At 35.5% G+C, this 122,953-nt stretch overlaps 1 protein-coding gene across 3 annotated transcripts; it reads right to left on the bottom strand.

The window, feature by feature from the left end:
- Positions 1-74,647: 74,647 nt before the first annotated feature.
- On the bottom strand, positions 74,648-118,441 carry LOC131802576 (dual specificity protein phosphatase 13-like). 3 transcript variants are annotated; one of them, XM_059122895.1, is made up of 6 exons: positions 118,361-118,441; positions 90,636-90,695; positions 80,480-80,658; positions 80,262-80,390; positions 76,732-76,856; positions 74,648-75,118 (listed from the first exon to the last, which is right to left on the bottom strand). In XM_059122895.1, the coding sequence occupies exons 1-6, from the start codon at positions 118,376-118,378 to the stop codon at positions 74,913-74,915; spliced, it is 717 nt and encodes a 238-aa protein (XP_058978878.1). In that variant the 5' UTR covers positions 118,379-118,441; the 3' UTR covers positions 74,648-74,912. The 3 variants fall into 3 exon arrangements, with proteins under 3 accessions (XP_058978878.1, XP_058978879.1, XP_058978880.1); XM_059122896.1 differs by having other exon boundaries at positions 76,732-76,829; positions 118,361-118,440; XM_059122897.1 differs by lacking the exon at positions 90,636-90,695 and having other exon boundaries at positions 118,361-118,435.
- Positions 118,442-122,953: the final 4,512 nt, after the last annotated feature.

Here is a 122,953-nt window from a genome sequence, read left to right as displayed (position 1 = left end):
TGAAAAGTCAAAACTTTTCTTTGCGGTACCAATGTCCCATTGTAAGTATAGCGAAGTTCGCATTAAATCTATATCCGGAGGAAAACGTATACGATTTACACAACGTTCCTGCTACAATGCATTCAAGAAAATTCATATAAAATTCCAAAATACAGCTAATACTAATTTATTTTTGGCAATGGCATCATATTTCGGAGTCGGCAAACCTGGATATTGCTTTGGAGCATTAGGGTAAGTCCAAATTATAAGTATTTACTATCCTCATTTTTCTGTAAACACCAATTAACAATTTCCGCTTACTATTATATTAGTAGGATGAGGAGTGAGGTCGAGCTAGTTTTAGAAGTATGTGCTCATATATACGAAAATAAAAAATTAGTGTTAATTTGAAATTAACACTAATGGTGAAGGAATTATAGGATTGAGGCATGGAGATAGTTTTCGAAATTTGTACTTATGTGCAAGAAAAGTAGTAAATTTGATAGTATTTCGATATGGGTAAACCGATTGAGCTGGATTGTTTATAATTGGAGAAAGGACTGAGGTATGTATGGTAGTTGTGAAAATTTGTACTTATGTGTACTAAATGATACTAAATTTGGTACAATTTGGATTGGGTGAACCTGAAATTTGGAATTAAGATTACTGTCGGAGTGTTGGATTGGGGTATGTAGGAAGTTTTACAAAATAATACTGTTTACTACATGGTACTATGTTTGGTACAGCATGTATTTGGGTAAACCGATAGGGATAAACCTGAAATTTAGAATTGGGACTACTGTGGGAGTGTACGATTGCAGGATGGTACACATAATTACAATTTTGTGTACCGATGGGCTGGAATCCTGAAATTGGAAATACGATTTCTTTTGGATTGTGATGCAGGTTCTTATGGAAATTTGTACTTATGTGTATTAAATGATACTTAATTTGGTACAAATTGGAATTGTGGTGAATCAATAGAACTACAATTCTTAAATTTCTGAGATTTTTATGGAAAAGTAAGAGCTGGAATTCTGAAAATTCTGAGATTTCTATAAGATTGTATACCCCAATCATACAAAGTAGCTTTCATTTGCTAGAATATATAAACGTTCGCCATAGCCCAACTTTGGTTTTTATGAGACTGACCCTCGTCGAAATAACGTTTCAGGTAATTTGGAGTCGATGTAGCGTCTGTCTGTTTAGCTGGTGCGCACTATAACTCTTGAAGAGAGTATCCGATTTTGTCCAAACTTGAAACATCGTAATATTATTATCAAACTTAGATCGAGTTCGGAGATTGGCAATTTCGGCCCACTGATTCTGTAAACCACCCCCCCCCCCCCCCCCCCCACAAAGGGCAAATTTTTCAAAGATAAAAATTATTCTTATAGAATGAGAAAGAATCATTCCGTTTAGTGCAAACTTTTTATATCCCAATATTTTTGGTAGTGCTAGGTCAGCTGCTAAACTAGACAATATTGGTCCACTCCATCAAGTACTTCCTCAACAAAGGGTCAAAAATTGGAATAATTATAATTTTATAAAATGTGAAATAAGAGTCAGATTGTCTTCAAATGGCCCAATATGTTTTGTTAACATAAAATCTGGTGTGAAGATAGGATACCTCTCCCTTCTGGTACCTCTCCCAATGAACAAAATGAAACAGCCGATTATTTTCAAATATGACACATATCAATACTTTTACTTAGGCAGGATCTGGTGTGAAGGTGGTAGATACCGGACCACTCTTTCTGGCCCTCCCCCACAAAGAGTCAACATTTGGAATAACAATTAAGCGCATAAAACAGATGATAGTACCCATCGAAAACTTCAAAAACGAAATTTGAAAAATTCCGGTGAATAATGTCGCTCAGATAAATACCGAATATAGAGACGTACCGTTATATGAGGGCTATACGATGTCGTTTACACCGAATTCGGGTTAAAAATGTGATTAAAATACCACAAAACGTTAATCTATCGGTAAATTTTTATGGGGGCCCATATGTAGCCCATTATAAAAGTTATATTTCAAGGTTTCGGAACGACAATTTTAATAAACCCTTCATACTGTGGTGGAAGGTATAAAAATCAAAATAATCACTAGAAAGTAAAACATCGGGCCGTCTAGTCTAGTGTGATTTCTTATTTAAATAAATAGTTCTAGCTGTTGTTCTCTGACTCTCTCTTTCTTTCTGTGCATGTGCCACTGCAATTCAAATTAAGGAGAGTACGGAATCCGTACATTATAGCGAAGTCGTCGGCGGGTAACGTTCAAAAGAAACAAGTTAAAAAGCACTAAGTTCGGCCGAGCCGAACTTTTAATACCCTCCACCATTTGCAACGAATTTGGAAATTTTTAAAAAATAAAATCCTTAAAAATTCTGTTAAAAATTTTAAAAATACCGAATATAGCCGTCATACGTGGACATACATAGGCATTGTTTGTCATAAGCCATTACCATATTCAAAACTTGAAATAAACGGTAAATAATGTAACTAAAATCATCAAAATATCTTATATAAGGAGGTGCCGTTAAATTGGAGCTGTGCAAAGGACCTGGACCAGCATAGACAGTTTTCTGTCACAGGCTGTAGCATCCATTACGAACTTCAAATACAACATTTCAACAATTTCGGTGGGTATTGTACCTAAAATCGTCAAAATACCGAATATGGGGAGGTACTGATATATGGGGCCTATACGAAGACCTAGACCTGCACAGACAATTTTCTGTCACAGACTGTAGTATTCATTACGAACTTCAAATACCAATTTTCAAACAATTCCGGTGAATAATGTCGCTAAATCATCAAAATACCGAATATAGGGAGGTACCTTATAGAGGAGGGGGGGGGGGGGGGGGGGGGGGGCATACGAAGACGTAGACCTGCACTGACAATTTTCTGTCTTAGGGTGTAGTATCCATTTTGAGCTTCAAGTACCAAATTTGAAACAATTCCCGTGAATAATATCGTTAAAATCACCAAAATACCGAATATCAGGAGGTACCGTTATATGGGGGCTGTACGAAGAAATGGACTAGCACAGACAATTTTCTATCTTAGACTGTAGTATTCATTACGAACTTCAAATACCAATTTTCAAACAATTCCGGTGAATAATGTCGCTAAAATCATGAAAATACCGAATATAGGGAGGTACTGATATATGGGGCCTATACGAAGACCTGGACCCGCACAGAAAATTTTCTGTCACAAACTGTAGTTCCTATAACGAACTTCAAATACCAAATTTGAAACAATTCCCGTGAATAATGTCGTTAAAATCATCAAAATACCGAATATAGGGAGGTACCGTTGTATGGGGGCTATACGAAGACATGGACTTGCACAGACAATTTTCTATCTTAGACTGTAGTATTCATTACGAACTCAAGTACCAATTTTGAAACAATTCCGGTGAATAATGTCGCTAAAATCATCAAAATACCGAATATAGGTAGGTACTGATATACGGGGCCTATACGAAAACCTGGACCCGCACAGACAATTTTCTGTCACAGACTGTAGTTCCTATAACGAACTTCAAATACCAAATTTGAAACAATTCCCGTGAATAATGTCGTTAAAATCATCAAAATACCGAATATAGGGAGGTACCGTTATATGGGGGCTATATGAAAACGTGGACCTACATGGCCCATTTACGAACTGAACCTGCCTACTGGAAAAATAAACATGTGTGCAAAATTTTACCCATCTATCTCAATTCATTCGAAAGATAGCGTGATTACAACAGACAGACAGACAGACAGACAGACAGACAGACGGACATCGCTAAATCGACTTAGAATTTTACGCTGATCAAGAATATATATACTTTGTTGGGTCTGACATGAGTATTTCGAGGAGTTACAAACGGAATGACAAAGTTAATATACCCTCCATAGTATGGTGGAGGGTATAAAACGTGGGATGCCTGGGGATACCATGGCCGAATGAATTTTGTGACTAAGACAGCATAGGTGTACAATTTCCAAATACTGCGTAAGCCTTGCTGACTTAGGCCATGTAATGTTGTCAATCTAATCCTCACCGGAATAGACATGACTTTATCGTTTCGAATTTAGTATAACATATATTTACTATCGCTAACTAATTTCTGCTTACTAATTTTCAAGTCATACAGAGGTAACAAAAATCAATTAGTAAACTTGAATTGAATATTTACGAAAATTGAAATTCTTCCCATAAATTTAAATTTGGTTGAAAAGCAGACATTAAACGATACAAATATTATCTACCCTAAAAGTTAGCTTTAAACCAACTCCAAAAAAACGCATTTTTAATAGTGAAAAGTCTCCAGCTATTATTTATTTATTTAAAATGTGAATTGTATCAAAGGGAAAGCTTTCAAGCATTTCACTCGGAAGAAATGTACATTTATCATTGATAACATAAAATGTATGATTGTTTGTTGTTGTTGTTGCTGCTGCCATTGTCTATGGAAGAAATAACAATTGTATCAAAATATGATGTTGAAAACAATTCAAACGAACCCGAATACAAAATGATGTAGTCTCTGGTAGATGAACATACATTTGAACAGACAACAAACATCATGGAGTGTCCATATTGGACAATAAACATTACACAGGGCAACACAATTTTTAAAATATTTAAATCTGAAATTTAATATTCATTTCATTAACAATAAACACTCCCAAAGCTCTTTCCCTTACTTTAAACCAAAAAATACCAAAAAATTACTTTAAACCAAAATACGACCAAATTTTGTTCACCTGTGTTAAGCATTACAACAAAACGAGACGTCATACCAATGCGAATCAGTGTAAACGCGCTGTTCACAAAACAAGAAGCGTTGAAGTGGCCACGATGACGGCCATGATATCTGTCTGCAAGAACGACAGCTCAGTCAGCCAAAAAAAAAAAAACCGAAATGAAAAAAAGAACAAACAAACCCATCAGGATGCCAGACCCGTCCGAAAATGGCAAAGTAATAAATAATGTGAATTAAATTTTTGACAGTGAAAATATTGCAGACAACGTTGAAATTTTAAAACGATTAAATTTGGATTGACCTCAAACCGTAAATTGTTTGTGGTCTTTTGCTGGTGGTTTTGGACTTTACGCAGAGGGAGAGTGAGAGAGAGAGAGAGAGAGAGAGAGAGAGAGAGAGAGAGAGAGATGTTGGTGCCGTTGTGTGGTATAGCCGATATTAATAAGAGTGGGATTTATGCTTTAAAGGAGAAATGTAATTCGTATTTAAACTGAAAGAGCTCAAAGCTTGATCAATGACATAAGAAGACTTCAGTTTAACAAGGCATAGGATAAATGTTTAATATTTCCTGAGGGAAGAGATAGTTAAGTTGTAATGAGGAACCTTAAATATAATTGTTTTCCGAAATTGATTTAGTCCGAACGGATTAGTCTGCCAATTCTTCAGTTGTTATAACGCAAGAAAAAACGGACTAACATAGGGGTAGGCACGGGCTTTCCCTATATTCATACATGTTTTGCAAATTTTAAAATTAAACCAGTAAGGAATGGTCAAAAGTCGAGCGGGGCCCACTATGTGTATTTAGAAGAGATCCTGTAACAAAAAGTTTATAGTTTATATTCGGAATTTATGTGAACCAACTCTAAACCAAATAACATCGCTGTCTAGTACATGATATGACTTCGATAAGTATTATATTAAAAATATTTACTGGAGCAATAGATATACTGGACCAAGTTTCACTGATTGGTAAAATTCGGTTGAATATGAAAAAATCTACTCAATTGGGCTGATAGCGTAAAATCGGATGAAGATGTGTATCAAATCTGAACCGATCTCAATAAAATTTGGCAGAGGTATTTTCGAGCAGTATCTAATGTCCGGTATCAAATATCATTGGGACCTTAAGGGGGGGAGGGACTTTAATACAAAATGGGAGCTATAGCTATATATGAATCGATTTTCACAAAATTTAATGTACACGCTTTTAGGATGAATTGCCAAAATTCAGCTCTTTTGGGCACCGCAAGCCATTTGGTGCACCGCAAATCTGATATCGGATAAAGATACATACATGGGAGCTACATACATAATACCAAATTTAGTACCAGTTGGTTCTTTTCGTTCATGTAAGTATTCATTTCCAAAACCACTTCATATCTCAACCCAACACACCAATATGGACCATAATTCAAGTTTTAGTACTATTTAGTATCTTTCGTACATCTACGGTACGTATTTCCAAAACCACCACCTCCGTATCTCAACCCTACATACCATATCTGACCATATACCAAAATTTAGACATCTAACTCTATCCCTACATTCTATACTAAATTTTGTACCATTTATTACCGTTTATACTCTTGTAGTACTTATTTCCAAATGTAATTCCAAATTTCAGGATTCTAGCCCTACCGGTTCACCCAAATCTAAGTTGTACCAATAAATAAGAATTTCTGAAGTATATCTCAATCCCGCATTCTGTCAGTAATGTTATTTTCAAATTTCAGGATACCAGCTCCATCCGTTCCTCTAATTTCAAATTTTACCAAATTTAGTACTTTTTGTACTTATATTGAAATTTTATGAAGAATTTGTTGATATTATCCTTCTAAAACGATGCTTTGTGAATGATTTTTACACCTAAATTGGAATTTGATTATTTTCCAAAAAAGGCCCAAGAGGTCCTTTGTGATTCGCTTGAGGGTTAAAGTCACATTAAATCAACAGACTGCAACGAATCTTTGTCCGAAAATTTCAAAAAGTAGAGGGACTTGGTCCCTCTTCCTGTAACTATTGAAAAAAAATAATAATTATACCCTACAACACTATGTGTTGGGGGTATTATAAGTTTGATTGGGCCAAAAATTATGTAACACCTCGAAATATTGGTTTCCCATATAGGAAAGTTTATATGGATCTTCCTGTCTCGCCGAGCTGAGTCGATCTAGCTATGTATGTCCGTCCGTCCGTCTGTCCATGTTAATTTGTAATCACTCTACAGGTCGCAATTATGGCCCGAAATTTAGAATGGAGGTGGGGCTAGGGTCAGAATAGAACCCTATTTCTTTTGGAGATGATCGCCAAATGTTTAGGGGTTGAAGTGGACCAAATACTGAAAAAATGTCGGATTTTGCAGTAGCTATACAGGTCGCAATTATAGACCAATCGATGCGGAATTTCGCATGTAGCTAGAGTTTAGGGCGGGTGGTCATCGGATAATATTTGGCGGGTAAAATAGACCATATCTTTTTTGTTGAATAAATTCAAAATTTTTCATTATAGAGCGAATATTTTAAACCCCGGCGAAATCTCGAAGCCATGACAAGGTTACTTCTGATCTTTACATTGATGTTAAGATCCAAAAAATCGAATATATAGCAAATATATGCGATATATATGTCTATCAAAGAAGATATACTTGAAAGATCTCATATATATCGAGAACGGCTGAACTGATTTCGACAGTTCTCATTAAATCAGAATGACCTCTTGGCAGGAAAGAAAAAACGTCTAAAAAAATCGCATAAAAATATCTCCTATAGATGAAAATATTGATTTTGTAACATTTTCTCATATTTTTTTCAATTTTGTCATTTTTTGGCATATTTTCATTTTGAATTAAACATTTGGTAATATTTCTACAGCTAACAAAACTAAGTAGTTAGGATATCAGGATATCATATACAGATCGCATTTATGGCCCGATCCTTACGAAATTTTGCATGGGGATAAGATGAGGGTCAGAATAGAAGCCTACTCTTTTTGGAGATGATCGCCATAATTAATATGAAAATATGGTTAAAATGTATGATATACTTGAAATCGGGTTGTATCCTTATCCGGGAGTTATGACCAATATCATGAACTGCAAAAGCGATTTAAGGTATCGTGAAAGTTTAGGAAGAATTTCTGAAAGAGTATAAATACTTTGTTTGCGCCCTGTATATTCGGTATTTCACTGATTTCAGTTCCAATGAATTTTGCATATTGAGTTCTCATTGGACGGATTATTGTCATGTGAGAGAAGTAGGTAGGTCCCCATGAGCCACATAACGTTCCGGCGTTTTTTTTTTTTTTTTTTTTTTAATGTAAATCCTGGAGCTGAAAGCTAAATTCCAATTTCAGACATGAAAGATCGCTATTGAACATCGTATTGCGTTCTATTTCATTTTTGATATTATTCATTCAGAATTCAAAACAATAAAAAATGTACACTTTTATATAGTTTTTAAATTGAAAAAATTTCACGCCAAAATTTCACGAATTGTGAAAATTCGTCAAAACGTTCTTGAGTAATAAGCATAGTAACTAATAAACAAATTGAAAAAAAAATCTTGTTCGCAGGTTTTTTACAGCGAACGTTTAAAGGTCCTTACGAAGTTTGATCCTTACTATTATTTTGAAACTTGATTCCATTGAAAAAATGTTCTCTATTTTTCCCGATTTTAGAGTTTTTGCAATGCAATATGCTCTTTTTTTTTTTTTGATTTTTTAGCAATTTTGAAAAAAGTAATTATCTTTTAACTTTGGTTTGACCACGTTAAATTATTTTGAAATCATCTATTTAGGTCCGCCACTCCATAATTGTCGCTTTATACTACCCAAAAATACTACACATCATATTAGAATTCAATTCAAAAAAAAAAAAAAAAAAAAAAAAAAAAAAACACTACAAATGTACATTCCAAAATAGTAAGTCAAAATCGAAAAAATCATGCAAAATAAAACATTACTATTGTGCACCTCAGAAGTCAAAATGAAAATTTTCAAATTTCACATTTTTACGCGATTTTTTTTGTATTTTATCTATTTCTTCCAAGAGACAATTCCAATTTCGTGTGAATCGTTAAAATCAGATCAGCGGTTCTTGAGTTATAAGCGTAGCAATTAACACAACTTTATTTAATATATATAGATAGATTAGAAGTTTGCGTGGTCAGTTCCTAAGCCCCCAAATAAGTCCCTAGGGTTGGAGGGAAAGTCAACAGTATCTCGTGTAATAACTTTCAAACCGATATCTTCATTATCTGGCGAATATAAAGATTTTTGATAAATCAAGATTGTGGGCGTAAAAGTAGGCGGGGTCGATATTTTTTTCTTTAAAAACCTAACTCGGGGTATGATGAACGTTTGTACAAAAAATTATGCAAATCGCTCCAGCCGTTTTCAACTGATTCCGTTACCAACGAACAACAATTGATTTTTACATATATAGATTAAAAAAATTTTATAAAATTTTTAAAAAGAAATTGTACTATATAATATAGTACCCTCCATCTTGAAAAGGAGGGCATATTAACTTTGTCATTCCGTTTGTAACATCCCTAACTATTCGTCGCAGAATCCATAAAATATATATATTCATGATCAGCATAAAATACTGATTTGATTTAACGATATCTGTTCGTCTGTCTGTTGAAATCACGATACAGCCCATATTATTTGACGTAGAGCTTCAAAAAAACACAGAGCTTCAAAAAATTGGCAGAACAATTTGTAGTGTGTCTAGTATGGTTGGTACTGAAAATTAGATACATCGGTCCACGTTCTGGTAAAACCGCTATATTCGGATGATTTTTGTCAGATTTTTCTACGGATTTATCTAAAAATTGGTATTTGTAAGTCATAATGGGTTCTAGCTCCGGCGGGGAAACGTTGTATATATAGGTTCACATTTTTGTATAGTCCCCTAATAATGCTACCTCCCGATATTCGGTATTGTGATGAGTTTTGTTACATATTCCCAGGGATTTGTCTAAAAATTGGTGGCGAAACATTGTATGAAAATGTCCACGTTTTTTATAACCCCCATATAACGGTACCTCCCGATATTCGGTATTTCGATGATTTTTGCTTCATTTTTTCTTGGATTTTTCTAAAAAGGTCCACGTTTTTGCTAGCCTACACATAACTGTACCTCGGGATATTCAGTATTCTGATGAAAATTGCCAAATTTTCCCACAAAGTTGTCTAAAATGATGTATCTAATTCATAATGGTTTCTAAGTAACTCCGGTGGCAGAACATTGAATATTTAGGTCCACGTTTTCGTATGGCGCACATATAAACAGAAGAAACCAGTAAAGAAAGTCTTAAAGTCGGGCGGGGCCGACTTTATGATACCCTACACCACTTTGCTAATTTAGTAGAGCTCCCCTAACAATTAAAAGTTTTTATGGGAGGATTCAATCATACACGCTATGATTATAATTATAATTTAAAGTTCAAAGGACCAAATATGCCGAAGCATTTGTATCTTTTAAATTCGGACTTGTATTGCCCATTTGGTGCAAAATTAATTTAAAATCAGATAAAGATATATATGGGAGCTACATCCAAATCTGAACCGATCTCGAAAAAAATTTGCAAATATATTTCTGAGCTGTATATGATATATTTCCTGAAATATCGTTGTTACAGAGTGCATATTACGGCTGTGGGTAACAAATACTAGAAATCGGATGAACAATATATATGGGAGCTATAGCTATATCTTAACCGATCTTGACATACTAGCTTTTGGACTCAATTCGGTCGTAAGTGCCAAATTTCATCCCGTTTGGGCAAATATATATATGGGAGCTATACCCAAATCTGAACCGATCTCGATAAAATTTAGCAAAGGTATTTCTGAGCTGTATTTGATATATTTTCTCACATATTGTTGTTACAGAGTGCATATTATGGCTGCGGAGGACAAAGATAACAAATCGGATGAACAATATATATGGGAGCTATAGCTATATCTGAACCGATTTCGATAAAATTTGGCATACTTATTTTCAGGCCTAATCTGGTTGTATGTGCAAAATTCCATACTATTCGGGCTGATGTTACACGTTTGGTGCACAATAAAAAGCAAATCGGACGAAGATATATATGGGAGCTATATCTAAATTTTTACCGATTATCTCAAATTTCAATAGGGTTCGTCCTTGGGCCAAACAAATGTTGTTTGCAAAATTTCATCTCAATCGGATAATAAATGCGACCTCCATTTTTTTCACAAGAATACATGGACAGACGGACGGACGGACGGACGGACGGACGGACGGACAGACAGACGGACTGACATACATAAATCAATTCAGAAAGTGATTCTATGCAGATCAGCAAAAGGAACTATAGGTCTATCTCGTTTCCTTTTGCCTGTTACAAACAAATGCACAAAGACATAATAGGCTTACCACTATGTGGTGTAAGATAAAAAAATAACTTTTCCATGTAAAATGTACAAAAAATTTAGAGAAGTAACAATTGGGGATGTGGCTTTACCCCCGGGCATATATATCAGATACTCTTATAAAATTCGATAACATCCCAAGAACAAACACTTATATTATTTCCCGATTTCACATTTATTGTACAACAAAATGTGTAATATTTGATAAAATTGAATAGATTTTGGCACTTGCGACCAAGTTCAGGCTAGAAGTAAGTTTATGAAATTAACTGAAAATCAATGATGAAATTTTCAGAAAAATGTCTTTGATATAGCAATAGCTCCCATAGATATTTTTTTCCTATATTATATTCTCATAGTTACAATATCACTTCATAACAATAATATTTGCTAAGAGGGGTCACAGATAGCAGAATAAAATCCCTTCCTCAAATTTAGTGGGTATCGAGTCACATCATTAAGATATAACTTACATTTAACACCTCCCTCCGATTTAAAAATGCGATTGCTTTTAATCCACAATACTCATATAATATTTGTTACAGGTAGTTCTGCTTAGTATGTGTAGTGGTACCCTTACCTTACTGATTTAACATTTAAATTAAATCATTTCTTTTCGCGAATAATGTCTAATAATTAAATTGTGCGCTTGTCTGCTGATGCATATCACATTACATTTTGCCTTTTACGCTCGCCCTCCCTCCACACTCCACCTACACACTTACCGCGATAACCGAGTGTAATGTCCATGATTTCATTTGATAAAATTGGCTATTCAATCCTTTAGTTACGCTAGCTGGCTGGTTCACTGACTGAATGGTCGTGGAGTCATAAATCATGTCAAACACACGTACGCACTCACACAAAACCCCGTGTCACAGCAGATCAGATCATTCCATTGTCTGAACATTGTTTCGGAACAATGGAAATTTTTGGTTTATTTATTCGATTGAATTGTGGTGTTTGGTGCAGAGATTCAAAAATTAATTCAATTCTCATTACAGCAATTAATTATAGGAAATAAATTAGCTCTCCTATTAACTTCCTCCGCGATTGTTATAAATTATGTTTTGAAATGAGAGAGAGATAAGACCTCCCTACGATATTTCGTTTTTTTTCGTTTTGTTTTTGGTGTTGTTTAAATTGATGGAATATCCAATGCCTTGGTCTGTTGAAATATTCATTCGTTCGTTCTTTCGTTTTGACGCTGACACTTTGTCTGTTCGATAATACATTTAGCTCAACTCCTTTACAGCGATATGTGCGATGTATGTGGGTAGGTATGTGTGTATGTTGGGACTTGTTGGAGTCCGCTTGAGTAAAAAAATAGGTGCGTATGTATGTAACTTTGTTGCTGTGGCAGAGGGAGCATCCGAATGGGAATAAATGACCACCAAATAGTACAATAATAAAATTTTAATTGCATAACAGATATCAACACATTAGCATTGATTGATTGACGGCAATCAATTCAAGTAGAATCTCTGCAAGATAAAAACGAATCATGTTCATTCGTTATCCATTGTTCTTCTCCATGGAGAACGTAAAAGGGAAGTGTTTTTTGAAAAAAAGAAAAACTCCAAACTTTTTTTTTGACGTGAATAGGAAAGAGATGGGGCAGTGCTGGGATGGCGAACAACGAATAAGGATGGCGCTACATTATTGATCTATATTAATAAAAGAGTCAAGTAATTGACTGACTGACAGGCCCAAGGATTCATCAAATCCCAAATGAAACAGCTGAAGCTAGAATCTTGAAGTTGTGGGTGAGGGTCACTTTTGGTCGAAGGGGTCAGATTTTGGTAATTCGTAACAGAACCGTACGTAAAGTGTTAAAAGGTACTAAATATGGTACCTTTTGGAAGCAGTAGAGGTAGAACTCTTAAATTTAGATTGAGGGTCACTGATAGAGTGTATGATGGATGTACCAAAGGAATTTTGGAATTTCGCACTATTGGTGTACGAAAAGTACTAAAATGTACTACATTTGGTACAATTCTGTTTAGAGCTAAACTCTTCAAATTTGGAATGGGAATCAAGGTTGAGGAGTAGAGTCAATGAAAGGAGGTAGTTTTGGAAATGTGTATTCATGTATACGAAAAGTACTAAACAATACTAAATTTAGTACAAATTGAACCAATGGAGTTGGAAACTTTAAAATTTTAAATTAAAATTACTAGATGAATGTAGGATTGGAATATGCATTCAGGGTGGATGAAAAAACCTGCAACCATCTTCAGACTGCTGTCATTTCTAAGCCACTCGTCTGACAGCGGTTAAAATTATTCCAGTGATAGCTCATTATAATTTTTACAAGCGTACAAAAACATTTTGGTGAGAATTTTCCAGAAAAAAAGTTATTCGTGATGGAATTCAAGCGTGTTAGTGAGATTTCTTTATATTTGGCTGGAAAACCACAAGTGGCTATCGTTAGAGCACTCCAACAATTAAATGTGAATTAATTTTTGTGTCTCGTACCATCGCTCGTTACCGTAATACGGGTAGCGTATCCCGACGTCAAGCAAGTGGATGGAAGAAAACAGCAACATCAGCAGAAATGGTTGGAAAAGTAAAGAAGCGACTTGTTCGAAACTCGCATTACAGTGGCCGAAAATGGGTCGTGAGCTGAACATATCGCAATAAATAGCTCAGGGTAAAGACTGCGTGCCTTGGGCACGCAGACCTTGGATATTCCAAAAGGATTCAGCACGCGCCACTCAAGAATGGTTACAAAATTAGGTTCCTCGCTTCATTTCCAGCCCACAGTGGCCACCAAAAACTCCGGATACCAATCCGTTGGACTATTGTGTATGGAGTATTTTGAAAAGCAAGATTGACACTAAACAAGTAAAAAAGCAGTTACTTCGGCCGGGCCGAACTTTGAATACCCTCCACCATTTAGAAAGAATTAGAAAATATTCAAAAAAATAAAATCTATTAAAAATTCTGTTAAAATCTTTAAAATACCTAATATCGGAAGGTGCCGATATATGTGGACCTATTTAGACAAATTTATGTCTGGGGGTAAAGTACTCACAAGGAACTCCTTGTGTAGATTTTCAGATAATTCCATTGGGAAATATGGCTAACATCATCAAAATACCGAATATCGGGGGGTACAGTTATATGGGGGATATACGATATCGTGGACCTATATAGACAATTCCTTTTGAGGGGGTAAAATTCCCACAAGGGACTCCTTTTGTGGAATTTTAGACAATTCCATTGAAAAATATGGATAAAATCATCAAAATACCAAAAATCGGGGGTACCGTTATATGGGGGCTATACGATATCGTGGACCTATATAGATAATTCTCTGCCGAGAATTCAGACAATTCCGTTGAAAAATGTGGCTAAAATCATCAAAATACCGAATATCGGGGGGTACCGTTATATGGGGGCTATACGATATTGTGGACCTATATAGATAATTCTCTGCCGAGGTATAAAGTGCCCACAAGGAACTCCTTGTGTGGATTTTCAGACAATTCCGTTGAAAAATGTGGGTAAAATCATCAAAATACCGAATATCGGGGGGTACCGTTATATGGGGGCTATACGATATCGTGGACCGATATAGCCCATCTTCGAACTTGACCTGCCTGCAGACAAAAGAGAGATCTGTGCAAAATTTTAGCTTCCTATCTTAATTCGTTTAGACTGTAGCGTGATTACAACAGACGGACAGACGGACGGACAGGGCTAAATCGTCTTAGAATTTTACGCTGATCAAGAATATATATACTTTGTTGGGTCTAAAATGATTATTTCGATGAGTTACAAACGGAATGACGAGATTAATATACCCTCCATACCTTTTTTGGTGGAGGGTATAAAAATACCAAAGTGTCGATCACCTCAAGCAAGCGCTTCACCGGGAATGGCCCAAAATACCGCCTAACAACATTCGGGCAGCGTTTGACGGTTTCATTGGCTGTTTGATGGTCATAATTCGTGCCAAAGCTGACCAATTCGAACAAATCTAAACTTATTCTAAAATTTGATGCTTTTTCCGACATATATTGATTTTTATTCAAAAAGAAAAAAAAGTAAAAATTATGGCGTTTGATTTTGTTGCAGTTTTTTTATCTCAACCTTTAAAGGAAGTTTTCGAAATTTATAAATGTAAATTTGGCACTATTTTGAATTGTGTGAACCGATAGAGCTGGAATTTTGAATTATAGAAATAATATTACAATTGCATTCTTGGACTGATTTTTGTAGGTAGTTTTGGAAATTCGTACTTATGTGTACTAAATGGTACTAAATTTGGAACAATTTACATTTTGGAAGACCAAAAAAGTTGGGATGCTGAAATTTGAAAATAAAGTTAATATTGTATTTGGTATAATTTTGATTTGGGTGTACCGATAAATCTGGAATGCTGAATTCGTGAAATAAAGTTACTATTACATTCCAGGTTGAACTTACTATTACACTCCATACTAAAGAATGCAGGTAGTTTTGGAAATTCGTACTTATGTGTACTGAATGATACTAATTTTAATACAATTTACATTTTAGGAGAACCAATTGAGTTGGAATCGTGAAATTTGAAAATAAATTTGAAGATAAGAGTTATGTAGGTTGTTTTGGAAATTCGTACTTCTGTGTGCTAAATGGTAAAAAATTTGGTACAATTTACATTTTGGGAGAACCAATATAGTTGGAATCCTGAAATTTTAAAATAAGTTTTCAATTGGAATGTATGATGTAGGTAGTTATAAAAACTTGTACTTAAGTGTATTAAATGGTACTAAATTTGATACAATTTGAATTTGGGTGAACCAATAGAGTTGATATCCTGAAAATTGGAAATAAGATAACTGTCGGAGTGTAGGATTAGGAAGCTTTGAAAATGTATACTTATATGTAAAATTTACTAAATAAAGTAAAATTCGTGTTTGGGCGAACCAACATGGGTGGAATTGTTAAATTTGGAATTTGGATTGCTGGGGGAGTGTAGGATTGGTGTGTATAGAAAGCTTTGCAAATTCGTATTTATGTGTACTAAATGGTACTAAATGTTGTACAAATTGGAATTTGTGTTGAACCAATGGAGCTGGAGTTCTGAAATTTGGAATGAGAGTCGCTGATGGAGTGCAGAATAGGTTCACCAATGGGTTATTGGAAATTCAAACTTTAAATTTGGGAAATTTACTAAAATACAACTAAATTTCTAAAATGGTACCATTCGGTATTATGTGAACGGATGAAGCTAAAATCTTGAAATTTAGTATGAGAATCAAGTTTGGAATGTAACTTTGATATTTGAAGGTAGTTTTGGAAATGTGTACTTAGTGTGGGAACTGAACTAAAGTGTACTAAATTTAGAACAGTTTGGCTAAGTGTGAATAGCTAAAATTTTGTATTGGGTTCCCTGGCAGTAAGTTTTTAAAAATATGTGATTTTAGAAATGTGTACTGCAAGTGCACGAAAAGTACCAAATAGTTGGTGCACTTTGACTTTGGGTGAACAGGTTTATATCTAAAATTTGGTATTGGGGTCGCTGTTCATTTGTACCCTGGACATATGGAGTTGGTTCCGGAAATGTGTACTATAATTATACGAATAGTACTAAATTGGTATTGGACGAAGGGACAGAGATAAAATTCTGAAAATTGATATTCATATAACTGTGGATGTATGTATTTATGATTTGGAGGTGGTTTAGAACAACATTCTATATTTGAACGAAAAGTAGTAAATAGTACTAAATTTGAGGTCTCTGTTGGTATTCCGAATTGAAATATAGAGGTGGTTTTGGAAATGTTTACTACAATTGTACGAAAATTACAAAATAGTTCTAAATTTGGTCTTGGGTGTAGAGATATGGCTGGAATCCTCAAATTTCTCATAGAGGTCTCTGTTGGTATTCCGGATTGAAATATGGAGGTGGTCTTGAAAATGTGTTTTATAATTGTACGAAAAGTACTTAGTGATACTAAAATGGTTATTTGGTGTAGAGAGTGGTCTGGAATCCTCAAATTGTATATTGAGGTCTCTGTTGGTATTTCGGATTGTGAAGGTTGTTTTGGAAATGTGTACTATAATTGTTTTAAAAGTACTAGTGGCACTAAATTGGATATTGGGATTCCAGAGGTGAACGAGAATCCGGAAATTTGATATTGATGTATTTGTTGGTATCTGGAATTGAGATATGGTGGCGGTTTTGAAATGTGTACTATAATGTTTAAAAAGTATTCAATAGTACCAATTCGGGTTCACTGTTGGTGTCAAGTATAAAGAGAAATTTATATATATATATATATATATATATATATATATATATATATATATATATATATATATATTTTTTTTTTTTTTTTTTTTTTTTTTTTTTTTTGATGTGCGGATCAAATTTTACTGAAGCAGTGCTGAAATTCTGAAATTTGGTATTGAGGTCATTTTTGGTTTCTAGGTTTTAAATTTTGGGGACGTTAAAATAATTTTGGATAGAAAAATTGGATATGGGTCCATTGTGCAATGGTTTTACTAATATCCTCCTCGGTAAACTTCAACATTTAAGATGTTGAATACGTTTTGATGTAAAAGGTAAACATTCATCAATTATTATTGCGGAAAAAAAAAATTGAATAACTTCAACCTTAACCGTCTTAACATTTATCATATAAAAAAATCTTGCCAAACTGGACAAATTCTGAATTTTGAGTACAAAACGAGCCTACATGAACTGTTGGATCGATTCTAAAATTTTAAGGTGGACTTTTCGCAGACGCTACCTCTTCACTTGAATTCCACTTGCTTGGACACTTGCTAGTTATACCCTCCACCTTGGAAAGGAGGGTATATTAACTTTGTCATTCCGCTTGTAACATCCTTAAATATTCGTCTTAAACCCCATAAAGTATATATATTCATAATCAGCATAAAAGTCTAAGTCGATTTAACGATGTCCGTCTGTCTGTTGAAATCACGATACAGCCCACATTATTTGACGTAGAGCGCCAAAATTTTATTTGCATTGTGTCTAGGATGGTTGGTATTGAAAATGAGATATATCGGTCCACGTTCTGGTATAGTCCCCATATAACTGTACCTCCCGATATTCGGTATTTTGATGATTTATGCCACATTTTTTCACGGATTTGTCTGGAAATTGGTATTTGTAGGTCATAACGGGTCCCTAAACGTGTGGCAAAACATTGCATGTATAGGTCCACGTTGTCGTATAGCCCCCATATAAAGGTACCTCCCGATATTCGGTATTTTAGTTTTTTTGCCACATTTTTTCACGGATTTGACTAAAAATTGCGTGTATGGGTCCATGATTTGGTATAGCCCCCATATAACGGTACCTCCCGATATTCGGTAATTTGATGATTTGTCAGAAAATTGGTATTTGTTGGTCATAATGGGTTCCAGCTCCGGAGGCGAAACATTGCATGCATGGGTCCATGATTTGATATAGCCCCCATATAACGGTACCTCCCGATATTCGGTATTTTTATGGTTTTTGACACATTTTTTCACGGATTTGTCTGAAAATGGTATTTGTTGGTCATAATGGGTTCCTGCTTCGCTGGCGAAACATTGCATGCATGGGTCCATGATTTGATATAGCCCCCATATAACGGTACATCCCGATATTCGGCATTTTAATGGTTTTTGCCACATTTCTTCTAGTGTTTCTTTTACCCTAAGGTGGAGGGTATTAAAAGTTTGGCCCGGCCGAACTTAATGTTTTTTTACTTGTTTTTTTATAAAATGTTTTATAGGTTAATTGCAAGCCACCCGAAAGGGTAGGGTCCTCATCGTGGGTAACGTTGGATTGTTCAGCTTTCATGTTCATTTTTTTTTTTTTTTTTGGGATTGTCTAAATCACGCACATATTCAAATCCCATTCCAAACCTATGACACGCCAAAAAAAATCTAACTTAGAAAATTTAGCAGTTTTAAAAACTCTTCCAATTGCATCCATACATGGTAGCAAACCCTTCCCTGAATCCAAAATGCAACTTGGTCATACACTCAGAGTTGGCATCGACCATCGAACCATACATGTGACCAACAAGAGCAGCAAACAATAGACCAGTAGGAAAGAATATCTCCACTAGTCCATACAGTAAACCACCATTGCACTTCAGCGTAGATTGATAGACTTGAGATTGTATTTTACACATATTCATTATTGTTCGAATGAAGAAGACCTCACACTTCATCTTTTTTGATTTCTTTGTGTTTGTATTTTTATTTTTTTTTTTTTTAAGAAAACTTTTAAGCGCTTGAAAATAGTGTAAATTTGTATGGCATCAAACCACAATATTTTACACTCTAAAAAAATGTTGTCAATGGAAACAGCAGGGAATGATTCTAAATGATTCTTCATTCTGAATGGCTGAAGCTGGGATCTTGAAATTTTGGTTGAGGGTCACTGTTAGTCCGAAGGGGGTCAAATAAGGCTGATTTTTCTTTTTTTTTTTTTTTTTTGAAATTTTCACTAGAACGGTACGTAAAGTATTAAAAGTTACTAAATATGGTACCCTTTGTATTTGAGGAAACCGTAGGCTAGAACTCTTAAATTTGGAATGAAGGTCACTGATGGAGTGTACGACAGATGTGCCAAAGGGTTTTTGCAAATTCGTACTATTAGTGTACGAAAAGTACTAAAACTAGCGGTTAGAGCTAAAAAACTTGAAATTTGGAATGTTAGAGCTAAAAAACTTGAAATTAAGGAGTAGAGCAAGGATGTAGTTTTGGAAGTGTGTACTCATGTAAACGAAAAGTAAAGTAATAAATTAGCTGGAGAGTTAGGAGAGTTTGTAAGAGAGTTAGAAGAAGGTTCCTTTAGGCAATCCAGAAAAGGACCTTTATAGTCGATACGGAGGGGAGACTTTATCGACGAATAATAAGCAAAAGGAAATCTTTATAAGCTTAATGAAAGAGAGTCTTAATGGAATAGCTGGAAAGGACTCGTGAGGGATATTAATAGACGAGCCGCCAGGGGGTCTTTATAAGCGAGAGGGAATGTGTCTTAATGGGAGAGTGGTAAGAGAGTATTAATTGATCAACCGGAATGACCTTCATGTGTGAGACGAACAGTATTCATTCTCTCCATGTCGAAAAATTAATTATTATACCCTCCACCATAGTATGGAGGGTATATTAAGTTTGTCATTCCGTTTGTAACACCTCGAAATACACATTTTAGACCTCGCAAAGTATATATATTCTTGATCAGCATAAAATTCCATGTCGATTTAGCGATATCCGTACGTCTGAAGATTGATGAAATTTTACTCAAATGTATGTTATGTCTGCAGGACTTTTGGTATTGAAAATGGGCCATGTCGGTCCACGTTTTGGTATAGCCCCAAATAACAATACCTCCCGATATTCGGTATCCTGATGATTCTAGCGACATTATTCAGCGGAACTGTTTCAAATTTGGTATTTGAAGTTCGTAATGGATACTACAGCCTAACACGGAAAATGAGCCATGTAGGTCCACGTCTTCGTGTAGCCACCATATAACGGTACCTCCCGATATTCGGTATTTTGATGATTTTAACTACATTATTACCGATTTTTTTATACCCTCCACCATAGTATGGAGGGTATATTAAGTTTGTCATTCCGTTTGTAACACCTCGAAATATACATTTTAGACCCCACTGGGTATATATATTCTGGATCAGCATAAAATGCTATTTCGATATGGCGATGTCAGTCCGTTTGTCCGTCTATCTGTCTGTCTGTCTGTGGAAATCACTCTAGTTTCCGAACTAATTGAAGTGGATTGATAAAATTTTACTCAAATGTATGTTATGTCTGCAGGACTTTTGGTATTGAAAATGGGCTATGTAGGTCCACGTTTTGCCCCATATAACGGTACCTGTCGATATTCGGTATTTTGATGGTTTTAGCGACATTATTCACCGGAATTGTGTCAAATTTGGTATTTCAAGTTCGTAATAGATACTACAGCATAAAGCAGAAAATGGACCATGTAACTCCACATCTTCGTATTGCCCCATATAACGGTACCCCCCGATATGCGGTATTTTGAAGATTTTACCAACATTCTTTACCGGAATTGTTTCAAATTTTGTATTTGAAGTTCGTAATCAATACTACAGCCTTTGCCAAAAAATTGTCTGTGCAGGTCCACGTTTTATAACCCCCATGGTACTATATTCGGTATTTTGATGATTTTAGCTACATTATAAACAGATTTTTTCAAGTTTCGCACATGAATATTGTAGTGGCTTATGACAAATGTTACCTATGCAAGTCCATGTCGTCGTATAGACCCTAATATAACAGCTACATTCGGCATTTTTAGGATTTTAACAGATTTTTTTAACGGATTTTATTGTTTTTGAGAATTGTCAAATTCGTTCCAAATGGTGGAGGGTATTCAAAGTTCGGCCTGGCCGATCTTACAGCTTTTTTTACTTGTTTTTACTCTTTTATATACTGTGCGGAAAAATAGCATGTTTAGATGCCTAAAAATTTCTTTGAGTGTAAATTTCCCTAGAAAAAGTCACCCTAATCGACCGTCTGACCATTAACGAACATAAAATTTTAAAATACACCAAAATATAAGAATAACAAAACAAACTTCGCCGCAACTGAGCAAGACAATATCTGAACTATTCAAAGAAGAAGAAGAAGAGGAAGGCCAATACAAAAAGGACACAAACGAAAAGTAACTCGAATGCACTTTGTCACTGTCAGTTCGCACAATAAATCTATGAGATATCAGCGAGTTGTCAGACATAGAAAAGTGAACTGAAACGAGGAAAAGGAAGCAAACCGAAATGTAGGAGCCATTGGCAAAAACAAAAAACGCATCAAACTTTTTGTTTTTTTTTTTTCGATGCGACGAGACTAACAAACAAATGATTCAATAAATGACGCACGTTCAAAGGGGTACATAGCCCCTTTTGTTTTACGCCTGTAAAGTATAAAAGGGATAAAAGCTTTAAACTGTTATAAGAATCCAAACTTTTGTATATTATATTTATACCCTCCACCTTGGAAAGGAGGGTATATTAACTTTGTCATTCCGTTTGTAAAATCCTTAAATATTCGTCTTAGACCCATAAAGTATACATATTCATAATCAGCATAAAATGCTAAGTCGATTTAACGATGTCCGTCTGTCTGTCTGTCTGTCCGTCTGTCTGTCTCTTGAAATCGCGATGCAGCCCACATTATTTGACGTAGAGCGCCAAAATTTAGCAGAGCAATTTGTATTGTGTCTAGGATGGTTGGTATTGAAAATGAGATATCTCGGTCCACGTTCTGGTATAGTCCACATATAACGGTACCTCCCGATATTCGGTATTTTGATGATTTATGCCACATTTTTTCACGGATTCGTCTGGAAATTGGTATTAGGTCATAACGGGTCCCTGAGCGTGTGGCAAAACATTGCATGTATAGGTCCACGTTGTGGTATAGCCCCCATATAAAGGTACCTCCTGATATTCGGTATTTTAGTATTTTTTTTTTTGGCACATTTTTTCACTTTTTTTTTATACCCTCCACCATACATAGTATGGAGGGTATATTAAGTTCGTCATTCCGTTTGTAAGTCATCGAAATAATCATTTCAGACCCAACAAAGTATATATATTCTTGATCATCGTAAAATTGTAAGACGATTTAGCCCTGTCCGTCTGTTGTAATCACGCTACTGTCTAAACGAATTAAGATAGGAAGCTAAAATTTTGCACAGATCTCTCTTTTGTCTGCAGGCAGGTCAAGTTCGAAGATGTTCTATATCGGTCCACGATATCGTATAGCCCCTATATAACGGTACCCCCCGATATTCGGTATTTTGAAGATTTTAGCCACATTTTTCAATGGAATTGTCTGAAAATCCACCCAAGTAGTTCCTTGTGGGTACTTTATACCTCGGCTGAGAATTATCTATATAGCTCCACAATATCGTATAACCCCCATATAACGGTACCCCCAGTATTCGGCATTTTGATGATTTTAGCCACATTTTTCAATGGAATTGTCTGAAATTCCACAAAAGAAGTCCCTTGTGGGCATTTTATCCCCTCAAAAATAATTGTCTATATAGGTCCACGATATCGTACATCCCCCATATAACTGTACCCCCCGATATTTGATGATGTTAGCCACACTTTTCAATGGAATTGTCTTAAAATCCACACAAGTAGTTCCTTGTGAGTACTTTACCCCCTGAGAGAGAATTGTCTATACAGGTCCACAATATCGTATATCCGCCATATAACGGTACTCTCCTATATTCGGTATTTTGATGATTTTAGCCACTTTTTCCAATGCAATTATCTGAAAATCCACACAAGGAGTTCCTAGTTAGTACTTTACACCCAGACATAGATTTCCACAAAATTATATTAGATATTTTAAAGATTTTAAAAGAATTTTTAATGGATTTAATTTTTTTTGAAAATTTTCTAATTCGTTCCAAATGGTGGAGGGTATTCAAAGTTCGGCCCGGCCTTACTTACTATTTTTTACTTGTTTAAGTTAATTGTATATTTGCAGCGATTTCAAATTTTTGTTCTTCCGCCCAGCAAACTTTTCCCAGAATCTGATTTTCAATTCAAATAAAACATAGATAATAGATAAGTACTGTGTTTGAGATTTGACGGAGGTTTGGAAGTACGTCCTTTGTACGAAAAGTACTAAATGATACTAAATTTGGTATTGAGTGTGCAAGTAATCCTTGCAGTTGGAAACTTAGTTTCAGGGTCGCTGTTCATTTATGGCCTTGACTTATGGAGTTGGTTTCGGAAGTCTATATTATACTTGTATGAAAAGTAGTAAATGATACTAAATTCGGTATTAGGTGAAGGAATAGGAGGGGTGGTATCCTCAAATTTGATATTGTGGTAAAGAGTGTAGCCGTTGACTTGGCGGTATTAAAATCGCCAATCGAGTTCGAAGATGGACAATATCGGTCGACATTTTCAAAGAAAATATTTTACTGCACAAAAAGATAAAGGGATGGTTCGATTTTTTTCCAACTTTGGAAATTCTAATATTTACATCAGTGCTATGTCAGGTATGAAAACGGACAACATCGGTCCACTCAAATATTCTTATTAACAATAATATTATTATTAACCCAAGATTAGGTGTGAAGATTGGCTAGATAAGTTCCTTCGGTTACCTCCTCCACAAAAGGTCAAATTTTGAACATCCAAGATGTTCATAAAATCGTGAAATTATTACACGATTCCATTCCAACTTGCCATATCACAATATTTCTATCATCACACGGTCTGTCATAAAGATGGTGGAGATGGCACCATTCCTTCTGTTACCTCCCCCACAAAGGTTCCAAATTTAGAATTACAAAAACGAGCATAAAATCTGAAATAAGCATCCGGTTGTCTTTAAATTTCACACATGTCATTATTTCCAATATAGACTGTGAAGATGGGATATATTGGATCACTTCCTTGATACCTCCTCCACAAGGGGTCTACATTTTGAATATCAATGAAGCTCATAAAACGCGAAAATAACATCCGATTCTATTTCCATCAACACAATATCTGTTATAAAGACAGTAGAGATCGGACCATTCCTTCTGGTACCTCACGCACATAGGGTTCAAGATTTTGAAACACAAAACGCTTTAAGAAATCGAAATAAGCATCTAAAACTCTTCAAATTTCAAACATGCAAACATTTTTCTAACGCAAATTCTGTTGTAAATATAATAGATAGCTTAGATGTATGACAGATATCTGTTGTGAAGATGATAGATAGCCACTGGTACCTCACCCACAAAAGGTTACAATTTCAATACTTTTAGTCAGTCAGCGAAAGTCTCTTAACCAGAAACCTGATATGAATGTGGAATTTATCGGAATTTATGATTTCGCATAAAATTGGATTGGAAATTGAACATTTAGTTTTCTTGTAATTTTGTTCATCTGTATCATACTTCATGAAAATGGAATATTTCGGACCATTATATCCTACCTCAAAATTTATCACATAATTCATATAAAGTGAAGGAAGTAGTCGATATAGTCTACACATGGCACATCGCAATATTTTTACCATAATTGTTTAAGTCCTATATGAAATAGGCAATACTGATCCATTCCTTCGGAACGTACTCCATATAGGGACAATCCTAACAGAAGTCGAAAGATATTTAAATAATGGAACATTGGCTGAGGGTAAACATCTTACAGCAGAACCGACTGCTATTTATACCCTTCACCACAAGGTGGTCAGGGTATTATATCTTTGTGCATTTGTTTGTAACAGACAAAAGGAAACGAGATAGACCCATAGTTCCTTTTGATGATCTGCATAGAATCACATTCTGAGTCGATTTATGCATGTCCGTCCGTCTGTCTGGTCATGTATTTTTGTGAAAAAAGTACAGTTCGCATTTATTACCCGATCCAGATGAAATTTTGCACAAATCATTTGTTTGGCCCAAGGACGAACCCTGTTGAAATTGCAGATAATCGGTAAAAATTTAGATATAGCTCCCATATATATCTTCGTCCGATTTGCCTTTTATTGTGCACCAAACGTGTAATATAAGCCCGAATAATATGGCATTTTGCACATACAACCAAATTAGGCTTGAAAATAAGTATGCCAAATTTGATCGAAACGGTTCAGATATAGCTATAGCTCCCATATATATATTGTTCATCCGATTTGTTATTTTTTTCCTCCGCAGCCGTAATATGCACTCTGTAACAAAAAAATTTGGGGAAATATATTAAATACAGGTTAGAAATGCTTTAGCTCAATTTTATCGAGATCAGTTCGGATTTGGATATATCTCCCATACATAACTTCGTCCGATTTACCTTTTATTGTGCACCAAACGTCTAATAATTGCTCAAATGGGATGAAATTTGGCACTTACGACCCAATAGAGTCTAGAAGCTAGTATGTCAAATTTGATGAAGATCGGTTCAGATATAGCTATAGCTCCCATATATATTGTTCATCCGATTTGTTGTATTTGTTACCCACAGCGTAACATGCACTCTGTAACAACAATATTTTGGGAAATATATCACATACAGCTCAGAAATATCTTTGCCAAATTTTATCAAGATCGGTTCAGATTTGGATATAGCTCCCATATATATTAAATGGACAATACAAGTCCGAATTTAAAAGGTACAAATGATTCGGCATATTTAGTCCTTTGAACTTTAAATTATAATTATAATCATAGCGTGTATGATAGAATTCTCCCATAAAAAAAACTTTTAATTGTTATGTGGTGCTCTACTAAATTAACAAAGTGGTGTAGGGTATCATAAAGTCGCCCCCGCCCGACTTTAAGACTTTTTTACTGGTTTTTAACTTGTTAATTTACGCTCCATCAAATAATGTTAACATTTTTCAATCCCACACATACAGCCGCCAAGCAAGTCTTAATTTGAATTGCATATATATTTATTTTTAAAGCAAATTGCAATTTTCAATTTTTACAAATTATGAATAATTAAAAGAAATGTAACACATTTCAAAAGACATGACTCCTGGATGTCGTCGACTCGATGTCATTTATTTTGAAACACAAAAAAGAAATAAATTCAAGACTTGTGTCATGTAATCCATGTGTACTACACACAGTCCATGATAGCCAGCCAGGCAGCTAGCAAGGCAGCCAGCCACCATGGCAAACGGGAGCAGTCGTCAACAAATGTTTCTACCGGTTGGCTGGCTACCACATCATGGATAAGCAAGCAAACAGTCAACCAACAGCAGCAACGATATCAGGAAAAACACAACTGTTGCAAGCTATTAATGTAACAACTCCCGCTAAATGAACAGCAGCAGCAGCAACAGTGCCAGCAACATCAATTGCTGGTTTTTTTTTACAACAAAAACAGCAATGGTCGTCGATGCAAAAAATAAACACAACAACAAAAACACACAGCCAACGCGGCAAAGAGCAAATCAAATAGGACTTAAAATAATGAAAAGAAATAAAGTTTTGTTAACAGCATCCAACGGGCCATACTTTTGAGTATGAATACGACAACTAACACGTTGGTCACGACTTTTAGTCCACATTTTTGCTGTTGTTGTTATATTGTCGAAGAGGAATGAGGTAGTTCCATATGGACCACTAGGGTACACTCAGAAAAAAAACGATAAAAGTAGCTTAATTTTAATAGAGGGGATATGTCTTCGTAATGCGTTCCAACTCCTATGGTCCATGTACAGGGTGAGATGAAAAAAAAAATGAAACCAACTTCAGACAGAACTCAAAAGAGCTAAAAAGTTGCTTCGCTAAGCTGAAAGTGGTGAACTGCCGAATTTGGCTTTCTTCGATGAGAAAACATTCGTTGTCCAGCAGTTTGTAAACACACAAAAGGATCGTGTTTACTTGCCAATAAGGTCAGCTGAAAATGTGCACCAACCTAGGGTGTGGGTTATAGCAGACGGCTCCTACCTCCTCCATAAAGGGTTAACATTGAACTATATTTACTTTTAAGAATCCTCATAGAATTACTTTCTGAGTCGATTTATGCATTTCAGTCCGTCCGTCCATGTATTTTTGTGAACAAAATGCAGGTCGCACTTATTGTCCGATTGAGATGAACATTTCCACACATCATTTGATAGATCCAAGGACAAACCCTTTTTAAATTGGTGAAAATCGGTCCAAATTTAGATATAGCTTCCAAATATATCCTCGACGATTTTAGGTTTAGTTAATATCAGTAAAACTGGGGTGAATTTTGTCACTTCCGACCGAATTCAGCCTAGAAGCCAGTACTTCAAATTTAATGAAAATCGATTCCAGATATAGCTGTAGCTCCCATATATATTCATTTGATTTTATATCACATTCGTAATATGCACTCCACAGCAATGATATTTGGTATCAGATATCAAATACAGTCCAGAAATATCAAATGTTTCAAATTTTATCGAATGAAACCTATGTATAGGAGCAATAACTTTATCTGAACTGATTTTTTCCGAATTCGATGTACTTGCTTGTAGACTGAATTCGGTCGGATGTACCAAAATTCAAGACTTTTGGACTGATATTGATCATTTGGTGCACAATATAGCCGAAATCGGTTGGAGATGTATGTAGGGTGAGATAAAAACACTGCAACCCTCCACCATTTCATGGATGGTATATTAACTTTGTTATTCCGTTTGTAACTTCTCGAAATACTCATGTCAGACCCAACAAAGTATATCTATTCTTGATCAGCGTAAAATTCTAAGTCGATTATCGGACATCGAATTTCGAACGAATTGAGATAGAAGGCTAAAATTTTGCACACATAAAATGGGTCGTAAGGTCAACGTTTGGACCCAATAAATGGGTCATGAAGGTCCACGTTTTCATACAGCCCCCATACAACGGTACCTCCCTATATTGATGATTTTAGCGACATTATTCATCGGAATTGTTTCAAATTTGGCATTTGAAGTTCGCAATGGATACTACAGCTTATGACAGAAAATCGTCTGTGCAGGTCCACGTCTTCGTATAGCCCCCCCTATAACGGTACCTCTCTATATTCGGTTTTTTGATGATTTTAGCGTCATTATTCACCGGAGTAGTTTCAAATTACGTATTTAGACTTGGTACTGGAAATACAGTCTGCGATATAAAATTTTTTATGCAGGTTCAGGTTTTCGTATAGGCCCCATATACCAGTACCTCTCTATATTTTGACGTATAGGCCCCATATACCAGCACCTCTCTATATTTTGACGATTTTAGGTACAATACTCAGCGAAATTGTTTGAGATGTTATATTTGAAGTTCGTAATGGATGCTACAGCCTGTGACAGAAAATTGTCTATGCAGGTCCAGGGCTTCGTATAGCTCCGACATAACGGTACCTCCCTATATACGGTATTTTGAAGATGCTACATTATACCTGTTTATAATATGGTAATGGCTAATAACAAACAATGCCAATGTAGGTCCGCGTCGTATAGACCCCAATATAATGGCTATATTCGGTATTTTTAAGATTTTAACAGAATTTTTATCGGATTTTATTTTTTGAAAAATTTCAAATTCGTTTCAAATGGTGGAGGCTATTCAAAGTTCGTTCCGGCCGAACTTACTGCTTTTTAACTTGTTTTTCTTTTAATTTTATTGAATGAAAGCAAAAAATTTCGGAAATAGCATCAACACGCTGCCCGAATGTTGCTCTGCGGTATTTTGGTCCATTCCCGGCGACGCGCTTGATTGAGGTGATCGACACTTTGGTATTTTTAGTGCCAACCTTGCTTTCCAAAATACTCCAGACACAATTGTCCAACGGATTGGTATCCGGAGATGTTGGTGGCCATTGTGCGCTGGAAATGAAGCGAGGAACCTCATTTTGTAACCAATCTTGTGTTGCGTGTTCTGAGTGCGATGATGCTGAATCCTGTTGGAATGTCCAAGGTCTGCGGCAAAAATTTTAGCGTGCCCAAGGCCTCCAGAATGTTTTCGTGATAATATTCGGCTTTTATTCTGATTTCCGGTCGATTAATACGAGCGAAAAGCGACCATCGGCTGGTATGGCGGCCCACACCATCACCATGGCCGGCGCTGGAGTTCTGGAGGCCAACCGAAGGTGCACATTTTCAGCTGACCTCTTTGGAGGGTAAACACGATCATTTTGTTTGCTTACAAACTGCTGGACAACGAATGTTTTCTCATCGGAGAAACCAAAATTTGACAGATCACGACTTCGGTCAAGCGAAGCAACTCTTTAGCTCTTTTGAGTCTATTTTCTATTTGTTGGGGTGTAAGTTCTTGAACTTTTTGGAATATTAATGGCCTTACCTCGAGCTCATTTTACAATATTTGCCGAATGGAATATTGCAATATGTTCAGCTTACGAGCCAATTTTCGGCCACTACGACGCTTCTTTACTTTTCGAACTATTTCTGCTGATGTTGCTGATTTTTTGACCGTTTCCTTGACGTCGGGCTACGCTGCCAGAATCACGGTAACGAGCGATGGTACGAGACACAAAAGATTTATTCACATTTAAATTCTGGTGTGCTCTAACTATAGCCACATGTGGTTTTCCCGCCAAATATAAAGAAATCACACTATCACGCTTAAATTCCATCACGAATAACTTTTTTATGGAAAATTCTAACCAAAATGCTTTTGTAAACTTGTAAATAATATAGTGAGCTGTCACTGGAATAATTTTAACAGCTGTCGGACGAGAAGCTTAGAAATGGCAGCAGTCTGAAGTTGGTTGCACTTTTTTCATCTCACCCTGTATATACCCATATGGCTGAGGTTACAAAAATCCGTAAAAAAGACCGACCTTTTAGAGAAATTTTGACAGTAGCATTCTGAGAGTAATGAGATGCTAAGATTTTGCATATTCAGACATCGGAAATATTGCCTATAAATATATGAATATCCGATATATTTAATATTTAAGTAACATTTTAAAAGGACTTGATTTACGAAATCAATCTTTTCGTAAGACCCCCATACTCCATTCGGAAATTAAATGATTTTAGCCAAATTTCTTTAGGAAGAGTTCGCAATACTATATACAATTGACAAAATCGTTCTCTTCTACTTGACTTTTAAGGTAAACGAACAACATTCTGATACAATTTGTACAAATTTTCCAGAAGACGAATAAAAGTCCTCTTTGTCACAACATCCCTGGCCATTACATTTCGTTGAGTGTTCCCAAACGATCCTGAGTGAGTTAATGTATCTACCTCCCTCCCTCCCTCCCTTCAACCACTAAATGACTAACACCAGCGCATTACATCTAAACAACGAACCGCTCAACTATAATGCCCTGCCACTTCTAACAACATCCAATGGAAGTCAACTGGAAACGACATTTTATTGTTGCTCCAAATTACAATTTGAACTCCAGTAGTTTATCGAATATTGGTTGATGTTTTTTGGTTGTTTGATGTCGTTAAGAGAGTGCTGTGCCGCGCTGCATCGACTGAAAATCACACATGTTTGTTGTGTCGGGTTTTGCATTGTGGTATGGCGGATCTGGGGGAGAGGAAAATTGCAATCACCCAAAAGATAACATTTCAACCAAACGGGGGGAACTTTGATGCAGCCTTTGTTGTTGTTATTATTATTGTTGCTGGCCAAAACACATCAAATTCTTAAAACCTCACTCTCATTTCACATCAATGGGTGTGCTGGAGGCGCACAAGTGCTATGTTTGCACTTTGCACCATCGCGTACCTGAACTTGTAAAAGTTTTATTCGGTTTTTCCAAACTGAGTTGGGGTGTTTGTTTTGTTTTGTTTCGTTTTTTTCAAGTTTGGCCTGCAATCTGGTCTGTGGAAAATGGTTTCGCTTACGCGATAAAAAAAAAAAAACTTTGAGGTTGCGCTGCAGATGTTAACATGTGGCCTTTGGTCATGTAAAGGCTTTTTAGCGAACAACGGAAAGCTTTTGCCGATTCACTAACTCAAATTTGAATCGGGTTTGTCTTGTAAATGAATGAATTTACAATTCCGAATAGACTTGAACGGACGATAATTGGTAGCAAATAAACTAGCCGGTTTGAGGACATTTCTTAAAAAATATTTTGAAGTGTAAATCAAACTTCTGAAGAAACATTTTCTCGTGATTCCGGATCCTGGCCGTTTTTAAGTGTTTGAAACGTCAGTACGTAGGCGTGTGATTTTTGGAAATTCCTACTAAAAGGGTACGAAAAGTACTAAAATGTACTTAAACGTATATACTTTGCATTAGACAAACGGAATGAGCAATAATTCCGAAATTTGGAATGACAGTCACTGATGGAGTTCAGGATAGATGTACCAAGAGGTTATTGGAAATTCAAACGATAATTTTACGAAAAGTTCTAAAATTGTACTAAACTTCTAAAAGGGTTCTACTTGGTATTATGTTAATGGATAGAGCTAAAAACTTGGGATTTGGAATTTTTATACCCTACAACACTATGTGTTGGGCCAAAAATTATGTAACACCTCGAAATGTTGGTTTCCCACATAGGAAAGTATATATGGGTCTTCCTAGCTCGCCGAGCTGAGTCGATCTAGCTATGTATGTCCGTCCGTCCGTCTGTCTATGTTAATTTGTAATCAAGCTACAGGTCGCAATTATGAACCGATTCTCACGAAATTGATAATGTAGGTGGGGTTATGGTCAGAATAGAACCCTATTGTTTTTGGAGATGATCGCACTATATTTAGGGGTTGAAATGGACCAAAAACAGAAAATTTTCCTGATTTTGCACTTGCTCTATAGGTCACAATTATGAACCAATCGACGCGAACATTTACATGGACTTGAACTTTAGCGACCATCGGACAATAATTATTACCCGCAAATTATACCCGCTAATATGTTAGAAAATAGGAAAATTTCCACTAAACCGCGAATATTTTTAATCCCAGCCAAATCAAAAACTCATTAAAAGACCACTTCTGACCATTACAGTGATGCTAATAGTCAAGAAATCGGATATATAGCAAAATAGGTACAATATATATGTAAAAGAATTGGTCTTATTTATTCTGCTTATAAATCAAGAACCGCTGGGCCGATTTTCACAATTCACATCAATTCGGAATGGTCTCTTGCCAGAAATCGATAAAATCTAAGAAAATCACGGGATATATCTTTATATATATATCTTTTGTCGAATTTTTTTCCATTTTTTGTCATATTTTTTTATCGCTTGCGATTTTTTCAATTTGATTTACAATTTTGAATTTGAAATTTTCTAAATTTTTACACCCCCAACACTACGTTTTGAGGATATTATATGAATGTCGCAATTATCGTCCGATCCTCACTAAATTTTGCATGGGGGTGGGTCGGAATTGAAGCCTATTGTTTTTAGGATCTGCATTTAGAGGTTTAAATGGCTAAACAAATTTAAATTTTTCTAATTTTGTAGTCGTTCTATAGGCCACAATTGAAAACTAATCGTCACGGAATTTCGCATCGGAAGAGAGTTGAGGACAGAGAAGAAGTCTAGCATTTTGGATGACCATTGGATTATATTTAGCTGTAAAATGGACCACAACTTTCGTGTGCAATTGTTTTGAATACTTCACAATACTACGGAGTGCGTAAATATTTGCCAAATTCTCCGGGTCAAAAACCTAAGGGTAACCTCTGGGCAGGGCTCTTTGGCATTATTTCAAAAACGAAATTTTCCAAAATGGATTTGTATATAAGGGGACCTCGAACATATTGTAGTGTTGTAGGGTATCACATGGTCGGCCCCGCATGACTATAGCCTTTGCTTACTTTGTTAAAATTATGTTGGGTTCCCTATTGGTGCTGAGATTGTGATAACGAGTCGGTTTTGCAATAGTGTACCACAAGTGTACAAAAAGTATAAAATAGTGCAATATTTGGTACACTATGGTATTGGGTGAACAGATGGTACTTAAAGTACTATATTGTGTATGTTCATGTGTAGCCTGGACATTAGGAGGTGGTTTCGGAAAAGTGTACTATAATTGTTTGAAAAGTACTAAGTGGTACTAAATTTGGTATTGAATAAAGGGATAGAACTGGAATACCAAAATTGGATATTGAGGTCGCCGTTGATATTTGGGATTAGGATATGACAGTGGTTTTGGAATTTTGTACTATTATAATACAAAAGTACTGAATTGTACTATATTTGATATTAACTGAAGGGATGGGGATAAAGTTCTGAAATTTGATATAGATCCCACTGTTGGTGTCTGAGGTTAAGATATTGAGATGGTGTTGGAAATGTGTGCTATAGTTGTCTAAAATGTACTAAATGGTACTAAATTTGGTCTTGGTTGAAGGTATGGAGCTGAAATCCAGACATTTGATGTTTAAATTACTGATGGTATCTCTATTTGAGATTTGGGGATGGGCTTGGAAATGCGTCCTGTATTTGAACGAAAAGTACCAAAGGCTACCAAATTTAATATTTGATGAAGGAGTAAAGCTGAAATCTGAAACTTGATATAGATATCACTATTGATGACTGTGGTTAATGTATGGAGGTGGTTTTGGAAATGTGTACTATAACTATTCAAAAAGTACTAAGTCGTACTAAATTGGGTATTGGGTGAAGAGATAGAACTGGAATCCCAAAATTTGGTAAATGGTACTAAATTCGGTATCGCTTGAAGTGATAGGGTTGAAGCTCTAGAATATGATATTGAGATCTCTGTTAGTATTTGGAATTGAGACATGGGAGACGGTATTGGAAATGGGTACTATAATTGTACGAAAAGTACTAAATAGAACTAAATTTAGTATTGGGCGAAGAAATAGAGCTGAGTACTGCAATCGCACTGAATGGTGCTAAATTTAGTAATGGAGGAAATTAACGAGGTAAAATTTGATGTTGAGGTTAATATTGGTATCTGAGATTGATTTATGCAGATGGATTTGAAAATTCATACTATAATTCGAAAGGACTAAATGCTTCTAAATTTGGTATTCGGTGAAGGGATATAGCTGGAAGTCTTAATTTTGATATGGATGTCACTATTAGTATCCGTGCTTGAGAGACGGCGCTGATTTTGGATACGCGTACTATAATTAAGTTAAATGATAAAAAAATTAGTAATTGGGGAATTTACAAAGCTGAAATTCGATATTAAAGTCACTGTTGGGGTTAACATACGGAGAGGTTGAAATAACTTTGGACCGAACAAATTCTATGTGGATCCATTAATGGTTCAGGTAATGGTTTTACTAATATCCTCCTCGGAAAACTTCAAAATAAAAGATTTTGAAGACTTTTTAGTGCATTTTCTTTTTATTATTTCCGAAAAAGAAAAAAATTTGAATAACACGTAAAGCCCTGAATGTCTAAAAATTTCGTACGATGTATAAAGTCTCATTAAAAACAAGTAAAAACGCTGTATGTTCGGCCGGGGTGAACTTTGATTACTCTCCACCATTTGAAACGAATTTGGCAATTCTCAAAAATAATAATCCGTTAAAAATTCCGTTAAAATCTTAAAAATACCGAATGTAGCTGTTATTTTAGGGTCTATACGACGACATGAACCTGCATAGGCAACTTTTGTCATAAGCCATCACAATATTCAAATGCGAAACTTAAAAAAAATCGATAAAAATCATCAAAATACCCAATATCGGGAGGTACCGTTATATGGGAGCTATACGAAGACCTGAACAGACAATTTTCTGTCTTAGGCTGTAGTATCCATTTCGAACTTCAAATAGCAAATTTAAAACAATTCCGGTGAATAATGTCGCTAAAATCAACATAATACCGAATATCTGGAGGTACTGTTATATGGGGCTATACGAAGACCTGCACAGACAATTTTCTTTCTCATGCTCTAGTATCCATTTCGATCTTCAAATACCAAATTTGAAAGAAATCCGGCGAATATTGTCGCTCAAATCATCAAAATACCGAATATCGTGAGGTACCGTTATATGGGGGCTACATGACCCATTTTCAATACCAAGACATAAATCAGTAAAATTTTATCAATCTACTTCAATTCGTTCGGAAGCTAGAGTGATTTCCACAGACGGATAGACGGACAGACGGATAGACATAGAGTTTTGTGCCGATCAAGAATATATATGTTGTGGGGTCTTAAATGTATATTTCGAGGTGTCACAAACGGAATGACAAACTTAGTATACCCTCCATACTATGGTGGAGGGTATAAAAATTGTCAAACTGAACAAATTGTGCATTTTGAATACTAAACGAATCGACAATTTTAAAGCGGACTTTTCGCTGACGAAGTAGCGATCACTTGCTAGTTATTTTATATTTTGGATTCTTATTAGATACTCTTCCTCCTCACAAAAAGTTATTACATAGGTCCAGTATTCGATCATTTTATTCAACCTGAAATATTATATCTGCTGTTGCCCTACTATGTGCAGCTTATTTTTTTACGTTTTCTAAAATAGGTTTCAGAATCTAAGCCAGTGTATTTATTTAATCGGCACGTGGAACATTTGTCAGTGTTATGTCGATTCATTGTATTTTACATTTAATTTTCAATGAAATTATTTCCTGTCCCCTTCCCACTACGATATTAGATTTGGCCCCATTCACATGACCAATTTATGAATGAAACAAGTAAAAAAGCTGTAAGTTCGACCGGGCCGAACTTTTAATACCCTCCACCATTTGGTACAAATTTAGCATTTTCTAATAAATAAAATCCGTTAAAAATTCTGTTAAAATCTTAAGAATACTGAATGCTTATACGACGACGTGGGCCAGCATAGGCAACTTTTGTCATAAGTTATTATACTATTTAAATGCGAAACTTGAAGAAAAATCTGTTTATAATCTAGCTAATATCATTAAAATACCGAATATGGGGGGTACCGTTATATGGGGGCTATACGAAGACATGGACCTGCGCAGACAATTTTCTGGCATGGGCTGAAGTATCCATTCCGAAATTCACATGCGAAATTTGAAACAATTCCGGTAAATAATGTCGCTAAAATCATCAAAATACCGAATATCGGGGGGTACGGTATATGGGGGCTATATGAAGACGTGGACCTATATGGCCCATTTTCTGTTTTATGCTGCAGTATCTATTACGAACTTCAAACACCAAATTTGGAACGATTTCGCTGAATAATTTCGCTAAAATCATCAAAATACCGAATATCGGGGGGTACCGTTATATGGGGGCTATATGAAGAAGTAGACCTATATGGCTCATTTTTTGACTTAGGATGTAGTATCCATTACGAAGTTCAAGTACCAAATTTGAAACGATTCCGGTAAACAATGTCGCAAAAATCATAAAAATACCGAATATCGGGGGGTACCGTTATATGGGGGCTACACGAAGACATGGACCTGCACAGATAATTTTCTGTTTTAGGCTGTAGTATTCATTACGAACTTCAAATGCCAAATTTGAAACAATTCCGGCGAATAATGTCGCTAAAATCATAAAAATACTGAATATCGGGAGGTACAGTTATATGGGGGCTATATGATAACTTGGACCTACATGGCCCATTTACGAACTTAACCTGCCTACTGGCAAAATATACATGTGTGCAAAATTTTAGCCTTCTATCTCAATTTGTTCGAAAGATAGCGTGATTACAACAGACAGACAGACAGACAGACAGACAGACAGACGGACAGACAGACAGACAGACACACAGACAGACAGACGGACATGGCTAAATCGTCTTAGAATTTTACGCTGATCAAGAATATATATACTTTGCTGGGTCTGACATGAGTATTTCGAGGAGTTACAAACGGAATGACAAAATTAATATACCCTCCATAGTATGGTGGAGGGTATAAAAACAGAAAATCTTCTTAAACAATAAAATGAAAAAATATCCCCCCTTTGGATATTTATTAATCATTCGAACATTATACAATTAACATGTGTACAAGCCGGCTTTGTTTGCATAATTCTGTGTTGAATGAGGATTAAATTTTTTTTGGAGGCAAAGACATATTACAAAATTAATTTTTACTTTAATAAATTACACTGTCAGCTTAGGCGAATGAAATATTAGTGGGACTAGAAACTTAATACCCGCTCTATTTAGTTTCTGTTTTTTCCTCAGTTGGCAATTGGTATTTGGCGTATATCATAACTCATTTCGACGGCTAATAACAAACTTGTCTCATTACCAAATACCTATGTATATATTTTTTTCGTAAGTGGCTAACAGCCCAGGACTAGTTTTGATTTTTGTTAATAATGTAACGTTGGAGTAGGTGAGTATATACATTCTTTCTTGTCTGAATTTATAGTTTGGTCTTTAATACATAAATATTTTCAATAATTACAGAAAAATCCAGCAGATTATTTAATTAGAACTTAAGATAGAAGACGTGTTGACCGCAATTTTTGAAAGTTTTAATCGTGAAGTAATATAAATAGAGGTGGCAAGTTCGCCGTCTTTAACATTCTCCAAAAGAAATTCCAAGAAGTCTTATATCTTATTTGACCGTCGTCGCTTCCTTGGTTAGGAGCGAAGTCTATCTAAATTTCGGCATTACTATGGGTCACTAACTGCCAATGTAGATCCGGGGATGTAGGGACACCTGGCTCCTGCCCGGAATATAACCAATTGTTGGAGTTCAATCCCGGACTTGTCACATACCATCAAATAAGCAGCAGTAAACATGTACACTAAATACGACATTTAACATGCTGTCCTCACGGACGGCATAATGGGTACACAGGGGCCATAGTAGTAAATAGGACTATTCTCACGGATATATAGTGTATTTGGTAATATTACAGAAAACCACACGAGGATTATTCTGTCAAGCATTTTAACCCTCAAGCGAGTCACCAAATGTTCAGCCGATAGGAAAATATGGCCAAAACCTTCACAATAACTAAAATCAGGGGGTATCTTTTAACAAGGTCTGTATCAAAACGTGGTGATTTATTGATTTTCATACCCTACACCACAAGGTGGTCATTATACCCTACACCACAAGGTGGTCAGGGTATTATGTCTTTGTGCATTTGATTGTAACAGGCAGAAGGAAACGAGATAGACCCATAGTTCCTTTTGATGATCTGCATAGAATCACATTCTGAGTTGATTTATGCATGTCTGTCCGTCCGTCCGTCTGTCCAAGTATTTTTGTAAACAAAGTACAGGTCGCATTTATTGCCCGATCCAGATGAAATTTTGTAAAGATCTTTTGTTTGGCCCAAGGACGAACCCTATTGAAATTGGAGATAATCGGTCAAAATTTAGGTATAGCTCCCATATATATCTTCGTCCAATTTGCCTTTTATTGTGCACCAAACGTGTAATATCAGCCCGAATTGTATGGAATTTTGCATATACCAAATTAGGCCTGAAAATGAGTATGCCAAATTTGATCGAAATCAGTTCAGATATAGCTATAGCTCCCATATATATTGTTCATCCGATTTGTTATTTTTATCCACCGCCGCCGTAATATGCACTCTGCAACAACAATATCTGGGGAAATATATCAAATACAGCTCAGAAATACATTTGCCAAATTTTATCGAGATCGGCTCAGATTTGGATATAGCTCCAATATATAATTTCGTCCGATTTACCTATTATTGTGCACCACACGTCTAATATTTGTCCAACTGGGATGGAATTTGGCACTTACGACCGAATTGAGTCTAGAAGCTAGCATGTCAAATTTGGTGAAGATCGGTTCAGATATAGCTATAGCTATAGCTTCCATATATATTATTCATCCGATTTGTTATATTTGTTACCAACAACCGTAATATGCACTCCGTAACAACGATATTCAGGGAAATATATCAAATACAGCTCAGAAATATCTTTGCCACATTTTATGGAGGTTGGTTCAGATTTAGATATAGCTCCCGTATATATCTTTACCCGATTTCAAATAAATTGTGCACCAAATGGGCAATACAAGTCCGAATTTAAAAGATACAAATGCTTCGGCATATTTAGTCCTTTGAACTTTAAATTATAATTATAATCATAGCGTGTATGATTGAATTCTCCCATAAAAACTTTTAATTGTTATGTTAAGCTCTACTTAATTAGCAAAGTGGTGTAGGGTATCATAAAGTCGGCCCCGCCCGACTTTAAGACTTTCTTTACTGGTTCCTTTCTAGTAGCGTCTCTAAATAATAAGAGCTGAATGTTCCAAAATTTGGCGAAATTAAAAGGGAATACTTATGTTTTTCATGTGCATTTTGCCAGTAGACTGGTTAAGTTCGTCCTCATCTTCGTATAACCCCCAGACGATACCTCCCGATATTCGGTATTTTGATGATTTTAGCGACATTATTCATCAGAATTGTTTCAAATTGCGTATTTAAAGTTCAAAATCGCTGCTATAACTTATGACAACAAATTACTTATGCAGGTCCACATCTTTATATAGCCCAAATATAACGACTAACGAATATTTCGACTGGTTTTTTGGAATTTTTTCTTTCCAAGTTGTGGAGGGTACTAAAAGTCCGAACTTAGCTGCTTTTTTACTTTCGGCTCTAATTTCATAATTTGTTGGATTTTTTCTTATAATCATTGGAAAGTTTTAATTTTGCCAAGTTTGCTATAAATATTACCGGACCAAGTTTCGACTACATCTGGCTATAATTATGACTTTCCGAACATGAATAAGGGGACAAATATTCTTAATCTAAATATTACGATGTGCAATGTGTGCGAATGTGGGCAAAAATATTGGGAAGTGTTAAATTACATGAAAATCAGACACTGATTTCGCATTTAGCAACAGCTCTTATTATTATTATTAATGTTATATATGAATCTTTCTATCTCATCGAGCGGAGACGATATAGCTCTGTATGTCCGTCCGTCTGGGGATTATGGCCCGATCCTCACGAAATTTGGCATAGAGGTGGGGTTAATATCTGAATAGAAGCTTGTTCTTGGGGGAGATGAAATATTTAAGAGTTAAAAGGCATAAAATGATGTTGTAGTTGCTCTACAGGTTGCAATTATAGACCAATCGACTTGCATAGGGCTAGAGTTTAGGGCTGGGCAGAAGTGTACCAGTTTGTATGGCCATCGATTAATATTTAGCGGGTGAAGCAGACCATAAAAAATACGAACATTTCCATTAAACGGCGAATAATTTTAATTCCAGGTATATCACGAAGACACGAAAAGGATACTTGTGACAATTACATGGAGATGACAGCATATTATGGCATATGTCAAAGAAGGGACATCAGTTAGATCACTTATTACTAAAGAAAGGCTGGACAGATTTTGACAATTCTCACCGATTCTGAATGGTCTTTTGCCAGTAAGTAGATGGTTTCAACTACATTATTTTCCCGATTTGTTTTAAATTTCGTAGTCGAAGTTTGTAACGGGTACTACAGCATATGCCTAAGAATTTTGTATGCAGGTCAACATGCGTAGCACCCATATAACGGTACCTCCCGATATTTGGTATTTTCATGATTTTAACCACATTATTTGCCGGAATTATTTCAAATTTGTATTTGAAGTTCGTAATGGATACTGCAGCCTATGATAAAAATGTTTGTATGCAGGTCTACGTCTTCGTATAGTCCCCACATAACGGTACCTCCGGATACTCGGTATTTTCATGATTTTAGCAACATTTTTTGCAGAATTATTTCAAATACTACAGCCTATGACAAAAAATTTCGTATGCAGGACCACGTCTTCGTATAGTCCCCATATAACGGTCTCATTTAAATGGTACTTTTCGGTTTTTATTTTTGAAAAATTTCAAGTTCCTTCGAAATGGTGGAGGGTATTATAAGTTCGGCCCGGCCGAACTTAGCTGCTTTTTTACTTGTTTTTTTTTTTAATCCAAGTCTAGCCTTTGGAAAAAAAATCCTCGAAAATAATCCTTGTTTTTTTTTTTTGTTAAGTCTAAGTCTAGCCCTTGAAAACAAAAAAATGAAAAAATTCTCGATAATAATCTTTGAAAAATATTTTTAAGAAATGCCCGATACTCATTGATACCTACAAAATAATTAAATAAATCACTACTGTGACTACTACTACTACTAAAAAATAAAAAAAATCACTACTAAAAATACTTAAAAAAACCTCCTATAATAATTAATCCTTAAAAATTATTTTCAAGGAATCCACAGCTATAACTAGGCCTTGAAAAATATTTTTAAAAATCCACATTCATGAATATCGCTTGAAAAATATTTTTCACAAATCCCGATAATAATTAATAGCCTTTGAAAAATATTTTTAAAAAATCCGCTCTTTATAATAGTGCCTATGTATTTTTTTAACCTGCACAAGATTGTCTCTTGGCTACAAAATTAATCCATGTTTTATTTGTTTTTATTATACCCTCCACCTTGGAAAGGAGGGTATATTAACTTTGTCATTCCGTTTGTAACATCCTTAAATATTCGTCTAAGACCCCATAAAGTATATATATTCATAATCAGCATAAAATTCTAAGTCGATTTAACGATGTCCGTCTGTCTGTCTGTCCGTCTGTCTGTCTGTCTGTTGAAATCACGATACAGCCCACATTATTTGACGTAGAGGGCCAAAATTTAGCAGAGCTATTTGCACTGTGTCTAGGATGGTTGGTATTGAAAATGAGATATATCGGTCTACGTTCTGGTATAGTCCCCATATAACGGTACCTCCTGATATTCGGTATTTTGATAATTTATGCCACATTTTTTCACGGATTTGTCTGAAAATTTGTATTTGTAGGTCATAACGGGTCCCTGAGCGTGTGGCAAAACATTGCATGTATAGGTCCACGTTGTGGTATAGCCCCCATATAAAGGTACCTCCCGATATTCGGTATTTTATTTTTTTGCCACATTTTTTCACGGATTTGTCTAAAAATTGGTATATGTGGGTCATAATGGTTTCCAGCTCCGGTGACGAAACATTGCATGTATGGGCCCATGATTTGGTATAGCCTCCATATAACGGTACCTCCCGATATTCGGTATTTTGATGGTTTTTTGCCACATTTGTTCACTGATTTGTCTAAAAATTGGTATTTGTGGGTCATAATGGGTCCCTGAGCGTGTGGCAAAACATTGCATGTGTAGGTCCACGTTTTGGTAAAGCCCCCTTATAACGGTACCTCCCGATATTCGATAATTGGATGATTTTTGCCACATTTTTTCACGGATTTGTCTGAAAATTGGTATTTGTTGGTCATAATGGGTTCCAGCTTCGGTGGCGAAATATTGCATGCATGGGTCCATGATTTGATATAGCCCCCATATAACGGTACCTCCCGATATTCGGTATTTTGATGGTTTTTGCCACATTTTTTCACTGATTTGTCTAAAAATTGGTATTTGTGGGTCATAATGGGTTCTAGTTCGTGTGGCAAAACTTTGTAATTATAGGTCCACCTTTTGGTGCAGCCCCCATATAACGGTACCTCCCGATATTCGGAATTTTAATGGTTTTTGCCACATTTCTTCTAATGTTTCTTTTACCCTAAGGTGGAGGGTATTAAAAGTTTGGCCCGGCCGAAATTAATGTTTTTTTTACTTGTTTCCTTGACAGATTAAAGCCAAAAAATAAAATAAAAATGACTCGGGTCACACAAAGTAGAGATGGGAAACTTTATGATTCTAATACAAATTCATTTAGGTTCCAAAGAATTTCTGTCTAGTTCAAATCCACCTGCAGAGCTACACTACAGAGTTTGCTTGTTTCTATTTTTCTGTTTTCAGGGTCGCATCACCTCTTTCAACTACTAATGATGATCATAACAAAGATGATATTTGATTTGATTTATATGCCCAGCATTTGGAATGGCTACCTGTTTCTGTTGTTGGATGTTATTGCTGTTGTTGCTGTTACCATTAATGATTCACTGTGTTACGTCGATTTCGAGAAAAAAATAATACTTTTGAACATGCCACAGCAGCGTATCGTAAATCTCGTGTCTGAGCTGTGGTTATTGATAGCTGCCCATTAAGGTCAAGTATTAATTTAATTTGTTGTTTGATGCTTAATTTAATGATTGTTTGGAACGACGCCGGAGCGATGAGACGATGTTCACTTCGCTGCATGATCGAGAAAACAGGAAAAAGAGAAGGGATTAAAAATAAATTTAAACGTTTATTTATTTAAAGTTGTCGGCAGGCCTAAGAGTTTTGTATGGGTTTAGCTTTTCTTGTGAGCGACTCATAAAACAAATTAACTTTATTATGATTGTTACACGTTCAACTAATTACGAAGTTAGAAAGGGGACAGTTAGGTTCCCCCATTGAGACAAAATTGGGTATTTGAATAATTTTGAACAAGGTTTCTCATGGTATGTCCTGACTGTTTTCCATGTTGCGCTGTCAACAATACTTCAATTGAAAACTTTTACAAAAAAACCAGTAAGGAAAGGTCAAAAGTCGGGTGCGGCCGACTATATGATACCCTACACCACTATGCGTATTTAGTACAGCTCACGTAACAAAAAAGTTTATATTGGGAATGTGAAGTAGATCATACCAACTATGAACCTTATTTGAATGCAATGGTTGATGAGTTTAGAGTAGTGACAATTTTGGAACTATATCCAAATCTGTAAAGAAAGTCTTAAAGTCTGGCGGGCCGACTTTATGATACCCTACACCACTTTGATAATTTAGTAGAGCTCCGCATAACAATTAAAAGTTTTTATAGGAGAATTCAATCATACACGCCATGATTATAATTATAATTTAAAGTTCAAATGACAAAATATGCCGACGCATTTGTATCTTTTAAATTCGGGCTACTTCGGACTATGTATTGCCTATTTGGAGCACAATTAATTTGAAATCGGATAAATATATATATGGGAGCTATAGCCAAATCGGAATCGACCTCGATAAAATTTGGCAAAGATATTTCTGAGCTGTATTTTATGTAATTCCCTGAATATCGTTGTTAAGGGGTGCATATAACGGCTGTGGGTAACAAATATAACAAATCGGATGAACAGTATATATGGGAGCTATATCTATATCTGAACCGATCTTTACCAAATTTGACATACTAGCTTCTAGACTCAATTAGGTCGTAAGTGCCAAATTCCATCCCATTTGGACAAATTATACGTTTGGTGCACAGTAAAGGGCAAATCGGACGAAGTTATATATGGGAGATATATCCAAAACCGATCTCTATAAAATTTAGCAAATGTATTTCTGAGCTGTATTTGATATATTTCCCTGAATATTGTTGTTACAGAGAGCATATTACGGCTGCGGAGGACCAAAATAACAAATCGGATGAACAATATATATGGGAGCTATAGCTATATCTGAACCGATTTCGATCAATTTTTGCATACTTATTTTCAGGCCTAATCTGGTTGTATGTGCAAAATTCCATACTTTTCGGGCTGATATTACACGTTTGGTGCACAATAAAAGGCAAATCGGACGAAGATATTTGTGGGAGCTGTATTTTAATTTAAATCGATTTTCTCCAATTGCAATAGGGTTCGGTTCGTCCTTTGGCCAAACAAATATTGTTTGTAAAATTTCATCTCAATCGGATAACACATGCGACCTGCATTTTTTTCACAAGAATACATGGACAGACGGACGGACTGATGTGCACAAATCGACTCAGAAAGTAATTCTATGAAGATCATCAAAAGAAATTATGGGTCTATCTCGCTTCCTTCTCCATGTTACAAACAAATGCACAAAGACAGAATACCTTTACCACTATGTGCTGTAGTGTGTAACTAATATGAAGATAGTTACCGAAAAATGAAGGTTACAGTGCAGGGCCTAAATAACACAGTACCGGTGGGTGATTGTGATCGCAAGTCACAGCTCGTGAGTGTCTTGGCATTTGTGGTCCAATCACACAGCCCTGGTGCAAAAAGATATCTAAGGTGACTGAGAAACTCCGTGGAAGCTTAAGCTCAATCCAGCCTTCAGTGAGAGGTAGTTCCTCAGACTCGGAATCTGACGATAATAACACAACTGTTGTTTCAATGCCTAAAAAGTAGGAGGTCCACACGACTATAGATGAGTGAGTGAGTGATAGCTTAACGAAGTTCAGAACTAAAACGAAGCAGTGGTCTGCGGCTCAACAACGAACATTCAGGTGGCAACAGGCAAGCAAAAACGCAAAGTCGCAGGATTTTGAAAAGGGGGTTACGAACACTTCCAACACATTCTTGGAAGCGAGGAAAAGGATCAGTTCTCCCAAGGTGCTGAACACTGTGATGCCGCGAAAAAGAAACAGAGCTTCCCGACGACGACAAAGTGAGCTCGACCATTGAAAAGGTGGGCCCGATCGTGAATTCGACTGCTAAGCCTGGGGGTTTTACGGAGAAATGCCGGACCCGGCATAAGAGGAAACGGACGATTAGAAAAGGTAAGAAGTTACAATCTTACGCTAAAGAATTCAAGAAACCCTGTGCCCACGAAATACAGTACGCATTGATAGACACCAATAAAAGTTCAGGCAATTTACCCAAAGACCACTTAAAAATTATCGATGGTCAAGAATAATATTTTGGATCACATATTGAAAGGTGGTGATCCAATTACAATCAAAGAAGAACAACATTTTCTTCAAATTTGCCCCGCATGCATACATTAGATAGAACTCCCCGGTGAGGAAAAGAGAAATGTCTCGGCTTACTAACTTACTACTTCAACTAGATTCCTTTGGACCAAAACCGTTTCAGGACACCTGGAGTCGATCTAGGAGTGTTCCAAACATAATACATAGTAATATTATTCTCAAATTTAGATCGAGACGGGCACTATCGATCCTCTCCTCTTGGTACCTCCCCTACAAAAGGTAAAAAATACACAGAAATAATTTAGCTTATAGTATAGGATCCGCCACATATCTTTTTGCAGCATTGAGTCCCGTCCTGCTGTCTTCAATTTCTGTGAACAGAATTTTGATCAACATGGCCCACTAACGTAACAGCCACTCCTTGCTCATTTTGAAAGAGAAATGGCCCAATTATGCCATGGCCCAAATATGCCATAAAGCAAAAGTAAATGACCATGCGGATCGAATATGAAATTTAAAAAAAAAAATAAACGGTTAAAAATTTTGTTAAGATTTTAAAAAGTGAACCTGCAAAGGCCATTGCAATAGTCTAATACGAAACTTGAAAAAATCCGGTGAATAATACAGCTAAAATCATAAAAAAATACCAAATATGGGAATGTAGCGATATATGGGGGCTATACGAAGATCTCGACCTGTATAGACAATTTTCTGCCATAGACTGTAGTACTCATTAGGAACTTCATACACGAAATTTGAAACAATTTCGGCGAATAATGTCGCTATACGATATCGTGGACATTTCTCTTCCAGGGGGTAAAGTACTCAGAAGGAACTCCTGGTGTGGATTTTGACACATTTTCATTGAAGAATTTGGCTAAACAGATCAAAATACCGTATATCGGGAGGTACGGTTATATGGGGGCTATACGATATCGTAGACCTATATAAACAATTCTTTTCCAGGGGGTAAAGTACTCACAGCGAACTCCTTGTGTACAATTTCAAACAATTCCAATGAAAAATGTGATAAAATCATAAAAATACTGAATATCGGGGGGTTCCGTTATATGGGGGCTTCGAACTTGACCTGCCTGCAAATAAAATTCTGATCTGAGTAAAACTTTAGCTTCCGATCTTAAAACGTTTTGACTCAAGTGTGATTACAACAGACGGTCGGATGGACAGGGTCTAAAACGTAGGTCTAAAATTATCATTTCGATGAGTTACAAACGGAATGACGAACCTAATAGAAAAAAATTGAAGAATATGGACCTGCAAGGTGTGCCAACAATGTGTTAATGTGTTAAAACAGTTCATATGTTAATTCCCCATCATGCGCATAAAATTTTGACGTAATTCCGTATCAAATGGCCAATTTTTGTTCAAAACGATAGGTCTCTTCCAATCATATACATATCCAGATATTGGATTTAAAGACCTACCGATTCGCCCGTAATTAAAATTAAAGCCTTATATTCTTATTTTGAATTCCTCGGTAATTTCACTTGTTTGCGGTTCACTCACTTTGCCACAAGTCCAATAAACTCTAATGACATACCAGCGACGCCTCATGTTAATTCGGACGGAGGTATTTTTTCATTAAGAAGATTATCATCCATTAGCTAAATTTAATGGCTCAACACGAGTTGTTCACAAATAAAGAAATGTTTCCCCAGCAAATCGCATCAATTAATCTCAGCTTAAAAGGTAAACGAAAATTAAAATTCACCCAAAAAAAAAAATGAAGTGAAGATACCCAAAAAAACAGAAATTAAATAAAGAAGCTTAACAGCGATTGCGATTTTAATGATGAAAACATGGTTTGAGATGAACGTAATGATGTCGGCACCAATACAAAATGAAGTTACAAAAAAGTGTAGGGAACAATAAACTCTCTTTATTGGCAGTTTAATGGTACCGAGAGATGTGCGGGAAAGATTGTTTAGAACGCAGGGAGATGAGGAACATTATTTGCTCCCAGACTCAATACCATGTTCGACAGCGATTTGCCAGTTGGGAATGTCAAATACTCGAGAAACTTAGGTGGCAATTTGGGCTTTCATCAGGCTGTAACATGGGCATGTGCTGAAGCATACAAGTACGACCCGCATTTTGAACCACCCTATTCAAATAAAATTGTTTTACATTTACGCACGTATTTCCGCATTTCCAATATTAGGCTTATTTTCACATTCATAAGCCATTTTTGAAAGTTGTCGTCTTTGACATTCCTCCCGTAATCATTAATTTCTCATTTACTGTCAAACAAAATTTAAAACCAGTAAAGAAAGTCTTAAAGTCGGGCGGCGCCGACTTTATGATACCCTACACCACTTTGCTAATTAAGTAGAGCTCCACATAACAATTAAAAGTTTCTATGGGAGAATTCAATCATACACGCTATGATTATAATTATAATTTAAAGTTCAAAGGACTAAATTCGGAATTGTATTGCCCATTTGGTGCACAATTAACTTGAAATCGGATAAAGATATATATGGGAGTTATATCCAAATCTGAACCGATCTCGATAAACTTTGGCAACGATATTTCTGAGCTGTATTTGATATATTTCCCTGAATATCGTTGTTACAGAGTGCATATTACGGTTGTGGGTACCAAATATAACAAATCGGATGAATAATATATATGGAAGCTATAACTATATCTGAACCGATCTGAACCAAATTTGACATACTAGCTACTAGACTCAATTCGGTCGTAAGTGCCAAATTCCATCCCATTTGGACAAATATTAGACGTTTGGTGCACAATAAAAGGTAAATCGGACGATGTTATATATGGGAGCTATATCCAAATCTGAACCGATCTCGATAAAATTTAGCAAATGTATTTCTGAGCTGTATTTGATATATTTCCCCGAATATTGTTGTTGCATAGTGCATATTACGGTGGCGGTGGACAAAAATAACAAATCGGATGAACAATATATATGGGAGCTATAGCTATATCTGAACCGATTTCGATCAAATTTGGCATACATATTTTCAGGCCTAATATGGGTGTATGTGCAAAATTCCATACAATTCGGGCTGATATTACACGTTTGGTGCACAATAAAAGTCAAATCGGACGAAGATATATATGGGAGCTATATCCAAATTTTGACCGATTATCTCCAATTTCAATAGGGTTCGTCCTTAGGCCAAACAAAAGACCTTTGCAAAATTTCATCTGGATCGGGCAATAAATGCGACCTGTACTTTGTTTACAAAAATACATGGACAGACGGACGGACGGACGGACGGACGGACGGACGGACAGACGGACGGACGGACAGACGGACGGACGGACATGCATAAATCGACTCAGAATGTGATTCTATGCAGATCATCAAAAGGGACTATGGGTCTATCTCGTTTCCTTCTGCCTGTTACAAACAAATGCACAAAGACATAATACCCTGACCACCTTGTGGTGTAGGGTATAAAAATATGTTTGAACAAGTAAAAAAGCTGTAAGTTCGGCCGGGCCGAACTTTGATTACCCTCCACCATTTGGTACAAGTTTGGCAATTTTGAAAAAAATAAAATCCGTTAAAAATTCTGTTAAAATCTTAAAAATACCCAATGTAGCCGTATATAAGGGTCTATTCGACGAAGTGGACCTGCATAGGCAACTTTTGTCATAAACTTGAAAAAAAATCTGTTTATAATGTAGCTAAAATCATCAAAATAAAGAATATAGGAAGGTACCATGGGATTAATAAAACGTGGACATGTACAGACAATTTTCAGGCTTAGCTGTAGTATCCAAAATTTGAAATAATTCAGGTAAATAATGTCGCTAAAATCATCAAAATACCGAATATCGGAGGGTACCGGTTTATGGCTATACGAAAACGTGGACCTGCACAGACAATTTTTTATCATAGGCTGAAGTATTCATTACGAACTTCAAATGCAAAATTTGAAATAATTCCGGTAAATAATGTCGCTAAAATCATCAAATGATCGAATATAGGGAGGGCACCGTTATATGGGGGCTATACGAAGACGTGGACCTGCATAATTTTCTGTCATAGGCTGTAGTATCCATTACAAACTTCAAATGCGAAATTTGAAAAAAAAAATCCGGTAAATAATGTCAATAGAATCATCAAAATACCGAATTTCGGGGGGTACCGTTATATGGGGGCTATACGAAGACATGGACCTGCATAGACAATTTTCTGTCATAGGCTGTAGTATCCATTACAAACTTCAAATGCGAAATTTGAAAAAAAAATCCGGTAAATAATGTCAAGAGAATCATCAAAATACCGAATTTCGGGGGGTACCGTTATACGGGGGCTATACGAAGACGTGGACCTGCATAGACAATTTGCTGTCTTAGGCTGTAGTATCCATTACGAACTTCAAATGCGAAATTTGAAACAATTCCGGTAAATAATGTAGCTAAAATCATCAAAATACCGAATATCGGGGGGTACCGTTATATGGGGGCTATACGAAAACGTGGACCTGCATAGACAATTTTCTGCCGTAGGCTGTAGTATCCATTACGAACTTCAAATACCACTTTTGAAAAAATTCCGATAAATAATGTCGCTAAAATCATCAAAATACCGAATATCGAGAGGTATCGTTATATCGGAGCTATACGAAGATGTGGACCTACATGACCCATTTTCAATACCAAATGTCCTGCAGACATAATACACATTTGAGTTAATTTTTATCAACTTACTTCATTTCGTTCGGAAGCTAGAGTGATTTCCTTGTGGGGTCTAAAATGTATATTTCGAGGTGCTACAAACGGAATGGCAAACTTAATATACCCTCCATACTATGGTGGAGGGTATAAAAACATATTTTCAGATAACTTTTCAACTTTGTTTTTCAAAAATACGTAAAAAAACCTATACAAATATTGAAAAGACATTCTGCAAAGTTTCGACATCATAACAAATGGTGTTGGTTGGAGTCATAGACTGACAAGACACTTAGCTATTCATAACCTGCACTGGCTGTAAGACAAAGGGTAGGAACTTCTTCACTTCATTTAACGCGTTTTGACAAAAGTTATCGCTTAAATGTGGGGGCGCTACTTTATCAGCTGAACATTTCGGATATTTCTTCATGGGTAGGTGGATAATAAGCGAGAAATAACTGCTGCTACTGCTTACTCCATCATTATAATCTGCAGGAGCCCCCTCTAAACAGTAGACCAAAATCCAAAATTGATATTCAAACAACGTAACGTAATTTCCACATCTTTTTGTGTGGAGTCATCCAATTGTTTGTTGTACACCATTGGAGAAGCTATTCTCTCCACTTTTTGTTTATGGCAAACGTGTTGCTTGGCCACAATGGTGAGGGGGCAACCCCGAGTTAAGAGATTGTAATGTCGTTAGCGTTGGTGGCGGTTTGTCAGGGCGAGACTAAAACTCTGATAAAAGGGGTGCAAAGCCTTCAAATAATGATTTAACAAAAAAGCAGAAAATACAAAAGATCACAAAGCGTAAAATTACGCCTCGTATGTAACAATAATTTTGACAGATTGACATAAAAATGTCTGCGTTTTTTGAGGTTTCCGCTTTTGATAAGGTTTTGTTTTCGGGCGACTAATCTATGAGATACAGTTGAAATATTTTGTGCATAATTTGAAACAATTTTTATTCACTGAACGTTTGTGGAAACATCAGATTAAAAGCTCTTCATTGTTCATGTTATACCCTCCAGCATAAAATATCCATATTCATTTTATGATCAGCATAAAATTCTATGTCGATTGTGGAAATCACTCTAACTTCGGAACGAAATAAAGTAGGTTGATAACATTTTGTTGAGATGAAATTTAGATCCGGAGAATTTCTGGTCTTAACAAGCAAAAAAATAGCTAAGATCGGCGGGGCCGAACTTTTTATACCCTTCACCATTTGAAGGAAACTTGAAAATTAAACAAGTAAAAAAGCAGTAAGTTCGGCCGGGCCGAACTATGAATACCCTCCACCATTTGGAACGAATTAGAAAATTTTCAAAAAAATAAAATCCAATAAAAATTTTTTAAAATCTTTAAAATATGTAATATAGGAAGGTGCCGATATATGGGGGGATATACGATATTGTGGACCTATAAAGACAAATCTATGTCTGCGTGTAAAGTACTCACAAGGAAGTCCGTGTGTGGATTTTCAGACAATACGATTGGAAAATGTGGCTAAAATCATCAAAATACCGAATATCGCGGGGTACCGTTATATGGGAGCTATACGTTATCGTTAACCTATATAGAGAATTCTCTGTCGGTGGGTAAAGTGCTCACAAAGAACCCCTTGTGTACAAAGAACCCCTTGTGACCATTCCGTTGAAAAATGTGGGTAAAATCATCAAAATACCGAATATCGGGGGGTACCGTTACATGGGGGCTATACGATATCGTGGACCTATATGGACAATTCTCTGCCGAGGTATAAAGTACCCACAAGGAACTCCTTGTGTGGATTTTCAGACAATTCCGTTGAAAAATGTGGGTAAAATCATAAAAAAACCGAATATCGGGGGTACCGTTACATGGGGGCTATACGATATTGTAGACCTATATAGATAATTCTCTGCCGAGGTATAAAGTACCCACAAGGAACTCCTTGTGTGGATTTTCAGACAGATCGGTTGAAAAATATGGGTAAAATCATCAAAATACCGAATATCGGAGGTACCGTTACATGGGGGCTATACGATATCGTGGACCTATATGGACAATTATCTGCCGAGGTATAAAGTACCCACAAGGAACTCCTTGTGTGGATTTTCAGACAATTCCGTTCAAAAATGTGGGTAAAATCATCAAAATACCGAATATCGGGGGGGTACCGTTATATGGGGGCTATACGATATTGTGGACCTATATAGATAATTCTCTGCCGAGGTATAAAGTACCCACAAGGAACTCCTTGTGTGGATTTTCAGACAATTCCGTTGAAAAATGTAGGTAAAATCATCAAAATACCGAATATCGGGGGGTACCGTTACATGGGGGCTATACGATATCGTGGACCTATATGGACAATTCTCTGCCGAGGTATAAAGTACCCACAAGGAACTCCTTATGTGGGTTTTCAGACAATTCCGTTGAAAAATGTGGCTAAAATCATCAAAATACCGAATATCGGGGGGTACCGTTTTATGGGGGCTTTACGATATCGTGGACCGATATAGCCTATCTTCGGACTTGACCTGCCTGCAGATAAAAGAGAGATATGTGCAAAAATTTAGCTTCCTATCTTAATTCGTTTAGACTGTAGCGTGATTACAACAGACGGACGGACAGGGCTAAATCATCTTAGAATTTTACGCTGATCAAGAATATATATACTTTGTTGGGTCTAAAATGATTATTTCGATGAGTTACAAACGGAATGACGAACTTAATATACCCTCCATACCTTTTTTGGTGGAGGGTATAAAAAAAATCAGTCGAAAAATACAGCAGAAAATGAAAACCGTTATATGTTGGGCTATACAAAGACGTGGTCCTGCATAAGTAAATTATGTCATTGGCTATTGTAACAGTTTCGAACTATATGTACGAAATTTAAAACAATTCCGATGAATAAAAATCATGAAAATACCGATTATCTAGGTTATATTGGAGCTATACGATATCGGGGACCGATACAGCCCATCTTTAAATTCGATCTACCTGTAGACAAAAGAGAGATCTATGCAAAATTTTAGCGTGATTACTCTAGTCTGATTACAACAGACGGACGGGCGGACATGGCTAAATCTGAACTGAACAGCTTCAGGTTGACCGGATTCAAGCACTCATCTCTCGGGATCCAGAAAAAATAGTAACACATATTGTAGTATTTTGGAAAATTGGGTCTTACTTGACTTTTTGGGGGTTTTTAAGTCCAATAATTTGATAATTTTGATATAACTACCGAACCGTTAAATAATCACATAAAATTATTGTCATTAGCTTTCAAATGATGCCTGTATTTTTCTTGTGGGTTAAGTAGATTCGGGTCTTAGCCGAGTCTTGGACCCGGATTTTCGGGGCAAATGTCTGCGTGCCCAGTCCATCACCCAAGAAAAAAAAAACATTCCCGGAATCAACGTACAAATATCTACCCCTGAAAACAAAATTTTCCAAAAACAAGTAAAAACATTAAGTTGGGCAGGGCCCATTATCACCATTATGACCCACAAATACAAATTTTTAGACAAATTCGTGGGAAAATGTGGCAAAAATTTTCAAAATACCGAATATCGGGAGGTACCATTATATGGGGACAAATAAAAACCCTGAAATTTTATTCTTCGGATTCTCAGTATGTATACTTTGTTCCCGCCGAAATTTTCACTACAGGTTCACTATGTGGTATATTAACCGATTTTAGGGGTGAGAGAGACTGAAATACAAAATCGGAAGAAACATATATATGGGACGCAACTTCTCCCATTTCTGTTGAATTCGAGCCTATGCTAGCCTTTTGGTGCACAATAATCTTGAAATCGGAAAAATGTATACAGGGTTGCCCATATTCGACGGACCCATCTGGCAACGCCATAACTTTTGACAAAGATGTCACATCGCTTAATGACATACCGCGTTTGAAGCGTCAGTCCAAGCAGATTTTTACCATGAACCAATATACGCCACGCGAGTGCTCTGACAAGCCTCGTCGATTGGAATGGGCCCAAAGGTCCGTCGAATATGGGCAACCCTGTATATGGGAGCTATATCCAAATCTTCCCCGAATATCGTTGTTATGAAGTACATATTACGGCTGTGGAGGACAAAAATAACAAATCGGATGGACAATATATATGGGAGCTATAGCTATATCTGCACCGATCTTTACCAAATATGGCATACTTGTTTCTAGGCTCAATTGGTCGTAAGTGCCAAATTCCATCCCATTTGGGCTAATATTACACGTTTGGTGCACAACAAAGAGCAAATCGGACGAATATATATATGGGATCTATGTGTACATTTTTCCGAATATCTCCAATTTCAATAGGGTTCGTCCTTGGATCAAACTTATGACTTATGCAAAATTTTATCTGCATCGGGCTATAAATTCGACCTGTACCTTGTTTACAAAAATACATGGACTGACGGACGGACGAATGGGCATGCATAAATCGACTCAGAATGTGTTTCTATGCAGATCATCAAAAGGAACTATGGGTCTATTTCGTTTCCTTTTGTCTGTTACAAATAAATGCACAAGGACATAATACCCTGACAACCTTGTGTTGTAGGTTATAAAAATGCTCGCTTTACTGGAAGATATAAGAAATTTATCCCAGTCTGACCATATCCAATGAACCCATATAACAACTTCGATGATCTAGGGAAGTCAAAGTCCATATCACTGCCACAGCCTCAACATATATATAGAAACAGTTGTCTATAAGAATAATTTTTCATTGCTATTCCAAAATCCTAATCTTAAAATTTATCATTTACAATGTATGTCACGTTTTATAAATCCTTTTTCTGACGTATAATTCCATCGAAAAAATATGTCTTCTATCGCTCAATCAAAAACAACTGTTTCAAAGCCTCAACTGTAATTGATTGTTCCAAATTCGAAGAAAGAAAAACAAACAAAAATTCAGAAGCACATCAACACATCATTCTTGCATTCATTCATTCCCAAGTTCTAATCCCCGAAATTGACGGAATGCCACAATAATCATAACAACAAAACGTTCTGATAATTGCTCAATTTTTTTTTTTCGTTCGCCCCCACCAAAACAAAGAGTAATCCGCATCGTTAGATTCTCTTCTATGTATCTTCGTTGGAAGCAAATTAATCCATTTCTAATTTACTACCGAAGAAAGCATCCCGCCCTACATTGGACTTCTAACACTAAAAAAAAAAACTAAAAGGGATTTACCAAAAATGGATGAAGATTACGAGCAACATCATCATCTGACTGTTTGAAATTCTTGAATGTAGCATTTTGTTGTAAGAACCTGGAGCGATGTGTTGTTGTGCTTTGGGCTGTCGGCTAACCGCACAACCACACCGAATGACACTAGAGAGGGGCGGTAAGGAATCAATGATAAATAGACGAAAAACGCTTATATGAATTTAATAATTCGTTTCATTTATCACGCGTCAACAACACTCACTCGTTCGCTCACTCACTCAGTCACATGCCCAGCATGCAATTGCTGGAACCATGTAGTGTGCCATGAATCTAATGATGATGATTGTATACTGCAAAATATGTTCCAGAGAGAGAAAGAGAGAGAGAGAGAGAAAGAGCGTGCTGCAGAAATGCCCTTCTTTGTATTGCGAGGCGATGAAGAAGATTCTGCTATTGACGGGTAAGATACAATATTAATGATGACAGTGCTAATATGTGATGAGTTACATCGATTCGATGTGAGGAGATATTGCCAGAAAAGGTTATCTTTTTGCAGGGAAATGCAGTCAGATATTAGGTATTGAAGAAAGTTTTATTTTTAAGTAAAAAAATCGACATTTGGCCCTACACCAATTTGTAGATTTAGTAGAGCTCCCGTAACAAAAAACAAGTAAAAAGCAGTAAGTTCGGCCGGGCCGAACTTTGAATACCCTCCACCATTTGGAACGAATTAGAAAATTTTCAAAAAAATAAAATCCAATAAAAATTTTTTAAAATCTTTAAAATATGTAATATAGGAAGGTGCCGATATATGGGGGGATATACGATATTGTGGACCTATAAAGACAAATCTATGTCTGCGTGTAAAGTACTCACAAGGAACTCCGTGTGTGGATTTTCAGACAATACGATTGGAAAATGTGGCTAACATCATCAAAATACCGAATATCGCGGGATACCGTTATATGGGAGCTATACGTTATCGTTAACCTATATAGAGAATTCTCTGTCGGTGGGTAAAGTGCTCACAAAGAACCCCTTGTGACCATTCCGTTGAAAAATATGGCTAAAAACATCAAAATACCGAATATCGGGGGTACCGTTATATGAGGGCTATACAATATCGTGGATCTATATAGATAATTCTCTGCCGAGATATAAAGTATCCACAAGGAACTCCTTCTGTGGATTTTCAGACAATTCCGATGAAAAATGTGGGTCAAATCATAAAATACCGAGTATCGGGAGGTACCGTTATATGGAGGATATACCATATCGTGGACCTGTATAGACAATTCTCTCTCAGGGGGTGAAGTACTCACAAGGAACTACTTGTGTTGATTTTAAGACAATTCCATTGAAAAGCGTGGCTAACATCATCAAAATACCGAATATCGGAGGTTACAGTTATATGGGGGATATACGATATCGTGGACCTATATAGACACTTCATTTTGAGGAGGTAAAATGCCCACAAGGGACTCCTTTTGTGGATTTTCAGACAATTCCGTTGAAAAATGTGGGTAAAATCATCAAAATACCGAATATCGGGGGTACCGTTATATGGGGGCTATACGATATTGTGGACCTATATAGATAATTCTCCGCCGATGTATAAAGTACCCACAAGGAACTCCTTATGTGGATTTTCAGACAATTCCGTTCAAAAATGTGGGTAAAATCTTCAAAATACCGAATATCGGGGGGTACCGTTACATGGGGGCTATATGATATCGTGGACCTATATGGACAATTCTCTGCCGAGGTATAAAGTACCCACAAGGAACTCCTTGTGTGGATTTTCAGACAATTCCGTTGAAAAATGTGGGTAAAATCATCAAAATACCGAATATCGGGGGTACCGTTACATGGGGGCTATATGATATCGTGGACCTAAAGGGACAATTCTCTGCCGAGGTATAAAGTACCCACAAGGAACTCCTTGTGTGGATTTTCAGACAATTCCGTTGAAAAATGTGGGTAAAATCATCAAAATACCGAATATCGGGGGGTACCGTTACATGGGGGCTATACGATATCGTGGACCGATATAGCCCATCTTCGAACTTGACCTGCCTGCAGACAAAAGAGAGACCTGTGCAAAATTGTAGCTTCCTATCTTAATTCGTTTAGACTGTAGCATGATTACAACAGACGGACAGGGCTAAATCGTCTTAGAATTTTACGCTGATCAAGAATATATATGCTTTGTTGGGTCTAAAATGATTATTTCGATGAGTTACAAACGGAATGACGAACTTAATATACCCTCCATACCTTTTTTGGTGGAGGGTATAAAAATTATTTGATGTAGATCATACCACCTATCAATTCAAGTCATTAAAAATGAGCCACAAACTTATTTAATAGGTTACTAATAAGTCCTACATACAACAAGTAAAAAAGATGTAAGTTCGGCCGGGCCGAACTTTGAATACCCTCCACTATTTGGTACAAATTTGGCAATTTTCAAAAAATAAAATCCGTTAAAAATTCTGTTAAAATCTTAAAAATACCGAAAGTGGACGAATCTTAGGGTCTATACGACGATGTGGACCTGCATAGGCAACTTTTGTCATAAGTTATTACAATATTCAAATGCGAAACTTAAAAACAAAACTCTGTTCACAATGTAGCTGAAATCATCTAAATAGCGAATATAGGGAGGTACCATGGGGGTTATAAAACGTGGACATGTACAGACAATTTTCTGGCATAGGCTGTAGTATCCATTACGAACTTCAAAACCAAATTTGAAACAAAATACCGATTATCGGTAGGTACCGTTGTATGGGAGCTATACGAAGACGTGGACCTACATGGCGCATTTTCTGTCTTAGGCTGTAGTACCCATTATAAACTTCAAATACCAAATTTGAAACTATTCCGGTGAATAATGTCGCTAAAATCATCAAAACACCGACTATCGGGAGGTACCAAAACGTGGACCTACGTGGCTCATTTTCAATACCAAAATACATGCAGACATAATATACATTTGAGTAAAATTGTATCAACCTACTTCATTTCGTTTGGAAGCTAGAGTGATTTCCACAGACGGAAAGACGGACGGACACCGCTAAATCGACATAGAATTTTATGCTGATCAAGAATATACTTCGAGGGGTGTAAATTGTGTGTGGTGTTACAAACGGAATGACAAACCTAATATACCCTCCATACTATGGTGGAAGGTATAAAAATGCCCTGAAATGGATCACAACTTTTGTAAATAAACATTGCGATTGAGCCGCTAATATTTTTAATACCAACGAAGTCACAAATACACTTAAGGTAATTTCTAACCATAATATTGATGATTATAGCCTTTTTATCGGATAAAGAGAAAATTTATATCCAAATTTATTGCGAAAACATGAATTCCTTTTTAATCTCAGGTTTCAGGTTAAAAGAAATATTTAGATATAGCAAGTTGTTTCGCTGACTTGTTTCGCAAGTTATGACAGATAAAAAGTATTGAAAATTGTGACCTTTTGTGGATGAGGTACCAGGAGGGGTTCGTAGACATATTTCATCTTTACAACAGATCATGTTCTAGCAAAAATGTTTGTAAATTTAAAGAGAGTTGGATGCTTATTTCCCGTCTTTGGACCGTTATGTTTTTCAAAATCTTGAACCCTGTGTGGGGGAGGTACCAGAAGAAATGGACAGAAAAAATGGGATGTGTGAAGTATGAGGAGAACCGGATGCTTATTTCGGATTTCATGATAATTTTGCTTATTCAAAACTTTGACCCTTTGTGTGGGAGGTACCAGAAAGAATGATCCGATCTCTACCATCTTTTTAACCGATCTTGTGTTGATAGACATATTGAGATGAGGCAAATCTGAATGGAATCGTATGTTAATTCCGCGTTTTATGAGCTTCATGGATATTCAGAATGCTGTTCCCTTTGTGGAGGAGGTACCAAAAGCAGTGCGCCAATACGTTCCATCTTCACAGCAGATCTTGTGTAAGTAGAAATAATGGTATGTGTGAAAGTTAAAGAGAACTGTACGATTATTTCGTATTTTATAATCGCTTTGGTTATTGACCCTTTTTGGGGGAGGTACCAGAAGAAATAGTTCGATCTCTACAATCTTTATAGCAGATCTTCTCCTGATGGAAATATTTGGATGTGCCAAGTATTTAATGATCGTCATGGATATTGAAAATGTTGACCCTTTTGTGGAAGAGGTACCAGAAAGAGAGGGCCGATATATTTCAACTTCACAACAGACCTTGGGTTGATAAAAATATTGTGATTTGTGAATATAAGGAGAACCGGATGCTCATTTCGGATTTTATAATCGTTTTGGTTATTCAAAATTATGAACCATTGTGGGGGAGGTACCAGAAGGAGAGGGCCGATGCAATTTATCTTCACACCTTAACTTCAGTTAATAAAAATATTGTGATGTGTGTAATTTTAAGACAATCGAACTACTACCTCACATTTTATAAGAATTAAAATTATTTATCAAATTTAGACGCTTTGGGGCAGGTACTTGAAGCAGTGGATCGATATTCTCGATATTGTGGATCGGTACAATTTGGTTTTGGTTGATCTGGAAATTTAAAATGTTGGTATTGGGGTCTCTGCTGGTGGTTAGGGTTAAGATAAAAATTTGGGTTTGGAAATGCATTCGGCAAACATACGAAAGGTACTAAATTTGGTATGATATGGAAGTGGTTTTGAAAATACATACTAAAATGTACCAAATTTAAAAAGTACTAAATAGTATGAACTTTGGCATTAAGAATACCCTCTATGGTATGGTGGAGGGTATAAAAAAGGATCAGAAAGACCACTTTTTTGGCTCTCTTTAGAGTTATAACTTTCTACCAAAAGAATCCTTGTGTTTTTATCTGCAATATTGCAAAAGGCATTGTAAACATACACTTCCCAAGAATCTCAATACTAAAATTTTCAAAATTGTGGAAAAGGGGGTACTTGATCCCTCTGTTTAGGTTACATTGAAATGTAAACTTGTAAAACACCGACAGACGTCTCCACTTTTTGTCAGCTCTACTTTCATAATCTGCTGAACTTTCGTTGAAATTATTTTTTATGTTACACAGTGAAATAGACCTCCCAGGGTGCTACTACGGTAACTCATTTTTAAATTAAGGCTCAGATTTCGCATGCATTCGTGAAAGATGTGTAATTTTAGTTTTATTCTGTAAAAAAATAATTTTTAATCACTTAGTAGTGCAAGACGGATAAGATGCTCAGAGTGCATCACCACTGACCATCGAGTGGTGGAGTAGCAGGTTGTCGCTTCGTGGCAGCAGTCTCAGTCGTACGAAACTTTAGATTTGCGATTCGTTCGCTTCCCTCACACGTTACACGATTGTCATCAGGCCGACCACATGAAGAGGAATATGACCTGTCACTAGCGAACATGTCGACCCGACTGCACCAGGATGCTACAACCTGCTCGGTCTGATGAAGGCCAAAAACACCTTGGCGACCATATCAAATCGTCTATCACCAAGTCGATTACATCAACCCCAATATCATCGAGCCGACAAATAACTACCTTTGAGACGACTATCTACATATTTTAATAGCTCCTAACGAGTCTCTCTCTCTCTCCCTCTTCACAACCTTCTGGTTGCGCCGACGTTACTCATTACTTGGTAATGATGAAATCAGTTCTTTTACATTGTTTTTATACCCTCCACCATAGTATAGAGGGTATATTAAGTTTGTCATTTCGTTTGTAACACCTCGAAATATTCATTTTAGACCCCATAAAGTATATATATTCTTGATCAGCATAAAATTCCATACCAATTTAGCAACGTCCGTCCCTCTATCCGTCCCGAACATTTTCCTGTACATTTTCTGATTAAACAAACTCTTTATTTTTTATTAAATAAACCGTCTTCATTAACATTTATTCTAATGAATTTTTAATTAGATTTCAAACTAAATGCCCTCTCTTCAAGGATGGTTTCTCGATAGTGGGTTTCCCAACAAAAAATGTTTAATTGAGCGTTTTAGTTGAAAATTATTTAAAACCACAAAAATTAACGCCTCCATAACTGATAACAGCCACTTGTTTTCCAAAAAAAACAAAGACGCGGCGAAGCTCGTATGGAAAATAAATGGCTGGCCAAGTGCCACTACAAAAACTACCATCCATCCATGTCATGACATATCAGTTAGCCGGGTGGAGCGGTGCTGATGATGATGATGATGGCAGGTCGAAACGTATGAAGCGGAATATGAAATTGGTGTTAGACCAGAATTATAAATATTGCACCACCACAACCACTCACTCACTCCCAGCCAGCCAGCCAGCGCCGACCTAACGACCAAATTCATTTTTTTCGGATTGTGGTCAGTGGAGCGTTTAGCCAACCAAAAATGCTCGGTTGTTCATTTCATTTCGGGTTTGTCTGTGGGATTTGTGACTCTTTTAATTCAACTTGTCGAAAAACTACTAAAAATTCATTTGTCTTTAGGGAGTGAATGCGACTCTAAGGCAGTCAGATAAGGCTCACACACACTCACACACATACGTGACTTTATCATCGGGTTTTGTGTGTGGATGTGCTCACCCATTATGTGAGTTCCTCATTGGAAAATTAGGGAAGGAAGTTGACACACATGAAAGTAACCAACATCTCGGCCAGTCTGTCAGTGTCACCTGTCACTAGCTTCTCTTGTTGAACCCAGGCGTTCTGTTTTCTATTTTTTTCTTTCTTTTTATTTTCATTTTTCTTTTTTGGGAATTTTAAATGTGTTAATGAACTGTTAGGTAAAATTTCAAGAATTCAGACAGGGGTATCATGAAAATTATTTTTTAATTGGGTCAACAGTGGAGAGAAGTATTTCCAGGAGCTAGTGTCTTTTATTGTTTTATCTAATTTTAATAGTGGCAGTCTTATAATGAATTTGTGTCACAACTAGCCAACTTATTTATGTGGACATTTTTGGGTATATATTAATTATGAAGAATTTTCTTATTTTAATTATGGGCCATAATTTTCGGTAAACATTTTATTTGATTAAGGTAATAAAATTTAATTAAGTAGAAGACTATCCAAAGTGGTCCTGCAGACAAAATACAAAAAAAAAATTAAGAAAGCCTTAAAGTCGGGTGGTGCCGACTTTATGATACCCTACACCACTTTGCATATTTAGTAGAGCTTTACATAACAAATAAAAGTTTTAATGGGGAATTTGTGAGAATTAAATCATACCAACTATGATTATAGTACTAATTAAAAGTCCAAAGGAACTAATATATAGGAGGGATATCCTCCTCCAAATCGATTTCTACTAAGTTTGCCGAGACATTTGCTCCTTTTCAATTCGGGTTTGTATTATTCATTTAGTGCACAATTAACTAGAAATCGGATAGATATATAGAAGAGCTATATCTAAATTTGAACCGATCTCAATAAAATTTGGCAATGATATTTCTGAGCGGTATTTGATATATTTCCCTGAATATCGTGGTTACGGAGTGCATATTACGGTTGTGGGTATCAAATATAACAAATCGGATGAATATTATATATGGAAGCTATAGCTATATCTGCACCGATCTTCACCAAATTTGACATACTAGCTTCTAGACTCAATTCGGTCGTAAGTGCCGAATTTCATCCAATTTGGGCAAATATTAGACGTTTGGTGCACAATCCAAAGTAAATCGGACGAAGCTATATATGGGAGCTATATCCAAATCTGAACCGATCTCGATGAAATCTAGCAAGGGTATATCTGAGTTGTATATATATTTCCCCAAATATTGTATATGTATTTCCCCAAACATCGTTATTACAGAGTGTATATTACGGCTGCGGAGGACAAAAATAAAAAATCGGATGAACAATATATATGGGAGCTATAGCTATATTTGAACCGATTTTGATCAAATTTTGCACACTTATTTCCAGGCTTAATTTTGGTCGTACGTGCAAAATTCCATACTATTTGGTCTGATATTACACATTTGGTACACAATATAAGGCAAGTCGGACGAAGCTATATATGGGGCTATACCTAAATTTGTACCTATCACCTCCAATTTCAATAAGGTTCGTCCTTGGGCCAAACAAATGATCTGTGAAAACTTTAATCTGGATAGGGCAATAAATGCGAACTGTACTTTGTTTACAAAAATACATGGACAGACGGACGGACGGATGGACGGATGGACGGACGGACAATGTCATCAGAAAATGTGTCTACAATTATCAAAATACGTAATATCGCGTATCGTTATATGAGAGCTATAGCAAAGCTTGGACCTATATAGACTACTAGCTGAACCCGGTGCGCTTCGCTACCCCTTTTGATTTTATATGCATTCAAAATTTTATTTACTAATATATGTTGAATAAAAAAAAAACAAATTTAAAAATTAAAAAAAAAATATTGCACTACTTTAATGCGTTAATAAACAAAACCATTAGAAACACAGTAACATGACATGCATACACGAAGGGTTTGTCCTTCGGATTTATTTATTTCATAGCAAATACCAAGCGTGCAGGAAACTGAAATTTTTTGAAGTTGAGTGGCATTTCTATTGCAATTAGTAAATTCGAGGTAGCAACATGCTTCCCCTTAATAAGCGTATTTCAAATTAACTGTTGCGTTGTCGAAATATATATGTTAGCTATATCCAAATCTGAACCGATTTCAATATAATTTGTTCCAAATTGCGTTACGCATTCCAAATTTGGAGACTGTATCTGTAATCGATCTATAGATATGTGCATACAAAATCTAAATTTTTGGGAGGTACCTCCGATTCTGATGCTATATCTCCAGTTCTAAGTGGAATTTCAAAAATTTATATAGCCTATGTTATTTTCAGGCGATGTTGCAGTATACATGCAAATTTTCAGGAAAATCTGTACAGCAGTTTTCGAGTCCATGAATTACAAACAAACAAATAAACATACAAACATTTTCCTCTTTTATAGATATAGATAATAAATAGAATTCAAACCAATTCCATTAACAAATGTGGCAAAAATCATCCATATACCTAATATCAGGGGTGCATTCATACCTGATCCCCATTTAGAACGTGGACATATTTAGACAATTTTCTGTCATATTAGGTAGTAAATATCAACTTCACACATCAAATTCCAGACTATTCCATTGAAAATCAGACTGGAATCATTAATATAACAAATATCGGTAGGTATCGTTATATGAAGGCTATACGACCTATAAAGACAATATCCTGCCATAACGATTTTAAGCTATTATCGGGTTTAACAGCTCACGCACGTTTCCAGTTTGGTTTTACTGTCAAACATCTTCTAACTTTTTTATAATTTATCAATGAACAGTCTTGAAGAAATCATGGATTTAATTATTGAAATCGCGAGCTTTTTCCTTTCGCCGACGAAGCTCATTTTTGTCCCATAGTGTATGTAAATAAGCAGAATTGTCGATTTTGAAGTGAAGAAGCATGGCAAAGGCTACCAATGCATCCAGAAAAAGTCATGTGCAAAACTGCAAATTGTAACGTTACTGTGGATGGTGAGCGCTAACATTAGATGATATACATATTTTTCCCCCACCTTGGACATTGCATATTGCATATATTTGCATGAAATATTTATTTTGTAGTACGGTCTAATTCAAATAAAGTTTTCATGAATTTTTCTGTGTTTTCGAAAATCTTTTCTAGAGTTCTTAAAAAATCACCCTATGTATGGTCCCAATAATGTTGTCTTCCAATATTTTGTATTGTGAAACGTTCGAAACTATAATCTTGAAATTTTGCACGAGGGTCAATATTGTAGCGTAGGCGTGTGACAAGGCTTGATTTTTGGAAATTGGTACTAAAAGGGTACGAAAAGTACTAAAATATATTAAAAACTGCATACTTTGTATTCAACAGTCGGAATTCCGAAATTTGAAATGAAAGTCATTGATGTAGTGCTGGATAGATGCGCCAAATATTTTTGAAAATTCGAACTTTAGGGTTACGAAAAGTTCTAAAATGGTACTAAACTTCTAAAATTAATACGAGCGGTGAGCGACCATCGGCTGTTATGGCGACCCACACCATAACCATGGCTGGCGCTTGAGTTCTGGTGCCTAACCGAAGGTACACATGTTCAGCTGACCTCTTTGGCAGGGAAGTTTGTTACACAATGGGAACACATGCTACCTATTAACAGCGAATTCGGGCTAAAATTGTGGCAAAACCAACCAAAAGACTATAAATCTGGCGGTACAGTTAAATGGGGACTATACTAAAACGTGGACCTATATAGCCCATTTTCAATACCAAAAATCCTGCATAGCTAAAACACGTTTGAGTAAAATGTTATCAATCTACTTTATTTCGTTCGGAAGCTAGATTTCGAAAGATGGACTGACGGATGCAGAATCGACAAAAGAATATTATGCTGGTCAAGAATATATATACTTTGTGGGATCTACAATTTATATTTCGAGTTGTTACAAACGGAATAAACGGAACCCTCCATACTATGGTGGACGGATTTTTGGTCAACTTTCCAAGAGTTCATTCATCAAAAATTTTCCGTTGCATTAGTTCGGTCAGCTTTAATTCTTGAACCAACTGTATTTTGAAATTCCTCTACAACATTTTCCACGTTGTTGAGAAACAGAGTCCCAATTGCCGTGAATGGCGACAATCGACCAGCATGTGCCCTGATCTATCCTATTTATATTAATATCACACATTTTTCGCACAACAAAATTAAAATCAAACGAAGATATATAGGAGCTATATAAATCCGATTCTATTGACACCAATTTTTAATAGGGTCAGACATGCGCAAATCGACTCAGCATGTTAGTCTATGAAGATTATCAAACCTTTTTTACAAAATTATAGATTATGAGGCCTAACCCACGGTTTTAAAAATTTTACAATACGCCAAGTTTGAATCAAATCGTATAAAACGAAGGAGAGGTTCAGCATTGCCCATCTTCGAACTTGATCCAAGGTCAACTAGGCAGATTTTAAGCCATAAGAAAGCCACACAGCGCACAGTCTAGTGGAGAGTTAAGAAAGTAATTTTTAAGAGGACTTTCCATAACTATTAATAAATGGGGAATTGAAAAAAATTTCGAGTGTATTTATAGTAAAGTCTTTCGTAAAAAATACTTGCAATCGGAGTTATCCTTACTTGGCGAACATTCGAAAAATTGTACCGATATGACCCATTCGCTATACCAATAATTCTGAATGTAATCCAAAGACCTCTATTAAATTACACAGCTCTATTCTGAATGTTGTGAAATATATCTAAAACTATTGGAGCCGCTTAGCATGCCAAAACCATATAATGGTCAACACTATATGCAGGCTTCCACATTTCTTTTCTCCTGTGACCTTTTGAAGAAATAAAACTCATTAAATGTTCTTTTCATTCTGGTTCTTTTAGATATATTTTTGCAATGGTATATACTTTGGTTTTTTGGTTTTATAAAATATGAAACATTTATTACCTTTTTGTTTTACTAACTTTTTTTTTGAATTTCTTCTTCTTCTTCTTTGGTATATAATTGGTGATTTATTGTTTTTTTATTTTTATTTTATTTTTAATTTCTTATGCCCTTCAAAATGTTATTTGTCTCGTGTTTATTGCATTCATTTCATTATTTTTGTTCATTTTTATTTAAATGTTAATTTTTTTTATTTTGAAAATCCTAAATAGTTTGTTTTTAATTTTTCTTCATCAACTGTGTACATATGTAGTTTTTGAATTTAAATATTTTTCTTTTTATATATATATAGTAATGATGTTATGCATAGTGCATTGTATTTTGTTCAAGAGACTTAGATGTCATAAATGTCGTATTTGTTAAATACATCATCATAAGGCTGTCAATACTAGAGAATCAGTTTTTTTTTTTATTTAATATGCATTATTCTGTTATTATAATGAAAAAATTAATACTTGAAAAAGGAATTTGAAAAAATATAGAAAAATTCTTTTTGGAGTGGTCAGTTAGATATTCTAGATTATTAAAATGGATATTCTGACATACATTTTTGTTCAGCAACAGTTTTCGTTAGTTGATGTTTGATTGAGTTCATGTCGTTTGTTGGGTTTGATGTGATTTAAGTCGGATACAATACAATTTGATCGCTCATTTTTCAATAAAGTAACCTTGAAGTCAGATTATTTCAACGAGGGCTTTGAGAGGGCTTTGGAATTATAAATTATAAATAAGATACGAAATTACATCCAACCACGTCAAAAAATGTGTGGTAATAAAGCTTAAAATAACTGAAATGTACCTCTATAAAGAAATTTCAAACTCCATAAGTTTGGACATTAAATTCGGCACTTAGAATATCTTAAAATGGCATTAAAAATTCGAAATGACAAATATGTATCAATCTAATCGTTGAACTTCTTTCCCATTTTCACACCGGATATCATACTAACTGAAATATTGAGATATTTTTTTAAGAATTTTTATAAAGGACTTAAAAACCAATAAACGTGGATTCTTAAAAATTTTTTCTAAAGGACCAAAAGACGGTGATTTTTTAAAGGATATTTCGGAAAGACCAAAAAACGAATGCACGTGGATTTTTTAGAACTTTTTTCGGAAGGGCCAAAGTGGAAATAGTCGTTAATTTTTAAAGAAGGACCAAGTGAGAAATAGCCTTGGATTTTTTAAAGAATTGTTAAGAAGGACCAAAACACAAAAAAAAGATATGGATTTTTAAGGAATTTTTTCGAAAGGATTATTAAAGGATTTTTCGGAAGAACCAAAAGACAAATAGACATGGATTTTTTAAGGATTTTTCGGAAGGACCAAAAGACAAATAAACGTGGATTTTTTAAGAATTTCTCTGATGGACCGAAAGATTAATAAACGACATTTTTTAAGGATTCTTCTAAAGGATTAAGGATTTTTTAAGGATTTTTTTCGGTTATTCTGAAGGACCAAAAGACCAATAAACGCGGATTCTTAAAGGATTTTTCGAAAGAACCAAAAGACAAATTGACGTGGATTTTTTAAAGAATTTTTCTGAAGGACCAAAAGACAAAATAGGCGTGGATTTTTTAAAGAATTTTTTGGAAGGACCAAAAGGTGGGAAGACATGGATTTTTTAATGGATTTTTCTAAAGGACCAAAAGACTAATAACGTGGATTTTTTAAAGGAATTTTCGGAAGGACCAAAACACGGGAAGACATGGATTCTTTAAACGGTTTTTCTAAAGGACCAAAAGACCAATAAACGTGGATTTTTAAAGCAATTTTCGGAAGGAACAAGAATATTTCGGGAGGACCAAAAAATCTTAAATAAATGTAGTTTTATTTAAGAATTTTTCGGAAGAACAAAACGACCAATAAACGTTGATTTTTTAAAGAATTTTTCGGAAGGACCAAAAAAACTATAAACGTGGATTTTTTAAAGAATTTTTCTAAAGGACCAAAAGACATTTAAACATAGATTTTTTAAAGAATTTTTCTAAAGGACCAAAAGACGGGAAGACATGGATTTTTTAAATAATTTTTCTAAAGGACCAACAGATCAATAAACGTAGAATTCTTGAAAAGGACTAAAAGACTAATAAATATAGATTTTTTAAAGAATTTTTTGGAAAGACGCAGATTTTTTAAAGAATTTTTCAAAAGGACCAAAAACCAATAAACGTGGATTTTTAAAGGATTTTCGGAAGGACCAAAAGACAAACAAACGTGAATTTTTTAAGGATTTTCGGAAGGACTAAAAGACAAACAAACGTGGATTTTTTAAGGATTTTTCTGAAGGCCGGAAGACTAATAAACTGCAATTTTTTAAGGATTCTTCTACCTATAACTTGGGGTTTTAAAGGATTTTTCCGAAGGACCAAAAGAACAATAAACGTGAGTATTTTAAAGGATATTTCTAAAGGACACAAAGGCAAATAGATGTGGATTTTTTTAAAGATTTTTTCGGAAGGACCAACAGATTAATAAAAGTGGATTTTTTAATTGATTTTTCTAAGGGATTTTTCAAAAGACCAATAAACGTGGATTTTTAAAGAATTTTTTGCAATGACCAAAAGACCTATTAACGAACTTGGATTTATAAAAACTTTTTTTTTATATATTTTGGGAAAAACTTTGAATTTCTCAACAATGATTTTTAAGAATTTTCTGTAATACCTCTAGAAAATACCAGTTAAATTTTCCCGGTAAAATTATTGTGTTTATTTGCCTTTGGAAAAATTTTTACAAATTATAACTTTGTGTATGGAAGATATACCTTTAATGCTGAAGGAAATATTTGAATATACATATTTTAAATAGAATCAGTGAATTATTCTGAATTTTCTCGGAGTTATAATTTTTTAAAATTTAGAACCCTTTTGTGGGGAGGTACCTGACAATTATGCCCATATTCGAATACGCATATATTAACCAAAAATGTAAAAGTTTATAAAACTAATTCAAAATAGGGATTTGAGGTACCTAGAGGGTTTCAATATTTAAGATATTTAAAATATAATGTTAATTCTTTGAAACCTCTAAAGATCAAGGTTGTGGAATACTTTTCCCAATTATAGATATTCTTAAGACCCAAACGTCATTTTCAATAGAGTATGCAAAAAATTTAATATTTAGAGTTAGTAACTGCAGTTAAACCCACAAATCACTTTCTATTGGAAAGGCCCCTTCGGTCCAAATCTATTTGGTAGATTTCGTTTTTGAATTAGTATCATAATGTTGTACCCCTTAGGACCATCCTCAACCAAACGTAGGATAACCATCATATCGGTTCAGATATAGCTATAGCTCCCATATATATTGTTCATCCGATTTGTAACTTTTGTGCGCCGCAGCCGTAGTATGCACTCCGTAACAACGATATTCAGGGAAAAATATTTTACCAAAATTTATCGAAATCGGTTCTGATTTGGATATAGCTCCCATATATATATATTTATCCGATTTCAAGTTAATTGTTCACCAAATGGGCAATATAAGTCCGAAATTAAAAGATACAAATGCTTCGGCATATTTAGTCCTTTGAACTTTACATTATAATTATAATCATAGCGTGTATGATTGAATTCTCCCATAAAAACTTTTAATTGTTAGGCGGAGCTCAACTAAATTAGCAAAGTGGTGTAGGGTATCATAAAGTCGGTCCCGCCCGACTTTAAAACTTTCTTTACTGGTTTTTCTTTACTTATGAATTTCCAAAAATATTTACCTCTAAGTACTTTTTATAAACCTAAAGTAGCTAATTTCCATCTCCTCTTGCTCAGAGGGTGAACCTTACAAATAGCTTTCACCTGCAAATTAACAAGGGTGTCATACCATTTTGTGTCCATTACTATTTTTTGCATCCTTTTAGGGTTTATCTAAATAAAATTCTAGGATTCCAGGTCTCTTTGGGCGAAATCCAAACCTTTCGACTCGATCTGACTATGTCCGTCCCTTTATCCATCTGCCGTGCGCACTATAACTCCTGAAGGATCATATCGGTACATAGGTCCTCCGCCACAAAAGATGGTAAAATTTTGAATAAAACCAAGATAAATAGTATCAGTTGGTTTTGCCGATAGATGTATTGAGTTATGATTATTCTAACTATTGACCCTCTATGGGGGAGGTTCGAAACAATTGGCCAATATTGCCCAATTTGTATCTGACTTAAGTCTGATACAAATATTACAACATGCCATATTTGGACGATTTCGCTACTTCCTATACTTTATATGAGATATGTGCAAATTTTTGGAAAATGTAGAAATATGTGTGAGGTACCAGATATAGCGGACAGGTACCAGATACAGCGGATGGATCGAGTTATATACGAAATCATAAATTCAGGTTAATAACATATACATATCAGATTTATGGCTAAGGGGAAAATTAAGATATAGCAAATTCTATAGGCTCGCCGACTTGTTTCGCAAGTCATGCAGATATAAGTATGGGAAATTGTTATCCTTTGTGGGTGAGGTACAAGAAGGGGGTTGGCAGATTTCTATCATTTTCACAACAGATTTTGTGTTCGCAAAAGGTTTGTATGTGTGTCTTCAAATTTGACAGTAGGATGCTTATTTCGCGTTTTATTTTTAAAAATTTGGAAACCTTTGTGGGGTGGACCGATAGATCCCATTTTCACAGCAGATATTGTTAGAATAATGGCATGTGTGAAATTTGAAGAGAACCGGATGCTTATTTCGGATTTTAAGGGGGAGGTACCAGAAGAAATGGTCCGATCTCTACCATTTTTATAACAGATCTTGTGTTGATAGAAATAATAAGATGTGCCAAGTCTGAATGGAATCGGATGTTAACTTCGCGTTTTAGAAGCTTCATGGATATTCAAAATGTTGACCAGAAGGAGTGGACCGATAAATTACATTTTCAAACCAGATCTTGTGTTAATAAAAATATTATAACGTGTGAAAGAAAATCGGATTCATATTTCTCATTTTAAAAATTTTTCACAAATTTTGACCCTTTGCGGGGGAGGTACTTGATGGAGTGGGCCGATACTCTCCATTTTCGCACATGACCTAGCACTGACAAAAATGTAATGATTAGCAAATGTTATGATACTTCCTTTCTTCCAGACAGACGGAGGGACGGAAATCGCTAGGTCGACTCCATGTGTCCTGACACGGATTAGGCCCAAAGAGACCTGGGGTCTAAAAAAAATTATTTCGGTGAGACACGTTCTGGCCATATTAAATGATATATACTCTCTCTTGTCATTTGGATGAGGGTATATTGAGTCGTGTACCCTATATTGTCCAATGTTACGACATGGTAGTATTATCAGACATAGATCAGAAGCAAACCAGTAAAGAAAGTCTTCAAGTCGGGCGGGGCCGACTTTATGATACCCTACACCACTTTGCTAATTTAATAGAGCTCCACATAACAATTAAAAGTTTTTATGGGAGAATTCAATCATACACCCTATGATTATAATTATAAGTTAAAGTTCAAAGGACTAAATATGCCGAAGCATAAGTATCTTTTAAATTCGGACTTGTATTGCATATTTGGTGCACAATTAATTTGAAATCGGATAAAGATATATATGGGAGCTATATCCAAATCTGAACCGATCTCGATAAAATTTGGCAAAGATATTTCTGAGCTGTATTTGATATATTTCCCCAAATATTGTTATTGCATAGTGCATATTACGGCGGCGGTGGACAAAAATAACAAATCGGATGAACAATATATATGGGAGCTATAGCTATATCTGAACCGATTTCGATCAAGTTTGGCATACATATTTTCAGGCCTAATTTGGGTGTATATGTAAAATTCCATACAATTCGGGCTGATATTACACGTTTGGTGCACAATAAAAGGCAAATCGGACGAAGATATATATGGGAGCTATATCTAAATTTTGACCGATTATCTCCAATTTCAATAGGGTTCGTCCTTGGGCCAAACAAAAGATCTTTGCAAAATTTCATCTGGATCGGGCAATAAATGCGACCTGTTCTTTGTTTACAAAAATACATGGACAGACGGACAGACGGACGGAAAGACGGACGGACGGACGGACATGCATAAATCGACTCAGAATGTGATTCTATGCATGTGATCCTTCTGCCTGTTACAAACAAATGCACAAAGTCATAATACCCTGACCACCTTGTGGTGTAGGGTATAAAAGTGGAAATATTGGCTCACTGTTGCCCTACATTCCCCTTAAAGGGAATGTGTTGAAACATGAAAATATGTTGGTCCACGCTTTTTGGATATCGTTCGAAAAGGGTTAGCTCGATGTTTTTCCCACTCCCAGAAGTAATCCTGCTCAAATTCGAGTAGAGAGTTAAGCTCGCTTGAAATCGAGCCGCATAAACTTTTGTCTAGTGCTCTTTTAGTTTATGTTAACTCGTATTCCTCAATCCTCACAGGCAAGTCTCACTCCTAATATGATTTAAAGATAGCAACTCCAGTTAATTTCTAAAGACACCCGATTAGCACCTCCAAAACTCAGCCTCAGAAAAAAAAAACTTAAAAATAATAAAAACGAAATTAAAACTCCCAGCATCATTTTTGGTGTTGTAAAAAATGCAACAAATTTATTCACAATTTTTTTAGTAACGCCTTTACATTTTGTGTTGCACAGTGGAGCGAGAGAGTTCGATAAGATCGTTATGAGAACAATGATGAGAAACAAAATGAGAGAGTTATTAGCTATCGTTTTTCTTTTTTCAATAATCGTTAACGTTCACAGCAAATGTGGCAATTTCCTAAGTGTCTTAACACACTACACGTTAAAAGTATGCAACAGGTGACAATTGAGTACATAGTATGCTAAGAGAATATATACTTTTGCATGGAATTGATGAATTTGATGTGTCTACACAGAGGGAGAGTTATATCATCTACCCATACGTCATTGGTTTCGATTTTCAGCATTAATTTCTTAATATTGTTTTAGTTTTTTGTTTTTGGTATTACAATTTAATTTAGTTGCTAAATAATATACTTTATAATTATTATATGTATGTATATATCCATAATTGATTATTATTGGTTTTTTTTCTTGTTTCCTTTAATATATTAAATAATACATAAAAAATTATTATTATTATTATTTTAAAATTCTACACAAAAAAAATAATTAATTATTAATATTGTTTTAGTCCTCATTGCATTTTATGATTTTGTTGTTTTTCTTGATTTTCTATAAAATAAGTTCAAAAAGATCGTTCATGTTTTTTTGTTGTTCTTGGGATTTATTCATTTGTTTTCAGTCCAATTATGTCCTCTTTGGGGTCCGTCATGGAAGTCATTTGAGTAGTGGTCGAATAAAATGGTCTCATTACTAGATCACTATGTGGTTTTCATTTTCATTTCAATTTTTTACATTATTTTATCATCATAAATATGTGTCTATCGTAATAATTATAATTATTATTAGAATATAAATATAAAGTATGATTCGGGATTTGTGTTTTGGTTTTTTTTTTAGATTTTGGTTTAATAGGGATATAGATTTTTCCGCTTGAGTTCCATATCAAGATCAGCCAATTGTTGTAGGAAACCATCATTGGGATGAATATCACGATGCATGCGCACTTTGCGAATGGCCTCAACGGCGGTCATTTTCCGGCAAATCATAAGATAGGCAAGAACGCACGTAGCCGAACGGGACATACCGACCAAACAGTGCACCAAAACACGACCTGTGAATGGAATAAAAAAAGGGATTAATATTTTTTTAAGAAATCATGAAAAATATTGAAGACAATACATAAAAGGACAAGGAGTCCTGACAAATATTCTAAATTAAAGTTTTGAAAAATATTCAGTCGGGGTTTCGGCTGAAATACATTCAGCATTTGGCCATACATTTATTTATACTCTTTTCGGAGGTGGTATAGATTTACATTGGACCTATACTTCCCATAGTAATACAAGATCTAATATTTTTGGAAATAATTCAAGGTGCGAAGAAAACTCAGGAATAATATCGGGAACAACTTAGTTTAGTAAAAATTCTTCGATTTTTTTCCAGAGGTAGGTATTTCTTACCCTGACTGCGGAAAATTATTTCTTTTTCGATTGAGTTGAAATTTAGCAAATAATTCGGTACTTTTAATGACTTTAGCATTATTCACCGGAATCGTTTCAGATTTGGTATTTGAAGTTCGTAATGGATACTTCAGCCTAAAACAGAAAATGGGCTGTGAAGGTCCACGTCTTCGTATAGCCCCATATACGGTAATGTGCGACAATATTCATCGGAATTATTTCAAATTTGGTATTTGAAGTTCGAATTGGATGCTACAGCCTACGACAGAAGATTATCTGTGTAGGTTCACGTCTTCGTATAGCCTCCATATAACGGTACCTCCCGATATTCGGTATTTTGATGATTTTATCAACATTATTCACCAGAATTGTTTCAAATTCCATATTTGAAGTTCGCAATGGATACTACAGCCTATGACAGAAAATGGTCCATACAGGTCCACGCCTTCGTATAACAGTACCTCCCGATATTCGGTACTTTTAATGATTTTAGCATTATTCACCGGAATTGTTTCAAATTTGATGTTTGAAGTTCGTAATGGATACTACAGCCTATGACAGAAATTGTCTGAGCAGGTCCACGTCTTCGTATAGCCCCATATTCGGTATTGTGATGATTTTAGCAACATTATTCACCGGAATTGTTTCAAATTTGATGTTTGAAGTACGTAATGGATACTACAGTCTATGACAGAAATTGTCTGTGCAGGTCCACATCTTCGTATAGCCCCCATATAACGGTACCTCCCGATATTCGATGATTTTAGCTACGTTATTCACCGATTTTTTTCAAGTTTCGCGTTTGAATATTGTAAAGGGTTATGACAAAAGTTGCCGTCGTCGTATAGACCCAAATATAACGGCTAAATTCGGTAATTTTAAGATCTTAACTGGTTTTATTTATTTTTTTTTTTAATTTTTTTTTTTTTAAGATTACCAAATTCGTTCAAAATTGTGGAGGGTATTCAAAGATCGGCCAGGCCAAACTAACAGTTTTTTCCTTTTTTTGTGTGTCTGAAAAACTTTTTTATGCTCTTAAAAATCACCCTTTTTATTGAACAATTAAACAAAAGGATTTTAACCAGTATCTTCAAAATTTATGCAAGTAGTCAATATGTCTAGGCATCATAGATTTTCTACTAAAAATACTTAATGCATACTTTTAGGAGTTGAAATATTGGTAATACATAAAACATATTAGTAATAATAATGGTAATATAATAATATAATATATACATAAACATTAAAAGCCACTAATATTTACCTCCACTGCTCAGGGCGTTGTCAATGAATTTGGCGGCCACATAGAAATAACGTGAAATATCTGTCGTCGGAGCATCAACCATTGGGAAGCCCATATACCTGAAAATAGTGTCTTTGTTGTTTCTTCTGCTCTCATTCAAAAATAAAATATTTATATGTTTTTTTTTATGAACGATATATCGCGTTGCATGATTTTCCGCATATCATGTATTATGCATGTGTGAGTAGTATATGTTCATGTTCATGTGTATGTGCGAGTGGGTGTGTGCGATATATTTTCATTTCGTGATCATGTCGTATTTGTAATCGATTCAAATGCAATATTTTACAAGGCAAATGAATTTAAAATTACATTATAATGCCAAAAGGAGTTGTTATAATTGGTGTGTGTAAATTTTGATTGTTGTCGTAGTAGTGGTATCGATGTGATAAGCAGCGAGTTTTGTCAAGAAAATATGAAAATATAAATTTTGAAATAAATTAATAAAAATAAATAAATTAATCAATAATACAAGTATACAGAACATAGTTACTTGGTTTTTATTGAGATGAGATTTTTTATTGCTTCGCCAAAACTAAAGTAACCCTTTGACCATAAATGAACTGTAGTGGTCATTTAGCTGGCGCTTTTTGATTAAAAGCTCGCTCTAACTTCAGAACATCTTTCATAATGAAGCTTTTTAAAATTCGTACTAAGCGGTACTAAAGACTAGAGAGTAGAAATTGTAGTGTTTTTGGGAATTTGTTCTAAGAAATTCTACAAATTATACTTTTTAGCCTTAAATTTTAAAAATTTTCGTGAATTCACGGATATGGTAGTGTATTCGAGAATTCATATCAAATAGGTTTCAAATTACTAAAAACTTTTTTGCCTCATTTTTACTACACCAGCGAGTGGTTTTGCTTTTATACCCTCCATCATAGTACGGGAGGGTACATTAATCATTCCGTTTGTAATACCCCGAAATATACATTTTAGACCCCACAAAGTATATATATTATTGATCAGCAATAAATTTAATGTTGATTTGGCTATGCAGGTCCACGTCTTCGCATTGACCCTAAAATGGTATTTTTAAGATCTTATCAGAAATTTAAATGATTCTATTTTCTATTTTATTTTTTGAAAATTTTTAACTTTTTTCCACATGGGGAAGAATGCTTTTTAACTTCGTAACTTTGTTTTTTTTATTTTTAATAATGAATACTGTTTTTAGGTAATTTAAATAATAATTGTTATAAGAGCTTTAAAGCATTTTTTATTATTCGACCAACGTCGGGAAGGCCATTGAAAGCATCCTGGAACGCGAGTGAATTTCAGAACATCGATTAATGTTACCAGGTGAGTGGAACGAAAATAAGGCCAGACAGTCCATAGTATACCGTCGTGGGTCAAGGCAAAACATTTATTCAAACATGTATTTCGCATAGAATCCAAGTGCCGTCGTGGTCCTTTATTATTAAATAACTCAACCATTTGGGACGAATTTGGAAGTGTTCAAAAAAATTAAAACCGTTAAAAATTCTGTTAATATCTTAAAAATTCCGAATATAACCCTTATATTGGATTCTAGCTAAATTTATCAAAATACCGCATGCAGGTAGGTACCGATATATGGGGCTACGAAGACCTGGTCCTGAACAATTTTCTGTAACAAAATACCGAATATAGGGAGGTACCGATATATACGAGAACGAGGACCAGCATAGACGATATTTTGTCATAGGCCCATTACGAACTCTAAATACGAAATTTTAAACAACTCCCGTAAATAATGTTGCTAAAATCATCTAAATACCGAATATCGGGAGGTACTGTTATATGGGGGTTATATAGACAATAATCTTCCAGGGGGTAAAGTATCCAGAAGGAACTTCTTGTGTGGATTTTCAGACAATTTCATTAAAAAATTTGGCTGCAATCATCGAAATGTCTAATATCGGGATGTACCGTTGTATGGAGGCTACATAATATCGTGAACCGATATAGCCCATCTTCGAACTTGACCTGCATGCAGACAAAATACTGATCTGTGCAAATTTTTAGCTTCCTATCAGACGAACAGGGCTAAATAGTCTTAGAATTTTACGCTGATCCAGTATATACATACTTTTTTAGGTCTAAAATTATTATTTCGATGAGTTACAAACGGAATGACGAACTTAATAGACCCTACATACTATATATGATGGAGGGTATAAAAATAGGTCATATAGGTCCGTTTTTTCATATAGGCCCGATACAACTGTACTGTCAGATTTAAGGTTTTTTGGAACATACTATGTATGTTCTTTTTGCGGATGGATATGATGATGTTTAGTATTCAAAATGTTGACCCGTTGTGGCGGAGATACAAGAAGGAATGATTTGATCTATTCCTAGTCATACTAGATCTATAATTGGGAGAGCCGTTGGAATATGCATTCGGATTCTTCCATTACATTTTATAAACATTTCCTTATTCAAAATGTGGGGGTGGTACCAGCAGGAGTGGGCCGATCCATCTATCTTTTTATCAGACCAAGATAAAAGTTGGGATATGAAAAATTTAAGGACAAATGGACTCGTTTACATTTTATAAACATTACGAGGGAGGTACAAAAAGAAGTAAAGCAGTAGCGCCCATTTTAGCACCTTATCTAGCACTATAAATATTAAGATTTACAAAGTCGGAAAGAAATCGAATGATCCTTTCTTTTTCGATGAAGCCGTTCGCAGCTATGGGGCCTCTGTTTCTTAAAAGCATGGAAAATTTTGCGGAAGGATTAAGGTTTGAAGCCCTTCGAAATACACCTAGTGCAATAACTTAAGCTTATCAACCTACTGCCATGCAGAATCTTTTATAGGGAAATTGTGTTCAACGACGAAGCTGATTTTTAGTACAAAGGGTACGTTACTAAACATAATTGTCAAGTTTGGAGTGAAGATCAGACAGAAGCAAAAGCTACCAACCATCCGGAAAAAGTCGCAGTTTGGTACAAGTTAAGGGATGGAGGCATCATTGATTATACTGCCAAGTTAAAAATTCCATTACCAAATAATGGTTTTCTAACCTTTTTTTGAAAATCGTAACTACTTAGAAATAAATCTACTAAATAATTCGTTTTGAAAAGAAAAGTCGACAAATAAATTGAAACCAAAAAAAAAATTATGAAAGATGTAAGCGCACACTCTATGCCGACTTTACTCATTACTTGGTAATGAGTTCACTAAGTTATGTTTATATTGCATCTATTTAAGGAATATTCCATTACTTTCAATCTACTGATGATATTGAAGGTTGTTTGTTTACATTACCCCTTCTTGGATTATTTGCCTAATTTCCACTAACTCCCACTCTGAAAAAAACTCAAACAAATATCTCTCTGTATACTCGTGTACAATTAAATTAAACAAATTAAACCACAAAAATAATTCTCTGTAATTAGTTAATGGTGAAAAACGTATGAGTTAATCAAATGTGAATGCTCCACTCTGGCTGACGTGACATGAGTGACATATGAGAGCTACCTCAAAAAAAAAAACATTACCTTATGCTTGGCATATCACGATAATAGCTGTGCCCTGTATCAACTTGGCCGTAACGACAACCCTCGGCGGCATTTAAGACATGTGTAATTCCTTTCATGCGCAGGAAAGTTTTATTTTTCGCCGAAGCTCTGTACAAATGAAATTAATTTTAAATTATATGTCATCCGAAAATGAAAATTCAGCCAGGGCCATGGTGGCACCAGCCGCCGCTACTTACGCATCACCAATATAGATACCGGGATACACTTCATCACAGTCAACGTCATGAATGGCACATTCGGATCTTAGGGGTCCTTGCATGCATGGTGTCATTGAGTAGTGGAGGACTCGTTGCAATTGGCGTCCTGTGGTATGTTCACTTGAGGTGCCGGCAGCTGTCTCCAGACGACTGGGCGACTGAAAAAATACAAAACAGAGCGAGAGAGAAAGACAAAATTATTCTCTTGAAACAAATAAAGTCCATTATTATACACACACACACGAGATGTATATATGTGTGTGTGAGAGACAACATTATGCATAATCTTTATAACGTTTACACATTCAAACTCATCCATCCATCCTTCGCCGCCTTTGCGTATAAAATTTGTTTTTTTTTTAATTCATATGCCTTGGTCATGGTAATAACTCATCTAGCCATGAAGAACACAAAATCCCCATTGACATTGGCCAAGAAAACCATTCGTGCAGTATGTGATGACATGCATTCGGACGACTGACTGACTAACTGAACGAATAAAGTCAAGTCCGTTGCCAAGATGTCATACAAATAAATTACAATATATAAATACATATGTATATCCTTCCAAGTCCAAAGATGCAGTGCTATGGCCATGCATGAGATCAGTGGATTTTCGTTGGGGCAAGGAAATACAATAACAAAAACCCTGAGCGCCAACACAAGAGGACAAAAACAATGGATTCAATGTCAATGTGACAATGGCAATGACAATGACAATCATTGACAAGGTAGGTCGGCCGGTAGGAAAACAGAACGGTTTAATGATTTAACAATCAAGGTTAACCCCAATATCAAGCCTGTATCCTACAAGAAAATTTAGTTTAAGAACCCAAAAATTAATAGGGTCGAACCAATGACCTAACACTTTGACCAATTCAAACAGTCCAGTCCAAAAAGTCCAAATACCTGAAATCATGACCCCAAGGAATGTATGACCCATTTTAATGCCAAATATTCTGAAGATAATAGGAAGGGCTTAACTGTAGTTTAGTAAAAACTCTCAGATTTTTCTAGAGGTAGGTATTTGTACCCTGATTCCGGAGCAGTACTTTTATACCCTACACATAGTGGTAAGGGTATTTGCATTTGTTTGTAACATGGAGGTGGAAGCGAGATAGACCCATAGTTATTTTTGAGGATCTTCATAGAATAACTTTTTGAGTCGATTTATGCATGTCAGTCCATCTGTCCGGCCGTCCATGTATTCTTGTGAGCTAAATACAGGTCGCACTTATAATACAATTGAGATGAAAATTTCCAAACAAGGACAAACCTTATTGAAATTGGTAAGAATCGGCTCAAATTTAGATATCGCTCCCATATATCTTCAACTGATTTCGGTTTAAAATTGCACCAAATGGCCAATATGAGTCCAAAAGTCCTGAAATTTTGTTCATCCAACCGAATTAAGTCTCGAAGTAGGTACGTCGAATTTTGTCAAATCGGTTCAGATATAGCTATAGCTCCCATATACATGTTTCATCTGATTTGGTGTTTAAGTCCCTCACATTCTTAATATGCATTCGACAACAATGATATTTGGTACCAGATATCTTATAGAGCTCGGAAATACCTTTGCCAAATTTTATTAAGATTGGTTCAGATTTGGATATAGCTCCCATATATATCCTTAGTCCGATTTCAGGGGTTTTGTGCAAATAATGGCTAATATCAGCCCAGATGGAGTTAATTTCGGGACATACGTTTCCATTTTGTGCAGCTCGGCTCCGATATATATTTTTTAATATAACCCTTCTCCATGCACTCTATAGCAAACTATAACTGCTCTAAAGCCAAATGTTGATAGGTGGTATGATCTACTTGAAATAAATTTTTATTGTTACTGGAGCTCTTCTAAATATGCATAGTGTTGTAGGGTATCGTACAGTTAGACCCGTCCGACTTTTGACTTTTCCTTACTGTTTCTTTTTTTAAATCGCCCAAAAATTGAAAAAGGACCGCTTTTGAAAGTCCACAAAATATATGCCAAATTATAGTTTAAAATATTTTTTATCTTTCCAGGATCCAGAGACGTGAGTCCTTGAACCCGGACGGGCCGATTCTTTAGAGTACATGAAAATTATGTTTTGGTGTAAAAAAAATTATTTCGCGTAGCTAGTGTTGGACATAACCAGAGGCCAAGATCGAATTTAGCAAAACGTTCGTTACCGAAACCGGTGTAGAGCATACCCAGAGGAAAAATTCTCAAGCCCTGTATGTACCCCATAATGAGCCCTTTTTCTGACTTTTTTTGGGTTTTATAAAAAATCGAGCCTAAAAAGTAAAAAATTATTATTTTTCAAAATATTGACGCTTTATGAAAGAGATACCGAAGTAGTGGACCAACATTGTCCATTTCGTATTCCACCTAACTTTGATATAAATATTACGCCGTGTCAATCTTGGACAATATCGACTTTCGTTAGTTATGTACCAGAAAGAGTGGACCAATATATCTTACATATTTGCATTGGATCAGCCGTAGATAGCAATAACGCTGATTTGTTTCTTAAAATTTTTCAAAATTTGTACCCCAAATGGGGAGCGGGTCAATAAATCTCAAATTCATATCAGATCTTGTGTTGGTAGAAATATTGGGATATGCCTCGTTTGAGAAGAATCGGGTGATTATATCGCATTTCATGGGTTTAATAATTATTCAAAATGTTGACCCATTGTGGAGTAGGTACCACAAGAAGCGGTCCGATATATCCCATATTCATACAAGATCATGTGTTGGCGGAAGTATTGGGATGTGCCCAGTTTGAAAGAATTCGGTGCTTATATCGCTTTTTATGAGTTTAATAATTATTCCAAATATTGACCCTTTGTGGGGGATACCAGAAGGAGTGGTCCGTTCGATCCATTCGTCACACCATTATGTTCCAAGTTTGGACAAAATCGGATACTCCCTTCTAGAGTTATCGTTCGCACCAGCAAGCCCCGAATGATATATGCCCTCTCTACCCGTTTGGCTGAGGGTATAAAAACCGGTAGAAAAATACAGCAAAAATTATAAAAAAGCACCGAATATCGTTGCATATGCAAGCTGTAGTACACATTAACTAAAATTAAATACAGAATCTTGGGAGCTACCGATATATGGACCTGTACGATTTCTTGGGAGGTACCGATATATGGGGCCTATACGAAGAACTGAACTGTACTTTCTTACCCATTTAAAGCTTTAGATACAAAATGTGAAAAAATTCCGGCCAAAAATGTATCTAAAATCATCAAAATGCTGGATATCGTGAGTTATCGTTATATTGGGACCCATACGAAGACGAGGACCTGCATGTGCAATTTTCTGTCATATGCTGCAGTACCCAGTAGGAACTTCATATGCGAAATTTTAAATAATTTCAGTGAATAACATGGCTAGACTTGGATTAAAAAAGTAAAAAAGCAGTAAAAGGCCACTTGAAAATACCCTTCACCATTTTAAAGAAACTTGGAAATTTTCAAAAATAAAAATCGAAAACTACTACCTAAATGAAAACCGTTATATGGGGACTATACGGAGACGTGGTCCTGCATACGAAAATTTTAGTCATAGGTTGTAGTATCCATTACGAACTTCAAATACGAAATTTGAAACGATTTCGGTAAATAATGTCGCTAAAATCATGAAAATACCGAATCTTAGGAGGTACCAATATATGCGGCCTATGCGAAAACGTGGACATGCATATGTTATTTTCTGTCACTGACAGTAGTAACAGTTAGGAACTTCAAATACGAAATTTGAAACAGTTCCGGTGAATAATGTCATTAAAATCATAAAAATACCAAATATCGGCAGTTACCGTTATATTGGGGGGCTATACTTAGACGTGGACATAGCCCATACCAATACTAAAAATTCTACAAAATTTTATCAACCTACTTCATTTTTTTCGGAAGCTAGAGTGATTTCCACACAGAGAGACGGACGGACATCGCTAAATCGACATAGAATTGAATGCCGATCAGAAATATATATATACTTTGTGGGGCTTAAAATGTATATTTCGAGGTTTTACAAACGGAATGACAACTTAGTATACCCTCCATACTATGGTGGAGGGGGGTATAAAAAGTCACACACTCACAGTGATCTTAATAACAAAATGACCAATTTCAGCTATTTTCCGTCACGATGTACCAAATTTAGTACCATTTAGAACTTTTCGTACATTTTACAGTACGAACTTTAGATTCGATATTTTTACATCAGGCATGCTTTCCATCTTTCATTCCGATATACAATTTTAAGATTTTAGCTATGTCTGTTTTCAGCACATCATGGTACCAAATTAGTACTTTTAGTACTAATAGTACTTAGTACTTTCGCACACTTAAAGTTTGAATCTCCTGAAAGCCTTCTGATTCATCTATGCCACGATTTCTCCTCATTGTAAATTTCAGAATTCTAACACTATACATTCCCCCAATACCAGATACCAGTACCAGTACCAAATTTATACTTTAATTTTGTCCAAGTGATATATAAGTAAATATGGCCAGAAATTGCGACCGACAATGACCTTCGCCCACCGACGTGGTCGGAAATGCATTTTGAAACCATTTTGGGGATGGGATGGTGGCAATCCAAAAATGTGCATTTTAAGCAAAATTCTCTAAACATAGCTTAAAATGTACAATATCTGAGGGGGCCGGGTCCCCTGGTTACTTCGGTGCCATTACCAAAATTTCTTCAAAAATGATTCTGGGTAAAAATCAAATCATTTTCTCGTTACATTATAAAAATTTAATCATATTGTTTTTCTTTTTTCTGAATAACATTGTCATTGCACTTGTCACACATATGACAATATGAAAGAAGAAAAAAAAAACACATTAACAAAAGAAAACCACTATCATCTTGTCCTTCCTCCTGCTCCTCCCCACCCCTACAACATTTCATTCATGCACACTTTCACTTTCTAATGTACAATACATGTATATGGGTGCATAGAATTTTTACAATGACCCTGAAACACAACAATGGCAATAGAAAAATGTACAAAGCAAAACCTCTACTAATTTGTCGGATTTGTCTGTCTGTCGTCGCGTTGTTCTGTCGCCTGTATTATTTTTTGTAGTTTTTTGGTACTTCTCTCCTGTCGACACAGCAAAATGGCAGCATTTTGAGAATCTGTTTCGTTTAATATGCCAATCTATGTGTGAGATATGCCTGTGTTTAGTTTTTTCGGCTATTTCTTTTTTGCAGTTGCAATTCGCCACATTGCTCATTATTGGCCCATAGCCAACGTGTGACAAAAAAAAAACACCAGGTTACAATAACAACAACATCGACGTCAAACATGAAATCTCAAAAACAAAAAACCGACAGATATGCAAATAACACCAAGTAACGGAGGCGAAGAAAAAATGCAATCGAAGGAATCAAGAAAACAAGAAGTTAATTATATGCAGGAATTTCACTGTTAGGTCTAAAAGAAAATGGGAATAAGCCAAGTAAAAATATAAATAGAGAGGTGTACAGTGGGCCAAAGTCAACTAGGAGTAGATGAGTTTTCACACCTGAATTACAGTTAATTTCGATTACGATTTGTTAATTTAAAACATCATTCGACACTCGACGGCCAGAAAGACGGATATGGTCTTATCGACTACAAATATTTTTGTTTCCCAATACTTGCATAGCAGATTTAAAAAATCCTCATTTGTTGAGATCCTGCTAATGTAATGGGTCTCCCAAAAAAATTTTTTTGTATCCTCCACCATACATAGTATGGAGGGTATATTACGTTCGTCATTCCGTTTGTAACTCATCGAAATAATCATTTTAGACCCAACAAAGTTTCTTGATCAGCGTAAAATTCTAAGACGATTTAGCCCTGTTTGTCCGTCTGTCCGTCTGTTGTGATCACGCTACAGTCAAAACGAATTAAGATAGGAACCTAAAATTTTGCACAAATCTCTCTTTTGTCTGCAGGCAGGTCAAGCTCGAAGATAGGCTATATCGGGCCACGATATCGATATTTTATCCCTTGGAAGAGAATTATCTATATAGGTCCACGATACCGTATAGCCCCCATAAAACGGTACCCCCGATATTCGGTAATTTGATGATTTTAGCCACATTTTTCAATGGAATTGTCTGAAATTCCATACAAGGAGTCCCTTGCGAGCAATTTACCCCCTGAAAGAGAATTGTCTATATAGGTCCACGATATCGTATATCGCCCCATATATCGGCACCTTCCGATATTAGGTATTTTAAAGATTTTAACAGAATTTTTAATGGATTTAACTTCTTTTTAAATTATTTAATTCATTCCAAATGGTGGAGGGTATTGAAAGTTCAGCCCATCCGAACTTACTGCTTTTTTACTTCTTTTAAAGTCTCCTCGCTCATATTCGAAGAAAAATGACCAAAATCAGCATTACTGGCTTTTCAATGTAAACGTTAGATAACTGACCCTATAGAAAAGTCCCCCTTTCCTCATAAAATAAGTCTATACAGGTTAGGTTATATTATCCACACACTAAACTATCTGTGCCCCAGCACAGGTCATGTTTAATCCTTGAGGGTCTAGTCTACCCTTAAAGTATTACAGATTGGATGCTGAAGTTATTAAGGGTTCTTTTAAAGTCACTATATACAGGGTGAGATAAAAACAAGTAAAAAAACAGTAAGTTCGGCCGGGCCAAACTTTTAATACCCTCCACCTTAGGGTAAAGGAAACATTAGAAGAAATGTGGCGAAAACCATCAAAACACCGAATATCGGGAGGTACCATTGTATGGGGGCTATATCAAATCATGGACCTATACATACAATGTTTCATCAACGGAGCTGGAACCCATTATGGCTACAAATTCCAATTTTGAGACAAATCCGTGAAAAAATGTGGCAAAGATCATCAAATTACCGAATATCGGGAGGTACCATTATATGGGGGCTATACCAAAACGTGGACCTATAATTACAATGACTCGCCACACGCACAGGGACCCATTATGACCTACAAGTACCAATTTTCAGAGTAATTCTTGAAAAAATGTATCAAAAATCATCAAAATACCGAATATTGGGAGGTACCGTTATATTGGGACTATATCAAAACGTGAACCTATAAATACAATGTTCCGCCACACGAACTAGAACCCACTAATACCCACAAATACCAATCCTTATACGAATCAGTGAAAAAATGTGGCAAAAACCATCAAAATACCGAATATTGGGAGGTACCGTTATATGGGGGCTATACCAAATCATGGACCCATATATGCAATGTTTCGTCACCGGAACTGGAACCCATTATGACCAACAAATACCAATTTTTAGACACATCCGTGAAAAAATGTGCAAAAAAATTAAAATACCGAATATCGGGAGGTACCTTTATATGGGGACTATACCAAAACGTGGACATACATGCAATATTTTGCCACACGCACAGGGACCCATTATAACCTACAAGTACCAACGGACAGACAGACAGACGGACATCGTTAAATCGACTTAGAATTTTATGTTGATTATGAATATATATACTTTATGGGGTCTACGACGAATATATAAGGATGTTACAAACGGAATGACAAAGTTAATATACCCTCCTTTCCAAGGTGGAGGGTATAAAAACTGCAACAAAGGCAAACGCCGTATTTTTTAGCATCAAATTTTAGAATAAGTTTAGATTTGTTCGAATTGGTCACCTTTCGCAGGAATTATGGCCTTCAAACGGACAATGAAACCGTGACACGCTGTCCAAATTTTGCTCTGCGCTATTTTGGTCCATTCCTGGCGAAACGCTTGCTTGAGGTGATCGACACTTTGGTATTTTTTAGTGCCAACCTTGCTTTCCCAAATACTTCAGACACAATAGTCCAACAGATTGGTATCCGGAGATTTTGGTGGTCATTGTGCGCTGGAAATGAAGGGAGGAACCTCACTTTGTAAAGATTCTTGGGTGGCGCGTGTAGAGTGCGATGGTGCTGAGTCCTGTTGGATTGTCCAAGGTCTGCAGCCAAAGTTTGCGTGTCCAAGGCATTAATACACCCTCCAGAATATTTTCGCGATAATATTCGCCATTTATTCTGATGCCACGGTCGATTAATACGAGCGGAGAGTGACCATCGGCTGTTATGACGGTCCACACCATCACCATAGCCGGCGCTTGAGATGTGGTGGCCAACTGAAAGTGCAGATTTTCAGCAGAACTCTTTGGCATGTAAACACGATAATTTAGTTTGTTTACAAATTGCTGGACAACGAATGTTTTCTCATCGGAGCAAACCAAATTCGTCAGTTCACCACTTTCGGCCAAGCGAAGCAACTCTTTAGTTCTTTTGAGTCTCTTTTCTTTCTGCTGCGGTCTAAGTTCTTGCACTTTTTGGAATTTCAATGGCTTTACCCCGTGCCCATTTTTCAATATTTGCCGAATGAAATATTGCGATATGTTCAGCTCATGAGGCATTTTTCGGCCACTGCGACGCTGGTTTCGATCAAGTGGCTTCTTTACTTTTCGAATCATTTCTGCTAATGTTCCTGTTTTCTTCCGTCCACTTCCTTGACGTCAAGCTACGCTACCAGTATCACGGTAACGAGTGATGGTGCGAGACACAAAAGATGTATTCACATTAAAATGCTGGAGTGCTCTAAAGATAGCCACTTGTGGTTTTCCAGCCAAATATAGAGAAATCATATCACGCTTGAATGTCATCACAAATAACTTTTTTTCTGGAAAATTCTCACCAAAATGCTTTTTTCCGCTTGTAAACAATGTAATGAGCTGTCACTGGAATAATTTTAACAGTTGTCGGACGAGTGGCCTAGGAATGACAGCAGTCTGAAAATGGTTGCAGTGTTTTCATCTCATCCTGTATATTCTTGATCAGTTTAAAATTCTAGGACGAGTTAGCACTGTCCGTCCGTGCTAAAATCTTGCATATATCAGTCTATCGTCTGCAGGCAGGTTAAGTTCGAAGATGGGCTATATCAGATCACGATATTCGGTATTTTGATGATTTTAGTCAAATTTTTCAATGAAATTGTCTGAAAATCCTCAAAGGAGTTCCTTCCTTCCTGGAAGAGTATTGTCTATATATCTCTACGATATCGTACAGAATTCATACAACAATATCTCTCTATTTTCTGTATTTAGATAATTTTAGCTATATTTTCAATGGAATTGTCTAAAAATCCATACCAGAACTTCTTTCTAAGCACTTTACCCCCTGGAAGAAGAGGATATTTTAATGGTTCTAGGGACATTATTCACCGGAGTTGTTTCAAATTTCGTATTTGGAGTTTGTAATGGATACTACAGCCTATGAGAGAAAATTGTTTATGCAGGTCAAGGTCTTCGTATAGCTCCGATATAACGGTACCTCCCTATATTCAGTATTTTCACCGTATTTTTTTAAGTTTCGTATTTGAGTATTGTAATGGCTTACGACTAAAGTTGCTTATGCAGGTCCACGCCTTCGTTTAGACCCCAATATAACGGTCATATTCGGTATTTTTGAGATTTAAACAGAATTTTTAACGGATTTAATTTTTTTTTTAAATTTCCAAATTCGTTCCGTGCTTCAACCTAACTGCTTTTTTACTTGTTTATTTTTTCATTTCCATTTTTAATAAATTCATTCCTTTTTATCTTCATTTTCAATTCATTTTCTAGAATATATTTTCGGGTTAATATATCAAACCTTAAAATTATTGTTATTGCATTAAACCAATTAGCCTATTTCAAGAAAAAAAAGAAGCATTACAAGAACGAGAATAGCAATCAATTAACATATGACGGGCACTTAGACAACGTGACAAGAGCGACAGACATCGCTGCAACAACAAAAACGATGAAAACATTTTCTGTTTTTCAGCGCCTAAAAGTTGGCTTGTGTTATTTTTAACATTGTAAGCCTAATAATATACCACATTTTGTTAAAAAAAAAACCACATGACATTCACAAGGTTAGACGAAAACGATGAACATTATTTCTAAGAATTATGACAGAATAGAAGAGAATTTTAAAAGAGGAAAGCAACAAAACATAAGCGACTTTACAATACAAGCACGTGTTCACGTGCACTTTTTTTATTTGCAACTAGCGTACGACTTTTTTTTGCTATGGAACGACCAACAAACAACAAAAACATATAGCCAACCTGATAGTACAGAGTACTGTATCTGTCACTGATTGGAGTGTAAGATCTTTGATAGGGAAGCTGTAAAAAAAAATAAACAGAATAAAATGAAATAAACGGAAATTAAATAAATAATTGAAAAATAACTTAAATTATGTTTAAAATAAATTTAAATAAATAAATTTTAATTTTAAAATATTTAAACGTAAGAAGATTATTTTTTTTTGTAATAAATTATCACAATTTTAATTGAATAATAAATAATTCAAGGAAATTGTAAATGTATAAAATAAATATAAAACTGTGACACAAACAAAAAATAATGACAAGGAAAATCCAATAAATTATGAAAGCAGAGCTGAAAATAGAAGACACACATCTCGGCGTTTTGAAAGTATACATCGAAAAGTAACCCAAAAAGGGTCAAGTTTCCCAATCTTCCACTTTTTTTAACTTTTTCGGATTAAGATTCTATAGAATCCGTTGATTTTTGACACATAGTGTCTTCGGCAATATTACAGATAATAATACAAAGATTATTTTGGTAGGAAATGTTAACCCTCAAGGGAGTCGCCCTTTTGGTCCTTTTTTTAAATTTTGATTTAAAACTCCCCTTAAACGGGATCATTGCTAGTCAAAATATTCCACAAAATTATTTGTCATAAAATTCAATAAAATTCAAAAGTCTAAGTCTCCCCTAAATACCAGGAATTCATTTACGAGTATATTAAAAAAAAAAACATTTTAGGGTTAAAGCAATACCCTATGAAAATTCATGCAAAAATCTCCAATAAAACATCATTTTAGAAGGATAACGTGAAAGACGAAAATATTCTTAATCAAATTTCAATATAAGTTATAAAAGAAAATAAATCAATATTTCCATTGTATATCCCAAAAATATTGTACAATTGTTGCCAAAAAAAAAGCTCGAAAATATATAATATTTTTTATGATAAATGTTTCTTTGGACTTTTTCGAGTTGACGCCTAAAAGTTACATTAAGTTTCTTTTTTGGCAGAAAGTGTGAAAAGAAGGAATATTCTATACAGAATTTAACTTTAAAAGAATAAAAAAAACACAAATAAAAATGCCGGGCCGAACGTTGAATACCCTCCACCATTTGGAGCGAATATGGCAATTCTCAACAACAATAAAATCCGTTAAAAATTTTGTTGAAATCTTAAAAATGTAGTTGTTATATTAGGGTCTATACGACAACATGGACCTGCATAGGTAACTTTTTCCATAAACCATTACAATATTCAAATGCGAAGCTTAAAAAACAATCGGTGAATAATGTCGCTAAAATCATCAAAATACCGAATATCTGGAGGTACCGTTATATGTGGGCTATACGAAGACGTGGGCCTGCACAGACAATTTTCTGTCATAGGCTGTAGCATCCATTACGAACATCAAATACCGAATTTGAACAAATTCCGGTGAATAATGTCGCTAAAACCAACAAAGTACCGAATTTCGGGAGGTACCGTTATATGGGGGCTATACCAAAACGTGGACCTACATGGTCCATTTTCAATACCAAAGGTCCTGCAGACATAATATACTTTTGAGGAAAATTTTATCAATCTACTTGAATTCGGAAGCTAGAGTGATTTCCACAGACGGACAAACGGACGGGCATCGCTAAATCGATCGATTTTATGCTGATCAAGAATATATATTTATATATATTTATACATAAAATTAAAAAAATGACCGTGTAAAAAAAATGTATATATATATATATATATATATATATATATATATATATATATATATATATATATATATATATATATACTTGATCAGCATAAAATCGATCGATTTAGCGATGCCCGTCCGTTTGTCCGTCTGTGGAAATCACTCTAGCTTCTAGGGTTTTCATAGTCTTCCGCATTTTTAATTAAAATTTCGAGTAAAGAAAGAGAATTGTTTTGTAATTTTTATACCCTCCACCGAAATATACATTTTAGACGCCACAATATATATATATATATATATATATATATATATATATATATATATATATATATATATATATATATATATATATATATATATATATATATATATATATATATATATATATATATTTATTTATATATATATATATATATATATATATATATATATAAATATATATATATATATATGTATATATATATATATATATTATTTATATATATATATATATATAAATATATATATATATATATATATATGTATATATATATATATATATATTCTTGATATTGATGATATCTCAATGCCAAATGTGTTCCACTTAGTACTTTTCGTAAAATTATAGTATATATTTACCAATATTAAATTTAGTACCATTTAGTACTTTTCGCACAAATTTAGTATTTTTCGAATACAAAATATAGTACCCATTTCCGAAACCACCTCTATATGTCTAGGCTACACATTAACAGTAACTTTAATAACAAATTTCAGACTTTAAGCACTGTTCTGTTCACTCAATGCCATATTGTGCCAAATATAGTACTATTTAGTACTTTTCGTGGACTTTTGGTCACATTTCCAAAACCACCTATTTATCAAAAACCTGCCACCAACAGGGATTCCATTATGAAATTTTAAAATTCCAGCTTCATCCGTTCACCCTAAACCAAATCGTTCCAAATGTAGTACCATTTAGTACAGTTCGCACACTCAGTACACATTTCCAAAACCAACTTCATGTATAAAAACTAACTTTTCAACATTGATTCTCGTACCGAATTTCAAGTTTAAAGCTCTATCCGTTCACATAATACAAAATGGTACCATTTTATTACTTTTGGCAACCTTAAAATTCGAAATACATCTATCCTGCACTCCATCCGTGACTCTCATTCCGTGTGTCCAATACAAAGTATTCGATTTTTTAATTCTTTTCTTATTCGTTTAGTACGAAATGGAATCCAAAAAATAAAATCAAAAATTACTTAAACTTTTTCATATGCTAATGACCTCTAGTCCAAAATTCAACGCAAAAATCCCTCCCACACAGTAATATAATATATATATACACAAACTAAATGTCTTTTAGTTGTCATGCCAATAAATTTACAGGTAAATGCGTGCTAAAATATTTCTCTGCTTATTTCGTCTTCATGTTTGCACCCAAAAAAAAACTACACACACACCTTGTTGGGATGTTCATAAAAAATGACCAAAACGCTTGCGATGACCTTCACATTGTTTACTTTTTTTTTTCAAGTTATTTTCAAATTTTCGAAAATTTGTTGTTCACAAGTCAACATACACACATACAATACGTATATGTACACAAAAACACGCAATAACACCTTTTTATGTGTACCAAAAAAGAAAAATTAGTCCACCCACAACTACAATAGGTCGTCTTAATGGGTTAAAAATGTCCCACCTTTGTCAATTTAAAATTAAATATTCTTTCACGTTGCTGTGAATGGATGACATTTGGCAATGATTTCGACGATGGCAAAAATCTCAAAATAATATATAAATGAGGGGGGGATTATGCTTGCCATTTTATTTCATTTTAGAATTTATAGCCAACATTTCGCTGTATTTTCTTTCAGCATTTTATTTTCAATTTTTGTTAATTTATAATTAGCTTTTCATAAAAAAAAAATATTTTTGTATTTTTTTCGTTTTAAAACAACAACTATTTGCTTTGCTGTTTTGGGGGGAATGGGTAGGTGGTAGAGGCATTGAAAATTGATTTCATTGTTTATTTTGGTTTAGATCACAAGACATAAACAAAAAATTAAATTTTTTGAAAATTTTCCTTTTAATTTGCCAAATTTTTCACAAAATCAAATGTTTATGAGGCAAAGTGTATGAGTGTTTGTGAACTTGTGTTTGTTTGTTTAGGTAGTATTAAAGAAATGAGTCATCCCAGGTGATTAAACATAAATAGTTGGTATGTAGCGTATATACATATATGTGTCGCAGAAAAAATAATAAACAGACAGTTTGTCTGTGGGTGTTTTCGTTTATTTTTATATATTGTTTTATATTTTTGGAGAGATATTATATAGAGATATTATAAAGAGCCATCTGTTTACTCTTTGTGTCCAAATTTCCAACTTTTTGTTATAGTCGCCATATAACCCGATATTTTGTATTTAAATTATTTCGTCATATCTGCGTTCCAATTTTTGTTGAAATTTTGGTATTTGGAGTTTTTAATGGGCACCACTATAAAGTTACGAAAAGTCCTTAAATGGTACTAAACTTCTGAAATGGTACCATTTGGCATTTTGTTAACGGATAAGGCTAAAAACTTACAATTTAGAATATAAGTTTGATGTATGGAAGTGGTTTTGGAAATCTGTACTAAGTAAGCCAACTGTACTAAATTGTACTAAATTTGGAGCAGTTTGGTCTAGGGTGAACGGATGGAGATGGAATTTTAAATTTTTTTATTAGAGTGTCTGTTGGTGCTAAGTTTGTGATAAAGGGGTGGTTTTGGAAATTGGTACTACAAGTGCACAAAAAGTACTAGACAGTACTATACTTGGTACAATTTGGTATTGAATGAAGATAAAGGGCTTGAAATCTGAAATTTGGTACATATTTTTGTATTAGAGTCGCTGTTCATGAGTAGCCTGGATATATGAAGGTGGTTACGTAAATGTGTATTATAATTGTACGAAAAGTCCTAAATTGTACTATATATAGGGTGTATGGGGTGAAGATAATTTGCTTGAAATGTGAAAAAAAATTTTGAAAATTTTCCTTTTCATTTGCCAAACTTTTCACAAAATCCAATTTGGTATTCATCTGTACATATGGATATGTTACGAAAATGTGTACGAAAAGTACTGAATGGCACTTGTCCGAAAAGTACTAAATGGTACTAAATTGGTTATTGGGTGAAGGGATAGAAATATAATCCTAAATTTGATATTTAGATAAGTGTACAATAGTTGTTCGAAAAGGGATATTGGGGTATTGGTTGAGGGGCTCAAATTTGAAATTTGAGGGGCTCAAATTTGATATGGAGGTGGTTTCGGCAATGTGTACTATAATTGTGCGAAAGTACTAGGTGGTACAAAATTGGTTGGTATTGGTTGGAGGGACAGAGATAAAATTCTGAAAATTGATATTTAGCTCTCTGTTGGTGTCTGGAATTGAGATATGGAAATTGTTTTAAAAAATTTACTATAATCGTACGAAAAGTATTAAATGGTACGAAATTTGGTACCAAGTAAAGGGATAGAGCAGGGATCTTCAAATTTGATATTGAGATCTCTGTTGGTTTCAGAAAATGAGATATGGTTTCGGATATACGTATAGTTGCACGAACTACATTTAGTATTGAAGGAAGGGATAGAGCTGGAGCCTCGAAATTTGATAGTGAAGCCTCTATTGGCACCTGGAATTGGAATTAGGCGGGGCCGTGGAAATGCGTCCTATACTTGAACAACAAGTACTAAATGGTACTATAATTGATATTGGCTGAAGGAGGGACAGAGCTGAAACCGTGAAATTTTTTACTGCGATAACTACTGGTATCGAGGTTTGAGATAAGGAACGGTTCTGCAAATGAGTACTAGAATTATACGAAAAGTACTAAATGAAATTCTAAAATTTGATACAGATGCCATTGTTGGTGTTTGTGGTCAAGATATGGAGATGGTTTTGGAACCGTATACTATAATTGTTCGAAAAGTACTAAGTGGTACTACATTGGGTATTGGGTGAAGGGACAGAATTGGAATCCTGAAAATTGTATCCGGAATTGAGATATGCAGATAGTTAATAGTTAATAATTGTACGAATATTACTGAATGGTACTATATTTGGTATTGGGTGTAGAAGTAGTGATAAAATTTTTTGAAATTTGATATTTAGATACATTTTGGCATCTGGGATTGAGATAGGGTGGTGATTTTGGAAATAAGTACAAAAAGTATACTTATAGTACTAAATGTTACTAAATTTGGTATTGAGTGAATGTATAGAGATGGCATTCGGAAATTTGATATTGAGGACCTGCCCAGACAATTTTCAGGCATAGGCTGTAGTATTCATTACCAACCTCAAATACCAAATTTAAAATAGTTCCGGTAAGTAATGTCGTAAAATCATCAAAGTACCTAATATCGGGAGGTACCGTTATATGGGGTCTATACAAAGGCGTGGACCTGCACAGACAATTTTCTGTCTTGGGTTGAAGTATTACGAACTTCAAATATCAAATTTGAAACAATTCCGGTGAATAACGTCGATAAAGTCATAAAAATATCGAATATAGGGAGGTCCTGCAGACCAAACACACATCCGAATAAAATTTTATGTCCTCAACTTACTGGCTTGTACGTGTTGAAATATAAACAATTGCAATGGTACACAGATTTTATGAAAGAATGAATATCTGTATACACGTATGCATATATGTAGGTATGTTAAGTATTTCGTTTTCCCATTGTATAATTCAATTGCTTATAACAAATATTTTTCACTAGCCGAATTATGAATGCAAAATGTATTTATATATTTTAAATTTATTGTCTCTGACAAAAGCAACGTAAATCATTTGTTTTGATGACTCACAGATACGCATGCAAATGAACGTGATATAACTAAAGAGTGTTTTTGAAATCAAACGGAATATGCCGCCAGATGAGCGATCAGAAAAAAATAACATTGTCAGTTGTGACAAGGCATCGCCAATAGAAATATACACCAAGCTGATTGAAAATCATTTTGGAATTTGAGAAGAAGACTATCCTCTGATAGGTAGGCATTACAAAAACCATTAAGGAAATCGAAATGACTTTCCATAGAAAGCTATTTTTCAGTATCTCCAGTCAGAACCTAAGGATGCCAACCCGGAGTGGTTCTTAAAAATTCGCATATAGGTGCACCACCTTATTTTGTCTATGGAATTTCATTCCTTGATTTTTCGATTTCCCCCTTATTTGCTCGATTTAACGCAATTTTTGAATAATTAAACCCATTCCCTTTTCGTACCAGATGTTCATGAAAAACTTTTTAAAATTATTTACGAAAACAAATTACATTTTAAATTGTCATGACATTTATGACAACTACTTGGCTTTTACGCCATTAAATCGATGCCGTTAACCATTAAAAAATATTGTCTTTCTTTTGCCTTCTAAGGTCTCTGCAGTTCAACAAGGCCACCCATAGACACTCAAGGCACCCCTCCCCTCCCTTCTTTATATTTTACGCCAAAATACCTCATTACAGGTGCATCCGAAGAATTCGAAATTTGTTTTATCGTTTAAATTAATTGTTGACATGCGCCTCGCTTATATCAATGTCAGGAAATTGTTTATTTTTTTATTTGCCCAAATTATAGAATTAATGCAAATGGGGTAGCAGAGGGCAGGAAATGTGAAAATTATAAATTTGATAGTTTTCAAGGATGTTTTTGGCATGGGGACAAAAATAGAAAACAATTTTGTAAAAATATTCATTTAAATGCGATTGCATGTGACGAAGATTGGCAAATTGAATTGAAAATTATTCACAAAAATATCAATGATTGATTGGCCAATTTCAAAACCAAAAATGAACAGACTTTCAAGTTTTTATATCAAAAAGTCCTAAAAAACTAATTTTGAAGAAGGAGGATGCAGAGGATATACAATGGACCCACATTAAATTTTTTGTCCAAAACTATTTCAACATCTCCATAGCTAAACCCTAGAAACAAACAGTGACCTTAATAGCAAAATTTAGAATTTTAGCTTTATACCCTCGCCCAATACCATATTTAGAAATATTTATTACGCATGCAATTAGTACTATTTAGTACAAGATAAGTACCATTTAGTACCATTTGAAAAAACCAACACCAGATTCGAAGAAAATACCTACAGAGACCTCAATATCAAATGTTGGGATTCCAGGTCTATCCCATCACCCAGTACCAAATTTAGTAGTATTTAGTACTTTTCGTACGTTAATAGTACGTAATTCTAAAAAAAACATTCTTCTCTCAACTACAGACACCAATAGTGATATCCATGTCAAATTTCAGTATTCCAGCTCTATCACCTCAACCCAGGCCAAATTAAGTGCCATTTAGTACTTTTCGTACAATTTTCATACACACTTCCTAATCGTAGATACCAAAAGAATCCTATATATGAAATTTGAGGATTCCAACCCTACCCTTTTACCCAAATACCAAATTTAGTATCATCTCATACTTTCCGAACAGTTACTGTACGTATTTCCAAAAACATTTCAATATCCCAACTGCAGCCCAATACTTTTTACTTTTCGTACAATTATAGTACACAATTCCGAAATCACCTCCAAATCTCAACCTTAGATTCCAACATTTATCCAAATTTCACATTTCAGAATTTTATCTCTAACCCTTCTACAAAGACCAAATTCAGTACCATTTAGTACTTTTTGTACACTTATCACACAAACTTCCAAAACCACCTCCATTTCCCAATCGTAGATACCAAAAGAGACCTCTATATCGAATTTGAGGATTACAGCCCTATCCCTTTACCCAATACGAAATTTTGGACCCATTTAGTACTTTTCGAAAAAATACTGTACATATTTCCAAAAACACCTCAATATCCTAACTGCAGATACCAACAGTGGCATATATATCAAATTTCATAACATCAGCACCATTCCTTGACCCAATACCAAATTTAGTACTATTTAGTACTTTTCGTACAATTATAGTACACATTTCCGAAATCTTCTTCAAATGCCGACCTTAGATACCAACAGTTATACAAATATCAATTTTATCTATATCCTTTCAACAAAAGCCAAATTAAGTACCATTTAGTACTTTTGTACAATTATCATACACACTCCCAAAACAACATCCATATTCCAATACTACATACCAACAGAGACCTATATATCGAATTTGAGGATTCCAATTATATCCCTTCACCCAACGCTTAATTTAGTACCATATAGTACTTTTCAAAAGCATTCAATGGGAATTTCCAAACCAACCAAAAACATCAACCTCAGATAGAATTGCTTCGTTTGGCCCAAATTAGGCGAATTTGGGATTTTCCGATGAGAAAACATTCGTTGTCCAGCAGTATGTAAACAAACAAATGATCGTGTTTACTTGCCAAAGAGGTCAGCTGAAAACGTGCACCTTCGGTTGGCCATCAGAACTCAAGCGCCGGCCATGGTGATAGTGTGGGCCGCCATAACAGCCGATGGTCGCTCTCCGCTCGTATTAATCGACCGTGGCATCAGAATAAATGCCGAATATTATCGCGAAAAAATTATGGAGGTTGTATTAAAGCCTTGGGCACGCAAACATTTTGGCCGCAGACCTTGGACATTCCAACAGGATTCAGCACCATCGCACTCAGCAGCATAAGGTTCCTCGCTTCATTTCCAGCGCCCAATTACCACCAAAATCTCCGGATACCAATTCGATGGAGTATTTTGGAAAGCAAGGTTGGCACTAAAAAACCCCAAAGTGTCGATCACCTCAAGCAAGCGCTTCACCGGGAATGTGCCAAAATACCGCAGAGTAACATTCGGGCAGCGTCTGACGGTTTCATTGGCCGTTTGAAGGCCGTAATCCGTGCCAAAGGTAACCAATTCGAACAAATCTAAACTTATTCTACAATACGATGCTATTTCCGACATTTTTTGCCTTCATTCAATAAAATTTAAAAAAAAAATATGTAAACATTATGGCGTTTGGCTTTGTTGCAGTTTTTTATCTCACCCTGTATATGTGTTCTTCTTTGTTCAATATGTATCCTTGGGTCTTCAGTATTTTTTTTTTTTTTTTTTTTTTTTTTTTTTTGAGGCACCAAAATTAGGAGGAGGACTCCATCTAAATTTGATATCCCCAAAAACTTATGGACGGGTTTGAACCTTAATGTTCTGCAAAGAATTTTGCCTTCATACATTATTTCCACGAGCCAACTTTCTGACTGCATTCACAAGGTTTTTGACCCCATCCACAAGGCTTCGGGTTATTCAAATTTTATTTTTTTGGAAAATATATGTAATTTTCCCATTAGCCATATAAATTACTATGTCTGTGGCCATAATATTTAACTGCGAACTTTGTTTAATTTGATAAATGGCATTCGTGTTGTACCCCACATTCGACCTTTGTTTGCAACAAGTCATGAACGAACTTACCATTTGAATTATTTCTCAACATTTGCAGCAAATCCATCCATCCCTCCGTTTATTTTGGTAGCAGAATTACACAAATGTTCCATAGAACTCTGTTGTTTCGAACTCGTACCACAAACTCTGTCCTCTGCCCCAAACTGGGTTAACAAGTTTATTCACTTATCGATGAGTTAAGTAAGAAGGTCTTAGGTAAAATGTGAACAGTTTTATCAAGTTGATGTACAACAACTAAAGGGGGAGGGTGGGCGAGGGGAGGGTCTATTTGTTGTCCATGTGATTGTTGGCTATTTATTGCATACAAATGTTGGTCAGTGGATCAACAGTTTATAGAACAAATGAATAAAAACACAAATTGAGAACGAACCAACGGAAAACGGATACCTGCAAAACTCAGGTTACTGCCTAGACCGGATCACGGCAATGGCGATGGCAATGGACTCATGTGCTACGATTACAAATAAGAAAATTTTAAATTTACATGTTTCCGATATCCCATGACTCAGCAAATAGAGAGCTATAGGTAATACCCTTTACCGAGGAGAGCTGACCTGGTGATTTTTTTCTTTTGATTCTGTTCTGTATTGGTATTTGCATTTTATGTCGTACGTTGTCGTCTTCACCGTCACCGTTTGGTGTAAATCCGAATCCGTGCCGACATTGTTGCCAATAATAACGCCAGTGTTTCAGCACGAAACTAGGATAAATTCGTAATAATATAAATGATTTCAATTACCCTGATATGTAATGCAATTTGTTGAAACATTGGATTAGATTGTGCGGTGTGGTGTGGTTTATTGCCACATTTTGTATGCGAACAAGCGAAAACTGAAAAAAATATGTGGGCAGGGAAGGGGTTGAATATTGGAAAATAAATTTGCGGCGATACCCATGTGTTCTAGATTTCAGTTTACCAAAATTACGTGATTGATTTAAATCAAAATGGGCGTCGGAAATGGGGCCTAAGGAATAAGCATTGACTTATCAGTATATATATATGTTAAATCACTTTGCGGGGCAGAGGTATTAACATAGCAAACTTCTTATAAAGCTGACAGGTGAAAAAAAATTTAAGGTGATTGGAAAATTTTTCTTGACAAAGGTTTTCCAGAGATGGCAGACCATTGAAAATTTCCCATACAATTTTGATCATTTAAGACAAATCCAAAAATTATATCACAAAAGTGATCTCTCCCGTTTCTTTCTCCCTTTCTCAGATTTCCAATTAGAGATAAAAATTGTCTCGCTTATTATCAAAATTGTATAGATTTAAAAACAAGTAAAACAAGTTAAAAAACAGTAAGTTCGGCCGGGCCGAACTTTGAATACCCTCCACCATTTGGAACGAATTTGGAAATTTTCTAAAAATTAAATCCGTTAAAAATTCTGTTAAAATCTTAAAAATACCGAATATAGCCGTTATATGGGAGTATATACGAAGACGTGGACCTACATAGGCTTTGTTTGTCATAAGCCTTTACCATGTTCAAATACGAAACTTGAAATAAACGGTGAATAATCTACCTAAAAGTATCAAAATACCGTATGTAGGGAGGTACCGTTATATCGGTGCTATACGAAAACCTGGACCTGCATAGACAATTTTCTGTAACAGGCTGTAGCATCCATTACGAACTTCAAATACGACATCTCAAACATTTTCGGTGAGTACTTTAACTAAAATCGTCAAAATACCGAATATAGGGAGGTACTGATATATGGGGCCTAGGCGAAGACTTGGACCAGCATAAGTAGTAGTTTCCATCACGAGTAGTAGTAGTTTCCATCACGAACTCTAAATACATAATTTGAAACTACTCGGGTGAATAATTACGCTAAAATCATCAAAATACCGAATATTGGGAGGTACCGTTACATGGGGGCTATACGAAGACGTAGACCTGCACAGACAATTTTCTGTCCTAGGCTGTAGTATCTATTTCGAACTTCAAATGCCAATTTTGAAACAATTTCGGTGAATAATGTCGCTAAAATCATCATAATACCGAATATCGGGAGGTACCGCTATATGGAGGCTATATGAAAACGTGGACCTGCATGACCCATTTACGAGCTTAACCTGCCTACTGGCAAAATAAACTTGTGTGTAAAATTTTAGCCTTCTATCTCAATTCGTTCGACAGATAGCGTGATTACAACAGACGAACAGACATTGGGTTAAGGAATAGAGCTGATATTCTGAATTATATTATACTAGCTGGCCCGGTCCGCGTTGCCGGCCCGTAGTTTTAGTCTGTAATGCAAACTTTATATAACATAATCTTTCACAAATCTAGTTCATAAAGGTGAACAAATTTTAAATTGCGCATTAGCGCCAATCGGTAAAAATCACTATAGATCGGCGGCCCTGTACCAAAATATTTATGTTTGTTGACATTTTTCTGTAAGATGGTTCTCTACTCACAAAGTAGCCTAAATACAGCAAAATCGATTGGAAAATGTGGTCAAGGCCCTCGAAATAGAAAAGCCAAGAGGCCAAATAATGGCCAAATCAGTTGAAAAACGTGGCCAAGACCACAGTCATAGCTGGAATCAGGGATACATTCATATGAGGGTTATATCAAAACGTGGCCCAACCAACATTCTCTTGGAGGTTACAAATTCAATAGAATACAAAATTTTCTTTTCTGACCACACATTAGATGTGAAAGTGGACTTGGGGATACTCCAATGTGGGGGCTTTTCTTAAATAAATTCCTATGTGGCAATTATCTGTACGATGGTTCCCTACCCCAGGGTAGCATAAATAATCTTTTTAGCCAAATCAATTGATGAAGGTGGTCAAGACTAATATGGGCCCTACTCTGAAAATTTCAAATTTTATGCGAAGAGGTTCTCTACCCCCTTAGAAACAAAAATGCCAAAAAAATCATAAATCATAGACGGTTATATAAATATGAAATCGGGTTGTACCCTTATCCGTGAGTTATGATCGATATGAAGACCTGCAAAAGCGATTTAAGGTATCTTGAATGTTTGGGAAGGATTTCTGGAAGGATATAAATCCTTTTCTTACTAAAAGTCCGATTCGCTCTACTATTTTGCACCCTTTAAATTTGGTATTTTACTGATTGTACTCCCAAAGAATTTTGAATTTTGAGCTCTCATTGGATGGATTATTGTCTCATTGGATGGATTATTGTCACATTGAAAGAAGTATGCTTTGAAATGAGGCTTATTAGACTTTTTCGGTCATTTTTGTTTGTTTAAATGTCTGCGCATCTTCCAGCTGAAGCACGATGTAGGCCCTGAGGTTGAAAGGTAGATGTCAGTTACCATCGTATTTCTCATTTATTTCATTTTTTTGGTGAAAAATTGTATATAGTGAAAAATTATTCTTGATTTTGTTCACAAAAAATCCACTGAATTCAATATGATAATACAAATTGAAAAAATTGACAAAAGAAGAATAACAAATTGAAAAAATCTTCAACTTGTTCGCTGATTTTTTACAGCAAATGTTTAAAGATCCCTACAAAGTTTGTCAATAGAATGTACTATTATTTTAAAATTCGATTCTATTGAATGTTTTTTTCGATTTTTTCCCGATTTGAATAATTTTGCAATGAGATCTCTTTTTCGTGATTTTTTAGCGATTTTGAAAAAGTAACTTTTACTTTAACTTTTTTTACTGTAACTTTTTCTTTTAACTTTGGTGTGATCGCGTTAAATTATTTCGATATCATCTATTCCGTTTCGCCACCACATAATTCGGTACTACACTTCCATGTAACCCGCCATCAATTTTAGTTCTCAAGAAATCAAGTCAATTTAATAAATTGGTATTAATATTCGAATTCAAAAATAAAATATACAAAACACTACAAATGTACATTAGAAAAAAGTAAGTCAAAATGGAAAAAAAAATCATGCAAAATAAAACATTACTATTGTACATTTCAAAAGTCAAAATAAAAATGTTAATATATCACATTTTTACGCGATTTTTTTGGATATTATCCTTTTCGGAGAGGAGACAATTCAAAATTTGTGTGAATCGTTAAAATCAGTCCAGCGGTTCTTAAGTTATAAGCGTAGTAACTAACACAACTTTCTTTTATATATATAGATTCGGAATTTGATACAGATGCTACTGTTTATGTGCATGGTTAAGATATTGAGGTGCTTTTGGAAATACGTACAGTCATTATTTAAAAAGTACTAAATTGTACTAAATTTGATATTGGGCGAAGGGATAGTGCTGGAATCCTCAAATGGCAAAATGGTATTTAAATTGGTCTTGGTTGAGGGGTTAGAGATAAATTCTGAAATTTGATATTTAGATAACTGCTAGTATCTGAGGTTAAGATATGGAGATTGTTCTAGAAATGTGTACAGTAATTGTTCGAAAAGTACTAAGTGGTACTTAATTTGGTATTAGATCGAGTTGAAATCCCGAAATTTGATATTGAGGTTTCTGTTTGTATCCGGAATTGATATATGGAGGTGGTTTTGGAAGTGTGTGTGATAATTGTACGAAAAGTACTAAATATTACTAAATTTAGTATTGGGTGTAGGTATAGAGCTGATATTCTGAAATTTAATACAGATGCCACTGTTGATGTCTGTAGTTAAGATATTGAGGTGTTTTTGGAATTACGAACAGTAATTGTTCGAAAAGTTCGAAAAGGAATAGGACTAGAATCCTTAAATTCGTTATATAGGTCTCTGTTGGTATCTAGGATTGAGACAGGGAGGTGGTTTTGGAAGTGACAATGATAATTGTAGGAAAAGTACCAAATGGTACTAAATTTGGTCTTGGTTGAAGGAATATAGATAAAATTCAGGAATTTGATATTTAGATTACTGATGGTATCTATGTTTGAGATTTGGCGATATTTTGAAAATATTTCATATATTTGTACTAAATGGTACAAAATTTGGTATTGGGTGAAGGGATAGGGCCGGAATCCTTAAATTTGAGATTGAGGTCTCTGCTGATGCCTGTGATTGAGATATGGTATTGAGTGAAGGGATAGATCTGAAATACTAAAACTTGATCACTGTTGGTGTCTGTGGCTGAAAGTAGGCGGAGGTTATTCCAGCAATCTTCTGCCACAGAAGACAGAACCCATTACAAAATCTTCAACCCGAATTTTAAACGATCCCTCTGAAAAATTATCAGAGCACTAAATATCGAGGAGTTCAGGAACATGGGGGGTTCTGGAAAAAATTAAACCTATATAGGCAATGACTGTCACAGGGGAGGGGAGGAGTCGAAATGAGTTTTTTTATTTTTTAATGCATTCTTTTAATATTCCAAAAATGTTCAGCATCTGCTAAGCAAATATTATCCTCCTCTTACATGTTTCATGTTAAATATGCAAAATGTTACTTAGTACCAAAAAAACAGCAATTATTTCACAATAAGCTTGTGAAAAAATATAGCTATTGCCTCTTTTGTTTTACTTCTAATTACAAACATTATTCAACATCAAAAGCCAACAGCAACAGCAAAAAAAGGCAACAGAAATTCTACTGCTAAATAAGTACCAATGACGCGCCCACAATCATCGATTATTTGTAATTACTTGTTATTGTTTTTCGCCTATTTTTTCATGGCTTGCTGTTGCTGCTGTTGTTGTTTGTTTTTCTGTTTTTCATCAGTCATACGGCGACACTTGGAATTTCACATTTCAGCTTTTGTTTTTATTTTTGTATTTTTTTTTTTTTTTTGCGATTTTTTCAAATTTACTGCCAGTGCAACTGACATTGACATTCACTGTCTAATTATTGGATACATGGTGGGTATGTGCAATTATTTGTGGCTGCTAGGCATGACGGCGACGGCGGCATCTCAGAAGAGAAACAAACCCTCAATAATGTAACATTTCGAATTACAACGATTTCTGTTGAGAATTTACGGAAACTTTGCAATACTAGATGCAGAATAGAATTATTGATTAAGACGTAATATGACCAAAGAACACAAACAGTGTAACATAAGCGAAACTAGCAAATCGACATATGTACACTGCTAGCAATTTAAATAGGTTCCACTGTATGTGTGCAAGTGGTCTTCTCTGTCGTGTGGGCGTTTTGTGTATTTTTTTTCCTCGCATTGATGCAGTAAACTGCTGTAATCTAAAATTGTGAAATTATATAAAATCGACAACAACAACAACGAAAATGGGAAATTGTAACAATTCGGAAATATAAATAGTTCCCACCCATTTGTAGAATGCATCATGGCTTTGTTTGTTTATTACCGTTTAACAATGAAACACAACAATTTAATTGTATTAGGAAATAATTGAAAATTAATTGATATGGGGTAGGAATTGTTTTGGAATTACTGTACAACACATAAGTGCATGTATGTAGTATATAGAATAAGTGACTTTTAACGGTATGTTTACGGTTTAAAAATTACCGTGAATCAAAACGTTGGTCCAAATATGAAAACAAATGAGCAACCCAGCAAAATATCTCATTACCAACTAGTGATGCTATTAAGTACATTTTGACATCTGTAACCACTTACAAAGCAGCATACTAACCCCTTATTTTAAATCGGCATCTCATAAGAATTAAGTACTTAACAAAGTTTATACCGGTAAAGAAATGACAAAAACTTATAAGTGACAAAGCTGTAAGTACGGCCAGGCCGATCTTTGAATACCCTCCACCATTTGGAACGATTTTGGCAATTTTCAAAAACAGTAAAATCCGTTAAAAATTCTGTAAAAATCTTAAAAATACCTAATGTAGCCGTTATATTAGTCTCTATACGAACTTAGGCATAGGGAAATTTTGTTATAAACCATTACAATATTCAAATGCGAAACTTGCACAGACAATTTTCTGTCATAAGCTGTGGTACCCATCAAGAACTTCAAATACCAAATTTGAAATATTTCCGGTGAATAATGTCGCTTAAATCACCAAAATACGGAAAAAGGGAAGTACCATTATATGGGGGCTTTATCAAAACGTCGACCCACATCACTCATTTTCAATACCAAAAGTCCTGCAGACATTTTATAATTTTATTTAATTTCATCAATCTACTTTATTTCATTCGGAAGCTAGAGTGATTTCCACAGACGGACAGACATCTGTCATTGGACATAGAATTTTATGCTGATCAAGAATGGGGTCTAAAATGTATATTTCGAGGTTTTACAAACGGAATGACAAACTTAATATACCCTCCATACTATGGTGGAGGGTATAAAAATGTTAAAATTTTTTATAAGTTTAAATATTATTCGGGATGATGTCTTTCCCCGGAGGACAAAATATCGTAAATAATATATCAATAAATAAAAAAGCAGTAAGGAAAAGTCAAAAGTTGGGCGGGCCGAATATATGATACCCTATACCACTATTTGAAGTAGATCATGCCACCTACCAACATTTGGCTTTAGAGCAGTTATAATTTGGCTCCAGAGGGAACAAATAAATGGGAGGCATATCCAATTCTGAATCGATTTTCACTAAATTTGACGAAAAAATTTTTTATATTTTATACCAAATAACATTGCTATAGAGTGCATGATATCACTTCGAGAAGGATTATATTAAAAAAAATATATATAATTCGGAGCCGATTTCCACCAAATGAAAACCTACGCCCCGAAATTTACTTCATTTGGGCTGATATTAGTCATTATTTGCACAATAAACCTGAAATCGGATAAAGGATAAGTATTGAGCTATCCAGGTCTTAGCCGATTTCGATAAAATTTGGCAAAGGTATTTCTGAGCTTTAAAAGATATCTGGTACCAAATATCATTGTTGTTGAATGCATATTGCGAATGTGGGGGATCTAAATACCAAATCAGATGAAACATATATATGGGAGCTAAAGCTATATCTGAAACGATTTTCATTTAATTTGAAGTAATTGCTTCTAGACTGAATTCGGTCGGATGTGTCATTGGCACTTATATTAGTCATTTGGTGCAAAATTAACCCAAAATCGGTTGAAGATATATGCAGGGTGAGAAAAAAACTGCAACAAAGTCAAATGTCATAATTTTTACATTTTTTATTACCTTTATTAAATGAAAGCAAAAAATGTCGGAAATAGCATCAAATTTTAGAATAAGTTTAGATTTGCTTGAATTGGTCATCTTTGGCACGAATTATGGCCTTCCAACGGCCAATGAAACCGTCACACGCTGCCCGAATGTTGCTCTACGGCATTTTGGCCCATTCCCGTCGAAGCGCTTGCTTGAGGTGATCGACACTTTGGTATTTTTTAGTGCCAACCTAGCTTTACAAACTACTCCAGACACAATAGTCCAACGGATTGGTATCCGGAGATTTTGGTGGCCATTGTGCACTAGAAATGAAGCGAGGAACCTCATTATACCCTACACCACATAGTGGTAAGGGTATTATGTCTTTGTGCATTTGTTTGTAACAGGCAAAAGGAAACGAGATAGACCCATAGTTTCTTTTGATGATCTACATAGAATCACATTCTGAGTCGATTTATGCATGTCTGTCCGTCCGCCTGTCCGTCCGTCCGTCTGTCCGTCCGTCCGTCTGTCCATGTATTTTTGTAAACAAAGTACAGTTCTCATTTATTGCCCTATCCAGATGAAATTTTGCACAAATCATTTGTTTGGCCCAAGGAATTGGAGATAATCGGTAAAAATTTAGATATAGCTCCCATATATATCTTCGTCCGATTTGCCTTATATTGTGCACCAAATGTGTAATATCAGTCCGAATAGTATGGGATTTTGCACGTACGATCAGATTGGACTTGAAAATAAGTATGCCAAATTTGATCGAAGTCGGTTCAGATATAGCTATAGCTCCCATATATTTTGTTCATCCGATTTGTTATTTTTGTCCTCCGCAGCCGTAATATGCACTCTGTAACAACAATATTTGGGGAAATATATCAAATGCAGCTCAGAAATACATTTGCTAAATTTTATCGAGATCGGTTCAGATTTGGATATAGCTCCCATATATAACTTCGTCCGATTTACCTTTAATTGTGCACCAAACGTCTAATATTTGCCCAAATAGGATGGAATTTGGCACATACGACCGAATTGAGTCTAGAAGCTAGTAAGCCAAATTTGGTGAAGATTGGTTCAGATATACCTATATCTTCCATATATAAAGTTTATCCTATTCATTATATTTTTTTCCCACAGCCGTAATATACACTCCGTAACAACGGAAAATATATCAAATACAGCTCAGAAATATCTTTGCCAAATTTTATCGAGATTGGTTCAGATTTGGATATAGCTCCCATATATATCTTTATCTGATTTCAAATGAATTTTGCACCAAATGGGCAATACAAGTCCGAATTTAAAATATACAATGATTCGGCATATTTCGCCCTTTGAACTTTTATAATTATAATCATAGCTTGTAGGATTTTATTCTCCCATAAAAACTTTTAATTGTTATGTGAAGCTCTTCTAAATATGCAAAGTGGTGTAGGGTATCATAAAGTCGGCCCCGGCCGACATTAAAGCTTTCTTTACTGGTTTGCTTTCATTCAATAAAATTTGGAAAAAAATGTAAAAATTATGGCGTTCGACTTTGTTGCAGTTTTTTTATCTCACCCTGTGTAGAGCTATAGTTATATCTGAACCGATTTTCTCAAAATTTCATGCTTCTAGACTGACTGATATTGGATTGGACTGATATTGGCCATTTGGTATACAATTAACCCAAAATCGGTTGAAGATATAGGGTTGCCCATATTCGACGGACCCATGGGCCCATTCCAATCGACGAGGCTTGTCCGCAGGCAACATTCTTTGCGTCAATTGAATTTTGTACGGGAACAAATGTAAATCAATGCGAATAATCCGTTGTAAGTGGACCGAGCCATGCCCAACTGCTGAGAACGGCGTTTTTGGGATGTTCTTGGGGACCTCTCAACACTGGCTCGTACGGCAGCGATATTCTCGGCCGATCGCCTTGGTCGACTTCGGATTAGAAAGAGTCTTACCAGCCGAAAATTTTTCGTATAAACGCTTAATGGTGTTCTTAGAAGGCGCACTTCTCACATTTTTTAGTGTTCTAAAAGCATGTTGAGTTTTCACAATTGACTTCTTCTGTTGAATGTAAATTTCAACTATTTCGCGTGGCGTGTATTGGTTCATGGTAAAAATCAGCTTGGACTGACGCTTCGAACGCGGTATGTCATTAAGCGATGTGACATCTCTGTCAAAAGTTATGGCGTTGCCAGATGGGCAATCCTGTATATATGAGAGCTATATCTAAATTTGAACCGATTCTCACCAAGGGCTCGTCTTTGGGCCCAACCAAATATTGTTTGGAAATTTCATCTCAATTCAGATAATAAATGCTATCTGCATTTTGTTCACAAAAATACATGGACAGATAGACGGAAGGACGGACATGCATAAATCGAATCAGAAAGTGATTCTATGAAGATCCTCTAAAGTAACTATGGGTCTATTTCCACCTTCTTCTCCATGTTATAAACAAATGCACAAGGACATAATACCCTTACCACTATGTGGTGTAGGGTATAACAAAATAAAATCCAAGTTTTCCCGCAGTGATTGGTTTCAAAAGAAGACATTTTAATGCTCTAAGATATCCCTATTCTCCTAAATAATAGAACAAAGATCTCCCTTCTCCTATAAACTTCCACTCCATCTTCCGAAGGCATTCTTCGAATTTACTCCCTTAAGGGAAAGCAGATAAATCAATTTTTCTTTTACGCTAGAAATATAAGTTTACAAGGCCTATATCCTTGCATATCATATTGTCCTAAACTATTTTCCACACAAATCACCATTTCCCTTATTGAAGAAAGTAATATCCATCTATTCCCGCAGTGATTAGTGTCACTTTTAAATGTATGAGACAAAATAAACTACAAATATTCAAATATGTATGTTTATATGTATATACAACATCCACTATATAGCTATGTACATGTATTGTTACATCAGGTAAATCAGAGCACAAGTGATTTGTCACCCGTCGACAGATAGACAAATAAAACTTAGACTCACACCGAAGCGGCAACGGCGAACGACATCAAACATTGTTCGCATATTTGTCTGTTGAGACAATAAAGCAGCAGCAGCAGTAGCATCGCTTTCAATGCACTAACACAAGCACACACACGCACACACCTACACATCAGAGAAAATACGAAACAACTACAAGACAATTAAACAAAATGTGTCACACAAAAACTTTCTCTGTATATTGTAGCGACAGACAGGAGGACGAGGAGGAGGAGGAGGACAAACTGGTGAACGGAAGGAAGGAAGGACGACTAAATAGACATTGCATTGTTGTATAGCCGAACAAATGAAAATACCTCAGCACCATTTGAAGAGACACAAACACTCCATACAAATGTTGTTGTTTTTATTTCGCTTTTTCATAGAAAACAAACGTTTTTGTTATTCTGCAATTTCCCTTTTGAGGGAAAACAATACCAAGAGACACACATGCACACATACATATGTGCATATGTCACTGCAGGATATTTATTGCAAACCTGTGAACGGTGTAGACAAGCTTTAGCGAGACAGAATATTGTCAAGTGTAACACACATTTGAAATGAAGGTAACGTCACCCAACCCCATTCCGCCACCACAACCACTTACTCTTGATTTCGGCCACCTCTCCTCCACTCCATTCCATCAGCGATAGGATAAAAGAGTTTTGCACCAAATTCAAAAGCAGAACACTGGAAATGGTGACAACATAAGTGTATTGATAGTGAATTCAAAGGATCTCTCATGTGTGGATGGCGCCCAACGATAACTAGGACCATACAAACTTACACAATGACAGGTTACCCCCCCCACTAACCGCACAGTGACACCTATAAATATTTAATTTATTTGAAAAGGTAAAACTATTATTAAGGTCACCCCAACCAGTGACCTTTTTCTTGGCATGTTTCTCAAAAACCAAAAAAAAATGCAAATTTATTGGTATTTCTAATGGAGGTACATTATTTTCCACAGCGGACACCATGCCGGAAGTCGAACCGGGTTGCTATAATCTATGTAACATGACTTTGGAATTGCTTTGGTCTATTTTTAAATGAAAAATGCAGGTCTAATTTTAGCTACAATGAAAATAGTTTTTAATGGCAACGAAAATAAAATTGGAATGGGACAAATGTCACATAGCTTTTTTTAACAGTTGGGAATAAGTAAAAGGTCGAGGATCGGTGGATACGAATATACCTAACAGTGGGATAGAAGACCTCTTAGGGGTCTTCTCTTCTTCTTCCCTAGAAAAGAAATAAGATGGCCTCTCTTCCACTGAAGAGAAGTAAAAAGAAGTAAAAGGACCTATTTGAGGCCTTATCCACTTCTATAGAATAGAAGTGAGAGGACCTCTCTGAGGTCTTCTCCACTTCTATAGAATAGAAGTGAGAGGACCTCTCTGAGGTCTTCTCCACTTCTATAGAATAGAGGTCTGAGGTCTTCTCCACTTCTATAGAATAGAAGTGAGAGGATCTCTCTGAGGTCTTCTCCACTTCTATAGAATAGAAGTGAGAGGACCTCTCTGAGGTCTTCTCCACTTCTATAGAATAGAAGTGAGAGGACCTCTCTGAGGTCTTCTCCACTTCTATAGAATAGAAGTGAGAGGACCGCTCTGAGGTCTTCTTCACTTCTATAGGATAGAAGTGACAGGACCTCTCTGAGGTCTTCTCTACTTCTATACGTTGGAAGTGACAGGACCTCTCTGAGGTCTTCTCTACTTCTATACGTTGGAAGTGAGAGGACCTCTCTGAGGTCTTCTCTACTTCTATAGGTTGGAAGTGAGAGGTCTTCTCTGAGGTCTTCTTCTCTCTCTCTCCGAGGACTGAGGAAGAATTTTGTATAGAAAATTTGTCCATCAGTCTCTCTCTCCGAGGACTAAGGAAGACTCTTCCATAGACAATTTTCCATCAGTCTCCCTCTCTGAGGATTTAGGAAGAATCTTCCATATAAAATGTTTCCATCAGTCTCTCTCTCTCTCTCTCTCTCTCTCTCTCCGAGGACTGAGGAGGAATTTTCCATAGAAAATTTTCCATCAGACTCTCTCTCTCCGAGGACTGAGGAAGAATTTTCTATAGAAACTTTCTCCACCAGTCTCTCTCTGCGAGGACTGAGATAGAATTTTCTATAGAAAATGTTTCCATCAGTCCTCTCTCTCCGAGGACTGAAAAGGAATTTTCTATAGAAAATTTTTCAATCTGGCCCTCTCCGAGGACTGAAGAGGAATTTTCTATAGACAATTTTTTCAGTCTCTCTCTCCGAGGTTTGAGGAGGAATTATCTATAGAAAATGTTTCCCCATCAGTCTCTCTCCGAGGACTGAGAAAGAACTTTCTGTAGAAAAACTTTCCATCAGTGTCTCTCTCTCTCTCTCCGCGGACTGAGGAGGAATTTTCTATACATAGTTCTTTAATCCGCCCCTCTCTCCGAGAACTGGGGATGCATTTACTATAGAAAATTATTCCATCAGTCTCTCTCTCCGAGGACTGAGGACGAATTTTCTATGGAAAATTTTTCCATCAGTCCCTGTCATCTACTCTAACAATTAAATATTTTCATTTCACTGTGCATTTATTGAAACTAATTGAAAACAAGTTGCTATTTGCAACAAACCAAACCAAATAGTAATATTTTATAGAGGGAAATTAAAAATAAATGAGAGAATGAAAAAAACATCATAATAATGCCAATCACAATGCATTGTACAGCCAACACACACATACAAATTCATATACAGTTCAGCATCAGTTGGATCAGCTGCACTCTCTTTACATCATCCACAATACAAATACAATGAAAAGAGTTCATATATATGTATATATATGGATATCTAAGGGGGTTAAAGAATGTCCATGTACATGGGCAAAATTAGGTCATCGGAACACGGAAATCAAGGTCAACACACCACACACACACACACACACACCACACAATTTTCAATGTATTTCGTGTTGTCGTGGTTTATATATATTCGCACACAAACACAGACAACAAACATTGAAGAACAACAATTGCATGTACATACATGGCATTTCTTTTTGAGTTCATGTGCACTTAATGCAGTTTTTGTGTCCTAATACAAACAGACGACACGTACATACAAAATTATATACTTAAAAACATGGTTCAAACTAACAGCAAGAAGAAGATTAAACATAATTCACAGATGTGTGTTCTACTCGAAGTTCTTAAGTATTAACTTATACAAGGGACCAATACAAAGCCACTTTTAGGATGTAGTTCTTAAGGAAAATAATTTGGCAACACCCAAATTGGGAATTTTCATAGATCGCCAAGCCAAAAAAAGTAAAACTTAAATTATAAGTTCGAGAGTTATCGTGCTCACAAGCCACCTAGATCGACTTGTTCTGAAACGAATTCGGTCCAAAGTGACGTACTCTCAGTAGCCAAATGTCTGAGGGTATAACAAGTTAAAACGGCCGCTTAATTCGAACTTTTAATACCCTCCAACATTTGAAGCGAACTTGAAAATCACTCAAATGAAACCCCGTTTATGGGGATATCCGAACTTCGAATACGAAATTTAAAGCAGTTCCGATGGAATAATGCTGCTAATGTCATCAAATATATATGTCGATAGTCAAGCGGACTTTAAAGCTATGAAGTTCAAGTGCCATAAATCGAGAATCACTCTTGACTGCAAAGCTCCCTCCTTAAAATACGCGGGCTCTTTGCTCTTTAGCTCGAGGCATTCCAGTCAATTGATACACCGATTGCTGAGACTGTTAAACATCAAAAGGGAGAATGAGAATAAGAACCAGCCCCATCAATTAGCAGGCCTGATCTTAGAATCGCTGTAGGCATATTGAATGGCCACTGCCGACAGATCGGACACAGAGTTCCTGACTACTGTCGACTATGGAAAGATGTCCCATGTTATTCAACAAGAACATTGGGCGTTTGACAGATGAGAGATGACATGGATCCCATCAACTCGCTAAGGAAAACCACTTTGCTAACTACACTTCTCTCTATACATTTTTTCTTCTTCTTCTCGCTTCTTTGTCTCTCCTATCCCGAAATGTCTCATTTCTTCCTCGCAATGGACCAAAGGTTCCCCAGTGAAGGTGAGATTACATAAAACGCTTTTTTTGAATGGCTTTAGCTGGCTTCTTTGTAAAAGAACAAGGAGCATAGGTGTGAACAAGTATAGATTAAGGACCAAACTTGAATTGAAATTATGATCTTCGTAGAATCACATTCTGAGTCGGTTTATGAATGATTTGGATATAACTTTCATATATAGTGCCTTCCGATGTCATAAGTATTGTGCACCAAATGCGTAATATCAGACCGACTCAAATGAATTTAGCACACGCTGTCAAATTTATCCAGATATTTGTCTGGGAATTTTGCTGAATATCGGTTCAGTTTTAGATATAGCCCCCCATACATATTTTCATCCGATTTCAATTTATGTGAGCCTTATCTATAATATACCTCCAAATGAAATGGATTTCGGCACATCCGACAGAATTTAGCCCAGAAGCAAGTACATCGAATTTGGAGAAAATCGGCTCAGATATAGCTATAGCTCCAATATATTGGATGGATTGCTGCACAGGGTATATTAACTTTGTAATTCCGTTTGTAACATCCCTAAATATTCGTTGTAGGCCCCCTAAAGTATATAATTATGATCAGCATAAATTCTAACTCGATTTAATGATGTCCGTCTTTATGTCTGTCCATCCGTCGGTCTCCCTGTCTGTTGAAATCACGATACAGCCCACAATATTTGATGTATAGCTTCAAAATTGCCACAATACGTTGTATGTGTCTAGGATAGTTGATACTGAAATGAGATATATTGGTCCACGTTTTGATATAGACGCCATATAACGGTATCTCCCGATATGCGGTATTTTCATTATTTTACCCACATTTCTCACGGATTGGTGTTTCGAGTTAGCAATGGGTTCTAGCTCCGGTGGTGAACATTGTATGTATAGGTTCACGTTTTGGTATAGCCCCCATGGAACCTCCCAATATTCGGTATTTTGAAGATTTTGTCACATTTTTTCGCGGATTTGTCTTAAAATTGGTATTTGCAGTGCTTAATGGCTTCTAGCTCCTGTGGCGGAACATTGCATATTTAGGTTCATGTTTTCCTATAGCACTCATATAACGATACCCCTCGATATTCGGTATTTTGAAAATGTTTGTCACATTTTTTCAAGGGCTTGTCTAAAAATTGGTATTTGTAGGGAATAATGGGTTCTAGCTCGTGTGGCGAAAGATTGAAGGTATCCACGTTGTTGCATAGCCCCATATAACGATACCTCCCGATATTCGGTGTTTTGGTGATTTTTGCCACATTTTTCCACGGATTCTTCTAAAAATTGGTATTTGTTGGTCAAAATGGGTTCTAGCTTCAATGGCGAAACATTGTATGTATAGGTCCACGTTTTGGTATGGTCCCCAAATAACGGTACCTCCCGATATTCGATATTTTGATAAAATTGGTATTTGCAGTTCATAATGGGTTCTAGCCCGGTGGCAAAACATTGCATATTTAGTTCCACGTTTTGCACATATAAACTACCCACCGGTGTTTGGTATTTTGATAATCCTAGTCACATTTACCCACGAAATTGTTTAACATTTCATATTTTAGAAGATTTGGTATATGATAATACTTGAAGTATAAAATTGTCAATGTGGGATCCCCTTTGATATGGCTTCCATCAACCCTCTCACCCACTTTATGGTTTTTTGAAAAGTTTAACAGCATTTTCCAAACGGTCTTACTGTTATTTGTAATTTAAAGTGGAACGCTTTTGAATCCAGATACTTTTATATAAAAATGTTTCCTTTATCCAATGGTGGAGGGCGGCGGAACTTAATGTATTTTTTTTTTTTTTTGTTAATTGTTTTACTTTAACTTCTCTAGTGGTGGTCCATTCGTTAGTTGTCCTTTATAGCAGACTTTTTATTGTAAAAATGTCTTAGGACGAAGGCCGAACCTATAGCCATTGTTAATTGTTTTTGTTCTTTTTTTCAGCTTATCATGACCACTTTATATGCTGAGGCAATTTATGGGCCTATATACCAAATTTACTTTACATATATACTTGCGAAAGAACACTTTATTTATAGAATTACAGCATACTTAAATGCAAACAACAATTCTTCTCCAGGATCATTTATCTAAAAAAATGTGAATGTGTGTGAGTGTGTGTGGTGTGCGCCGTGGGGGAGTAAAGCAATATTGCGTCGTTAAACCTAGAAATGCGTGTGAAAGTGTGGTGGTGTGTTTGTGTGTGAGTCTACATCTGGGAGGCTGTGATTGCAAAATCTCTTCTCAAGATGCTGTAGGCAACCCGCCACCAAACGTGTGTACATCAGGGGGAGGGATGTAGGTGAAGGTGGTGATGGCGGATTGTGATGATGGTTGCTTGGGTTAGGTTATTTGTTGGTAACTATAATCTAAGTTCTTAAGAATAAATACACTTTGTTGCACACACATATATGCTCTGAAACTGCATATGTATGTGTTATTACACCTTCATGTACATATTTCTTTATGTACATATGTACTTTGACAAGAAAAAGAAATGAAAAAAAAAAGGCTTATGTAGTTTATAACAACAACCTACCGCATATCTCCATGACATTTTGCTAAAAGTTGTGTTTTTCTTCTGCTGGCTTCTGAGAGTAGTTTTGAGGTTGTGTTATTAGTTGTTGCTAATGACTCGAGAAGAAGTTTCCTGTTTCACTGGTTTTTTTTTTTTTTTGGAGGATAAAGTTTTGATTTATGGCTGCGTTGTCAGGACCTCGTCGCTTTTATCCTTGTGGTAGGTTTTGAATGTTTGCCTGGCTTGGCTTGGCTGGGGGCTGCTAGGCTATAGATTGCTTGGTGTCCTTGGTAATGGCAATTGTTGATGCAACTACAAGTCGATTGCAATTTCTGGCAATTGATTTGGAGCGGAGGAAAAACGCGCAATTTATCTGTTTATTTTTTTTTTTTTTTTTTGTTTCGTTGTATTGCGGCGGAATTGCAAGTTTTACTGCTAATTTAATTTGTTGAGGATTTATTGTTTAATGCACTTTATGTCGTTTGTTGTTTGGTTTTGTTTTTGTTTTCTTATAGAAAATGTAGAAAATTTTTCTTATCAAAATTCAGTTTTCTTTTTTTTTTCTTAGATTTATTCTTTGATTTTTGATATCACTATGTTGTCGGGGCTTTAAAGCGAACAAAATCTTTGGAAATTTGGCAAATTATTTCGAACTGAAATTCTCGTTTAACTTGGATTTTGCTTTTGTTTCGTTAAAAATAACAACAACAAAAATTTATTGGCAAATTAAAGGGAAATAAATTAAATTTATTTAAATGGTTTAATGGTGTGTTTTTTCTATTCGATTTCAGTTTGCTCGATTTCGCCTAGTTCTCTCGCTCGGTGTGTCAGCTTATGATTGTTTTGATAAAATTCGCGTGGCGTTCTTTTTGCGACTAACTGATTTACTTGGCCGCTGTGTACAACATAGGGTTGATTTCGTTTCATTTGATTTGATTTGTTTCGCTGCAGCTCAGTTCTCTGCCAACGTTGCTCTGTTCCGCTCTGCTCTGCACCTCCGTTGTATTTTCACTTTGCCCACAGTTCAGTGCTGGCTAGCTGTTGGATGGATGTAAGGCGCCCACCATCACCATAACGCTAACACAAAATTGAAAGCTTTTCGCCAATAAAAGTTTCCACACATTCTATATCACTCACTCAGTGTTCTCTCTCGTCTCTCTCGCCAACTCTCTCCAAAGTTTTCTTCTTCATTTAGTCACAGTTTATGTTTCATTTAGTATTTCACATTTAACAACAATGTTAATATATACTGATGACTGAATGAATAGACAGAGAGAGAGAGAAAAACACACTCACTCATACATTAGGTGCAACCTACGAGAGAGGGAGAGCACACACACACTCAATGCAACCAACAGAAATTGTTTTCAAATGTGACGTAGTTTTCTGTTTACGAGTTTTGTCAACAAAATAGGTACCCTACAGAATGAAGTTCAAATAGGAATAGGTTGAGTGTGCATTTGAAATGACTTTCGAATGTTCTTTTATACCCTCCACCATGGAAAGGAGGATATATCACATTTGTCATTCCGTTTTTAACACTCTGAATATTTGTAGCAGACCCCATAAAGTATATATGTTCATGATCAGCGTGAGTCGATTTAGCAATGCCCGTCTGCTAAAATCGCGATACACATTCCACATTATTTGACGTAGAGCGTTAGTAGGTGTATTGTGTCTATTACGGCTGATATTGAAAAAAGATCTATCGGTCCATGTTTTAATATAGTCCTCATATAACGGTACCCTCCAATATTTGGTATTTTCATGGTTTTGGCCATATTTTTCCACTGGCGTTAAAAATTGGGCGTTTGTAGTTCGTAATGAGTTCTAGCTTGTGTAATGGGTTCGTACCTGAGGTCGTACCTTCGGATATTCAGTATTTTGCCGATTTAAGCCGCATTTTGACGGATTTTTTCGTGTTTTTAGTTTACAATGGGTTAAACAACCGATGTCAGAACAGTGTCGATATTTATCCACGGTTTCCATATAACGGTACTTACCAATATTCGGTATTTTGATTATCCTAGTCACATTTGTCCACGGAATTGTTTCAATTTTGTCGGTATTGCCCCAATATATCGACTCCACCCACTTTATGTTATTTGAAAACTTTAACTGCATTCTCCAACCAATCTCAATGGTATTAGCAGTTTAGAGTGGAACACATTGGAATCCATATACTTTTATACAGAAATATTTTCTAATTTCCGTTCAGCCGAACTTAATGTTTTTGACCATTTCTCTCAAAAGCACAATATTTAAGATAGGTTATCAGAGCTACCCGTAAAAAAAACTTTATTTTGGGGATTTATGTAAAGTAGAATATACGAATTATGAATCTCTTTTTAAGTATAACGCAGACATTATGTTTTTCGTACAAATAATATTGTCATAGAGTGCATGAATACTTAAATTGAAACCAGTATGGAAAAGTCAAAAGTCGGGCGGGGCCGAATATATGATACCCTACTCCACTATGATATTTAGTGGAGAATTTATTTCAAGTTATAGTTTGCTATAGAGTGCATGATATCACTTGGCGAAGGATTGTATTAAACCAGTAAGGAAAGCTCTCGTAAAAAGGTTTATACAGGGCATTTCAGAGCTCTATGAGAATTTGGTACAAAATCAAAATCTATCTAATTCTATCGTGCATTTTACGAACTATAGCTATCTCTGAACCGGGTTTCTCCAAATTTTACGTATTAGCTTCTAGACTGAATGCGGTCTTATGTACGAAAATTCAGGTGATTTGGGCTGATATTGACCATTTAGTGCACATTTAACCCGAAATCGGATGAAGATATTATGGGAGCTATATCCAAATCTGAACCGATTTCGATAAAATTTAAAACAGCTATTCCTGTGCCATCTAATACCTGGTACCAAATATCACGGTTGTGGAGTGAATATACGAATGTATGGGACCTAAAACACTAAATCGGATGAAACATACATTTGGTTGCTATATCATATCTGAACCGATTTTCACTAAATTAGATTACTTGCTTCTAGGCTAAATTTGGTCCGATGTACTAAAAATCAGTCCATTTGGACCTTTATCGGCCATTTGGTGCACAATTAACCCGAAATCGGATGAAGATATATATGGGAGCTATATCCAAATCTGAACCGATTTCGATAAAATTACAAACAGCTATTTCTGGGCTGTATCTTATATCTGGTACCAATATCATTCTTGTGGAGTGCATATTACGAATGTGAGAGGCTTAAAACCAAATCGGATAAAACATATATATGGGAGCTATAGCTGTTTCTGAACCGATTTTCTCCAAATTTGTTGTATTTGCTTTAAGGCTAATCTCGGTCACATGTGCCAAATTCGGGCCATTTGGGCTGATATTGTCCATTGGTGGTCAATTAACCCGAAATCGGATGAAGATATATATGGGAGCTATATCCAAATCTGAACCGATTTCGATAAAATTTAAAAACACCTATTTCTGTGCTCCATCTATATCTGGTACCAATTATCACGGTTGTGGAGTGCATAGTAGGATTAAGGGACCTAAAGGTCAAATCGGATGAAAGATATATATGGGCTATAGCTATATCTGAACCAATTTGATATGCTTGCTTCTAGGCCGAATTCGGTTGGGTGTGCCAAAATTCAGGTAATGGACTGATAGTGGACATTGGTGCTCATTTAACCCGAAATCGGATGAAGATATATATGGGAGCTATATCTAAATTTGATCCGATTCTCACCAATTTCAATAGGGTTTCTTGGGCCAAAAAAATATCGTTTGGAAAAATTTCATCTCATCGGATAATAAATGCGACCTGCATTTTGTTCACAAGAATACATGGACGGACGGACAGACGGACTGACATGCATAAATCGACTCAGAAAGTGATTCTATGAAGGTTCTCAAAAGTAACTATGGGTCTATCTCATTTCCTTCTCCATGTTACAAACAAATGCACAAAGACTAATACCCTACCACTATGTGGTGTAGGGTATAAAAATATATCGGAGCCAAGATGCACAATATGGAAACTTACGTCCCGAAATTCACTCCATTGGGCTGAACCTGAAATCGGATTAGAATATATTTGGGAGCTATATCAAATCTTAGCCGTTCTCGATAAAATTTGGCAACGGTATTTAAAAGCTTTATAAGATATTGGTACCATCATTGTTGTCAAATGCATATTACGAAATTGAAGGACTTAAACACCAAATCAAATGAAACATATATATGGGGAGTTATAGCTATATTTGAACCGATTTTCACCAAATTTAAGGTACTTGCTTCTAGACTAAATTCAGTTGGATATGCCAAATTTGAACTGATATTGTTCATTTGGTGCACAATTAACCCGAAATCGGTTGAAGTTTATATGGAACCTATATCCAAATCTGAACCGATCTTGATAATATTGACAGAGTCTTTTCTGGGCTGTATTTGATGGCTGGTGCCGAAGATCATTGTTGTGGAGTGCATATTATGCATGTGAGGGACTTTAACGCCAAATCGAATGAGCTATGGCTATGCTTTTAGGATTAAATTCAGTCGGAATTGCCAAACTTGGTGGAAAAAAAACCTGAAAGCGGTGAAGATGTATAATCTTGTACCAAATACCATT

Source organism: Musca domestica, unplaced genomic scaffold (genome assembly GCF_030504385.1).
Source record: "Musca domestica strain aabys unplaced genomic scaffold, Musca_domestica.polishedcontigs.V.1.1 213, whole genome shotgun sequence".
Taxonomy (NCBI): domain Eukaryota; kingdom Metazoa; phylum Arthropoda; class Insecta; order Diptera; family Muscidae; genus Musca; species Musca domestica.
This window is presented reverse-complemented; position numbering and strand designations above follow the sequence as displayed.

Excerpts from the sequence above, each read along its gene's own strand:
- LOC131802576 (XM_059122895.1), bottom strand. Across the intron at positions 76,857-80,261 it reads CGTGATATGCCAAGCATAAG|AAGAAACAACAAAGACACTA; the intron begins GTAATGTTTTTT and ends GAATGAGAGCAG. Across the intron at positions 75,119-76,731 it reads CAACGCCCTGAGCAGTGGAG|GTCGTGTTTTGGTGCACTGT; the intron begins GTAAATATTAGT and ends TTCCATTCACAG.